The sequence below is a fragment of the Bactrocera oleae genome, chromosome 4, assembly GCF_042242935.1.
Source record: "Bactrocera oleae isolate idBacOlea1 chromosome 4, idBacOlea1, whole genome shotgun sequence".
NCBI lineage: Eukaryota > Metazoa > Arthropoda > Insecta > Diptera > Tephritidae > Bactrocera > Bactrocera oleae.
The window spans coordinates 30515270-30659448 of NC_091538.1; the positions used below are offsets into that span (position 1 = coordinate 30515270).

The 144179-nt window shown below is 34.9% G+C and overlaps 1 protein-coding gene and 1 long non-coding RNA gene across 5 annotated transcripts; one reads left to right on the forward strand and one right to left on the reverse strand.

The window, feature by feature from the left end:
• Positions 1-4500: 4500 nt before the first annotated feature.
• Positions 4501-115787, reverse strand: Lis-1 (LisH and WD40 domain-containing Lis-1). Of its 4 annotated transcripts, XM_036358983.2 has the most exons (10): positions 115628-115778; positions 110909-111020; positions 88552-88662; positions 88197-88497; positions 82966-83122; positions 82732-82909; positions 82534-82669; positions 69470-69625; positions 31528-31723; positions 4501-5019 (listed from the first exon to the last, which is right to left on the reverse strand). In XM_036358983.2, exons 3-10 carry the CDS (start codon positions 88587-88589, stop codon positions 4946-4948), a joined length of 1236 nt encoding a protein of 411 aa, XP_036214876.1. In that variant the 5' UTR covers positions 88590-88662; positions 110909-111020; positions 115628-115778; the 3' UTR covers positions 4501-4945. The 4 variants fall into 4 exon arrangements, with proteins under 4 accessions (XP_036214876.1, XP_036214874.1, XP_036214878.1 ...); XM_036358981.2 differs by lacking the exon at positions 110909-111020 and having other exon boundaries at positions 115628-115787; XM_036358985.2 differs by lacking the exons at positions 69470-69625; positions 110909-111020 and having other exon boundaries at positions 115628-115787.
• Positions 53441-53934, forward strand: LOC118680231 (uncharacterized). The gene is made up of 2 exons (XR_004975726.2): positions 53441-53542; positions 53608-53934. It is a non-coding gene; the product is annotated as an uncharacterized lncRNA (long non-coding RNA).
• Positions 115788-144179: the final 28392 nt, after the last annotated feature.

Sequence of the window (144179 nt, forward strand, 5' to 3'; positions counted from 1 at the left end):
TTTCGAGATATTTGAACAATATTTGACGACACAATTGGAGTTTAATACAATGACGTTCTCATTATTGTCTAACAAATTTTAGGTAACAGCAAACTGTTTAATTTTCATATTACTGCATCTGTGAGTTCCTAAGAATGAGTTCGCCAAAGTCAATTAAGGGAGTATATTGATAAGCCGTTCCTTTGGCGAAAAAATTAAACATTTTTTTATCAACAGTTTCCAAACAGTTCAACGAAAGTCTTCAGAATTCATCTTGTGAATATGTCATTGCTATTGCAGCTCTTCCACCATGATAAAAAAACGGTAATTTGTCTTTTGTTGTAGATATCCATAATCTTTTGTTTTAATCCCTTTTAATCAATTTAAATTATGTTGTCATCAATTATTTATTAAAAAATTACCAAAATATTTTCCCCCAACATTTTATTTATTTATTTTATTATAAACTAATAAATTAAGTCTATTTCACGAATTAACAAAAGTGTTTAAGTTTTTGTTTACAATTTACATGTTGTTCTATACTTCGTCTTCCAAACTCAAAAGAATTACGTCACAAGATGGCGGTTATCGTAATCTTGTATTCTATAATGCTTGGTTCGATGACGTATGCTGTTGTCGTAACCTTCTGTACTCTAATGCTTCAGTTAGTGGCCGACGTAAAACCGTGAACCGAATCAGCTGATACGACCTATCTTATGAGAGCCGATCGCAGCTGTGGCATTTTTTTTCACATTAAGTTGTTTTGATAACATTTTCTGCCATCTTCACTTATTTACTTGCAATGCCTTTCTTTTTTTACTTTTTGTTTGGTTTGTTTGTTTAATTTTTTTTTGAATGTGACAGCTAGTAGTGTCTAATTCAGCTGTGATAATGTGATGTCGGAAACCTGACTGAAAAAGTAATGGCGCTAAATCAGAGCCGCACAGGGAGATTTCGAGTTAAAAATATCATCGGTGAGGAGATTAACAAAAGTTTATTTTTGTATGCCGAAATCTCAAATCTACAGGGTGGCTCACGAATCGTGCTACAAAAACAAACTGTGAAAACTTTTGTTCTGTACGAGTACTCGTAATCGACGAATTTTTTTTTTATTAGGCAGCTTATTATTTATATTTTTTAAAAATTAATGTTTGGGATACCGACAAAAGGGTTTGGATAGTGCAGCGGTACCTTGCTTTGCAGTCCGTCATTTCTGTCTAAAGGAAATTCAGACAGGATTTTGGCGGCCCTCCCCCAAGTAGATGGACCATTATGAGGTGGGTAATCATGTTTGCCGAATCTGGAAGTATCGTTGGAACACCGTACCGTTGAAATCAGTATGTTCGCGTTCAAGAAACAATCGCGGCTATTGGATCGTCAATTCAGGCAAATCCAAGAGTTTCCACTCGCAACATATCGGCAAAACCTGGAGTTAGCAGGCGGTCATTACAACGGATAATTCATGATGATTTAAACCTGTTTCCGTACAAAGTTCAAATAACAAGCCGGTAAGACCCTCTAGATTTGCCAATTCGCCTGTAATTTCGCCAAAAAATTATTCGAAGAAGACAATAACTTGTAAATTACCTGATGAGGTCCATTTTGATCTAAACGAAAATGTAAAGAACCAAAATAGCCGTATATGGACGGAGTCGAGTCAATAAGAGTATAGCCGGTAATGAACTAACTGACGAGCAGGCCCGCTCTGCAGTCTCCACAAGAATGGTAGGACCAGAACCTTTCGTCGGGGTTGGTCCGCACAAATAAGGAGCTACTCCGTAGTGAGGAAAGAGCTGGCAGGGAGAGATATTGGCAACAGCTCCAAGGAATGCACCTTGCCATGTTGCTAATGGGAGGTTACGACCTCAGAAGGTTTAAAAATGTAATCAATATCCCAAGAAACAAGTTCCGGCTACTTGTCGCGTTCTGCACTGTCCATTGCAGAATTAAGGCCCTCTACGCCCAATATCGTGTTAATGATATTTAATAGGTTTTTTACAACCATATTTGTTGTAGTGGCAGAAAACATTCCTGAAGTAATTTCGAGGAATTGTGCCGAATTGACAGTCCTTAGCTGGAAAATACTTAAATACCTACCTGGACCCCACTGTCTGGGAACAGGCAACCATAAATATCGTAGGTTGCTTCAGCTAAAAGTTAAAATCATTTAAAATTCATTCTACCGGCTGCAAGGAGAATTTGGGATAATGTTCCTTCACCATTTAGTAAAAAACCAAATTTTTAATTCTTTAAACAAAAGTAACTTATGAATGAATGAAAAGCCATTTAATTCTCATTAAAACTTTGGCTTACTTGGTGTTAGAAACATTCAATGGGTTTGAATAATCACGAAGGCTTTTTCGCATAGCCCATTAGTTTGGCACCAAAATCTTCGTCGATGTAATATACAGGGTGGTACCTAATTTTCCGCAAAAAATAACAAATGTATATTAAAGTTGGGATGAAAACTTGTTTTATTTATTAGGTAAACTATAGACTTGCTTATTTAATTCAAATCATTAGCCTTTCATTGCTTTCAAATGCTTTACACGGGCTTGGAAACTATAGCACGCATAACCTCTTCTCGAATTTCGTTCCAAATTCTGTGAAAACGGCGCTTAAACTGGTCCGGTTTTAAGTTTTTTACATTTATTAATTTCCCCATCATACATCCCCATATACAGAAATCCACAGCATTAAAATCCGGAGAATAATAGGCCACTTTTATATTATAGTAGTAGCAGATCAAACAATCCATCATAATGAATTGAATTGAGTTATTCTCTTAATATTGATCTGCTACTATTATAATATAAACTCTTTGTATTTAATAAAAAATTATTTTCTACTTTTTAGTTCGATTAGCGTTAAAAGCGTGGTTTTAATAGTTTTTTAAGCTATTATTTATCTTTAATTATTTAGTTTGATTTATCAATTAATTAATCGCGGATATGCGGTAGTATTGAATTGTCTTACGAACTATTTCGTAACTAGTCATTCCATCTAAGGTCCACTTTTGCATGTGGTTTTTCCTGTTAACTTGAAGCAATCAAGTTCTTCAATCTGGATACCGTCTAAAGATCTTACCCGACTAAGTGCTACATAAGCTTTTCCAGCATCAAATAGTCGCGAGCCTAGATAAACAACTGTATGATCAACTGTACAAAATTGCATCTTTTGGGCGGTTGAAGCCCAGCTCAGGACTAATGGTAACATTCGTCTCTTAGCAGTTCCGCAGCTGTATTTCGCTAGGAACTCTATCGATATCGGTTTAATAATGTGTACATCATCTGAATCGAAAAAAAACTACCCGCCAGTAGTTGTAACCAATAAGATGTTGAGTTGTCAAAAATTTATTACTCAGCCACGTTTGCTGCAAGTTGCTGAAAATCTACCATCGGAAATTTAATTTATCAACAACAACTTCCATACAACGTTTTGGAGTTAGGTTGTTCTCAAATGGTAAGAATTTGCCGCCGAAACTCCGAAAATAATTGAAAATGTGCAAAAATCTTTTAAGGGGCATATTCTTAAAGGGTCATACTATTATAATATGCAAAAAAATCATTTTTTTTTAAATTTCTAAACCAGAATACCCCCTTAACTCAGGGATGTAAACGGCGTTTTCAAGCATGTTTGCTTCAGTAAGCAACCGCAAAGAAAATTCTGTTATAATATACCAGCATATAGGGAGACTCAATCGGTTTATTGTGGTCGTTTCCAATCGTTCCTATTTTATTTATTATATGATAACTTCGAAACAACTGTCGCAATTTTTAGGATTACTCTTCAGGATCCGTCATATATAATAATGCGTCGTCATAAGCACAATTTTGCATAAGCTAATGAATATCGAATTACTATAAAAACATAATTACCAAAAAACAAACACAAGTATAATCTATACTAATATTATAAATGTGGTTGTAAGTATGTTGATTACGCTTTAACCGATCATCATGAAATTTTGTATACATATGTCTTATTGTATTAGAAAGGACATATATATTTAAAGTATGCCACGTTGTGACCAAAAATTGTCCAAATGGAATCAAAACTGTTCAAGCCCCTAAGTACTAAATATGTGGACCCCAGTGCCTATAGTTGACCTTCTACCGAAAATATCAGTCAATCCACAAAGAAATCTCAAACGAGTATACCATTTGACTTTGCGAGAGTATAAAATGTTCGGTTACATCTGAACTTAGCCCTTCCCTACTTGTTATTATTAATTAATTTTAATATTTATTTAAGGAATTCAATGCGACCGAAGCCGCGAGAAAATCTAGTTACCAATAAAAAAAATACAGTTTCAAATCTTGATTCTCTTTTAAATATCTTTATGTGGACTGCTGTCTGAAAACATGTAATATACTTAAAATTCTGATGACGCTATATGTATAAAATGTTTTTACAATGAAATATTCAGTGATTATTAATGGGAATCAGCACTATTACTACGAGTTTTAAAACAGAAATTAGTTCGTGTATTTAGCATAATATAAATTAGTAGAACTCATATTTCGATGTTATTTTTTATTATAGGTATATTTGACTTTTTTATTATATATATCAACGATAGTATTAGCAATTTATCTTCAAATATACGGAATATTAATCCATTTTTTAAATTATAATTAAAAAAGTCTTAAAAGCATACATTGTATAGAACTGTTATATATGAATCTATTTATATTTATCGACTGTAAGCTTTGTTATTTACTTTAATTATAATATTACATTAATATACTTGCTCTTTAAATTTTTCATCAGTTGCTCTAGTTCTTGGTTTAAAATAAATAATATTTTAATAAGATTTTCGTTATACTATAATCATTATTAAATAAATATATTATATCGTATTGAATTACATATGTATGATAATCTAATAGATATAATTTTACTTCTGAAATTCAAATAATGTCACCTGCTTATAGGTAAAGATAAATGTAAACCGTTAATGAAATTAACGACATTCCCAAACCTTTACGGTCTGATCTACGCTTCCGGAAATAACATAGGGATGAGTTTTATGGAAATCTGAAAAAAATTAAAAGTTTTGTAAGCTATATTATGGATTAATTTTTTTTATAAATAATAAACACATACATACAGTAATACTCTTTATTAATAATACATATAATATGGGAAAATAAAAAGTCAAAGGCGTAATTTAATTTTACGTTTTTGAACAAACTTCTTTTACAAAAACATCAAACGGCATTCACCAAAATCAGATTTTTATAATTCAGTGAGTGTTATTTGAACAAAGGGTTTATCATGTCCTTAAAAGTCATGTAAATCTATCATAAGAATTTAATACAGAAGAGAAGCGCTAGCAATTACTGAGTTGCCAAATTCGCAAATGCGTAGAAAGGTTTACCAACACGTTTTGTAACTACTCCTGGAGTGGGTTTGCAGTGAGTAGGATATTAAAAACTGCAGCACATATTCTTAGTATTGCCATAAGTTCTCTTACAAGCTCAGGCCATTATAATACATTTTAAAATAAATTTTAATATAGCATATATTAAATAAACGCTTTACAAAGTTTTATTCGAAATGGTCATATTATGCTTTTACACACGCACAGTTTCTATTGGTATTGACGACACTGCCCGAACCAAAGGCCTTTTGAGACTCTTCAAATTTCTGTACGGTATTCGACAGGCCATATTTCCTAACTCTGAACACAAACTGTAGTCTAATGGATTTAGATCTGGACTTCCAGACGGCCAATTCACTGCAGCTATGAAACCAGGAATATTGCTTTTAAGCCACTGCTGGGTGGTTTTTGCCTTGTGTGTTGGAGCATAATCTTGCTGGAAGATCTAATGCTTTCCATCGAAGAGAGTATTGTTTAACTGCTTTACCACGCCTTCTAAAACATCATATCAAAATGGTGCATTTAGCGCTAACTGACCCCGTAGGCGTAGCACTCCTATCTACCTAAAACATCCCGATGGTACACTTTTGCTTTAGTTTCAACCCATTTTTCAGAGAAGGGAAGAGGTGTAACGTGTTTACTGAATACTCCACACCAAAGTATTACAGCAGCTAGATGGTGATCACTTTAAAGCTTTGGAATAACATTTTTTGAGCTATGGAATTTTATGAGTAGATCTTGTCGTTTTGCTTATTAAAGCTTTTTCAATAGTGAAAACTGTTTTCTCTTTCACTGACGGTAAGCTTTCATGTGGAGATCATCTCGAATAAGTCTTGACATTGATATTTTTATTGACATAGTTTTCTGTTCAATATATTTGAGCAGGACTGCTTACCACTACAAAAATCAATTCTAGTCGGTTCAGTGGTTCAAACCACTCGAAAAATACTTATACCGGTTCAAGAACCGTCTTATGAGTATCTCTGAACCGCAGTTCGGTTCGGTTGGAATCAGTTTTTTATACTAATTGATATAAAAAATCACTATGTATCTACGAAAATAAAAGGCTTCGTAATTTAGATCAAATTCGTGTACAATATTTATTAAAACTTTACAGCGTTGATTACAAAACTGAATACCTACATTTACCACACCTAGTATGGAAGATACCAATATTTATTATAATATACATATACAAGTACATATGTATGCAGCATGACAAAATGTAGATTAATAAAAAAAAATTAAATGAAAAAAATTTAAATGTAGGGTGGTTCTGGAATTTCTTCGTCGAAACTTCGCCAACGATCTTCTCTCAATCGTTGAGTCGTTTTCGGTTCGTTTTTCGCATTTTAAAATAGAAGCGGTTTAATTCGTGGTTTCGTTCAAAGCCAATAAAAAGAGGCGGTTCGGTTTCGCAGCCCTGTATTTGAGACATGAGGTTTAGACCAAGGTCTAGACCGATGATTCATTTAAAAAACATGTCCACCTAATATTATTATCCCACATTTAGACCAACATACACGAACATCAGATAGAAAGTCGGAAATTGCTATACCGAGTCTATTAGTGATTGCATTAACTTTTGATAGTTCTCAAGTATACTCGAGAGCATGTTATCTTATTTTCTGAAGATATTTTACACTTCGACCGACATATTGGGGTAGATCGTGGACCGATTTATACATTTCGGCATTAGATTGCAGGACAACCGATATTATACGTTCGTTTAATTTAGCTAAGACATCTTACATATTGACCGATATATAATATATATGGCATCAATCGGCACTCAAACGGAGGTTCGAAATTGATATATTAGGTAAATGTGTTTTCACCTCAACCTCAAGAATTCAATGTTGAATATACATATGTACATATTTGGAAACTAGATGTGGTTTCCGATTTTTATTCTGTGTAAGCGTTCTAACTAGTCACTGTTCAATGGGATCACACTAGGTGCAACTAAATATTATGGCGGATGAATTTAGCCAAACAAATTTGTGATTAACTCAGAATGCTTCGTCGATCTAGGAGCATCTGGTTATTCTAAAAGCGTTCACAGCTGTCCAAGTGGGATCATGCGGTACCTCTCATGCGAGGATCAATCCTATGACCTAACTAACCTAATCAGCATCTTCAGGTCCGAGGGGACATGACAAACGATAATTGGATTTCAACCTTTTGGCAGTAATTCACACTTGCTCACACTAGCGGAGAGGTTGCAAGACTTCAAATGCTTTATTAATTTTGACCGATTATAATGATTTTTTGTCGCATCTAAAAATTGAGATTAATTATGCGGGAATCGCAGAGATCGCCCTGGCATAAGGTCGTCGCTCTTTTGCTAAGACTTAGCTAAAAATTTCAAGCGGATTTTCAAAATTCTACCAGCAGGCATGAAGCGAGTTGTAGCGGCAGCGGTCACCTCGGGCAATTGACGTTCGTGAACAATTACATCTGTAGAAATAGGAAGTGTGGTGAAGGTGTAGTATTCTGTAAAGTCGATCGAGATGATTACTGGCACGGCCTAATGTGAGGGTTAGGATAGCTCGCCTGGTTATGCTATTTATCAAGACACCACTAGCGATAGTAATGCGGACGATCTATTAAATGTGGTCATATTTTGTGTGGGGGCTTGGTCATTAAATGTGCAGAATGTCATTTAATGTAAAATATCACTTAAAATCGGTAATCCATTCAAACTTGGCACTCTACCCAAGAACTAGTACACTTCTGTGATTAATACAACTAAAATGAAAGAAATTTAAAAAAAACATTAGGTGAAGCAAATTTAATTAATTAGATCGTTAACAGTTTTCCACAGGTCAACAACAATTTGAGGCGATGACAGTTCAAAAAGAATCGACCTTCTTTTATCATATATGTAATTTCCAGTATGGTAACTTCTTTTTAAAGAAGAAAATTAACCAAAATCTGCATTGAAGAATACCGTAAGCTCCCTAGCACTACAATTTACCACATATGGAATGCTAATGACATTTACTCAAACAAATCCAACCTGATATTTTTAGCGAGTGTTCCGATTCTTGCGCTCTAAGAATTATGCGTTGTTTTAGCTATTTTCGCTTCAGTTTTTTTATTATAATCAGCCAATGTGCGAGCACGAACACTATCAAACAAAATAAAGTGCAGACATGTTTATCTTAAGTTAGTTTTTAGTTTTAAGTTTAAGCAATGAATTGCAACTCTGGTGTGCTCAGAATTTGATAGGGAATTCCCCTAAATTTTAATTGAAACAGTAGTAAATTTGATGTTGTACATATCCCGTTAGAAGCAACCAATATCAAACTTGGCATTTTGTGAGCGAACTGCGACAGAATAAAGTGCAAAATCTCTCTTTGTAAACATCAGTAGTTAATTTATCTATTTTTTGGGGAAAAAATTGTAATTTAAGGTCAAGGGTAACTAAATTTTAGTCTACAAATTACAAAACAAAGAACTTTTGACTCGTAGACTTTTTCAATGAAGCCGCTTTTAAAGGAGGTAATGGAAACGAAAACGGAAAATAACTACTCAAGATTACCAAAAAATTGCAATAGAAGCCAAAAAATATCAGAATTCGAAAAAAGAGTGTTGTAAGAAGAAACATCTACTTCGCGCTGCAAATATTAAAAAACAGCTCAATTTTGCGAAAACTTACGTTAACATGCCAAAGTCGTTTTGGAATTGTGTTATTTAGTCAGACGAATCGAAAATTGAGTTAAAAAATTCCAAAAGACCTAAACGGGTGTGGTGTGAGCCCTCTAAGAGACTACAGCCAAAAAATATTTCACACAGTCAAGCATGCATACTTTCATGGTCTGGGGTTGCTTTGCAACAATTGGAAGACTTGCTAATATTGACTGCAAGATGAATGATCTGAATGTTGTCGCACGAATCGTACTGCAAAAACCAACCGTAATAACTTCTTTTGAATCAATGCATCACCTTTATTTTTTATATTGTATAGCAAATTTCATTTTATTTTATATTATTAATTACTTTTATAAATTATGGACCGTAAATGACCTAAATGTTCCTCCACGCATATGCGCCACCTAATTAGAAAATGATTCATTGCGGTCTGAAGGGTTGCCTCAATTATCGATTTAATGAACTGCTTCAATTCAGTCAGATTTCTTGGTTTTGTTTTGTGCACCTCTTGCTTAACATAACGCCATACAAAAAAGTCTGGAGCAGTCAGATCGAGTGACCTTGGGAACCAGCGGAAAGTTGAGTTTCTTTATATCAATTTGTTCTCTAATTTGTGTGGGTCTGACTATTCAACATTTTTAAATAATGGTGCCCATTGACAGTTATTGTTATACCATTTTCTTCAAAGTATGGCCCGATAATACACCTTGATGAAACTGCGTACCACATAGTGACTCGTTCTGGATGAAGTTCTGTCTCGTAGATTATTTCTGGATTTGATTCACTCCATAATCGGAGTATACCGTGACCGTATGCTAACTCAAAGTTGCCCCGATAAGTTGCGAGTCGAAAGAAAGGTTGGATTTGCCTGAATTGGTGGTGCAACAGCTGCGATTGTTTGTTGTACACGAACATTCGGATCTCGATGGACAAAATCCCGTCTGAATTCCCTTTGGACAGAAAAGGCGGACTGCAAAGCTTGGTACCGCTGCACTATCCAAACCCCTTTTCGGTATCCCAAGTATTAATTTTTAAAAAATCTAAATAATAACCTGCCAAATAAAAAAAGTTAATCGATTACTCACACAGAAAAAAAGTTATTACGTTTTCTTTTTTTTAGCACTATTCATGCGCCACTCTATGTGTCAAAGGAAAACCTGTCGAAAAGTGCTGAGGAAATCTGCTGGACTAATTATATCTTCCAACAGGATAATGATCCCAAGCACAAGAGCAGGATAGCACAGCGGGTTTTTATTGAAACAGAGATTGAACAATTAAAGTGGTTAAAGTAAAAATTACTAAACTGGACGAGGAAAGCTACAATTTGGGAACATTACAAATGAAATTAAGGGACCGTGTGAACTGTTTCGAACATAAAGTATCGATACAATCTATCATAGGAGGAATATACTTTGGGAGTCAAATTTAATTTTTGAAGCGTTTTGCTTCTCTTCAGTCATTTGTATTTTATCAACTGCGCACAAATAATAATTTTATAGAAGTCATAGTAGGTAGTGGCACCTGTCACAGCCGCTAAACCTGTGTCAGCCAAACTTGGTGGAAATATTTATTCTCGAATTTCACCATGCGATGTCAAAATGGGTTGAATCCGATAATAACCACTAACAGCTTCATGAAAAGGTTTTATGGAAAACTACTTATAGCGTGTTAACACTTCTGAGATACTTAATTTTACAGTAAAATCGGTCGTGTTTCCCTTTTCCCAATATACACATAATAGTAATTTTCGACTTTCCGGTAGACTTAATACCATTTTTAGTGGTCAATATGTTCAATACATTTGGAAATTAATAGTACGTGTTTTAACAACCATAATGAGGACAACCTGAACATGAGTTAAATCGATTAGAACACTTGATTACCCGTACCCGTAACATGAACATTTCCACCCCTCTTTGATCATTTTCTTTGAAATAATATTGCATATTTAGAAGGTTAAATGAGAATACTTAGATTGGCACTCTCATTTGCATAAACATATAGTAATAATTTATATAAAATGCAAAAAGTTTCATTCGAAGTTGATGGAAAAGTTGTTTGGTGAAAAGTGATCCTTCGACACATAATTTCGGTAGAGTGTTAAAGATGGAATTAACTCTGTTGTGTCTATAAGAAAACGAAGCAATGTATAGTAACTAACATAACCCGAACTCACACGTTCGCGATTTTTACCAAACACTGATGCTAGGAAAATAGTGGAAGACTCACGAAAGCGAATAAAAGAACATCGAAGAACTGCAATCGCCATAAATACATACAAAAGTCAGTGAATGGATCGTTCGAAGAATTGAAGAATTTTTGTGCGGTTTTGTGGCTGCCGTTAAATAGAAAACCCCGCTCTATCTAATAAAGGTATTAGGGTGTGTCTAAAGTTTTGAAAGGACAATACAAACAGGACCGTGGAGAATTGGAAACAAGTTATCTGAAAATCAATCGTTTCTAAACTAAAAGTACTATTGGCGTTGGTCACATGAAAGCAATAATGTGCGAAAGGCCGTAAAACAAAGTTGAGGTGGTCTCATATTATGGTGAAACCTTGGTCTGTTAATCAAAATTTCAGGAATTATGAAAAAAAAAAACAATTTAAACATTTTACAGTATAATGATGACACAGATATAATGATAACAGGATAATAATCCGAAACACACTTCCAAAATTATAACTCGCTGGCTCCAACTTCCACAATTTACTACTACACTACTTAAAATTCATTGTTAAAAGAGATTGTGCAATTACTGAACAGCGGCGAGCAATATGCAGGAGCTATGGAGCATAGTACCAATCAAATGGAGATACATACCAAAGGAAATAATATCAAAGCAAGCAGTTGAGAGTATGACGAGCCGTCTAAAAAATTTAATTAAATACAAGGGCCTTTGAACCAAATATTAAATAATGTAATTTGACGGGCAAAACTTAATGAGTTTGGTTTAGTTTTTGTTGTATTTCCCTATTGTGTTTTTTTTTATAAAAATTTCGTGAATATATCTCGTCAAATGAAAGAGTTTTCCATACAGGCACTTGATTCCGATCATTCAGTTTGTATGGCAGGTATATGCTATCGTGATCTGATCTGAACAATTTCTACGGAGATTGTTGCCTTAGGACATAACTCATGGCAAATTTCATGAAGATATTTCGTCAAATGAAAAAGCTTTTCATGCAGGCACATTATTCCGATTGTTCAGTTAATGTGGCAGCTATATGCTTTAGTGACCTGATCTAAACAATTTCTTTGGTGATTCTATTTCTACCTTAAATAATGATACATGCTAAATTTCGTGAAGATATTTCGTCAAATAAAAAAGTTTCGCACACAAGAACTTTATTCCGATTGTACAGTTTGTATGACATCTATACGTTATATTGGCCCGATATCGGCCGATCCGACAAATCAGCAACTTCTTAGTGAAAAAAGGACAGGTGCAAAATCTCAGATCAATAGTTTAAAAACTGAGGGACTAGTTTGTATATATATACAGACAGACGGTCATGGCTAAATCCACTCAGCTCATCATGCTGATCATTTACGTACGGTGGACAGAAAAAGTCTGCGTACAAAGGCTCCAACAAAAATAAATTGTTGGAAAGAATAACTTTATATACTTTTTATAACAACCAATTTTTTTTGATATTCATTAAAGGACATTAAATATGTAGTTTTATGAAAATAAAAGTGATTAAATAGCAGACAGTAACATATAAACAAAACATACGATCGAATAGAAAATCCATTAGAAAAAGTCTGCATACAAGCTACATAAGTCGAATAGTTATTCTTCCTACGAATTCTTCTTAAAATTTAATAGAAAGTCGAATATCCCCAACGTTTTAAAACATCCGCTGAGGGTTTTAGCATGAAATATACAAGCTTAGTGGTTTCTGTCGAAGGGATGTGAGCCCATTCCTCGTGTAGTACATCCTTTGGGGTAATTGTGCGTTGGTGGGTTTTACGTTCCAGTGAATCTCATAGGTGCTTTTTAGGATTCAAATCTGGTGATTCTGGTGGTATTTGAAGCTGCTTCGGAACGTTGTAGAGTAAGCAAACCTTAACAATGTCTATACTGTACGCTTTGCGTCGTTATCCTGTAGAATAGACCCGATTCTTCCGCTCTTTGCTTCAAGATATTAAAGTATGCATATTTAACCATAGTGGACTCTAAAAATTCCATTTGGCCCACACAGTTACTAGCTATGCACCCTCATATCATTGCTTCTTCACCACCGTTCTTCACATTATGCATCAATATTTCCTTAATGAGTATCGTGCTGGTTTTTAACCATAAAATCTTCATTCCAAAGACGCAAAACATGCTCTCATCAGAAAAATAACTTTCTGCTAAAATTCCGGGCTTATTTAAGTGCTCTTTTGCGACAACAGTATGAATGGATTCTTGTGTGCGACTTGACTATGAATACTGTTTGTTTTTTTTATTTTGCGGATGGTGTCAGTGCTGAGGAATTTCTTAAAATTTTTCTTAACATTTTGATCGATTTTGGATGCAGTAAATCGAAGGTTTTGCTTCACATTTTGCAGAACGTTACGAGGTTAACGTGCTAGTATTTTTGGCCGCATTCGAAGCGTCGTGATACCAAAACCTCGGTATGTTTGTAATTTTTTTTATTATTTTTTGTATGAAAGAATGTATTTTTCCAACAATTAGACCGATTTCAGCTTTTTTCCTTTTCCCTACCTTTACGAAAACAAATAAAACCATAACTTTCCGACACTTTTACATTTAGTTTTTGCGTATGGAATTCCCATTTCACTACTCGTGCGCAGACATTTTCTGCGCTGCCAAATTACTATTTTTTGTTAATTTGCTTATAAAACTATGGTGTCAGGTTTTCATTGCTTTAAATGCTATTGGATTATGCAATAGACTAGTAATAAAGCACTAAATTTGATTTTTTTCTAAAATTTAGTATATAAAAGATATTTATTAACAAAAGAAAATAATATATTAGCATGTACGCAGACTTTTTCTGGCGAGTGTATTTAAATATTTTATAGGGTTTTCGACGTTTCCTTCTGAGTGGTACAAACTTCGTGGCAAACTTAATATACTCTGTTTCTGTTCAGGGTATAATAATAATAAATATAAGTTATAGTAACAATAAATAAATTATTTTTCCAATAGATGGGTTTAGAAATCGTGTTGATCGTCGCGTCGATGTGATCGGGTTACGGCTTTAGAAAGATAAAATTTCGCAGTAAAAAATCATCTTAGACTGTTTTATGATTGCTTGACTCAGTACAGGTTGAGTACTCATCAAAAATGAATATCAACAAAGAGAAAATATGAATTCGAAAACGCAAGCCATGTAACTCAAAATATGAATATTATTATGATTCTTATACTGTAATCAGGCACAATTTAGGTTTCGTTGATTGCGTTTCAATAATTTTGCTGTCAAAATAGCACCACATTCTGGAAAGCCAATTGTCATAAATATCATATATATGAAATCAGCCAGCAAAAAACCGGCTGGAGCCATTTAAATAAGGCTAGAAAGAAACATAATCGATCCACTTCTAAAGTTACTGATGATAATTCGTGGAAATCACTCTTAATTTGAACATGTACTGTCAACGATTGAACCGTTTGAAAGAAACAATCGCTCAAGTTTAACCAATAGTATAGGATATATTTTCTATATATCTATTAGGAAACGCCAGATGAGGAAGAACCGGGAGCTGGGATGGGAGGTTATTTTGCGTACACTTCAAAGTCGCAGCAGTCGCTACTTATTCCTGTCTAAGACGATTGATTTTTCTCGTAAGAAAAAGAGAAGGGACCATGCCGTTCGAGCTCGGGTGGCACGCATTGTGTTCTTGTTCGTAACAGCTCGCTGCTATGCAATTCAGCGTTCCTTTTAATATTGAAATTCTTTTCATAATTGCAATAGCGCTTGGTTTCAAATGAATATATACGATATGTTAAGAAATTTGAATTTCGTTATCCACTTTTTGTAGAAATATTTTGAAAAATTGTGAATAAGGATTAAATTAAGATACTCAAAAATATTTTATTTGAATATTTTATAACATTTAGCAGTGCTAATAATGGAATTACATATTTTTACTTTTTTATATTGACCATACATAAAAATATTAAGATGTCTTTATGTTTATTTCTTTTAACCGCAAAGGATTTAGTTCGAATAACACTTTATTTAAAACAATAATTACATTTCTTCATTAATGTTTTGTGAGAAAAAGAAGAAATATGACGTAAAAGATATTGTTCTACATATTCATGGTAATTCCTTTTCAGCACCATGTGAGATCACGGTATGTACAAATCAATTATGCAAAACACTTTGTGTCGCGTAGCCGAACCGCACAAACTTATATACTTTGTAATGTTTGTAGTGTACATCTTTATGTTATACAACAATTGACTTCTAAGACGCCTCTGAACGTCTAACGGAAAAATACATATCTCATTTAAGTAACGGGTGATCCAAGTAGAGGTATTTTTTTCAATAGCCTTTTTTTACAGATTGCGCGTAAGACGTGTCAAGCTGTCATGCTATTTTTGTTCAGTATTGTTTAGCATTTCATCATAGAGACTTATACCTGAACAACGTTTACAAATCGTTCAACTTTATTACAACATTCCCCATTAAATTTGGATTTTCTGTGTTTTTTTTTAAAGTAGGGAACTTCAAAATGGATCACCCTATATAATTAATTGGGTGGGTCAAAAAAGAAACAATGTTTCTTCCGCTTGGTATTCAGAACAATTGGTTGATAGACACCTTTAAGAAAGTCCCTCCAAGTATGAGCTCTTAATTGTAACGGGAAGGCCATCCGCCTTGCAGTTTTATATTTTTTCTTATTATCAGAAAAAAGATATATATTTTTTTCTTATCATCAGATAGAAAAATTTATATTTAGCTTCCAACTACTTAAAAAAATATCTCGTTGCATAGAATTTTGGTAGGAAATTGAATGCTCTACAAAATTGTTTCTTACGATTTTTTCGTAAACCTAGCCGTTTAAAAGATATTAAGTTGAATTATTTTAAGGCTACATGTTTTTCCTTTGAATTTTATAACTCGGGGAAAAAATCATTATAAATTGCAAATTTCATAGTTTAGTAGGAAATTTACTCTGTACAAATCTTTGCTTATAATCAGGGATGGGCACGCCCATCTTAAAATAACAATGTGTTGATGCGTTTACTGTGTGACAATGCGAATCAACAATAAAAAATAATTAATCTGTTTGCAGAAGTCAACCAAGCGGGACTATTCTTATTATTTTAGGTTGAGTAGCAATTAGTATATAGATGGACAAATTGGTATTTAAAAAAAAACACTATATAATGCTTAATCAAGTAGGAATTCGAAAAATATCATACATAAAATGTGCACCTCCGTCCGCACCAACCTATTCATGCTGGAATTAGTGACCGACGTGCCGCCTTTCCGTACATACCGCCCGTATCAGTTCGTCAAAAGTTATGCCCATAGTGACAACGTACAAATCAGTAGTTCTATTTTGTTCATATTTGAGCAATGTTGGCATTATATTCAAATTTATTTTTCAATTACTGCAAAATATCGAGACTGGCAATCCTGCGTTGTAAAAGAGCAAACAACTAACTTTCTACGGGAAAAACTCAATTCAAACGGATATCCTTCATTACGGACGGTAAAAGCGGTGGTGAATGTTCATTTATTCATTTCTCTTTATCTCAAGTGCTCGTCTTACGCTCTTCGTTTGTGTGTTAGTGACAATCCGTGTGTATACGGATACGATCACTTCCGCTCTTTTAGCACATCCTAGTAAAAAATCCGATTATCCAAAGACTAATCTTTGATCGCTCCTTTGCCAACAGTAGATTACTCCACATATCTCTGAACGTCATGCATTTAATACTACTTTTTAAAATTGCATGTCATTGCGAGGCATCAATCGTTTTGAACTCCTAATGGAGAGCAAATCGAGCATTTTTTTAAGCTCTTTTTGACCTCCGTAATGTGGGCAGAGCCAGTGATCATTGTCTCCAGAAAGAGCACAAAAAGAGTAATGCTTTTATTTTTATATATAATATAATATATACATATTATTTTTTTTAAATAATAACTAGTAATTCACTTCACAAAAATAGTTATAATGATTTAAAAGAAAGTTAATAGTTGCTAAATGGTAGAAGTAATTTTAATTTTTACGAAGAGTTCTGAGTCGGAGCAGATTTTGGTGAATTGGTGGTTGTCGTGAAAAATCTTTGGTGAGAACTTTTCAAGTTTGATCTTATCAAACATGGATTTATATAGCAAATCTGGAAAACATTAAAAAGTACATTGAAAACTAAAATAATTTTTCTCTTTAAAAAATATTGACAAAATTGGTCTTACCACTTCGGATTTTGGTTTGTTTTTATCAGCTTCTGAATTTAGCTCCACCAAAGAATAAATTGAAAAAATTTGCAAGTGCAGCAAATAATACTGCATGTTTGCACATAATTTCTTTGAACGTTCTGATTTCGGCTGAGAGGCAATATTATTCACATTTTTAACGCTTTTCACTAATAGCCTTAAGTGACGCTTAGAATAAATATTTTCACACATTTTTAATAAATAATTACATATGTTACTTATAATTAATCACCTTTAATCCGTATAACAACTGTATACCATATATTCGCGATACTTGATTCACGTTCACGTGTTGATTACAAAATTCAAACTAATTTAAAGTGACAAAATACGCATTTATTGAAAACCAAAGAAGTTTCACAACAATTAACAGTTATAATTTGCCGTTATGGTTTATCCTTTATTGATACATTTTGGAGTAATAAGCGAGGAAAAAACGATTTTTGTAAAACTAACATTAATGCCTTTATTGCTTACTTAATGCTCGAAATGGATGAACAAGTAATTGCTCCATCATTACTCTTTTTTGGTATTAATTCATATATTTTTCACTGGGATACTAAGGTTTTGCCCATCAATGCTTATAAAAAAAAATCTTTATATGTATATATATTTCTTGTGTGCGTATGTCACTGTACTCCTCCTAGACGGCTGGATCGATTTTGATGAAATTTTTTGTGTGTGAGTTCAAGGGGATTCGAGGATGATTTAGATTCTTAATTTGATCCACTGGAAACTAATTTGTCATTTATAAGTAGTTGTTAATTTTGGAATGTTTTACCTTGGATCGCGTGGGCCATTCCATCCAAAATTACATTCAAATTTTTTTTCGTACAGTATGAAAAATTTGAGAGTTATGAATTTTAAATATTCAACGCTCGAAAAATGTACCTTTAAATAGTTCCGTATATAAAGAAAGGTATTTAATTATAAACATAACTAGCCGGCCTATCCTTTATGATTTTTTCACATGTAATTTTTTATAAACACATTTTTTTTTTTTCAATTTGGAACTTTTTAAATTTTGTTTTAATAAAAAATGTACATTAGGCTCTTCAGTCACTGTATAAATTTCAGAATGGACCGCTAAAAACTCCGTCCACAACCAAATTTTAATCTTGTTTGAAATGTGTTATAAGAAAAAACAAATAGCTACATATAAATTACTGTACTTTTGTTTTTTTTAACTACATCTTAAACTTTTTCTTAGTCTGCGTTTTGCTTCAGACTTGACAAAGCTTAGAATTTTTGATTTTTTACAGAATGAATATGTCTTAACTTTCAATTTACAATATTCTTCGGGTTCAATATAGTGAAGTCCATATGTTCCTAGTATAGTTTTGCATTTTGCAAAGCGTTGCTCCAAAAATATTTTCGCTTCATCATCTTTCGAATTTTTGTACAAAACTGATATATTAGGCAAATTTCTTTCTTTTTTTGTCCATTCGTACAATTCATAAGCTGAAGATATGCATGCTTGAATTGGAAATTATCTGCAAACTTGCACGTCGCGCCATTCTGTTAATCAAATATATTCGCAAAATGCAAAAATAGATCCATTTGCGAATATATGGATGATGCTTGGAGATTACTGATACTGCATCATGTTTCTTACAGTGAGAAATAATTACAACCGTCTCGTGATCGATCGTTTGTTCCTTCGATGGTTTTAAAGTTGCCTTGAAATAAAAAACAATAGAAACAAGTAAGGAAGAACTAGTTTCGGGTTCAATCGAACATTTTATACTCTTGCACCTTGCAAGGATCAAAGGCTAAACACCTTAAGGTGTTGGCAAAGCTCCACAGGGTTCAACTTTATTGTTCGACGAATTCGTGAATGGATTACAATCAAAATTGATATCATATGAACTTACATATAAGGTTGGAAGGTATCTCCCTTCCGCTTTTTTGCTCTTCATTCAATGCTTTATAAAAAGTGTTACAGTGATCGGATTTAGTTAAAATATGCACCGTTTTGTTCGATGATCTATTTCCATCTAGACGGCAACTTCATAATACTTTCCTCGTAGAAGCCCCCCTCCTTATTTGCGAAGAATTCGGACAGCCACTTTTCACAAGCCTCTTTTGAGTTCAACTTCACACCACCAAGGGCATTCGCCATGGACAGGAACAGGTGGTAATCACTTGGCGCTACGTCCGGGCTATATGGTGGATGCGATAAAACCTCCCATCCGAGCTCCCGTAGCTTCTGACGAGTCATCAACGAAGTGTGTGGTCTGGCGTTGTCCTGGTGGAACACTACACCCTTCTTGTTGGCCAATTCTGGACGCTTCTGGTCGATCGCCTGCTTCAAGCGGTCCAGTTGTTCGCAGTAGATCGTAGAATTAGGCGTCTGGCCATATGGGAGCAGCTCATAGTGGATGATTCCCTTCCAATCCCACCAAACACACAGCAAAACCTTCCTGGCCGTCAATCCCGGCTTGGCCACTGTTTGGGACGATTTACCGGCCTTCGACCACGACCGTTTTCGCTTGATATTGTCGTATGTGATCGATTTTTCGTCGCCAGTCACCATCCGCTTCAAGAATGGGACGAGTTCGTTCCGTTTCAGCAGCATATCGCAGGCGTTGATTCGGTCCAGAAGGTTTTTTTGCGTCAAATTATGCGGCACCCAAACATCAAACTTTTTTTTGTATCCAGCCTTCTGCAGATGGTTCAAAATGGTTTGGTGACTAACTCCCATCTCCTGGGCGATGTCACGAGATGCCATATGCCGGTCTAACTCGATGTATTCCATGATTTGATCGGTATTTGTCGTCACAGGTCTTCCGCCGGCTGGCTTATCCATGGTGTCGTTTTCACCGGCTCTGAATCGTCGAAACCATTCCTCCGCGGTTCGAAGTGATAGAGTACCATCCCCCAAAACACCATTAATCTCACGGAACGTTTCTCTAGCGGATTTGCCTTTAACGAAGGAAAACTTTAAAATAGCGCGAATTTCGGCGTTAGTGAACTCCATGTTTACACGTCTATAACTGTTGAACGCAATATCCAAACTAATCATGCATAGCGTTGTTTTGTAGGTTATGTCAAGACCTTTCAAATTATGTATAGTGTTGCCAGATACGAGCTCTGTAGCGCTTTGTACATAGCCGCGAAAGTCAAAAGACAAAAAAGCGGATATTTGACAACCTTATATTATATATGCTATATTAGGGGCAGAGAAATGGATGGGCTCATTGCCTTAATTTTTGACATTGTTCAGGTATACTTGAGAACTTATTTTCAAGCAATTTTATAAATATATAAATTAAAAGATATATATGGAGTAATACACAAATAAAGTCAACTGGAAGTTCGAAAATCTTTATATTAGGTATATGGGGGCTAACCGAAGAATTGATCCGATTCAATCTATTTTTAACACAAGCGTATACGGTATGTGTGGGCTTGAACAGTTATGGTCCCATTTTGACAATTTTTAGATGGCATACCTCACAGGCACTGTTTGTGTAAAGTTTTATCTGAATATATTCATAGGTGCTTGATTTGGGTACTGGAAAATGAAAGAATACTCAAAATTTTTCACATTGAGTGGAAAAAAAATTCTGTCCAATATTTTGCCTCAAAGAACGAAAAAACAATGTTATACATATCTCGTTAAAGATTTGCTTTTTTCATTGAGTTATAAAATTCAAAAAAATAAACAAATTCGCTCAAAAATAATCAAACTTCAAACCGTTAATATTTTTTAAACGGTTAGGCTTACGAAAAAATCGAGTCCTACAATCGAATCTATGAAAATATACATTTTTTTAAGTAGTTGGAAGCGAGAATTGAACTTTTCTATCTGATAATAAGAAAACAAACTAAGAGCTCTTTCTTAGAGAAACTTCCTTATAGGTAGAGGTTTATTTTGACCGAACCTAATGGTTTTAAGTAGGAGTGAATTGTCCTGTGTTCAAGTGAAATCTTAATTTCATCATAGTAGAAATAAAAATGATGTATTTGAATTCTTTTTTGATACCGTTTTGTCAACAGATATACATACACTAGGCAGAAAAAGTCTGCTCGTTTTTCGTCATAAAATCTTACGTCCTTTCATTGAAAACTTGTTTTCATTGAACAAAACAACCTTCTGCCAAAACGGAGCTTGTTTAAGCGCTCTTGCCTATTGACTTATGCACTTACCTATTGACTGACGATATAATAGACTTCCTGTGTGCGACTTGACCATTAAACCCAGCCTTTTTTTTTGATTTTGCGAATTGTATCAGTGCCGAGGGATTCCTTAAAGTTTTCTTTAAATTTTCAGCGATTTTGGTTGCAGTAAGTCAGGGGTTTTGCTTTATATTTTCTGTCACATGGTTACGTGTTTCACGCTATGCTAGTATTTTTGGCAGCCCTGGACGGTCCGAGATATAAAAAAGCCGGTTGTTTGTAATTTTTTATTATTCCTTTTATGGAAGAATGTGTTCTTCCAATAATTCGACTGATTTCACTGTAGGTTTTTCCTTCTTGCAAAAGTTTAACCAATATTTCTCTTTGTTTTATTTTAGGCGAGATTCGATGTTCTCAATTAATAACAAACAAATAAAACAAAAATCGTTTAAAATTGCTACTTTTACGAAAACAAGTAAAACTATAACTTTCAGACACTTTTATTCTTGACTTTTAAGCGAAGAATCCTAATTTACTACTTGAACGCAGACTTTTTCTGCGCTGCGAAATGACAATTTTGTGTAAATTTATCGATAAATCTATGGCATCAGATCTTCGCTGCTTTAAATTCTATGGGATTATACAATAAACTAGTAGGAAAGCACTAAATGTAATATTTTTCTAAAATTTAGAATGTAAAAGATATTTTTTAACAAAAGAAAATAAGACATAAGCGTGTATGCAGATTTTTTCTGCCGAGTGTATAAGGTGCGCGACAAAATGATAAGGTCACTTTGTAGTTAGTACAATGTAAGAAAACGGGAATACTTTGAAAATGGTAACCATATTAAAAATTTATATCTAAGTGAGAGTGAAAAAAACCGCTTTGGGATGTAGAAAGATACCGTTAGATTTAAGAAAAGTGCGTTTATTTAAATAAGTGCACAATACATTGCGACAAAATGATAAGGTCAGTCTTTAAAAAAGCTGTTGTGATTAGTGCGCTCGATACAGAAAGCTTTTGTATTCAAAATCTAGCTATGAACAAGGACAAATTTCTGCTTTGTATACTCAGAAAATAAGCATTATAGAAATTGCCAAAAGTTAATGCAGAAATTTAGTCAAAAACAAAGGAAATTTCCGGAAATAAAAAAGTACAGGTCGGCCAAAGATTCTAACTAGGCGTGAAATGTTCTATTTCACGAATGGCATCGAACTTTATGAAAAGTGCAGCAACAATTAAGAAAGATCTTTTGCCTAAAAGCATCCTTTAGGACAATTAAGAGATCTATCAATGTTCAACCACACATTGTACGATCTAAAAAAAAGGGCCGTATTTAACTAAAACACACAAGTTAAAGCGCAAGGAGTTCGCTAAAAGAAATATGAGGAAAAACTGGCATCAGGTAAACAATTTATAAACACTAGTACGTTTAATTTAATGCACATATTATTTTTCAGATATTTTTTTCTGATGAGAAAAAATTTAATCTTGATGGACCAGACGGTTTCAACTATTATTGGCCAGATTTACGTAAGAACCAATGTGCTTTTCGAAGGGGAATTTCGGCGAAGGTTCGTTGTTGGTGTGGGGCGCTTTCAGTTCCAGTGGTAACTTAGAACTCTACTTTTCTTCAAATCGGATGAACAACCTGGATTATCAGAGTGTTCTTTCTGACGGTTTGCTGCCCTATATTGCTGAAAATTCCGACAAAAATTTAATTTTTGAACAAGATAACGCAGCAATTCATGTAAGTGGATCCACAAGGCAGTGGTTTGACCACCAAAATATTAAATTTCTTGACTGGCCAACACGTTCTCCCTACATGATGTTATGGAGACTGTTAGTACGCCAGGTGTATGCCGTAAATAAACATTACGAATCAATTGAATAACTAAATGTGGCAATTTGCAACATTTGGTGACAAATTCGCTCTGACGTAAAGTAAAACCTTATAAATTCTATGCCTAATAAACTTTATAAAACAATACAAAAAAAAAAAAATAATAATAATTATATTAATAATAACTTAAAAATGTTACAATTGAAAAAAAATTTTCATTACCAAAATTACAGATCTTATCATTTTGTCGCAATGTATTGTGCACTTATTTAAATAATAAAATTTAGACTTTTTGGTAAATCTAATGGTATCTTTCCACGTCCCAAAGCGATTTTTTATCTCTCATTTATATATAGAATTTTTGTAATATGGTTACCATTTTCAAGGAATTTTCATTTGCTTATATTGTTGTAACTTCGAAGTGACCTTATCATTTTGTTGCGCACCTTATGAATTGCATTCTGCTATTACGGTTTATAAGTTGACTCAGTTCTATTGTTATTAATGTAATTTTACTGCAAAACAACTAAACTATTGTTTGGCATTACAAATTACAACAAATGTCATTGATGTTGCTAACGTAAAAAGTGAAATTTTGGCAGCTAACAGGTTTGAAACGATAAATTAAACCATAAGTGAAAAATTATTGAAATTATTAAATTGGGTTTATACTAGCACCAGGTTTATACAGCACCAAATAAACAAAAGTTATAGTGCTAGTGTATATTAAATATAGCATGGATTTTTAATAATTTTAGTTGCATATTCATAAGTTGTTTTCGTTTAAATAAGGAAGGATTCTGCTTTTATTAAACGTTATGAAGGAACGTTATGAAGGAACTTTTGCGAGGAACGGTTATATCTCCTTTATTGAAGTTATGCTACAAACTTTTCAGTTTTTTGTTGTAATTGCTGCTGCGTTTGCGCCAAAATCTACAATCTCAAGCGCCACCACTCTCAAATAGAGGCCTTGTAACCTATCCCCTAATGTGAGTAAGCTCTAGTGGAGTGGAAGCTACCGAAATTCTTAATCAGTCGCTGACCACTCTCATCATAAACGATATCTGGAAAGTCAGAAGAGTGGTTTCATTACTGTAATCTGGAAAACCGACCATCCTTGGGAAATTATCACCCAACAACCGCCCTTTCCCAATTTATAAGAAAACTTGTGGTCTTGCTAATAACGATCTGAGCTGGCCAGATAATAAAAATGATTACGGGAGTGTACACTGGTCTACCACAACATTCATTAACATCCAAATGAAGCGTGGCCTTAATCACAATCCAACCTCTGAGAGGATTAATATCATTAGACCTGTATGTATCATGGAGCACAGTGAACTTCTCTCCAAGCAGTTTCTTCTGAAATGTTTTCGTAAAAATCACCTGTAAAAATTTAACCGATTAGACTACGGATGAGATCAATTTTAAAACAAGTAAGGAAGGGCTAAGTTCGGATGTAACCGAACATTTTATACTCTCGCAAAGTCAAATGGTATACTCGTTTGAGATTTTTTTTTGTGGATTGACTGATATTTTCGGTAGAAGGTCAACTATAGGCACTGGGGTCCACATATTTAGTACTTTAGGGGCTTGAACAGTTTTGGTTCGATTTAGACAATTTTTGGTCACAAGGTGGCATACGTTAAACGTATTATTCACGCAAAGTTTTACCCCGATATAATCATTGTTGCTTGATATGCATAGTGGAAAGTAAAAGAATCAGATGGAATTGAAAATGGTGTTATATGGGAAATAGCCGCGGTTGTAGTCCGATTTCGCCCATTTTCGCACTATGACATGGAAATATGAAAAGAACGTTATGTACCGAATTTGGTTGAAATCGGTTAAGCAGATCCCAAGATATGGGTTTTCACCTAAAAGTGGACTGTGCCACACCCACTGTCTAATTTTGAACGCGGTTCCTATAAAGTCATCTCATACAATCCAAGAGATAAAATTTAATGTGTTAATAGTGCTTGATTTATCGCGCTTTTAGTAGTTTTTAACAGTATCGTTATATGGGGAGTGGGCGGAGTTGCCACCCGATTTAAACTATTTTCACACTGTAGGTAGAGGTTCTAAAAACATTTGCTTCCAGTGAATTTTGTTATTATAGCATTAGCAGATAGTCACCCGGATTTAAACTCGTCTTTTCATCCTGATCATTTCTATACTCTCGCAACCTGTTGCTACAGAGTATAATAGTTTTGTTCACCTAACGGTTGATTGTATCACCTAAAACTAATCGAGTTAGATATAGGGTTATAATTAGTTAGTTGAAATCCGGGTGACTGTCTGTCCGTCCGTGCAAGCTGTAACTTGAGTAAAAATTGAGATATCTTAATGAAACTTGTTAGACATGTTTCTTGGTACCGTGAGACGGTTGGTATTGCAGATGGGCGTAATCGGACCACTGCCACGCCCTCAAAACACAATAATTCAAAAACAAATAAATTGCCATAACTAAGCTCCACAACAAGATACAAGACTCTTATTTGGTACACAGGAACACATTAGGGAGGGGCATTTGCAGTTAAATTTTTTTAAGTGGGCGTGGTCCCGCCCCAAATGGGTTTAATGTGCATATCTCCTAAACCGCTAATGCTATAATAACAAAATTCATTGGAAGCAAATGTTTTTAGAACCTCGCGTTCAAAATTAGACAGTGGGTGTGGCACAGCCCACTTTTAGGTGAAAACCCATATCTTGGGATCTGCTTAACCGATTTCAACCAAATTCGGTACATAACGTTCCTTTCATATTTCTATGTTATAGTGCGAAAATGGGCGAAATCGGACTACAACCACGCCTATTTCCCATATAACACCATTTTCAATTCCATCTGATTCTTTCACTTTCCACTATGCATATCAAGCAACAATGATTATATCGGGGTAAAACTTTGCGGGAATAATACGTTTAAAGTATGCCATCTTGTGACCAAAAATTCTCTAAATCGAACCAAAACTGTTCAAGCCCCTAAGTACTAAATATGTGGACCCCAGTGCCTATAGTTGACCTTCTACCGAAAATATCAGTCAATCCACGAAGAAATCTCAAACGAGTATACCATTTGACTTTGCGAGAGTATAAAATGTTCGGTTACATCCGAACTTAGCCCTTCCTTACTTGTTATAAATATATCTCTATATCTAACTCGATTAGTTTTAGGTGATACAAACAACCGTTAGGTGAACAAACTTATACTCTGTAGCAAGAGGTTGCGAGAGTATAAAAATAATTAACGCAATTCTTGGTTGAGTTATTAACAGCTCCACTGACTCCTTCCCGGTGAAAGACCTCTTCGTAGTCAAACCACCCCTCATATCAACAAAGAGCTCGGTTTGTCATGCGAGAATTTAAATTTAGTTTTGGACACTACAATAGACTAAACTCATGCAAAGAGCCTCTTATAACACTAACCTCCTATATACATTAGGGTGGATCGAAAAAAATGTTTTTCTTTGCCCGAGGGTAAAATCTGTAGATTATAAAAAAATTAAATTTTTGGACAAAAAAATTTTTTTTAACATCTAGAGGCGGCGCATTTAGTTTTAAAGTAAATTTCGAGTAAAGTATGATCCGTATCCAAGTCACTGAAGTGAAGCAAACCACTTAAGAGCCATCATATGGTAGCAATTCCCAAAATCCTTTAGTTTTATCTCCGAGTTCAACAGGTTTTCAAAATGTGGTTTTATTGTAACCTTCTTTATTCTATATATTTCAACAAAATTAAAATTTAGTTTCAACTTATTTACATACATATATTAGTTTATTGATTCGATTTACATTTAAAAATAATAACTTTCCGAAATTAACTGCACGAAATACTTAAGTGGCTGTTGTCGGGTTCTGATATTGTCAACAACCGCACTGGCAGTATAGTATATGATAACATCTACTTCAACTGAAAGAAATTTTTTTGTGTTGAGGATGAATTGTTATTACAATATTACAAAACTTCAATTGCAATAGAGTTGTACACACCGTTCATAAAATAAACTACAATTAATTCTTCTACTACTATTCCAATTCATGCGGAAATGGAATATACGACGAATTTCGGAAAATATATGTACATTTTATTTTGAACGTATTTCCTTTTATACTTAGTCTTGCCATAATTTCTGTTGCAAGTTCAGACCGTTATAAAAATGAAACTATAATGCATTTTTAACAAAGTTAATTTTATTATGCTGGGTGGTTTTTGCCTTGTGTGTTGGAGCATAATCTTGCTGGAAGATCTAATGCTTTCCATCGAAGAGAGTATTGTTTAACTGCTTTACCACGCCTTCCAAATCATCATATTTGTCGTTTTATTATTAATCACTTTTTTGATAGTGAAAATCTGTTCATTTGTAAAAAGGATAATTTCATGCCCGTTGACCGCGTGCTATTGAATAAGAATCTGTTGAGCATAATTTGCTTCAAGCGCGAAGTCAGAATATGACCACATCTTAACATAATTTTTTTCTAAGGAAATTCGATTGGATCGAACCACGCAAGGACGACCTCTTTTTGTTTGTCATCAACTGTAGACGTTTGGAATAACGATCAATAGTGCGGTAAACAAAAATTCTCAATATATTAATCTTATTAAGAAGCTCATAAATTTCACTTGCGCTTTTTCCACACTTATATATAATATGTATGTAAAGCAATCACCACACCACGATGTTTTTTAGCTCCCCACTCCAATGTTAATAAGCAAACAATAAGCAGGTAATTTAATATGAGTATACACTGCATATACAAATTATAATAAAAAACAACGACTATTTTTTAGGCGAATTTGTCCTCGCTGTATGCATTGCTAACTTTGTAATACAATTTATGGGAGGAGTACATTCATTCATAAAAATAAGTACCCATTTAAACCCAAGCTAAGGTAGAACAAAATCACCTATTGCATCTATAACTGTATAAATGCGCGAGTGCAGTCGCCATTTGACAGCAGAATCCAATTATACTTTATGAGAGAATATCGTCTACCTACCGCAGACCATTGGCACCATAGTAGGTGGAACTGTTAAAAGCATCAAACTACTCAACAGCAGTTATCTACACTATTTTGCAAATTTCAGAGTTTAAATAGATTGAATATCTTTACAGAATATATATTATATTTTCTTAAGAACGTTACTAACTGAATAGTTTACCTAAATGGATATTCACCAAAATCGTTCCTCTTTAAACGCTTTATGCATTTTGTAAGTAATACTTTCTATAACACTATTTACATATGATTAATATAATAATTATAATTGTAATAATTTTGCTTAAATGCTGCGTTCCTGCAGATTGATATATAGTAAATTAATATTAAAAACTAAACGTTGCTCTTAAAATTCTAATGAACTTCCATTGTTATACTCTTGCAACATGTTGCTACAGAGTATAATAGTTTTGTTCACCTAACGGTTGTTTGTATCACCTAAAACTAATCGGGTTAAATATAGGGTTATATATATATAAATGATCAGGATGAAGAGACGAGTAGAAATCCGGGTGACTGTCTGTCCGTCCGTCTGTGCAAGCTGTAACTTGGGTAAAAGTTGAGATATCTGTTTCTTGATACCGTAAGACGGTTGATATTGCAGATGGGCGTAATCGGACCACTGCCACTCCCACAAAACGCCATTAATCAAAAATAAATAAATTGTCATAACCAAGCTCCACAATAAGATACAAGGCTGGTATTTGGCACACAGGATCGCATTAGGGAGGGCATCTGCGGTTAAATTTTTTTTTTTTAAAGTGGGGGTGGTTCCGCCCCTAATAGGTTTAATGTGCGTACCTCCTAAACTGCTAAAGCTACAATAACACAATTCACTGAGAGTAGGCGTTTTCAGCACCTTTATCGACAGTCTGAAAATGGGTGAAAACAGGTGACAACCCCGCCCTCTCCCAATATAACGGTACTGTTAAAAATCACTAAAAACGCGATAAATCAAGCACTAAACACGCCAGAGACATTAAATTTTATCTCTGGGATGCCTTCAGATGACTTTATAGAAACCGCATTCAAAATTAGACAGTGGGCGTGGCACCGCCCACTTAACGGTGAAACCCCATATATTGGGATCTGCTTAAGCGATTTCAACCAACTTCGGTACATAACATTCTTCTCATACAAGTATTTCTATGTTATAGTGCGAAAATGGGCAAGATCGGATTACAACCACGCCTATTTCCCATATAACAATATTTTAAATTCCAGCTGATTCTTTCACTTTCCACTATGCAAATCAAGCAACAATGATTGTATTGGGGTAAAACTTTGCGTGAATAATTTAAAGTATGCCACCTTGTGACCAAAATTTGTCTAAATCGAACTAAAACTGTTCAAGCTACTAGGTACTGAATATGTGAACCCCAGTGCCTATAGTTGACTTTTTACCGCAAAGATCGGTCAATAAGTAAGATATACTATTTCAATTCATATAATAAAATAAAGGAAACTCTCGATAATAGTAAGTCTTTGTGTCAAAAATGCGTTGAATCGTTTAAACCGTTTAAAAATAGACATTGATCATACAATTGCTCTGGCCAGTAAACTTGGTTGTATCCACAAAAATGAGGATTCCTCCTGATTTGTAATATGAACATACAGGTTGGTTGAAAAGGTGGTTGGTCTTACCAAAAAATAGCACTACAAGCTCCAAATTCTTTCAAATTGCTAAATCTGTCATGAGAACTCATGCAAAGTTACAAGTCATTATGTCAATTAATTTTTTTGTTTACAAGCCATTTGAAGTGGACGTGTCAGAGTATTTTTTTAATATGGGAAAAATTTAATATCGCGCAGTAATTAGATTCTTCGTTTGGAATGGTTTAAAATCAAAGGAAATTTATGAACCATTGTTAGAAGTGTACAAGGGTTCCTCACCTTCAAAACGCACCGTTGAATTTTGGGCTGGTGAATTTATATGTAGGCTTGAAGAGGATCCACGAGAAGGACTACCAAAAGTCGCAACCACCCCAAAAATCTTTGAGTAAGTTCATAATATTGTTAGTGAAGATCCAAGTTTGACTATGCGTGAAATTGGTAATGCCATAGACATCTCAGGCGAACGATTTAAGCAGAATAAAACTGAGACTTGGATCTACTACCATGATCCTAAATTGAAACAAGAACGTTTGCAGTGGACTGAATCTGGTTGTTCAGCTCCAATGTAGGGGAAGTCACAACGATCAGCAAAGAAGGTTATGGCATCAGTATTTTCGGATGCAAAAGGAATTTTGTTGATTGATTACCTGCAGAAAGGTAAAACAATCTACTATTATTAATTTTGTCTTTTGGATCAGCTGGATGAAAAAGTTCGTGAGAAAAGACCTAATTTGCAGCATAAAAAGATAATTTTTCATCAAGACAATGCACCTGCTCACTAAAGGTGTTGTAACAATGACAAAATTCATCGAATTAACGTACGAATTGCTTGAGCATCCACCGTATTCACCAGAAACCTGAAACAGTTCCTTCGTGGAAAGCGTTTTTCGTAAATGAAGAAGCTATAAAAGCCGTATACGGGTATTTTGCAGAGCTTTCGGAAAGTCATTATAGAAATGGCATAAAATTATTGGAAGATCGTTAGAATAAGTATTTTGAAGTTAAGGGAGATTATATTGAATAAAAAAATATATTTCGTACCAAAAACAGCATTTTTTCATGTCGAGCGATGAAACTTTTCAAGCAACCTGTATTTCGCAAAAATAAAATCTGACAAATAAAATGTAAGCCCAACAAATTTTGAATCGTGCTAATTGGAATAAAATCGTGTAAAAAATTATAAATTGTTTTATTTTTAAACCGTATTAAAACAAAACCGTGTAAAAACAGAATTATGTGTATGCAAAAATCTTAAAAACAACAGCACATTCAATACTTTCATCAAGCAATTCGTAATCTGGGCATTTGAAACATAAAAATTTGCCATGTTGTTGTTTTGTAGAGTTGTGTTAGTGTGCAAGGCAATACTACAATCTCCGAACAAACTGTTCAGATTAGACCACTATAGCAGATAGTTACCTTTCAAACTGACCGAGCATATACTTGCTATAAAAAATGTACCTGTGCAGCGGAAGTAAACGTTTTTTTGTTTAATGATTTTTTTACATCTTACCAATTGAAGTGCAAAAATGCTGATGTGCATACAGCGTTTTCATACATCGCTTGTTGCGTAAATCCCAAACTCTAATGGTTTTGTCATCACTTGCTGATATAAGATATTTACCGCCTGGATGAAATGATAAACCTCTGACCCAGTTATCATGGCCATTCAGAGTGAACAAACATACACCAACACTAATGTCCCAAATCTGTAACAATAATTAAAAATATACATTTAAAAATTCATCAGTTTTCTATATATGACATAAAATATATAATGTTACGGAGCAATAACAGAATATTTATTTTTTACAAAGTTTAACATTGAAATTATTTTCAAGTGTCAGCAGTAAAGTTACCTATTCTAACTTGCAAACAACTGTATTTCTAAGTACTTTTTATACATTTTGTTTGTCCGAAATATTTATAGGAATAAAAAGTAAATTAACTCAAATGAGATATATGTCACTCAACCAATGGGGCTAAATTTATTAACTGGGGTATATGTGAAAGACATCCACCAAAAGATTAGAAAGAGAGAAAATTAGTATATTAGGGATATGAAGCCTAGGGCCTAGGTCTAGACCAATTTCATTCATATTCAGCGCCAAACCACATTATATACATATATTCTATTATTACATATTTCATATATTTAAGAAAATTGTTCACTTAATTTCATAGAAATGTCTCACATATTGACCGACATAAATGCTTAAATTCAGATGGAAAGTCAATATTAGTAAAAATCTTATTGATGGCTATAACATTTGAAATTACACAAGTATACTTCAGAAAATGTTTTCACGTGAAGATAATTCACACACTGACTGACATATTGGGCATAAAGGCTACTGGACTAACGAAAATCATTATACACTCACGTACAAATGGTTTGGATTTACTCACCTTTATGTTATCTATCATTGTGTTTAATTTCATTAATGAAATATCTTTGGTTATTTTATTTCAATAATAAAAATATAAAAAAAAACTCATATATTTCGGTGGTAAAAGTTTGGCACTCTTCGGCAGATTGAGAATTCTTAAAACATAATTGCCTATATTTTGTTTAAAAAAGAAAAAACAATAACAATAATGCTAGTAAAAATAAACGTAAGAATTGCAGCAGTACAGCAACTGTGTTGCATATTTGCTGATACTCTTCTGATGAGCAGACAAACATTTAGTGTTGCCGATTATTTGCATAAATTGCGTGCAAAAAGTGACAGTAGAACGTGATGATGTTGCAAGTGTTGCCAGAAATTCGCGCAGAACGTAATACTTAGACAAATTTGCAACACTGCTGTCGTGATTGCCATCTTGAACGCAACCATGGTCTTGCGTAGCGTGCATTAATTACCACAGTTCAATAAAATGGGACGCAGGAGAGCGGTTACGGCATAAAAACAAAGCTTTGGATTTCTGGGACAAAGTATTGTTCACCGACATAAGCAAATTCAACATTTTCCTATGCGACGGTCGAATACGGGTATGGAGAAAGGCATATGCTGAATTTGAGAAAAACAATAGTAGTACTAATGTAAAGCATGGAGGTGGTAGATTCATGGTTTGACGATGTATGACGGCGACAAGCCTTGAGAACTTAGTATTTATTAATGGAGTAATTTATATATACAAGTACATGTGAAAAAGCTGAATCTTGAAAATCAGTTCCATTTTCAGCAAGATAATGATCCGAAACATATATCTTATACGTATGTGGATCATTCATCACGTTCCCACATTCTTGCAACTCCTCCTCAATCATCGGAGTAAGGAACGGCTAAGTTCGGCAAGTAAGGAACGGCTAAGTTCGGGAGTAACCGGCAAAACTTTATATTAAACAAATGAAAAAATGTTACGTTCCGTTGCACCGAAGCTATAATACCCATCAGAAATACAAAAGGTTTCTTACAAGAACTTAATTCCGATTGTTCAGTTTGTATGGAAGCTATAGGATATATGGATCTGATCTGAACAATTTTTTCGGATACTACATTGTTGACTTAAATAATAATCCATGACAAATTTCGTGAAAATACCACGTCAAATAAAAAAGGTTTCCATGCAAGCACTTTATTCCGATCGTTCGGTTTGTATGGCAGCTATATGTTATAGTGGTCCGATATCGGCCGTTCCGACAAATTAGCAGCTTAGTGAGGAACGGGCAGCTCATCATGCTGATCATTTATGTATATATTTTAAAGTGTATCCGATATATACTTCTGGGTACTACAAACTTCGTGGCAAACTTAATATACCCTGTTCAGTTTATAAAAATTAAACTAGAGTCAAATTTGGTGACTTATATTGATGGACATAAACTTAGATTTAATTTTATTGCTATATTTTAGTTCGCGTCAGCTAAAATTATATTAAAAACACATTCAAATGAGATATATTGTATGCTTGTAGGGAATATGATATTAACTCGACAGAAGAGGTCAAATTTAATATGGTATATTTAGTTGATGAAATGATGTGGAAAACGTCAACCAGAGGATCCCAATTCCTTATATTATATTAGGGATATGAGGTTTAGATCAAGGTATAGTAGGCCATATAACATATTCCATTCTTATACAGCCCTAAGCTACATAATTTTTAAAAAAACTTGTCCATTTAATTTCATTAAAATATTACACATTTTGATTTATATATAGGAGGAAAGGTGGAAATCATTTTATGGGGTATATTGGGAATAGAGAAAGGGAGGAGTTGATTGCATTAGTTTTGACATTGCTCAGGTATATTCGAGAACATATTTTTAAGCAATTTTTTATATAAATAATACTTACTGATCGACATATTCGGCATAAAACTTGTTAGTGTTGAAGGTAGCATTGACCCGGTTTTATAAATTTTTGCCAATACCATATACTACTAACATGACACAGACTAACAAACTGCTATCACCCAAATCACTAATATCACCCAAAAGTTCAAAAATCTTTATATTAGGTATATGGAGGCGAAGGGAAGTATTGACCCGATTCAACCCATTTTTGGCATATAGAAATATATAATATTATCCTCATATTTAGTATCTGGGGGCTGGAACAGTTGTAGTCCGATTTGGACATATTTTGTGCATCGTCCAATATTTTGCTTAGTTATTGCAGTTTATAGGTTTTCGTTTAATTGCGTTTTGTGGGCGTTTCATTACGATACCTTATTTTTACTCAAGTTACAGCTTGCATAGAAGGACGAACAGAAAGACATCCGAATTTCTACTTGTCCCATCATCCTGATCTTTTATATATACATAACCCCATATCCATCTCGATTAGTTTTAGGTGATACAAACAACCGTATGTTATTTTTGTCAGAAAAGTATGGTATGTCGATATACGAAGCATATGGCACAAACCATCCCACGCTTTTCTCACAATAATACACGTATTTTTCGGTCAATATTTCGGTCAGTTTATATAAGAAATTATTTTTCTCTTTTTAGTTTGAAGTGTTTTAAAAGCGCGTTTTTTAGTTTTTTTAAACTATATTTATTTTTACTTTTTAGTTTTATGTGCTTTAAAGTATGTTTGTTAGTATTTTAAACCATTATTATTATATAGCCCCACGTGGCTTTTTTACTTTCATTAAGGATGCGTTAAAGTAAATTTGATATTCACATGACAGCATGGATAGTTGATGCTTTTCGCTGCATAGTCTTAGGGGAAGCTTGTTTGCAGGGTGGATAGTTCAGGTTTTTAGCTGTATAGTTTCACAGTCGTTGTACGATTTCGCTTATTTCCAGTGTGTGATAGGAATGCTTGGGTAACCTGACATACCAAATCTGGTTGAAATTAGTTCGATAGCTCCTGAGATATAGGATTTCACAAAAAGGTGCCATGACCATTTTAAAGTTTTTACACCTCCTCCTATAAAGCTCTTCCCTAACATATTGTTTGTGAAATTTAATGCTTATGGCACATTTATTTAATGATTTATCGCTTTTTTAGTAGTGTTAGACATAACCGTTATATGGAGAGTGGACGTGGTTATTATTATCTGATTAAGCCCATTTTCACAGCGTATGAACAAGTACTAAAAAAAAAACTTCCTCCCAGCAAATTTAGTTGAGTTAGCTTCAGCGGTTCGGAAGATATGAAGGTGTCGTTTATTCCTGTGATCCCCTATACCAAATTACAGTTCGCTATCTTAATTTAGTGCTTAGTTAAGGCACTTTATAGGTTTTCTTTTAATAGCATTTTGTGGGCGTGGGAGTGGGAGTATTACGCCCATCTACAATACCGACCTCTCTTGGGTGCCAAGGAACATATAATATGTAGCAAATATCATCAAGATATTTCAATTTATACTCAAGTTATCGCTTGCACAAAAAAAGTTACAAACATACTGATGAAGCTAATAAAAGCGTAATAAAAAATTATTCAGGAAAGAAAATTTCAATGATATCCGCACCGACATTCATCTTGAAAAATTACTTTTCCTATGTGCTCAGTTAAAGCATTTGATGAGTTAACAGTACCATCTAAAATTATGGCGAATGCTTTAATATAATATATTAATATAATCACAACAAACATTAAAGTAACAAGTAAGGAAGGGCTAAGTTCGGATGTAACCGAACATTTTATACTCTCGCAAAGTTAAATGGTATATTCGTTTGAGAATTCTTTATATATTTTAATAATTAGAAGTAGGAACTGTTGCCTTAGTTTACTAGTAGTTATTTACTTTTCACTCACAGTGAAAATAATTAGAGCAGAATTATGAAGAATTATGAGAAATCGTTCTTGTGCTTTTTGTATACGCTTATAATTGATTTTATATAGAATGCATTACAACTGTATTGAGAAGTATGAAAAGAAATCGTTTTTGGACAATGAATAACATTTTTTATTTATTATATCGATATTATTATACATGTTTAGCTTAAAAATAATAAATATTAACAACTTTAAAAATGATATAATATTATTATATTAATTTGTATATAATATTTACAATATTAAACATAAATTTTTGTAGAGATTCTTATACATATATCCAAATTATATTTCTTTTTTCCTTATACTATTTAATTTCTATCATATATTTATATAATAATGTCATATATAATAACAAATTATATATATAATTTAAATTTTCTTAATTAGATTATTTACATATTTTTCTTAAAATTGTCTTAAAAACTACTGTCAAAATTCCTATACCATTCCAATTCGATTATATTTGTAATATACATAATAGCTGTGTACTGTCTCAAAAGTAATTGCATTTACACGGGAAGGATCCATGTTTGAAAATGCCCAATCAATTTGTGTACCGGCAGGTGTAGTTGAATATTCTGCACCAAGCAAAGTTTTTTTCTTGGAGCAGATTTCTTATTGCAGTCCGTGTAGACATTAAACAAATGTTAAAATCTCCAACAATTAGCACATTTTGATTGCCTAACTCAGAAGTAAGGACTTCCTGAAGTTCTACAATTAATTGTCTGACAGAGAGAGCTGAATTTCTATATAGAACCAGAATATTAATATTGAAACATTTAAACAAAACCGCTTCTAAAACTTTGCGGCCTGATAAATTGTCTTTACAGCCTTTGATTCTATAGAGCAAGCAATACTATGCTTTGCATATATTATAATGCCCCGTTTATTTCTGTTGGTTGTTTCCGTGCTATCTATCCTCAGCTCGTTCTTTGAAGTAAATCCTGGTATATCAAAACTTTCGCAAGGATAACTCCAAGTTTCTACAAAACATAAAATATCTGAAGATAGCATCAAAGAGTCGCTTTTTATATCATTAGTGTGAGCGTAAAGACTCTGAACATTATGGAATAAAATTTGATGTCCTGATGTTCGGGAAATCATAAAATTGAAACTTGTTGTCAAAGCTTTATTTGTGTTCAATTCCCTCAGTTCCCTAAATACGGGATCCGATTCAGAAAATTTGTTAGGAGGAATAAAATTTCCTATGATGAATAGGTTTCTGCAGACAAGCGACGTATGAACTACAACTTTATTATATGTGGCACCCTGACTTTTATGAATAGTTATCCCCTCAGCCGGAACAACTGGAAACTGATTTCTTTCAGTTGACATTTGTTCATTTCTTTTATATTCAAAAGATTTTAGAACTTTTTCAATTGGTGTCCAAGAACTTTCTAGAGGATGAGGCTTTTTTGATCGTGCTATCAAACCAACAGAAGGTTCCAAAAATTTAATCCACAGAATTGTTGGAAAAAAACAATGGAAATCAATTTGCATAAGTTGTCCAGCTGCCCCACCAAATTGACCAAAATAAATGTATGGCATCATCGGGAACTTCTTCGAAATTAACTACTCGAGTTTGAATGAGTGATATTATATGTCCTCATTTGTCATAGTACCAGATGCCATATGATTTAATGCAATTGCAAAGGCCTGATCCTCCCATTGTCTCATTATCTCTGTTAATTCAAAGTATTTAAATAACTCCCACAAAGGGGAACCAACTAAAGTGCTGTATGCATCATTGGGATTAGGAGAGAATATCCACCTATCTCCAACAGGTGAGAGTTGCTTCAAATCACCAAACGCGATGAGCGGTATACCACCGAAGGGGCTGTCTGTTTTGAAAATTTGTTTTAATCTCGCATCAACAGAGCTAAACATACGAGCACCTACCATCGATTATTCATCAATTATGATTAATTTTAAATCGATAAGTCTGGAATACAATGAATTAACTGTGGCATTGCTAAGTGGCCTCAACTCTCTATTCAACTGATTAACAGGTAAAGAGAATATTGAATGAAGGGTCATTCCACCTATTCCGAATGCTGCTTTACCCGTAGGTGCGCAAAGAAGAACTTTTAAGGAACTTGGATTGGATCCAGGTGTAGAATTGTAACGATGGTTAAGAGCTTAATATATTGCAGATATCAAACGACTCTTTCCTACACCTGCACCGCCGCCAATGAACTGATAAAATGGGAGATTTGTTTTTAAGTGGTGCAAATGTGTCAAATAGGTGCTTTGCTTAGTATTTAGACTTTGAACTAAAGAAAATAATTCCTCAACTGGAATTAAAGGGGGTAGTTTAATAAGTCTAATATTGCAATCAGATTCAGTGCCATTATCTGTTGAATCTTCGCCATGCAAGTCCAGCAAATTTATATTTGGGTTTATTTCTGGAAGTGCCAACACTCTGAACTCATTTTCCACGATAGGTAGTTCATTTTGAGCACCTTCGTGCAAGTCTATTTCATTATAAAGACTTTCTAGAACATTTTCAAGTTCTCTTTGCTCAAAAACATCATATTTTCTTTGATTTTCCTCAATTATAATACGATGTGTTATGCAAGTCTGCTCATTATCAGTTTTAATGAGATCTTGCTGTTCATTCCGCCAAGGATAGTAAAGCATTAACATTTCGCGGAAATACTCAACTCTGGCCAAATCTGGGTTAAACCTTCTATACCGAATAATACAAGGTTTGGTACGTTTTTTCACAAAACCGCTACCGTCTTTAGGAGGCATGATAACCCCGCTTTCTGGTAAATTATCGTCTTCCCTCTCTTCTTCTTCATGATCACTATCTTGTGCTCTTCTACTAGATTTAAAATATTTATACCTAGATGCAAAATCAGCTAAACAAAGAGTTTCTAACTGATCGGATCTTTGAACATAACGGTCTAAAATACCGGCCACGAATATTTCAGTCGAACCTAAAGGAAGGTTCTGAAGTTCCGCTCTAGGTTTTACCATTCGAACACGTTCCTCAGGTCGAGAGGTATTTATAAATATTTCTGCATTACTTGCTTCCAAAAGATGGAGCCCAATCCAGCAATATACTGCTTCTTGTGCAGATATTTCTGTGCCTGATATAAATTTGTGACCTATATGTTTAAGTTTTTGCTTGATAGTATAATTTCCAGCATTTACCTCTGATATAGCTTCACTTAAGAGCCTAGAAATTCCCCTGTTAGACTTGTTAATATAATTAATTATATATGAACAGCAAGCATATGCATCCAGTATATATTGGATATCCATATTTGCTCTATGGAGTGACAAAATCAGAGGATTATAAGCGTTTATAAAACGATCCTGTAATTTTCTTTTTAGAAAAATTTTGGGTTTTGTTAAACATGACCTAAGGGCTAACAAATAGTCATCAAAAGACATATTTATTCTACTATCAGACAGGAAGTGTTCAAAATCGTTTAAATTAGAAATGTCTTCTGTAGTCATATTTGAATTTAAAACGTTTTGAATTTTGAAAAAGTTTTCCTTGTGTCTTTCTGAATTTTGACTTGTTTTTGTAAGAGGTAACAGTATTTGCGTTGAAGGCATTGGTGGATATGGTATACCAAAACGACAAAACTGTTGTCCTCTTATTTCCCTAGTACAAGACCGACTGTGGTTATGCTTTTGATAACCCAAATAATTTTCTAAGTGGCTGATCGAACCATCGGTAGAAATATAATTGTCAAAAAACTAATGACATCAGGGAATGTCTGAGGATCTTGAAGGTTGATCCTGGGAGCATTATTAAGCCAATACATGCCATGTACATGCGGGGAACCTCTCTGTTGAAACTCCACTCTCCAGTAGAAATTTGTAACAAAATGCTCTCCAAAAATGCCGGCGTTATCTTTAAAAAGCTTAAGAATTTGTCGATAGCGGTAGTCAAAATATCTAGCATAAGTAACCGCGTCTTACCGAATTAAGCGATATCTATCTTGGGTTGTTAAACTGTTGGCTTCCTCTTCCGAAATATCTTTAGAATCAACAGTTTTAGAGAGGATGACCAAAAGCTCAACCCACTGAGATTCTGCAGCCGATAAAGTGATTAAGAATGTTGGAAGCCCAAATTGGCGAATCTTAGTGATTGCCTTTTTCTTCTCAGCTTCCCAGTGCGCAGGTGAGGATCTAACGCCTTTCAAAACCTTGTACATATCATCGTGTTGAATCAAGTTTTGAACAAAGTTTTCGTTAAATAGATTTTGGGCCGAAACTCGGTTGCGACCTGAAAACTTTCTAAGGCAAATGGATGTACTATTCTTAATTTGTAGCAGTTCTAATTTTTTGTAATCATAGAAAAACTTTGGAATGGTACACGCTCTTCTGTCAAAACGGCGAATTTTAGAACGTATTATCTTGCTATACGTTTCAGAGCATGTACGCTTCTGCCCAACGTATATTGTTCCAAACGACAACTCTTCTGAATTATTATCTTGCGTTATGTCAATTGGTCTCTGTCCTTAACCTGGCGCTATAACTAAACGGTTATAGTCTAAGTTTTCTACAGGAATATTGTCCAAAAGAGTTTTTTGACCGCCTGGATTTAGCTCTGAAGGTAAAAGACCCGTGGGAATATTATTACCTGAGGGATTATCATGAGAAGTTTGTGCCACATGAAAAGGTATGAACCAATCGGGAATCCTCTGCAGATGCAACAAACGGAACTTCTTCTTGGTCATTAAATTCTGAAATTCAGTTTTCATTAATATGTATATTGTGCTCACGATACAGAGGGGTATTCACTAAGAACTGCAAAGCTTCCATAATCTTTGCGGGGCGTATGGTATTGATCATGTAATCATGATTGTATTCCAAACGCCTTCTTAAGTGAATTTGTATAACATGAGCCTCATCAAAGGACCTTGGTAGAGATGTCACAATATTGTTAACAGAAATTGGTATATTAACAACAGCACCTTTGAGCAAACTCTGACCTTGATATCCTAACGGACGGATTGTCATAAAAGGCAATCTAGGCATTATGAGACGTTCCACAATTGGGGTTAAACCTTTCAAACAATCCGATTTTTCAGGAAAGTCTAGACCGTTAGCTAAACATATTTTTGGAACTTTCTTTTTAACAATTGCATTTTTGCAAGTAGCACAAAATTGTAATTTCCAGCTTCTGAAGGAAATTTTTGCATTAAAAAGAAGGCGGGTGCAGCATTCGGGTGACCTTGCGCAATAGTTTCGAAATTTAATTTGCGAACTTGGTGTGAAAACCATAAGCCGCCGCAGCAAATACATATTTCAGTAGGGCCCTTATTTATATATTGGAAATAAATGTTTTTGAAATCTGTTGAATTGCCACTATTATCAGCTTCTATAACATTATTTTCTCTCGTTAATCGGATTCGTTGGGACTGCCTTTGATTTTCAATTTGTCTATTGAGTGGGTTATCTCCACGAAGGCGATCTAGACCTTTTCTAAGACGTCTCTGATTCAAATTTCTTCCCTTATACCCCTCCTACTAAGCTGTCGACGTTGTGTTTCTCTATCACGCTCCTCTCTCCTTATTTCAGGATTTCTTCTTGCATGTTCCCTTTGCATTTGATCACGAATGCGCTCTAAATTCCTATACTCAGGATTTCTTGCTCGAAGGTCTCTATGATCCCTAGTGTTCCTACTTTGTTCATCATAACGTACCTCAGGATTTTCTCGACGAGATCTATGACCTCGAGTATTTCTTATTTGCTCTTCAGAGTGAATTTGGGGATCTTGCCGCCTTGTTCTATGTTGAACAGTATTTGCAACTTGCTCAACAGATCGAACCTCAAGGTCTTTACGCCGAGATCTATGACCTCGAGTATCTCTTATTTGCTCTTCAGAACGAATTTGCGGATCTTGCCGCCTTGTTCTAGTTGAACAGTATTTGCAATTTGCTCAACAGATCGAACCTCGGTGTCTTCACGCCGAGATCTATTACCTCGAGTATTTTTTATTTGCTCTTCAGAGCGAATTTGGGGATCTTGCCGCCTTGTTTTATGTTGAACAGTATTTGCAACTTGCTCAACAGATCGAACCTCGGGGTCTTCACGCCGAGACCTATGACCTCGAGTATCTCTTATTTGCTCTTCAGAGGGAATTTGGGGATCTTGCCGCCTTGTTCTATGTTGAACAGTATTTGCAACTTGCTCAACAGATCGAAACTCGGGGTCTTCACGCCGAGATCTATGACCTCGAGTATCTCTTATTTGCTCTTCAAAGCGAATTTGCGGATCTTGCCGCCTTGTTCTATGTTGAACAGTATTTCCAATTTGCTCAACAGATCGAACCTCGGGGTCTTCACGCCAAGATCTATGACCTCGAGTTTCTCTTATTTGCTCTTCAGAGCGAATTTGCGGATCTTGCCGCCTTGTTCTATGTTGAACAGTTTTTGCAATTTGCTCAACAGATCGAATCTCGGGGTCTTCACGCCGAGACCTATGACCTCGAGTATTTCTTGTTTGCTCTTCAGAGCGAATTTGTGAATCTTGCCGCCTTGTTCTATGTTGAACAGTATTTGCAACTTGCTCAACAGATCGAACCTCGGGGTCTTCACGGCGAGACCTATGACCTCGAGTATTTTTTATTTGCTCTTCAGAACGAATTTGCGGATCTTGCCGCCTTGTTCTAGTTGAACAGTATTTGCGATTTGCTCAACAGATCGAACCTCGGGGTCTTCACGCCGATATCTATGACCTCGAGTATTTCTTATTTGCTCTTCAGAGCGAATTTGGGGATCTTGCCGCCTTGTTCTATGTTGAACAGTATTTGCAACTTGCTCAACAGATCGAACCTCAAGGTCTTTACGCCGAGACCTATGACCTCGAGTATCTCTTATTTGCTCTTCAGAGCGAATTTGCGGATTTTCCCGCCTGGTTCTATGTTGATTTGTATTGATAATTTGTTCGAACAGACGTACATCGGAATCTAATCTACGATTAGCGTGACTTACAGTATTTTGTGACTGCTCACTATCTCTATATAAAGAGTTTGCAAGAAGAACTCTCATACGTCTTCTATTCTGAACAGGACTTAGTAATATAGATTTTATACTTAATCTAGGCATAATTAATTAATAATAAATGGATTAATACATAAAATACTTATAGATAATACTTATATAATTCAGTCCGTCCGGGTGTTAAAAGTTGGATCCTAGGTGCTGCTCTCTTTCACTGTAATTCCTTGTAAGTCCTTGCTATGACTCCTTTTCTGTTCCGTGTATAGGTACTATGGTATACTGGTGCACATATGTATATGTGTTTGCTCGCCACTGTATATAATACGGTTTTGCTCGTCACTGTATATAATAATACTTTAAACATTATATTACTAATACACTAAAATTAGTTTGAATAAAGCACTTTGCTGGTAAAGACATCTAGTGAAACTGAAACTACAAACACAGTGTACTGATATTTATTATACTCTTGCAACATGTTGGTACAGCTTACGTACTTTTGTATACCTATATATTACTTAGCTATTCACTAACATAATAATACATAATATTTAGTTATATTTATATTTTAGAAATTAGTAGTTTATTTCATTGTATTGAAATTAAGTTCTCGGAAAACATTACTTTTGTTCAACAGGGGGATCTATGGTACCTATTTTAAAGGGTCAATTAAGGCCCCATGAAGGCTAAATTAACAATAACTTACATATAATTAAGTATGGTATACACATATGTAGAGCAGGTATGTAGATTTTCTTCTTTCTGTCTTAATATCTAAACCTTTCATAAGCTGCCAACGGCGCTAGGTAAAAATGTAATTTTCTTGAGTTTACAGTTCACCCCATGACCTTCATATTAAAATGTGTCGCAAAACTGAAATAATAGACAGTAGCATGTAAACCGATGGGGTTGCAGTTTATCTATAACCACATAAAAAGGGTCTTTAGCCCTTTTGATACTACATTACTAATATTTATTTCATGCAATTTTTTCTAGAAAGATTTGTTTACTCTATACAAAGTCCAGCACTCTAAGAAACTTTTTTAGCATTGTTGTCTGGTATATTTTATAGTAAGTACAACATGATGGCTGAGAAAATATACCTAACCACTGATTATCACCAAATATTAGAAGAAATATATGTATATAGAAATCTATATCTATCACTTTAGGTGATGCAGACAACTCTTTGCTGAACAAAACTATACTCTGTGCGAAAGTATAAAAATGTTGCGAAAGAATTCAACATTCATTACTCGATTATTATTTGGTATCTTATTAACTTATGTTATTGATCATAGATTTATTTTGTGTCAATACTATTGTTTTCTCCGAAATGTTAACTTTTATAAAAAGAAGCTATTTAACTCAAACATGGTATATGTGATATAAACTGAACCAAAGGGGTTAGATTTAATATGTGGGGTATATGAGGATGCTGTTGTACCAGAGGAGCGGAAATCAGTATATTAGGGTTATAAGGTTTAAACAAAGTCTATACCAATTTCACTCATATGCAGCGATATACATTATTTTTAAGAAAAACTGTCCATTTAATTTCATTAAATTATCAAATTGACGAAAAAAAGTATACCATAAGTAGTACATGTGAGCTGGGAAAACCAAAGACCAGAAAATTCCTCCAAACCGTATATTAAAAAATGTTGAATTAAACATCCATTATTTAATGATATCGTGATTAAATTACAATCAAATTTGGTATCTTCTTGACTTATATTAAAGGCCATAAACTTAGTCTCAGTTTTATTACTTGAAGTGAGATATACATAAGTATAAATGTGATATTAACTTCACCAAAGTGGCTAAATTTTATATTATAGGCTTAGGTGGCAAACGGCAACCAGAGAATCGGAATTCATATCAAGGTGTGAGGTTTAGACTTAGTATATACTAATTTCATTCTAATTCAGCGTCAAACCACATAATTTTTAAGAAATCTTTTCCACTTAATTTCGTTAAAATATCACGTTGATCAACCGGAACGGTGTAAAGTCAGGTGGAAAGACGGAAATCATATATATATTGGGGATAGAGAAATATATTAATTTTGACATTGCTCAGCTATACTCGAGAACATATTTTGAAGCAATTTTATATATAACAAGTAAGGAAGGGCTAAGTTCGGATGTAACCGAACGTTTTATACTCTCGCAAAGTCAAATAGTATACTCGTTTGAGATTTCTTTGTGGATTGACTGATATTTTCGGTAGAAGGTCAACTATAAGCACTGGGGTCCACATATTTAGTACTTAAGGGCTTGAACAGTTTTGGTTCGATTTACAGAATTTTTGGTCACAAGGTGGCATATTTTAAATGTATTATTTACTCAAAGTTTTACGCCGATATAATCATTGTTGCTTGATTTGCATAGTGGAAAGTGAAAGAATCAAGTGGAATTTAAAATGGTGTCATATGGAAAATAGGCGTGGTTGTAATCCGATTTTGCACCATAACATAGAAATATAAAAATAATGTTATGTACCAAATTTGGTTGAAATCGGTTAAAAAGAACCCAAGATATGGGTTTTCACCTAAAAGTGGGCGGTGTCACGCCCACTGTCTAATTTTGAACGAGGTTCCTATAAAGTCGTCTCATACCATCCCTGGGATAAAATTTAATGTCTCTGGCGTGTTTAAGCTTGATTTGTCGCGCTTTTAGTAGTTTTTAACAGTACCGTTACATGGGAGTGGGCGGAGTTCCCACCCGATTTCACCCATTTTCACACCGTCGGTAGAGGTCCTAAAAACATTTGCTTCCATTGTGAATTTTGTTATTATAGCTTTTGTAGTTTAGGAGATATGCACATTAAACCTATTAGGGGCGGGACCACGCCTACTTAAAAAACATTTTAACTGCAGATGCCCCTCCTTAATGTGATCTCGTGTACCAAATAACAGTCTTGTATCTTATTGCGGAGCTTAGTTATGGCAATTTATTTGTTTTTGATTGATGCCGTTTTGTGGGCGTGGCAGTTGTCCGATTACGCCCATCTGCAATACCAACCGTCTTACTGTACCAAGAAACATGTGTACCAAGTATCATAAAGATATTTCAATTTTTACTCAAGTTACAGCTTGCACGGACGGACGGACAGACAGTCACCCGGATTTCAACTCGTCTCTTCATCCTGATCATTTATATATACATAACCCTATATCTAACTCGATTAGTTTTAGGTGATACAAACAACCGTTAGGTAAACAAAACTATTATACTCTGTAGCAACATGTTGCGAGAGTATAAAAATACTTTATGGGCGATCTGAAGTCGTGCAATGGAGGACGTGGTTGAAATTTTAAGTTCTGAAAACGGTTTGTCTCGATTTTCAGCAAAACTACGGGTCCTGTAGAAAACGTTATATAGAATATTATAGTTTATATTTCGTTTCCGATTGGTTTCATCCAACAATTATTTTTTGGTTTTCAAAAATTATTTATCCTGTTCTACCTGATCATTTAAATATTACAGCTCAATATTATCTCGATGAGTTTTAGGTGTTACAAACAACCGTTAGCTGAACAAAATTATTATACTCTCTGTTGCAACATGCTGCGATTATAAAAACGATAAACATCCGCTGAGCGACTTTTTTTGGTTAGGAATTATTCTGAAAACAGAGCAAAATAACCTAAAAACAAAAAAAAAAAACGTTAGCTTCAGTTACACCGAAGCTATAATACCCTTCACAAATACAAAGGTTCCTTACAAAAACTTGATTCCGATCTAATTTCGTGAAGATATCTCGTCAAATAAAAAAGTTTTCATGCCAGCGCTTTATTCTAGGTGTATATTTATAACAAGGTGTATATTTATACTGAAAATATAACACATGGCTGAATCTATAAATTCATCGCAGTTTTTCCACATGTTGGCTTAAAACTTCGATTAAAGACTTCGTTTCGGCAGTGCTCAATTAAATGCGCACTCTTGTCATACTTTTGATTTTATTTATTAATTTTTATACCCTGAACAGGGTATATTAAATTTGCCACGAAGTTTGTAACACCTAGAAGGAAATTGATTTAGCCATGTCCGTCTGTCTGTCTGTATATATACAAACTAGTCCCTCAGTTTTCATGCTATCGATCTGAAATTTTGCACCTGTTCTTTTCTAACAAAGAAGCTGCTCATTTGTCGGAATGGCCGATATCGGACCACTATAGCATATAGCTGCCATACAAACTGAACAATCGAAATCAAGTGTTTGTATGGAAAACTCTTTCATTTGACGAGGTATCTTCATGAAATTTGGCGTGTATTATTATTTAAGGCATTAATCCAATCCTCGAAAAAATTGTATAGATCGGATGACTATAGCATATAGCTGCCAAACAAACTGAACAATCGGAATCAAGTGCTTGTATGGGAAACTCTTTCATTTGACGAGGTATCTTCACGAAATTGGGCACGGATTATTATTTGAGGCAACAATGTAATCTCCGAAGAAATTATTCAGATCGGATGACTATAGCATATAGCTGCCATACAAACTGAACAATCGGAATGAAGTGCTTGTATGGAAAACTCTTTCATTTGACGAGGTGTCTTCACGAAATTTGGCATGTATTATTATTTAAAACATTAATCTAATCTTCGAAGAAATTGTATAGATCGGATGGCTATAGCATATAGCTCCCATATTAACTGAACGATCGGAGTAAAGTGCTTGCATGGAAAATTTTTTTATTTGACGAGGTATCTTCACGAAATTGGGCACGAGTTATTGCTTAAGGCAACAAATTATTCTCCACAGAAATTGGTCAGATCAGATCACTATATCATATAGCTGCCATACAAATTGAACGTTCGGAATCAAGTTCTTTTAAGGCCTTTGTATTTGTGAAGGGTATTATAGCTTCGGCGCAACCGAAGTTAACTTTTTTTATGTTTATTGTCATTTTGACAGAATATTGTGAAGAGCTTTTGTGCAAAAGTTTGTTACCTTTTTATACTCTCGCAACCTGTTGCTACAGAGTATAATAGTTTTGTTCACCTAACGGTTGTTTGTATCACCTAAAACTAATCGAGTTAGATATAGGGTTATATATATATAAATGATCAGGATGAAGAGACGAGTTGAAATCCGGGTGACTGTCTGTCCGTCCGTCCGTCCGTCCGTGCAAGCTCTAACTTGAGTAAAAATTGAGATATCTTAATGAAACTTGGTAGACATGTTTCTTGGTACCGTGAGACGGGTGGTATTGCAGATGGGCGTAATCGGACCACTGCCACGCCCACAAAACGCCATTAATCAAAAACAAATAAATTGCCATAACTAAGCTCCGCAATAAGATACAAGACTGTTATTTGGTACACAGGATCACATTAGGGAGGGGCATCTGCAGTTAAAACTTGTTTTTAAAAAGTGGGCGTGGTCCCGCCTCTAATAGGTTTAATGTGCATATCTCCTAAACCGCTAACGCTATAATAACAAAATTCACTAGAAGCAAATGTTTTTAGCACTTCTATTGACGGTGTGAAAATAGTTGAAATCGATTGGGAACTCCGCCCACTCCCCATATAACGGTACTGTTAAAAACTACTAAACACTAAACACGCCAGAGACATTAAATTTTATCTCTGAGATGGTATAAATTGGCTTTATAGGAACCGCGTTCAAAATTAGTCAGTGGGCGTGGCACAGCCCACTTTTAGGTGAAAACCCATATCTTGAGATCTGCTCAACCGATTTCAGCCGAATTCGGTGCATAACGTTCTTTTCATGTTTCTATGTCATAGTGCGAAAATGGGCGAAATCGGACTACAACCACGCTTACTTCCCATGTAACACCATTTTCAATTCCATCTGATTCTTTCACTTTCCACTATGCAAATCAGGTAAAAATGATTATATCGGGGTAAAACTTTGCGTGAATAATGCAATTAAAGTATGCCACCTTGCGGCCAAAAATTGTCTAAATCGAACCAAAACTGTTCAAACCCCTAAGTACTAAATATGTGGACCCCAGTGCCTATAGTTGACCTTCTACCGAAAATATCAGTCAATCCACAAAGAAATCTCAAACGAGTATACCATTTGACTTTGCGAGAGTATAAAATGTTCGGTTACATCCGAACTTAGCCCTTCCTTACTTGTTTTTAGCTGTGTTTCATGAAATACCACGGTATTGTTATCAGCACAATACTACATTGCTCACATGGTTAAGTGCTAGTTTTTGATGACACATATCTGGTATTCGTTCGTAGTATGGTATTGTTACAACATGTTTGTCATAGGCATAAGCGTGTAATAACGATTTAACTCCCAAGACATTACGCGGTTTACTATAGTCCCGTAAGTTCTTTGTTTACTCTTTTATAATTTTTTATCAAAAATATATATGCTGCTAGTTTAGTCCTATTTTTCTATTTCAATAAATATAATACTTAAACTAATTATGTGCCCAAAATTTGGTACTTTTGTTAGTTTTGTTACATGTACTCGTAGTGCTTGGTGATCGAAATTGGTTTGAAGTTTCGACAACTAAGTTGTTGCATACCATATTTGCACTTTTCAAGTTTTTTTGTAATATTAATAATACAAATTTGTATGCATATTGTTACGAGTTTATAAATGCTACCACGATTATTCCTTAGGGTTTGAACAGTGAAAGTGTAAAAAAAAGTCACCAACTTTATCACACCATCAACTTCTTTATTGAAAATTTATTCTATAAATATTTGCTTCATACACAGTTACTAAAATTTCACTTATTTCCAATTCCATTTTGCAATACAAAAATTACACTTGTTTATCTCTTCACTGAGTAGATTTGAATCTAATCCACTTGAAATCTCCCTATGCGACTCTGATTAGGCACCATCGGTTGTCAGTAGGGAAATTTATCACATTATCACAGCTGAGTTAGACAATACTTACTGTTAAAGTGAAAAAATTAAACAATTAAATCAAATAAAAAAGTAAAAAATTAAAGTAAATCAGTGAAAATGGCAGAAAATAGTATAAAAAAAGAAAGTGATGTGGAGTGTGTGACAGCTTCGAAGGGCTTGTAAAAACAGCTGTTTTATAAATCTCCAACGACAGTGAAAACATTTTAGACTAGTGAATAGCTTAACGAAAATCTAATCACTTAAAATTTTTGGTGGGAAAGAAATAATATAGTTATAAATCACTACTTCCATTACCAAAAACATACACTTCTTATTATTTTCATTACTTCTTCACCTCTCCTATTTATCTTTTTTCCCAATTAGTTTTAAGTTTATAACAAAACGATTATGGTCTCTGCTTTCACCTTCTCTCATAAGCTGAGTGTATTTTCATGCACATTTCTCATATGTATTTCTAGGATGTTGTTTTTTTTCCTGGCTTCTTTTCAGGTCAATTCACTGCCAAATATCTGTACATTATTTGCTGATAATTTGTTGTTTCGAGTTTCATGATACACATCTTTTGCAACACTACTGATTCAGACTTCGTCCCTGATCTCTGATAAGTGAAGTTCTATTGACTAGAAGGACATATTAGACAATTCGATCAAATAGTTCATTAAGTTAGTTCTGTTTCATCTGCAAAATTCATTGAGAATGTTTAAAATTAGGATCGTACTACTATCAAATTGTAAGACCATTGACCATGTTCATATTTTCGATATTAAACACAAACAACCATATGTTATATATTATTACGAATTGCTCTTCAGTTTGAATGCTGTTTGCATTGTTACTTACATACATAGTCGACGAAACTTGATAACCACAATTCTACTTAACAAGCTGTCCTTTTAAATTTTTAAACCCCAAGAACATTTTTAAATCTGCGGGATCTGTATGAACTCAAACGTTGTGAATACTCAAATACTCAACGTACTCGAATACTGCTAGACCTCTTAAGCTATCTTTGATTATCTCTGTCTTATTATCAAACTAATCGGCATTCTCAAGTCATTGTAAGGAAAACTTGTTCTTTAGACAAAATATCTTAACGAAATTTGGCATAGATCATTATCTCAGGTATCGATACTATTTAATAAAGCTACCATGTGATCTGACCCAAAATATCTTTTTATACCTTTTTACGATATAAAAAATTCACCTGTGAAGGGTATTATAGCTTCGGTGCAGTCGTTTTTTTCTTGTTTTATTTTATACGGCTTTCTCAATCTGCCTACGATATGATATGAAAAACAAAAAAGTTCGATTGTCTCAGAATGTTTCTCTTTAGTGCTTTTCTTAGCAGTAAGATTGTCATCTGACAAGACTTACTGAGTGTAATTTCAATGGTCGTCCATTGCTACCCCCTTTTTCAGTTTTCGGGATTTTTTTTTAATAAACTATAACTTTTAGACTTCTTTTAAAGTTCTTTGTAATACTCCTTTAAAGTAATCCCTCTCGGATATAATACACTTGTGCCAACGCTTTTTCCAATCTTCGAAGCACTTCTGAAATGCGCTTTTCGGTATGGCCATCATCTCTTTTTTCAATTCTGACTTGATCTCATCAATTGTGGTAAAACGCTTGTCACAGGGAGCCAAATCTGGTGAATACGGGGGTTGAGGCATGATAACGGATTTGCTTTTGGTCAAAAAAGCGATACTACTGCGACATTGCTTTTGCTCAAAATTTAGCAATTTCAGAACAAAATTCGCTGCCATATGTTTCATGCCCAAAACATTTGAGGAAATCGAATGGCATGAGCCGATTGATATGTGAACATCCACTGCAACTTCCCTAATAGTGATTCCACGATTTTCAAGAAAATTTTTTTTATACTGTTTCGATGTTTTCTTCGCTTGTTAAGACAAAATGAATTCACCGAATGCCACAGTCAACATTTCAAGTCCGTGGAGCACTTTATTCCACTTTTAACGCAAAATTTAACAAATATTCTTTGATCTCATTTGATTTCAAAAATCGAAGAGCACACAAAAACGTGAAAATAATCAGATGATATAAAAAATGATGAGAAGTAGGCGGTTCTGGAACCAAAAGTTCTCCTTGCAATATTTTTAAAAACACTAACCTTTCGCGTTGAAAAAAACAATCGCCTAACACATATAAAATTCAAACCTCACACGAACATAAAATAAGGTTGTACCAATTATTCCAATTATTTTTTTTTTGATTATTTGATATTATACTCATAGTGAATAGGTGAAACACAGGACCTCAAAATAGATGTCTTGCATGCAGATATTTTTGGATATCAAATTAAACTTTTTATTAGCTTTCGGTGTCATTCAAACAAATTTAGTCGGTTTTGTTGTTAGAAGCCGACCAAGAGACTTGGCGATGACAAATTTGACATACTATGTTTTTATTTCTTTCGATTTAATGGTATACTTTGAAAAATGTAATTATTATTAAAACATAATATCAAAACACAAAATGTAGCAATTATTGAATTTAATTGAAAAATCAAGATATTCTAAAAGGGTCCACGAAACGTTTTATGACAGATTTGATCAAGTAGTATTTATGTTTTTTTACAGAAGCTAAACAACACTTTTGTTTCTTCTTCGGCATCAATTAGATTTTATGTTAAACTTAATAAATTTTTTCCATTTTTCCATTTCATTGAATTTCACTGAGAAATTTTGTAATAAAAATTTATAAAATTGTGAAATTTTTGGTTTGTTATGGAAATTAATAATTTGTGGGAACCTGGTTCAAATATTGGATTGGCTTACATTCAAAAAAAGAAAACGCAATCAGATGTTCTCAGAGAACAAACTGGCAAGACCTGCCACGTTTATGTTATAAACTGCAAATTTTGGTCGTAAGCAAAATAAAAAATAAGAAAATTCGACTCATGTTCCTTTATATGTTGGTAAAATATGACGCATTGATATATGTTTAACTGACAAGATACTTTCTTAAACATGTGTTGGGAAATTTTAAAAATTTCCAATTATGCAACCAATACCTGTAAGGAACATTATCAATCAATCTGTAAAAGTTAAGTTGCGAACCCAATTTATTGTTGGAAATACTTAATATCTCCGCCCTACTTAATACATCAAATGGTCAAGTTGAAAGATTCCACAGCGCCCTAATGTTAGGTGTTTAAAAAGATAAACGATACTTCTGATTTAACCCATTAACGACGTATGTTACATACATGTAACGCGAGCATACTGTTTGAATTTTTCCAATTAAAAAAGTAAATTGAATTACATTCATGATTGTACAAATGCAAATATAATTGAGAGAAATGCTTTAATCGTTTTGTGTCATTAGTAGGTCAGTTTTATTTAGTTAGCAGAACAAAGTAGACGCGTTTAGATTCGTGTGTTGCGCGAAGTTAAAAAAAAATAGAAAATGGCAAACAGAGGAAGGTAAGTATTTTTTTTCCGAGTTTGTGTAATAACAATTATTAAGTTTTTCATACAATGGTGTTAAGTTAAGCGCAGCAAATTTTTCTAAAAAAAAAAATTTTGTCTCTGGAAGATGCCAAACCGCTCAATGGATTTCAGAACCCAAAAACTCAAGAAGAAGTTCAGTGTTCCCGTTATGATCGCCACGATCACTTCATTTCTGTTATACCAGCTAAAAAACGGCGCAGATGTTAAGGAAATGGCTGCACCTCCAGCGTAACAACTTATTGCGAAAAATGTAATGTTGGTTTATGCTTTAAATGTTTCAAAAGCTATTATTTTTAGCCTTAATCTCACTTATACCTCCTGCTCAAATATAAACGAGACTGGCTCAATAAAACAAAAACGGTTAATTATTCTTCAATATTTATTTTATCCCCTTCAATAAAATAGTCACGATTAGAGGCGATACACATATGGCACCTTTTTTGCCAATCTTCCTAACACTTCTGGTAGGCCGCTTTAGGTATGGCTTTCAGTTCCTTCTTCGAATTCTCTTTTATGACTTCAATCGACTGAAAATGCTTTCCACGAAGCGGCAATTTGAGTTTAGGGAAAAGAAAAAAGTCACACGGTGCCATGTCGGGTGAATACGGTGCTTGCGGAACAATATTTACGTTGTTTTTGGTCAAATAATAGCGTACAAGACGAGACGTATGAGCTGGATTTTGGAACAAGTCGAGCAGACACACGTCTCATGCCCAAAACATCGTAAATAATGCTATGAGCGGATTCATTTGATATGTTGAGCTCACTAGCTATCTCTCTTTCAGTCACACGACGATTTTCCAACACAATTTTCTTCACTTTTTCGACGTTTTCTTCGTTTATTGACGTTGCTGGACGACGATCATGGGGCAAGTTCTCCAGCGATGTACGGCCGTCCTTGAACGACTTATACCAATAAAATATACGTGCACGTGATAGGCAAGACTCCCCATATGCCTTCTGCAACATTTTCATTGCGTCCGTCGCACTTATTCCATTGGAATAACAAAATTTCAAACAAACACTTTTTGCTCAACGTTAATTTCCATAGTAAAATTCGAAAAACACATTCGAGGTTGACTTTTTTATAGTGCCGTAAAAAAACTATGTGAGAGATCGCGCTCAAATTTGACATGTAAACATATAACAGTCCTGTCAACCTAAGCAAAAATAAATATAGTTTAAAAAAGCTAAAGACACACGCTTTTAAAGAATATCGAACTAAAAAGTTGAAAATAATTTTAAAAATTAACTTAAACAAATAATATATAAAAAATACTAGTATAATTGAGGAAAAGGCTTAAGGCGCTTTGTGTCATAATGCTATGAGCGTATATCGAGCGCTCCACGCTTTTTCCTCAATTATACTAGTATTTTTTATATATTATTTGTTTAAGTTAATTTTTAAAATTATTTTCAACTTTTTAGTTCGATATTCTTTAAAAGCGTGTGTCTTTAGTTTTTTTAAACTATATTTATTGTATATTAATTGATAGTTGTTCGATAGCCATCGCAACACTAATTTTACTTTCAGTAAATATTGAAAACAAAGTATTTTGCATAAAAATTTTTATTTTCATGTTATGATTCTTTCAAACAATTTTTTTAAGCTATTGAATAGCTTTCATCGCGGGCTTTGAGCGCGGTACCGAATCAAAAAATTCCGCAACCAAACTAAACCCAACACGATTACAAAGTATGCGCAAAATGTTTGCATAGTTTTAGGCATATTTTGACATCTCAAACGGAACAAATGAACTGAACAGACAGAATAAAAATAATAATATCTAAGATAAAAAATTTTAATGCCAGACCAAAATATGGAATTTAATAAAAAATAAATTATTCAATATTCGGATTCATAATATACTAATATTATGTAACGTTATTATTTGGTAAATAGCTACCCCACCTTTTGGAATAGTATCTCGTTTGAATTGAACAATACAATTGAAATTAGGTATTTTAATCGGATTATCAATGGTAACAAATTTCCACTCATCTTCGGTGGCGTTTTCAACATCAACTTCGCTGCTAAAAAGTCAGAGCGGTTGACAACTTTCCTTTCGGAAAGATTGAATTTGAAAATGAATAATGATAATGATTTGATAATGAATAACTTCTCATTTATTCAATTCTTGTTTATTTTTTATTAAATTCCATATTTTGATCTGCCATTTAAAAATTTTATCCTAAATATTATAATTTTTGTTCTGTCTGTTCAGTTGATTTGTTCCGTTTGAGATGTCAAAATATGCCTAAAAGTATGCAAACATTTTGCGCATACTTTGTAATCGAGTTTAGTTTAGTTACAAACAGACATACAAGTGAAACTAATATAAGCGTGTTAAAAAGTATGGCCATATGTCATGTCCTTGCCGAGTTATGGATAAAGTCTCGTTTATATTTGAGCAGATGGTAAAATGAATATTTTTATCAATTTTATTTTTATACACTACAGATTTTTGCCTTATAAATATTTAATTTTTTTTCTTTTTGAATATTTTTAATAAAAGTGAATTTGTTACTTTATTCTAAAACCATTTTGGGTAATTTTTTGTAGTTTCATGAATTAAAAATTCTTTCTCCTATGTATGTAATACACAGATTATATCATTATTATAAGAAAATCTTACTTGCTTAGTTCGTTTTACACAAATACCATATTCGGTATGTAACCCACCCCTAAATAAAAATTGTTCCCTTTTTCTTTTACAGTTGAATTTATATTTACTTTTATAGTCTACTCTAAGAATTTCAGATCTCTACTTTGAAATTTGGGGTGTCGTCGTCAACGGGTTAATATTGTTGGCAACATTGGATAAAAACATAACAAATCATTCCGTTACTTATAAAAACCATGTATACTTGAAAGCACTATGTACTTGTAGGATTGTGAAATTAAAGTCGTTCTGACCGACATCGTGTGTTTTCGATGCGTTTTCATTAACAATTCACAAATTTATTTGTTTGTTTACATTTTTAGCAACGAGAATAGAAAGTTTTGGAATCTTTAATATTTGCTTGAAATTATTATTTAAGCATCGTGTTTTATAGAATTCCGACAAGAAAAAATTTGAAAAAACAACGTTTAATCCTATTAGGTATAATAAAGGATCTTGGGATGCCGACTAAATCGTGTTGAACAAAAGTTTGTATAGGTTTCTACTGATGCAAAAATTTCCAAATAAATATTATTAATAACAGCAACGTAAGCATTTTTGGGAACACGATTGCCAATAAAATGGATCTGCTTTTTTAGAGAAAACTTTCACATGAACCGAAGTTCATTTAAAAATGGATACGAACTACTGAAAAGCTATTCCGGGACAATTTAGGGAGGGCAAAAAATGGTTTTCACTGAAAATTCGTTCGACAGATTCTACATGGATCAAAATACAAGTTGTTGGGCGAAAATCAATTTTTTCTATGAAAACATGTTTCAATGTCGGTCCGAACATAGAAATACCTCGCTATACGGCATTTCGCTATATCGGCCTTCTTGAGTGAGGCACATTTTCGATATACGGTAAAAAAAAAATGTTTCGATATGAGCACGACAGTAAACATATCCAGTGAGAACTCTATAACCTTATATTTTGATAATTTATTTTTATCGTTTCATTGAACAGGCTTTTCGTTTTTTTTTTATACCTTTTTATTTATTGTACTATTAGGGTATTCACAAGGTGTCATATTGTCTTAATTTTTTATGACTGGCATATCAACACTGCTGTTGTTTCCCATGCAAAATTGCAATACGACAAATAAAATATGGCGAGGTATATTTTTTGAGTGTGCTATTCTATCAGCTGTATATGTTTACTTTTTGTTTTTTGTTGACGTTTATGTGTCTAAAATTAATAAATTAAATAAATTCTTTAATAATATGGAAGGAAACCACGATATTCAGGTAAATTAAGTTGAAGAGAAGTGAAATATAAAAATATTTTGTTGTTTCTGTGGTTAAAAATGATTTTATTGCAGTGTAAAACAAAACGCCGCCATTTCAACATAAAGAAGGTTTTCATATAAAGAAGCTTTAATTATATTTTTGTCACTTTCTCGTATTTTTGTATTCCTAATTTTTCACTACCAGCTGGTGAAATGAAGAAATATTACACAATATGACATACAACGATTAAGGAGTGCTCACAAGTGTTGTATTTTTCAAGATTCTTGAAATACGACATAAGACAAAGCTTGTGAATTGCTTATGTATCTAACAAGAAGTTGTTTAACTTTTGGGATTTTAAAGTCGGGATTTTAAAGTCCGATACTATTTTATGTATAAATATATGTACTTGTCCTGTATGTATTTTTAATTTAAATAAAATAAAAATTGAAATTAATATTAATTTGTTTTGTCTCTTATTTTATTGATAAATTTCTCTCTTCATTGTGGTTGCTGTAAAAGTTTTAGACTATACTCAAGCAGACCCTGTAGTCCCTGTAATCGAAGGGATCGATGAACACGTAATTTATCGTAGTCAAATCCCGCAACACCCGGTTCAACGTTAACGAAATTGACCCAGAGTTTTTCTGGGCAAGAGTTGTTATTTCGATGATCTAACCCTGAGCCATTGAGATAAACCCGGGTCTACTTCAGTTAGATGAAACAGATGCAATGGATTGAGCCCTCTTAAGACCTGCTCAGGCCTTAAGAATCATAGGAAATGGACCACAAGTTATGTTATCATGCTGCCAAAGCCAGCACTACTCTGCCAGTTCAGTCAAGTGATCCCAAGGAGTTTAAACAGATAGCATGAATCATAGCAATGAGGACTTACTTCAGACTTCATATTACAGACACAAATCCTACGTATAAATATTAATTTCAGGTGCTCGATCTTAAAGATAAACATACTTGAATAAATGTTTCTTTACTCACGGAAACGTACTTGAAGGAATAATTATTTTATTTTATCATAGATAACAGGCGAAGGATAAGTTCAGATTTTGTGCTGATACTTAGTGTAAAAATAGATTGCAAAAATACGGACGATTAACGCTATGAAATGACTTTTTAAAGCCTGTTTACTGTATATTATTATAAAATCGTATTTATTTACATTTTTTTCCACTTTAAATATAATTTTCATGACGCTGAACGGTGTGAATTAATACCAATATTAGTTTCTGACTCGAACTTTCGACTTCAATATAAAATAGGAAAGTTGGTTGAAAATGTTTCCTATTTAATAGTCGCGTACAACACTTCCAACGATGAATATACTCGACAACATTTACACAATCGTTGAACATGAACTATTGCGCGACTTGGCTAAACAAAAAATAACACATAAAACATAGGCTATCCCATGGAAGTCCTATTAATTATATGTATTAACGATATCATAAAAATTCTGAATGGCGTTGAGATTAGGGGAATGGGCTATATAATTATAAAACGCTTATGCCATTATCTTGCTAGCAACCTTGGTTGTAGGGGTACTAAGATCATTGTACTTTTTTAACATGTCCGTACTTCACAGTTTCTATAATACTTTGGATAATTTTTTGGCGTTTCTTACTTATATTCCAATAATAAATAATCTGGACCATCCTATCAATTTAAGCTTTGGCGGACATTTAAACCATTCTGCAAAGTGCAATGACACTTAGTAGTAGTTATCTTCCAATTGTTCGTTTACTAACTGATAAGCAATAATTTGTTTGGATTATTTTAAATGTTGTTTGTTCATCAAAAAGTTATTCTGTGAAGAAACTATTTGCCATATTCCTACAGTGAGTACGTTTCTTACGTTGTTTTAAATCAGGATCTGTTGATGAAATATTTTGTCGAAATAAATCATTTTTTTATATACATACTCGTCGTATTGTGTCTTCAAATCCGTATTACTACCCGTAATTGAAATTTAGAATATTAGCTGGTACACCGCTATAAAGTGAGCGTTAAGATACAAATGTGTTGATAAGGAACATTTGTTGTAAACGAGCCTTAATTTTTTCTGTTCAGCTGGCATGTCATCTGTCAAACATATTCAATAGCCTTACTGTCATTTAACAAACAACATCATATTTTTTCATTGTGTTGAAAATGTCAAATTTTGTACTGAAAGTAATGATTTGCGAAAAGCATTAATTTTTGTTTTTGTTTCCCTATGAAAAAAGTGCTGCATAGTCGCATTTAATATTGGATAAAGCCAAAAGAAAATAGCAGCCATGTTAAATGTTGCAGAACATACAATTCCAAACCGTTCGAAAGCTATGAAAAATCGGACATCGGCTGCAAAAACAGATTGATTCGGTAAGAAGGCGATGCTTTCTGTTTGGTGAGACCAGAAGGGTGTGGTATATGATGAGCTTCTAAAACTTGGTGGAACTGTTAATACTAATCGCTACAGATTACTAATTATCAATTTGAACCATGCATTGATCGAAAAACGACCAGAATGGAAGACAAGGCAAAGTAATTTTGTTACACGACAATGCACCTGCAAACAAAGCTTAATCGGTTCAGGATACAATTAAAGTACTTGGCTAGTGGCTGCTACCCCACCCGCCGTATTCACCAGACTTGGCACCTTCCAATTACCATTTGTTTTCATCGATGGGACATGCATTAGCTGAGCAGCACTTCGATTCCAACACAGAATTCGAAAACTGGATGTCTGATTGGTTTGCTTCAAAATACGAACATTTCTATTGGCATGGTATCCACAAATTGCCAGAAAGGCGGTCAAAATGGGTAAAAAGCAACGGCCAATATCATGAAAATACCGGTATACCTCAAGATTTTTCACAACTCTTTTCAGAAGAGTTTGGGTAAATTCCATTAAGTGTTCCAATGCATATTCAGATATATAGTTTGTACTAATTTAAAATGAATATATTTTATTGAAAAATAAAAAGGGAGTGATTTAGTTGTGTCTATTAATTTATGCCACTATGAACCATTTTAGGCAAAGCTTGGCTTAGACGAAGCAGAAGAAAACAAGTCAATTCAATCAAAAGTTCAATTCCAGCCGGTTCCACGTTACCGGAATTGATCCGGATTTATCCGACAAAGGGCAGTTATTTCGGCGATCTAACCCTGATTGGATCGGTAAGTTTTAGTTCAAGGTTGTCGTCATTAGAGTAACGCCAAGCAGCAGGGTTGCTCCGTATCCTCCTGACCCGTGCTGGCATCGAGTCCAACCCGTGTCCCGAGGAGTACTTCTGCTGCATTTGCGCTAAAAGGCTCCATCCAAACTTCACCTCGGTTAGGTGCAACACATGCCATGGATGGAGCCGTTTTAAGAGCTGCTCAGGCCTTAAGACACATACGGAGTGAACCACGAGTTGCGTAGCCCCATGCGGCCAACGCACTACTGCGATACCTGCCTCAACGGCTGTGCAACCTGCAACATGTACGCGCAATGCCCCGCCACTCTAGTCGAGTGGCCAAGAAAGGACCTCCACGGTTCTAAGGAGATCCACACATGAATGGAGTGCGTCGTACGTTGCCCCGTGCTGTAGGAATCTGCCCCCGCAATCCCATATAGTGACGTCGCCAAACAACACCACAGTGCGAAAACCGCTCAAGTGGATATTACAGTTGCAACAATCACCACCTGCACGTGCCTCCCTCACCCCTAGGATCACCACCGGACACCCGAGACAAACGCGACTTCTACAAGTTAACTGCAACGGCCTGCAGAGTAAGATCGAGGAGATAGTTGCATTTATGAGCCAGGAACGCGTATCGATAGCTTCGGTCCAATAAACCAAGCTGTACAGCCGATCAGATCTTCTTAGTTGTGCAGGTTTTAACGTTTTATATAATTATGGTGGAGGCCTAGCCTTCATACTGCACAACACCGAGCAATATCGTCTAATCGATGTCGACATCCACCGCAGGGACACTACCCTTGAATGTCACGGTATAGCTGTCCGGTCAGTCGATGTGGAGTTCGAAATATTTAAATATTTAATACATACATCCCCCCTGTTACACGTTTCCCAACAGGTTATCACCCGAACATAGGTGCGCTACTTCGTGGTGAAAACCGTTTGGTACTAGACGACTTTAACGCGCACCATGATCTTTGGCACTCCTTCCTGCCAAACGATCGTCGGGGGATGGGGCTGACGGAACAGATTGACGATTCGACATTCTGCAAAATGAATAACGAAGCACCCACCAGAATTATGGGCGCCTGCAAAAGCTCGCCAGATGTTACCATCGCTAGCGGTGGTCTGATAAATACCATAACCTAGCGTAATAGTACATAAATACCATAACTCTTGTATCAGACCATCTGCCCATAATTATCTCGATCGAAAAACCTCCCGACTTTATTTCTATGCACAACCTCGCCTTTGTTAACTTTAACAAAGCTAACTATCGGTGTGAGTAAGCTTTGGACTACTGTCAAGGCCGTGTCTAATCCGTGTTAACATGACGACCGAGTTGAAATTCAGTTCGATAACCATGTGTCCTCGGACCCGAAGAAGAGCGCGAGCTAGTTAAGCCGGCAATATACACTGCACCCTTCGGCTAACAAGGCCAAACGATTACCCGACGGCTGCGCAAAATGCCAAAAGACTACGCACCACTTTTACCGATGGGGAGGTTCAGAGTGCCATCAAAAAGGCCAAATCGTCCAAATTCATTTGCCCTGACAAAATAAGCACGTGATGCTTAAACAGCCAGACTAAGCTTGAGTGAGCTACCTCAACAGGGTGGTGTCCTCTCCCCACTACTGTTTAATTTCTACATCTCGAAACTCCCGAATTTCCGTGACCCGGTACGCTGATGACTGTACGATATTGACCTCGGGCAATGGAATCAATGGCATGTGCTCGAAAGTAAACGGCTATCTCTCCGACCTTTCTCGCTTCTTCTCTGCAAGGAGTCTGACACTCTCCTCCACTAAATCCGCAGCGACCATTTATACAAACTAGACGAAGAAGTACAGACTGGATCTAGACATTTCAGTCGATGGCACTAAAATTCCGACAATCAACAACTCTAAAATTTTAGGCGTTACATTCGACAGACTGCGCTCCTTCACTCACATAACCGCGATAACTGCCAAAGTACAGAGCCGCAACAAGATCCTCAAATAGCTAGCCGGCAGCTCTTAGGGAAAAGACAAAGAAACGTTGCTGGCGACATACAAGGCAATCGGCCGGCCGGTCTTAAACTATGCAGCCCCAATATGGTTCCCTGGATGTAGCGCTACGCAGACGAAGAAGCTACAGACCTGTCAGAACACTGCACTCTGGGCTATCACTGGATGCCTTTTTATGTCCTCAATTGAACACTTGCATAGTGAGGCCCGTATGCTTCCGGTTAAGGACTCCTCTCCAAGCAGTTTCTGCTGGGATGTTTTCGTAGAAACCACCCCTGCAGTCGTCTGCTTGAAGCGGATCCGCGTCCTAGGAACATCAAGAGGTCCTTCCTTGATTACGTCGACGACGTTAGACATTAACTTTAGACAAGCACTGACCGCCATTTACAGAGAAGCCATCAACACCTTCACCGACTCCCTCTCAGTGAATGGCGTACTAGGAGTCAAACCACCACCCATAGCAGACGTAGAACTCGAGTTGCCTCGCGAAACAAGAGTGACCCTCGCGCAACTTCATTCTGGATATTGTAGCAGGTTAAACTCCTACTTATCTAGAATATACCCCAATATTCCAAATATATGTCCTGCGTGCAATGAGTCTCCGCATGACAGTAACAACCTCTTTGCATGCCAAACAAACCCCACTCATCTAACACCCATTTCCCTATGGTTCTACGACAAAGCGGGGACTAGGACTCACACACCAAATTTGGTTGAAATTAGTATAGTAGTTCCTGAAATATAAAATTACATGTAAATGTGGGCAATGCCATGCCTATTGCCCAGTTTTTAAATTGGCTCCTATAAAACCCTTCCCTACCATCTTTGTTGTGAAATTAAAGACTTGTGGTGAATTTATACAGTGAGTTATTACACTTTTAGTATTTTTCAACATAACCGTTATAAGAGGGGTTGGCCGGGGTTAGAATCTGATTTTACCCATTTTCACAGTATATGAAGAGATGCAAAACAAATTGTTTTTAGTAATTTTGGTTAATGTAGCTTTAGCGGGTTGGAAGGGTAATATATGTACGTAAAAATTTAGGGAACGGGGTCACACCAACTTTAAAAAAATTTTATCCAGCAGGGGTCTCTCGTTACAGCGATGCCCTGTACTATATTACAGTTATGTATGTCAATTAAGTGCTTAGTTATGGCACTTTATAGGTTTTCGTTTAATGGAGTTTTCTCGGCATGGCAGTGGTCCGATTACGCCCATCTGCAGTGCCAAGGAACATATCTACCAAGTTTCATCAAAATATCTTATCTTTTAATGAAATTATCGCTTGCACAGACAGACAGACGTACAGACAGTCACCCGGATTTCAACTCGTTTCGCCGTCTTCACCTTTTGTAGTATATGTACGAGGTATGTTCAAAGGAAAAGGTGAATTTTGATTTTTCGCGGGCTGTGTACATTCGATTATCGATATTTTGTTTTTGTTATAATCGGTCACATATGTTTATCATGTGATTGAAATACAAATTTTAACTCGAAATTTACTTCAAAAGTGAGTGGGCCGCCTCTAGATGTTAAAGTTTTTATTTTGTTTTCCAAAAATTTTCTTTTTTTATAATCTACAAATTTTACAACCAGGCAAAGCAAAAAAAAATGTTTTTCGCTCTACCCTAATGAGCCTCCTGGAGGTGCGACCACGGCAACAAGCGAAGAAAACATCGAAACAGTGAAAAAAATTGTTCATGCCACTTTTCCATTTCCTCGAATGTTCTGGGCATGAAACGTGTGGCAGCGAATTTTGTTCCGAAATTGCTAAATTTCGAGCAAAAGCAATGTCGCATTAGTATCGCTTTTTTAGCCGAAAACCAAACCGGTATCATGCCTTGAACACCGAGAGCTGATGACCATACCGAAAAGCGCAATTCAGAAGTGCTTCGAGAAGAATAATTAAGTACTTTTCAAAAAAATTCAAAATTCTTTCTTTGAACACACCTCGTATATCTATCTCTATTAGTTTTAAGTGGTAAAAACAACCGTTAGGTGAACAAAACTATTATACTCTCTAGCAAAATGTTGCAAGAATGGTGTTTTATTGTGAGAACAAAAGCAAAAAGTTTTCATTTCAGATTTCAATTTGTACTACAAAAAATTTGTAAAAAGGGATTAGGAGACACCTTACTAATGCCCTTCGTGCCTATATCAGTCTTTATATCGAAAATATGAATGCTGTTTTCTTGTGAGAACAAAAGCAAAAAGTTTTTATTTCCGATTTACATTTCTACTACAAAAAATTTGTAAAAAGGGATTAGGAGATACCTTACTAATGGCCTCCGTATCTATATCCGTCTTGATATCGAAAATATCGGCCAATTTTCCATTGAGCAAGCACTAAACACGCCATTGACTGAACATATTTTTCTGACAATAGTGTTTTCTGTTGTACTTGATATATACACATATTCTCTCAAAAAACGGTTTTTTGAAGTCAGGAATTTTTTTATAAATCAAATATCATGGATTCATTTATATAAGTCTGAAGATAATTTAATGCATTTAAAATCTAAGTGAAAAATGTGCATATTTGTTGGCACTACAGCTGTTGAGCTGATACAATTTTTTTCTTACACGCTTTGTGGAGAACATTATAAGAAAGAGATGAATCATCTACGAAATTAACATTTTCAAACAAATAGTGATGATTTTACTGAAAAGTTCGATTTTTAAATGTCTCTAAATTCAGTTTTATCACCCCCAAAAAAAACTTACTTGAAAATTCCTTCGTTCAAGTATGAAATATTGCAGTTTTTAACTAGCCTGTAAAGAATTAGATTGATGGTCCTTTGGAAAAACTTTTTGAAAAACATCATTTCGAAATAATCGAGTTTAAAGTGTTGCCACATACTTGGGGGCGGTAACTTTGGCTCCAGTATCTTATTTTCGTTTGTTAAAAAAAGGACTTTGATATACTAAATTTTAAGGCATAATCAGTCTGACAAAAAATGTAATTTGGCAGCGCAGAAAAAGTCTGCGTACAAGTAAGTAAAAAGGGACTCCCTTACGCAATAACCAAATGTAAAAATGTCGGAAAGTTATACTTTTACTTGTTTTCGAAAAAGTTGCAATTTTAAAAGATTTTTGTTCTATTCAACTTGTTATTAAATTTAGAATTCCTCTGAAAGGGAAATAATGGTTAAACTTTTCGAAGAAGGAAAAAACACTCTGAAATCGGTCGAATTGTTGGAAGAACACATTCTCTCATACAAAGAGTAATAAAAACAAGTAAGGAAGGGCTAAGTTCAGATGTAACCGAACATTTCATACTCTCACATAGTTAAATGGTATACTCGTTTGAGATTTCTTTGTGGATTGACTGATATTTAGTACTTAGGGGCTTGAACAGTTTTGGTTCAATTTAGACAATTTTTGGTCACAAGGTGGCATACTTTAAACGTATTATTCACGCAAAGTTTTACCCCGATATAATCATTGTTGCTTGATAGGCATAGTGAAAAGTGAAAGAATCAGATGGAATTGAAAATGGTGTTATATGGGAAATAGGCGTGGTTGTAGTCCGATTTCGCCCATTTTCGCACTATAACATAGAAATATGAAAAGAACGTTATGCACCGAATTTGGTTGAAATCGGTTAAGTAGATCCCAAGATATGGGTTTTCACCTAAAAGTGGGCTGTGCCACACCCACTGTTTAATTTTGAACGCGGTTCCTATAAAGTCATCTCATACCATCCCAGAGATAAAATTTAATGTCTCTGGCGTGTTTAGTGCTTGATTTATCGCGCTTTTAGTAGTTTTTAACAGTACCGTTATATGGGGAGTGGGCGGAGTTCCCACCCGATTTCAACTATTTTCACACCGTCAATAGAAGTGCTAAAAACATTTGCTTCCAGTGAATTTTGTTATTATAGCATTAGCGGTTTAGGAGATTAGCACATTAAACCTATTAGGGGCGGCACCACGCCCACTTTAAATAAAAATTTACTGCAAATGCCCCTCCCTATTGTGATCGTATATACCAAATAACAGTCTTGTATCTTATTGCGGAGCTTAGTTATGGGATTTTTTTTTGTTTTTGATTAATGCCGTTTTGTGGGCGTGGCAGTGGTCCGATTATGCCCATCTGCAATATCAACCGTCTTACGGTACCAAGAAACATGTGTACCAAATTTCATGAAGATATCTCAATTTTTACTCAAGTTACAGCTTGCACGGACGGACGGACAGACAGTCACCCGGATTTCAACTCGTCTCTTCATCCTGATCATTTATACATACATATATACCCCTATATCTAACTCGATTAGTTTTAGGTGATACAAACAACCGCTAGGTGAATAAAACTATTATACTCCGTAGCAAGTTGCGAGTATAAAAATCAGCGCTTCCAATGCGGCAAAAAATACTAGCACAGCATGAAACTCGTAAACTTTTGCAAAATGTCGAACAACACCTTCGATTTACTGCATCCCAAATCGACCAAATTTTGAAAAGAAATCCCTCTGCACTGTCACCATTCCCAAATTAAAAAACCGGTTTTTATGATCAAGTTGCACACAAGAACTCATTTATATCGCTAGTCATTAGGTAAGTGCATACTGTTGTCGTGAAAGAGCACTTAAATAAGCCCGGGAGTTTTGGCAGAAAGTTACTTTTCCGATGAGAGCATGTTTTGCGTCTATGGAATCAAGATTTTATGGCAAAAAACGGGCACGGCACTCGATAAGGAAATCTTAATGCATACTGTGCAGAACGGTGGTGAAGAAGCAATGATATGGGGGTGCATAGCTAGTAACTGTGTGGGCCAAATGGAATTTATAGAATCATGGTTAAATATGCAAACCTTAATATCATAAAAATAAATTTGAAGCCAAGAGCGGTAGAATTTGGTCTTCGAAGAGACTGCTATTTTCGACATGATAACGATCCGAAGCATACAGCAGACATAGTTAAGCTGTAGTTACTATAGCATAGCAACTTCAAACACCACCAGAATCACCAGATTTTAATCCTAAATAGCGCCTATGAGATTCACTGGTACGTAAAATTCGCCAACGCACAATTATCTAAAAAGATATGCTCAAGTTGTGCTGCGCGATAAATGTGCTCACATCCCTTCGACAGAAACCTCTAAGTTTGTATATTCCATAAGTTGGTTTTTATAAAAAGTATATACAGTTTTTTTCCAACAATTTATTTTTGTTGGTACCTTGTACGCAGACTTTTTCTGACCAGTGTACTTTCTTTGAGAAAACGCAATTCAAAAAATTCAAAAAATAAACTCGGTTCAGTAGTTTCCCTAGGCCCCATATTCCCAATATTATAAATTTCTATTTGACTTTGTACCGAATAATCTGTATAAAGCGGGGGTTATCTGTAAAAATTGGATGTAATAATCCAATGGTTGACTCTATGTTGTATATATCAGTCAATATATTACTTTAGTTATTTTAATAAAACTAAATGGCTATTTTTTCTTGACCATAATAGGGCTCAGCGTCAAATATTGGTTCAAATACTTAATTACTGATTTTCTCTATACAAAATATATTGATTAATATACATATGTTATATTTCAATAAAATTATATGTGAACGTTTCTCTTAGACATTTTGTACTTTTGTGTTAAAAATTAACCTCCATTTGCCCAATATATTGATTTCCATTCTTTTGGTTGACGTAGATATGATAATAATAATATTACAAACAAATAATGATTGTTTTTTGTGGAAAATGGATTTTTCTATTCGTTCCTTCTCCTATCCCTGGTTTACACCATATTATAAATGTCATGCCCTTAGATAAACTTTATTGCCCTCATTTGAGCGATTGCAAGATATTTCAATAAATTTCGCGAGAACATTTCAATTAACATCATGCATAATTGTACCCGCATGAATATGATATATATAGTAATTTCTTTTGTTATGTTGGTTTTAATATAGACATATATTACATTTACATTAAAAACAAGTAAAGAAGTTTTAAGTTCGCGTGTAACCGAACATTTTATACTCTCGCAACTTGCAAGGATCAAAGCCAGCGAAATTACTTCAGGTATTGGCATAATTTTATATCAAAGGAAGTATTGATTCGATTCAACCCATTTTTGACACAAAGATATATACTATTATCAAGAGTTTCATTTATTTATTTTATTATATGAATTTAAATTATATATTTTACACATTGACCGATATTTTCGGTAGAAAGTCAACTATAGGCACTTAAACGCATTATTCACGCAAAGTTTTACCCCGATAAAAACATTGTTGATTGATTTGCATGGAGGAAAATGAAAAAATCAGGTGGAATTTAAATGGTGTTATATGGGAAAAAGGCGTGGTTGTAATCCGATCCGATTTCGCCCATTTTCGCACTATAACTTACAAATATAAGAGGAATATTATGTACCGAATTTGGTTGAAACCGGTTAAGTAGATCCCAAGATATGGGTTTTCACCTGATAGTGGGCGGTGCCACTCCCACTGTCTATTTTTGAACGCGGTTATCTTATTGTGGAGCTTATTTATAGTTCAATTACGACCATCTGAAATATCAACCGTCTTACGGTACCAAGAAACATACCATATATACCAAGTATATACCAAGTTACATAAAGATATCTCAATTTTTACTCAAGTTAGACAGACAGTCACCCGGATTTCAACTCGTCTCTTCATCCTGATCATTTATGTATATTTAAAACTATATCTAACTCGATTAGTTTTAGGTGATACAAACAACCGTTAGGTGATATTACACTTTGTAGTAACAGATTGCGAGAGTATAAAAATAATAAAATGAAAGGATTAAAAATAGTGTAAATTGTTTTGTAAGTACATACTTTTATAGTTTTGTCTCGAGATCCTGATGCCAAAAATGGTCCTTGATGGTGGCCTTTTCTATTATCAACGCCAGTACCTTCATTTATAGCAGTTGTGGATAAATCCGGTGCCCAAGCTATACATTCAACTGTGTGATCGTGATCTCGAAGTTCGGCCTATTCACAAAAAACAAAAACAATAAATTGCAAATATTCTATCCTAAAAAACGAAACTAAACGGATTATAGTATACATATTATGATACATAACTATTTTCGTCGAAATTCCCTTAATGTTGCCAAGCTAAAAAATTAGGATTTGACAGATAATTTTACAGCTGAACATTTGTAAACGAAAATTCCAATCAATTCAATATAGTTATTGCTCACAAAGAGGGGAATGATTATTAAAGTGAATAATTATTAAAATGGAAATTAGTGTTGATTTATATTACGGTAACAAAAATGGTGAAATCAAATTAATTTTCTGTACACACAAAGGCTTAGTGATCACTCAAGTCCATTAGAACTTCCTAACACCAAATAAGCCAAAGTTTTTATTGACAATTGACTTTTAAATATATCAAACAATTTTAATTTAAATAAGGAAGCACTTTTTTTTACTAATGAGATGAAGGAACATTATGGCAAACTCTTCGTTTCCTAGCTGACGCTAGTTATCAAAAAAGCAGTTTAAATGATTTTAACTTTAAGCTGGCGTAGCCGATATGTATGGTTGTTAAAATATCTTAAATATTATGAACATCGTATTTGTGCTCAGTTGATTAAATACAAAGTACTGAAAAAGAGCAAAACGCTTCAAAAATATAATTTTACTCAAAAAGTATATTCCTAGGAATAATAGATTTTCTTGTATTTTTACAAAATAATTGATTAAATAGTTGCAAGTTATATATATAGTAGTTTATTTACCCGTTTTCAATTATTATTTTTATTATATAATATATAAACGCAATATTATAACCGTTTGGCAACCTTCAACCGAAACTTTTCTTTTGACGGATTAAGTTATTATCGATAATAATTTCAAAGCTTCAACCAAAATTCATATTTTTCAGACTGTGCTTATTCAATTTAAGTTGCTGTTATAAATTTGTGTCCACAATTGTGTTTATATCATTTAGATATGTATATGGTGATGATATATGTATGTATGTATGTGCTAAATTTTATATCTAATACGTTTCTACTCTCGATGAAAATGTTACTTTCTTATATAGCAAGATTATAAATACTTCATTATACCTTGAAAACATTTTCCATATTTTACATGATAAAAGAACAAAAAAAATCTGCCAATCAACTCAATTGACCAACGCAATTTCCATTATTGAGCTTACCACACTTGACCAATTCAATACAATTATAAGAAAAACTTCATAAAAAAAAAAGAAAAATTATCAAAAACGATAAATAGATGTCTTACATTCTGAGAAGGTTAAACATTTTTTTTTCTGGTTAGAATGCAACATTCTGAGAAAAGAACAAACGAACACAAACGACTACAGACGGACCAAGGGATTTACAAACATCGAGCGACCTCAGTACCAGAAGGGAAAAGGACGAACAGAAAACGTTGAACACCATCCAATGGGAAGCTGGACTCGATTAATGTAAGAAATATTATAAACGTTTACTATTTACAAAAATTTAACTATTATTAGACAAAAGAAATTGAAAGATTATTGAAATTAGGAAGATACACGTAAACACTTGACCATATAGAAGTGACTGTTGAAACCGAACTAATCCGCAAAAATCCCAACTACCCCTTCATATAATATTTCACTTAGAAACACAAATTACACACTAAATAATTTAAAAGTAGAAAAGAAAATACAAAGATCAATAAATTTTTTATTAGCACATTGAAATAGATTGCTGGAAGTCCAGACCATGAAGACCACGATATAATTTCAAGTAAAATAAATAATATCTTGCAAAATAATAATAATCAGGTGCTAATTAATAAACTCACAATAGACAAAATTATTGAAACAACAAATATTACAAATAATATTATTAAAAATATACAAAATGAGAAATACAAGTATATAGAAATAGATTCATTCTCACAGTGAAAATACAAGTTGGAAATAATTAAAGAAGTTTTAAATATCGCATACGCAATACATTGGACAAAAGCCAATATAATAAATCCATTTATCTTGTCAAATGAAGAATTAGATATGGCAAGATAAAGAATAGACAAAAATGATATTCCATACCTAAATTAAAATGAAGCTCTCGAATTTTCTGAAATAAAAATTAAGACTAATGGCAAAATTATAATTTATATTGTAAGCCTTCCAACTGTGGATTACTAAATTAGTATAAAAAAATAGACATTAGAGCTGTAACAAATAATGGAAGAATTAATAAAATAAATTTTAATACAATTCTAAATTGCGAAAAGACAAATTATAGAATAAAATATTATTGTAAAAAATATAACTAATTGCAAATATGTTAAAGCAATAATATAGTAGATTTACAATAAGTAATGATTCATGTATCAATAATCTTCTAAAAAGTCGTTTGACAAACTGCACGAAGGTCTACAATCAACATATTCCAACCCTAGAGGAAATGGGACCAGGAATACTATTTCTAAACAAATTCAATGGCAACATTAAACGGTACATTTGTAATTATGTACACCAATACAACTATTCAAATCAACGGAAAAACATTCTACAACGAGGAAAGAACATTAAGTAAACCGTTACCAGCAATTTTACAACATTCACCCGCTCGAAGAAATCCTCTCGCTGGAGATGCTGAAGCAGCTTAATTTCAATAATACAAAAGAAGTAAGCTCAATAGAAACAGAAAGCAGGATAAAGCACGCAACCAGCATCTCCTTAATTACAATCCTAATAGCGATGGCCATAATGTTTGAAAATACCTTATAAATGACCTCACAAAACATCAATCCATCGAATTATCGCAACCGGCAATCGATGGACTCAACCAAACCAAACGCACGCCACACATTCAAAAAGTATGATGCATTAATGTCATATGATACAAAATAATGCAATATAACTAAAGCCAAATCGCTGAAGTTGCGACACATGCAGTACGAAACCCAAAATATCGGTTACTATGTGAGATACATTAATGAAATTCAAAGACTGTCGTTTCCTGATAATATGGTACACGTCAAATCGAGTCGAAGCTTCCGGTAGTCCTCATATACCTAACACCAGAAGTTTAAAAATTCCAGTTATCTTTTAACCATATATATGAGATATCTTAATGAAATTGAGAAAACATCTTTTTCTGGTAATAATGTGTCCTGATTCCAAAAATGGATTAAATGGGGTCAATATTTTCCTTGCCCCATATACCTGACAAAGTCATTTCCGTTTTTAAACCGTTTTTATGTCAATATTTAAACAGTTTAACACGGTTAAGCGCTTAATAAGAATGAATTTGGTCTAGATCTTAGTCTAAAATCTATACCCCTAAGTATCCAAACTACTATAAGTATCAACACTATTTCTTAAAAGAAGATTAAAACAAACAGTAAATTAATTTTTGGTCTATTCCGTACGTACTACGAATAAGAAAAGAGACAATAATAAAACCAAGCTAGCTGTCCAGTGAACAGGGAATTCAAATAAAACCTTTTTTTTTAATATTAATAAATGTTTTCTTAGTCCATATTATTAAATTTAACTGCCACCTTTGCCCCTTTTTGTGATTCTACCATAAAATTTTAAAGGAAAAGCAGAGAAGTCATCCTCAGCAAATAAGAGTTTTAAAATCTGTTGCTGAAGTTAAAATACAAAAATCATTGGACCACACTGCGTCGGTGATTTTAGAGTTGCAATACGATATGATTATTTAATCATATTTTGTCTTTCTTCGAATTCAATTTAAAAGGAATCAGTTCATATAACCCAAAATGAAGAATTATATTTTAAAAACAGAAATTGACTCCCATTGACTCATTTGCTAAGTGTTACATTTGCTAAGCCAAACGTACTGAGATAAGGTATTGACAAATGCTAGCAAAAAGAAGTTCGAAGAGATCGCTACGAATTTGAATTGTCCTTATTACATGCATATATTAAATTTTTTGAATATTTTCTTTACGTTTCTTATAGACTTGAAATCACAGTCAATGGTAAATAAGGGGCTTCGAAGATAAAGAACGATTTCTAGGAAGACAAGACATAGCCCCCATAATTATTCAGGTCAACTAAAAACACTTAGTAGATCTTATTATTTATAATTATTAACTTGACTTGATATTGACACCTGATATTTTGTTAAAAACATTTTTTTTATTGAAAAGCTTATATTTTGTGGAAAAGTCATTATTTAAGCATTGATTCAACTAACTTCTCACATATGTTTTTGGAAATTGCTTCCCACTCCATCTTTACCGTTTAGAATAGTTCGGTGAAATTTCCGACTTTGTGCAATCGAACCTTCGTTTTCAATTGCCCCCAGAGATTCTTTCAATGGGGTTCAGGTCTGTACTGCATGAAGGCCAGAAATTAGTGTTTAGTTAAGCATGCGGTATGATTGAGGTCGTTATGGCGCTGAAACAGTTAAGTAACAGGCATATATTGGTGCTGATCCATATGACCTTCTATTTTTGTTATAAGCTCAACACTCCTCCAAGACATAGCCCCCATACCATTATATTACCGCCGCCGTGCTTCAGGATGGGACGAGTGTATTTGGGGTCAAGCCCTTTACATCGCGGACGCCGAACTTAAGTTTTTCCATCTAGTGACAGTCTATTTACTTTCGTTTCATTCGAAAATAGGACAATTTTTCATTCTTTTGGAGTCTAATGACATTCCTAGGCGAATTCACGTCGTTTTTTACGATTCAACTCTGACAGCAGAGGCTTCTTCCGAGAAACTCTCCCAAAGGGCCTTTTTCTCTTAAACGTCTTTTGACAGTTTCAACCGATGGTGCACTATCATTTTCGCCAAAAATATGCACGCGAATTTTATTTGTTGTTTTTTGAGTATATTTTTTTGATTCGCTTACGATTCGCCCGTCATCTCCAGCGGTGATACTTTTGTGTGTTTTAAGATACTGAACAGCGTAGAGAACCATTCTATAATAAGGTTCATTAGAATAACGGAAATTATTACAATAAAATTTCACACAGGCTAACCAAACATTTGAAAATCTTTCATTAGGTATATGTGAGGTAGGTCGGAGTCAGCTCATTTTTGACATACAGATATTCTATTATCGGGAAAGAATTCTATCCTACTTTCAATTATACATCTCACACAGTGAACGATATTTTCCGCAATTTTGAGGGCTAGTTTTGATCCAATTTGTACAGTTTTTAGTCATAAGATGGCACACCTCAAAGGCATTATTCGTGTAAATTTATACCTGTATATATTCGTTGGTTCTTGATTTTTGCACTGGAAAGTAAAAGAATTGGAATGGAATTTAAAATTGTGTTAAATGGGACGTCGGCGTGGTTTCTATCCGATTTTCGCACTGTAATATGAGAATGTCAAATGTTCTATGTACAAAATTTGCTTGAAATTGATTGAGATATCTGCTTTCACCTAAAAGTGAGCGGCGTCACGCCTATCGCCCAATTTTGATACCAGCTCTTATAAAACCCTCTTGTACCATTCATGTCTCTGACGCATTTAGATATTGATTTATCGCACTTTCAGTAGGTTTTACCGTTATATGGTTTTGTCGCAAGATCTCTCAAAATAATTTGTCCTGTGTAAATTTGGGTGATATAGCTTAAATGGTTTGGGAGATATATACAATAAACCTATCAGTGGGCGGGAGACGCTCATTTTTTAAAATTCCTAAAACCACAGGTGCCCTTGTTATTGGGATTCGTTGTATCAAATTAAAGTTTTGTATTGTAATTTGAGGCTTGTTTATATAAATTTATAGATTTTATAGAATAATGGCATTTTGTGGGCGTGACAGTGGTCCGATTACACTCACCTACAAACTCGTCCTACTTTTTTTTTTTACCAAGGAAAACGTGTACAAAGTTTCATCAAGATATCTCAATTTTTACTCAAGTTAAAGCATGGACGGACAGACATTTACCCGGATTTTAACTTTTCTTGTTATTCAGATCATTTATATATGTATATTTAACTCTATATCTATCTTGATTAGTTTTAGGTGCTACAAACAACCGTTAGGTGAACAAAACTATTATACTCTGTACATTTTGCAATAGTATAAAGTTACGTGTAACATTTTCTCCGGGGTTAACTCCAAAGCTATTGAACCGATTTTAGTAAAATTTAGCACACTGTCTCCAGTTAGATCCAACTTAAAAGATAGGAGATTTATATCTCAATTATGTTAAAATTAAAACAGTTCATAAATAAACAAAATGTATTTCTGAACATCAAACATAATCAAAAGAAAAAAAATTTTAAATAAAATAAAACCAATTATAATTTTCAGTAAGATGTCAAATATAAAATTTATTATTTCATCCATTGAGAAATATTTGTATGAATAATTTTTAAAATTAAACCTCAAGTACAATGCCTTGGATTGTTTTCTCCTTTAACTGTATTGAATATTTCATTATAATAGTAGTATTTAATGATAACCATAGCCACAGCAATACGTGGTCGGTCTTACTAGTAAAATATAAAATTAATGTGTACAAATTTAGAAAATTTGCTCTAGATAATGCAAGAGAACTAACATCCAAATATTCTTGGTATTATCTCCCACATTCGGCGCAAAAAATTTTGATTCACGCATCCGATGTCATTCAATATTTATTAGTTTCAATTGGAGAGCTATTTGAAGAAGTTGCTGAGTCAGGCGTTAAGATGTATCGACCGCATCATACACGAAAGAACTAACGAATCGCTATAAATCAGGACTTGTTTTTTTCGATATTCGTGGTTTGGTTCATCATGAATTCGTTCCAACGGGACAGACGGCTAATAAAGAATATTATTTGAGCGTTTTGAGGCGTTTGCGCAAAAACATCCTTCGTAAATAGGCGGAATTGTGGGCCAACAATTCATGGATTTTTCATGATGATAATGCGCCATCGCACCGAGCTGTAGTTGTGAACGATTTTAAGACCAAAAACTCGTTCAATACCATCGATCAACCACCGTATTCAACAGATTTGGCCCCATGCGACTTTTTTTTCCAATACTGAATTTACCACTCCGTGGAACCCGTTTCGATTCGATTGAGACCGTAAAAGAAAATTCGTAGAGGGAACTGAAGGCGATTCCGGACAGCGCCTACAAGGCATGTTTCGATGATTGAAAAAATAAGTGGCATATGTTATCGCTTCAGAAGGAGCATATTTTGAAGGCGACAAAATAAATATTAATGAAAATTAAAATTTTTCGTTTTATTTACAATTTCCGGAAACTTTCTGGTCTTAATATTTTGAAGGCGAAAAAATAAATATAAATGAAAATTAAAAATTTTTCGTTTTATTTTAGATTAGATTTGAAAATGAGGTATGCACTGCGACCTAGGGTCTATTGTGCCCTCTCCTCCATCACATGCATTCCCAAAGTCCCAGTTCGTTTTATTTACAATTTCCGGAAACTTTTTGGTCTTAATGTACGGTATAAAGCCAACCGGAAATTTGAAATTCTTATATAATTCTCAACACTTTTCTTATATATATATATTCAATTTGGTCATTACGATATAGCATTACGAGAAATAGATGTTCTCTGAATTTCATTAAGAATTGAATTGATATAAAGTATAAAGTAAAGCTGATGCTTGAAGTTCCGTATATTGGTATATGGGGCTAGTGGAAGTATTGCTCTGATTTCATACATTTTAGACAAGAGCAAACACTGTTACACACACACGCTACTTGAGGACCTGGAACAATCAACGCTCCCTCCAGGGCTGAAGCGGTGGACCATGAACTACCTGAGCGGTCGACACTCATCCGTACTATTTCGAGGTCAAAACTCCAAACTCAGGAAAATTAAACAGGGGGTTCCGCAGGGCGGTGTCCTCTCCCTGCTACTGTTTAATTTCTACATTTCGAAACTCCCCCAGCCACCAGCGGGAATTTCAATGACCTCGTACGCAGATGACTGTACGATATTGACGTCGGGCAATGGAATCGATGGCATGTGTTCAAAAGTAAACGGCTACCTCTCCGATCTTTCTCGCTTCTTTTCTGCTTCGGCGTCACTTTGGACAGTCTGTGCTCTTTCACTCCTCACACGACCGCGATAACTGCCAAAGTACAGAGCCGCAACAAAATCCTCAAGTCGCTTGCCGGCAGCTCATGGGGAAAGGACAAGGAAACGTTGTTGGCAACATACAAGGCAATCGGCCGGCCGGTCCTCAATTATGCAGCCGCAATATGGTCGCCTGGATGTAGTGACACACAGAATAAGAAGCTTCAGACTTGTCAGAACACTGCACTCCGGACTATCACGGGGTGCCTCTTGATGTCCCCAATCGAACACCTACATAGCGAGGCCCGTATGCTTCCAGTTAAGGAACATAACGAGCTCCTCTCCAAGCAGTTTCTGCTGGGATGTTTTCGCAGAAACCACCCCTGCAGACGCCTGCTTGCAGCGGAGCAGCCTCCTAGGAACATCAAGAGGTCATTCCTTGACTACGTCGACGACATCAGACAGCACGCCGACCAGACTTCGGACGCAACTAACTTCAGACAAGCACTGACCGCCATTCACAGTGGAGCCATTAACACCTTCACCTTCTCCCTTTCAGTGAATGGCGTAATACGAGTCAAACCACCACCCATTGCAGACACAGAGCTCGAATTGCCTCGCGAATCTAGAGTGACCCTCGCGCAACTTCGTTCTGGATACTGTAGCAGGTTAAACTCCTACCTATCCAGAATAGACCCTGACATACCAAACACATGTCCTGCATGCAATGAGTCTCCGCATGACACTAACCACCTCTTTGCATGCCCAACAAACCCCACTCATCTAACACCCCTTTCCCTATGGTCCGACCCCGTCGAAACAGCTCGTTTCCTGGGCCTTCCGTTAGATGACCTCGACGACAACGAATCTAGAATTTATCACCCAAACGGGGATTAGATAATCGTTGTAACAACAACAACAACTGTTATTAGAGAGAGGTTCTTTCTAAATTTCATTAAGACTACTTACATACTGACCGATATATGCGGTGTAAAATCAACCGGAAGTTCGAAAATGGCCACGAATTCAGAACACATCTTAATGTTTTTAGTAGGCATTGATTTTTTTCCATTGATCTAATACGTTCCTAGAAAAAATCCAGTTGCTTGTTGGCACTTCCACAAGTATCAAATTCCGTTACTTTTTACCCGTTTTTTTTTTATCAGTCATAAAATAAACGGAAAGCGAAAGTGCTAAACAAATTTGCTAGTTTGGTGAGATTTACGGTTTTAGTTTCGATGTAGACAACAAAACTCGAGGTAATTATAAGCATAAGTTTGAGAAATTTTAAAATTAGTCTTGCCGGTTGAAATTAGATATGACAACAGGTCGCTGGTGTTTAGAAGCAAAGAGGGGGATGATCCATGAGCTTAAGAGCCAAGAAAGAACAATAGCAGAGATAACTTGCTTACTGAAATGTTCACGGAAAATGGTAAACACCTCCATACAACATGTACAAAAGTTTGGCAAAAGAAGACGAAAAAATTCGAGGGATTTCTGTTTAGGACAGGTTGAAAAGCTTTAAGGACATACAGAAGGAATTGGAGGCAAATTACGATATAGCTGTATACTCTAGAACTGTGAAGCGTTGGCTTAGTTGCGAGGACTTGAAAACCATATCATACCATTCGCTGAGTACAAGCTGCCTTTGATATGGATTTTTATGCATCATAACGATTCAAAGGACACATCGCGACTCGTAAAGAATTTCTTAGAAAACAAAATAAATGCCCAGCTTAGTCTTCCGATCCAAATCCAATTTCCAAGAATTTGTGAAATAATATCGAGCATCATGGGAAACAAAAAGAATTCCAAAAAAACGGTGCGAGATTTTAGTTGAAAGTTTAAGTAGAAGATGTGTAGAAGTTGTCAAAAAGAGAGGATTTTCAACCAAATACTAAAATAAGAATTCAATTTTGTTATCAAATTATCAAAAATAGAGGATTTACAACTCAATACTAAAATAAGAATTCAATTTTGTCAAGGTAAGTTTTAGAAGTCGATCCAAATTGAAGGAATTGGTGAATGTGTTAACTTCCTGTCAAGGCTAAGAAATCTAATAATTAATAGATATAATACTGCACTAAAAAGATGCATTCACATATTAATGTTAAAACAATATTTAAGTTTAAAATTTTTCACCTAATTAGCCTAATAAACTTGATTTTCTGCTTTAAAAACGTGATCACCACTGTATATGGGAGATAAGGGAAATATGAACCTGATTTCACCCATTTTTGGCATAAGGGAATGCTGTAATCACAAAAATATTATTATTCTGGTTCTTTAAAAAGTTATAGTCCGATTTCAAAACGTTTTGAAATACCTTATTTGTGCAAAGTTTTATTGTGAATGCTTCATTGTTGTTTGATTTGTATACGGTAAAGTGAAAGAATTAGATGGAATTCAAAAGTTTGTTATATAGGAAGCAAGCATGGTTCTCATCCGATTTCGTTCATTTTCACAATAGGTGATATAAATGATTGGGTAACTCACACTAAATTTGGTTGAAATTGGTTCTGTATAGCCTGATATATAGGATTTCACCTTAAGGTGGGCGGTGCACGCCCATTGTCCGAATGTTGTACCTGCTCCTATAAAGCCATTCCCTATCATCCTGCTTGTGAAATTCAATGCTTGTGGCGCATTTATTCACTGACACTGATTCACACTTTTAGTAGTTTTCAACATAAACGTTATATTATTATCTGATTTATTTGAGATTATCGAAGTATATAAACAAGTACTAAAAAATTTCCTCTCAGAAAATTTGGTTGAGTTACATTCAGCGGTTTGGAAGATATGTACATTTAACCATATAAAGCGCGGAGCCACGCCCACTTTTAAGACAGTTTTGACAAACAGGAGTCCCTCGCCTCTGTGATCCCCTGTTTAAAATTACAACCTTTTATCTTTATGTAGTGCTTAGTTCTGGCACTTCATGTGTTTTCGCTTAACAATTTGCCCGTCTACAATACCAATCTTCCTTGCGTGCCAAGGAACACGTGTACGAAGTTTCATCATAATATATTAATTTTTCCTCAAGTTATAGCATGCACGGACGGACCGGCGGATTGACGCACAGACAAACAGTCACCCGGATTTCAACTCATCTCGTCATTCTGATCATTTATGAATATCTCGATTAGTTTTAAGTGATACAAACAACCGTTAGGTGAACAAAACTATTACTCTGTGCAACCTGTTGCAAGAGTATAAAAATTAATTTATTATAATTTATGGTGGCTCAGTAATTACTTTAGATAGTCCGGAGTATTTGGTCACAAATTCAAATATCAGCCAAAAATATTATAATTTGGCAAAATTACTATCAAAATAGCGACTTAGGAAACTGAATACTAAATAAACCGATTTTTAATTTAGAGGTATGCTTGATCTCCTGGAATCAATAGAAAAATTCATTCAATGCGGAAGAAGTTATACTGAATGGTTTGTATGTTCCTCCCCAATTTGATTTATCGATTTATTTGCATCATATTTTAATGTTAAGGTGCGTAAAATTAATTTTTATACTCTGAACAGGGTATATTAACTTTGCCACGAAGTTTGTAACACCAAGAAGGAAACTTCGGAGACCCTATAAATTATATACATAAATAATCAGCATGATAAGCTGAGTTGATTTAGCCATGTCCGTCTGTCTGTATATATATAAACTAGTCCCTCAGTTTTTAAGCTATCGATCTGAAATTTTGCACCTGTCCAGGAAGCTGCAGATTTGTTGGAACGCCCGATATCGGACCACTATAGCATATAGCTGCCATACGAACTGAACAATCGAAATCAAGTATTTGTATGAAAAACTGTTTCATTTGACGATGTATCTTCACGAAATTTGGCATGGGTTATTTTCTAAGGCAACAATGTAATCTCCGAAGAAATTGTTTAGATCGGATGATTATAGCATATAGCTACCATACAAACTGAACGATCGGACTAAAGTGCTTGCTTAATAATCTCCGAAAAAATTGTTCTGATCAGATCACTATAGCATATAGCTGCCATACAAACTGAACGATCGGAATCAAGTGCTTGTATGGAAAACTCTTTCATTTCACGAGGTATATTGACGAAATTTGACATGAATTATTATTTAAGGCAACAATACATTCTCTGAAGAAATTGTATAGATCAGATTACTGTAGCATATAGCTGCTATACAAACTGAACATTCCGATCGTTCATGTGATCGATCAAGTGCTTGTATGGAAAACTCTTTCTCTTCTACTTCTTATCTTCACGAAACTCGGCATGGATTATTATTTAAGGCAATGATCCAATCTCCGAAGAAACTGTATAGATCGTTTGACTATATAGCATATAGCTGCCATATTAACTGAACGATCGGAGTAAAGTGCTTGCATGGACAACTTGTTTATTTGACGAGGTATCTTCACGAAATTAGGCACGAGTTATTGTTTAAGGCAACAATGTATTCTGCGCAGAAATCGGAATCAAGTTTTTGTAAGGAGCCTTTGTATTTGTGAAGGGTATTATAGCTTCGATGCAACCGAAGTTAACGTTTTTTCTCGTTTTATCAAAGATTGTGTTAGGTGCTTGTTATCGATCGAGTTTATCAGAGAACATCATTGGCCATGAAATTATACCGTATTATTTTTAAGTAAGTGAGATGGCCGAACTGTGTCTAAACAAATTTATGTGAATAATGCATCTCCTTGTGATGCGCCTATGTGCTCTATCTATCTAGCCTATGTGATTTAATGGTGTCTGAAAGGAGTCGATCCGGCTTATCTATAGCATACATATATTTCAAAAGTGATACTAAAAATACAATGTTATTGTCAATGATATTCCCTGAGTAACTAGGTTAATAAATAAATGTTCAATGTATTATAAAAAGTTGTATAATCAAATATCATACCTTGCAATCCTTTGTACTCGTTTGCCAAATGCGAATAGAGTGATCATTTGAACAAGAAGCAAATATACTCCCATCAAGGTGTACACGAACCAAACGCACCCATTCTCTATGGCCAGTATATGTTTTTACACAGTATCTAATAATAATGGAAAAATAACACATACTTAACCATAAATGCTTATCAATTAGATTTCTTACCCCGTGGCCACTTCCCACATCTTTATGGTTTTGTCTCGTGATGCTGAAATTACGTAATCTCCAGCTGGCACAAACGCCACAGACGAAACATTATGGTCATGTCCATGCATTGTTTTTACGCATTCGTAACTTTGTTGAAAATCCCATAATTTAATGGATAAATCAGCGCTACATGATACTAAAATATAAATATAGTATTAAATAAATAAGACAGATACCGTCATTAATACACACCCAAAAGCTTTCCTTGGGCGTCAAATGCTACGTCTTGGACAGAATCGGTGTGACCTTTTAAAGTACGTTCATATTCTCCAGTTTCGAAATCCCAAATTTTTATAGTAGCATCCTCCGATGATGAAACCATCAATCCAAAAATTGGGTGAAATGCCACCTAATGAAAAACAGCAGTTATTGTACTTTATTTTGATAACTATTACACAGGTTCACAAAAAAAAATTGGAAAGGAAAGCGGTCGAGTTTTCGAATGAAAAAAATTTACTTCGACTGTCTCGACGGATTTTTTTATTATTTTCAGGACCTTAGGCAATTGGAACGTTTTCTTGCAGGTCACCGTAGCCGCATAGGGGGTGTGATGGTTTGGGGTTATGGAACAACTGAGCTACAGTTTCAAACATCAAAAATGACTGCATCTTCGTACAAACAAATACTCGAGTCTTCATTTCTGAAATTGGACATTGCCAATGCTCTGATCCACACCGCAATTGTATTAAAATCTTGGATTACAGCTCAAAATGTGAATTTGTTGCAATGGCCACCCTATTTTCTTGACCTTAGTATAATGAAAAACGTTTGAGGGTGGGTGTTCCGTAAGGTTTATGAGTCAGGCCGTCGATTCGATGATCTGGAATCCCTTATAGCAGCGATAAAAATTGCATGGAGTGAGATATCCTTGGACTATTTAAAAAGCCTTTAGGATAGCCTTCAGAACAAAATTTTTTCAATTATCCTAAGTAAAGAAGGCAGTACTAAATACTAAATACATTAATTTGTAAAACTTTTACACTTGTTAGGTCAATCTAAATAAATTCTTGTAGTGAGACTCCTATACCTATTCAAGTGACGCAAATTTAAAATCACATTTTTTGAGTTATTCATCAAAACACCGTATACAAACAAAATTATGAAAGATATATTTTTCATTTTCACAATACTTATTTTAAAAAAATCCGTCTTCAAAACTAAGCTTAGTCGGAGCGATGTCTAAATTAAGAGATATAGGCTCAAATATTGTATGCAAGTTGTGTAGTAAACATTTAAGACGGTGGGCACACAGTAAACATAATCATTTAAAGAAGGCCACACTAGGCTATGATTTGGACAAAACCAAAAAATCACAATGATCACTGTTATTTTCATGTTTTAGAATTACATCATATATACAAAAGAAAAATTGCATATCTTTATTTACCGTCTGCTAAAAGACTGTGTTCAGGTGAGGTGCCATCTTCTAAGAGTCAAGATCTATCAAATCTATCAGATTTGTAGGATACAGAGAGGAGGATATTTTTATATCTGTAGCGGCTCCTCATTATGCTCTTAAGTGAATTGATTAGAGACCTTGACTTTTTTAAAGAACAATCCTTGCTACTAATATCTAGACTCCATTGCAAATTAATTGGGAAACTTGATTATTATTTCATTGTTTCAATATCCCGAAAATGGGTTGAAAAGCTACTGTTGCGCGTTTTTTTTTCGGTATATGTCATTAATTTGAAGCATAAACAAAATACTATTGGTGTATGAATTAATTCGTGCGGTTTTCTAAGAGAGGACTCTACTAGTATTATTTCGCGTCGTGTTTATCTGTGGCTATATTCATTTTAAAGGTACTGTCATTTCGCGTCGTTTTCAGTAGATGTCATTTGTTTCAGCGTGAACAACAATTTGTTTCATTCATTTGAAAATGTCGAAATTTGTACCAGATAAAGTGTTTTTGTGGGGAGTTCTTCTGCATTACTTTAACATGAAGAAAAGTGCTACCGAAAGCCATCGTATTTTACTGGACGTTTATGGTGACCATGTTTTAGCCGAACGAACGTCCCAAAAGCGGAGAACGACCCGGACAGCCAAAAAAAATTTCAAGACGAAGAATTGGAGACATTGCTCGACGCAGATGCATGCCAGACGTAAGAAGAACTTGTATTAGGAGTTGATCAAGCAACCGTTTCCAGACGATTAAAATCATAAGGATTCATCCAGAAGCTTGGAAATTGCTTGCCTTTTGTATTAAAGCAAAGAGACGTCGAACGTCGATTCTGCATGTTGGAAATGTTGCTTCAACGCCACCAAAAGAAGTAATTTTTGCATCGGATTGTCACTGGCAATGAAAAATGAATTCATTATGATAACCCAAAGCGCAAGAGATCGTATGTGAAGCCCGGCCAACCATCGACATCCACGGCAAAGCTGAATATCCATGGTGCCAAGATTATGCGATGTATTTGGTGGGACCACAAGGGTGTGCTCTACTATGAGCTATTGAAATCGGGTCAGACGATCAATGGGGACCTCTACCGAAGACAATTGATTCGTTTGAAAAAGGCCATCGCGGAAAAACGACCAGAATATGCGCCCAGACATGAATCAATAATTTTCCATCATGACAACGCTCGGCCAGTTAAAAACTATTTGAAGTTCTACCTCATCCCCCTTATAACACAGACATAGCACTTTCCGATTACCACTTGTTCAGATCAGAAATATCAGAAATTGACTCGATTCTTTCTTGACCTCCAAGCCGGAGAAGTTCTTTTGGGATGGGATCCACAAACTGCCAGAAAGATGGGCAAACATCGTAGCTTCCGATGGGCAATACATTGAATACTAAATGTATAACTATTTTTTTTACAATAAAGTCTTCATTTTCGAAAAAACCGCACGAGTTAATGCATACACCCAATTTTTTTTCTTCAAATATATCTAAAAGGCCAAAGAAAAAGGGCTTTTGCGATAAGTTTTTCTTCTCTACCTAATGTGAAGATCGTCGTATTCTCGTGGAAGTTTAGCGAACATACCAAAAGTGAATTAACGATTTAAAAGTGATTATTTTGGCTTAGAAGACGAAGAACATCCTGAGCAGCCAAAGAAGTATAATGATTAGGAATGGAAAGCAGTACTCGAAGAACATTGTTTCCAAACATAAGAATAGCTCGCAGAATCGTTTTGAATCACTCAAGTAGCCATTTTTAAATGTTTAAAAGCCGCATTCAAAAGCAAGGCTATTGGATGGCATATAATTTGAAGCCAAAAGAAAACATGCTTGAACGCTACAAAAAGAAATCGCTTTTACAGCTCATTGTGACTGGTGATAAAAATTGGATCCATTACGACAACCCTAAATGCAGAAAATTATGTGAAACCTCACCAACCACGCAAATCAACGGCAAAGCTGAATATTCATGACGCCAATGTAATGCTCTGTATTCGGTGGGATCAGAAGGGTGTACTGTATTATTAGCTTCTAAAATCGAAGAACCACGCTGCCGACAACAACGCCAATTGAAGCAAGCGATTGCCGGAAAACGTCCGGAATTTGCGCCTAGACACGAGGTAAAATATTCCCTTATGTCCAATAGCAACCATTGATTTGAAGATCTAAGTATATAGCTCCATTAATTAATTTATGTAGAAATATTATGGACTACGATGATATGATACCCGCCAAGGATATTCCGAGCCGGCCTCGTGTTCGCATTTGGCTTCATCCTCTAGAGAAGCCAGGCGAAAAGTTCCTGCCGTGCATCAAGATGAAAAACAAGGCACAGTAGATACCACAGTGGTAAAGGTGGAGGCAGAAAGAGGTAACTTCTTTCTGGTTTCCTCTTACATGGTCTACGACGTGAAACCAGAATATCTATCAAGATTAACAGAGGAGAACAGCAGGGATGATATTCTAATAGGGGGTGACGCCAACGCTAGACACACTATATGGGGAAGCTCCAAAACAAACATCAGGTGTGAGTCGCTCTTACAATATATATTAAATAGCAATTTAAGAAATTATAATAGGGCGACAAGCCAACTTTCATTTTCTCAAGCTCGGTAAATTTTTCGGTTTGGGAGGAAGTATTGGACCTAACGCTGTCGATAGAAACAGAAAGCCTGGTCATTGGCGTCCGAGGTCCAGCCCATGTCGGATCACTCCTGGATACTCTTTAACATTCGCGAGAAATTCAATACTCCCCTCCAATATCGAAACCCTAGAAGAACAGCATGGGATAAATTTACCGATAGCCCCAAGCTTAGTAAATAGCAAATATCAGAATAAAATCAATATTGTTCAAGAATTAGATGAAGAGGTGGAAGAGTTAGAAACGTCTTAACCATCTTTTTCAACCAATCTACACCATTAACAATTCTCAAAAAGAGGAAATCGCTTTCTTGGCGGAACGTTGACCTTGGGAACCTCAGAACCCACTTGAGAAAAGCTTTCAATGAAAGTTATAGGATCAAAGTTTGACAGCAAAAGACTCATGTCAATTTTTGTGCACATCAATAGAAAGAATCCAATATATCTTATTTCAAAACGAAGGACTTCCTCCGCAGGAGAATCCCTAGAGGAGCCCATGAAAAGGTACTTCCCAGGCAACCAGCAACTGCATTGGAGGTACAACCGGAACTATATGCGAGGACAACAGACCAATACGGCAGCATAGTAAGAAAGAAGATTATATATGGCAGGCCAGCATCTTCCAAGAGGAAGTACTAGGTATAGAGATGGACGGTGAAGTTCTATTGAATAACTACCTGAGGATACAGAAAGGAACCATATTTACGGACAGCCAGGCGGCATTGCTTGCATTGTCGACACCACAGATTAATTCCAACGTAGTCAACAATTGCAGGAAGGCTTTAAGCTTAAGCCGGTGGTCAACTCCACATGTCAATAATTTGGGCGAGCTTTCTATGTATTTTGAGCAAATCGCGTAGAGCAGATGGAATACAACAACAAGCTGCAGGAGACCAAAGTAGATATGGCCCAAATATGACAGAAATATAGGACTTACTATCCAGGTCCAGAGAAAGCATATACAGACTTAAAGCTGCTATAACGGGACACCGGCCTTTTGGGGAGCATGCGCTAAATTTGGTCCTGCCTTATAACAATAGCTGCCGCAGCTGCAAACAAGAAGGGAATATAGAAACGGTCTTTTACTTTCTGTGCGAATGCCCAGCTCTATCACAATTCCGACACAAAATACTTAGAACCCATAAGTCACCAAAGCGTGAATGGTTGTCCATGGTTGTAAGCATAACGAATATAAGTAGTTTCACTGAGAGAACCAAATGGTTTGCGCTAGACTATAAGGTCTCACAACAGTGCATCAAAATGGCGCACCCAGCGCTAATTGGGCCCATGCTGGCAGCACTCCTACCTACATATATATAATTTGATGAGGGTTTTCCCGTTTAATTTAGTTTGAATATGATATACTTTTACTTACCCGTGTAATGCTTGCACGATGTCCAGTTAAAGAAAATTTTTCCGGGGGACGTGGAATCCATTCGCCAGGGCTTCGTTTTGTTTTAGTAGGAGCGCCCTCAATAACCTCCTTCTCAGCTTCTGATAATTTCGCTTCTAACTCCATAACCTTTTTTTGCAATCGAATAACTGAAGTCCATTTTTTTTCTAAAAGTCCACTGAATTTCTTTTCATTTTCTGTAGAAACGTCGGCTTCTTTACGGAATACATCTAGGGACTCAGAGTAGCCGCTACTGCCTAAGTAATCGGCAATCGCTTGGTTCCTAAAATCCAATATTTTATACCAGTACTATGAAAACGGAAAGTATATATCTTACAGTTCCTCGCGCTGCCTCTGCGACAAAACCATTTTCATGTTCTTCGACAGAGCAGATGTCGACAATATTCGGTTTTATCCTATGAAAGTTAATTATTTTAGGGAAGTTCCGCTGAAAATTTATGCAATTCTTTATTTAACTTGTATCAAACAACGCATTCTTTTTCAATTTACTATAAATATGCCAACTAAGTACGTGATAACCAAATATTTCATAATCTAATGGATTACATTGTTGGGTTCATTTATTACAACAAAGGGTTTATAGTTAAATGATATTTATTACAGAATTTACTGCACAATATACATGGACTTCTTTAAAAATTAAAAATAATTGAATAAATATCAAATTAGTTTGTATACAAAACTTTAGATGTTTTTAAGGCCTGAGTTTGTGTTGATATAAGAACTAGTTAAAAGTCATAATTTGTTACATAAATTAACACTAATATGAGAGAAATTTTGGGTTTCTTCGCTCTTTCTGCATACTATGCTTTAGGAATCATGATCGCTAAGATTTAAGAGACAAAACTTTAAATGTCTTCTAGGCCTTGAGTTTATGTTTGTATTTCACACAGTAACCGGTATAAAGTCAGTTTTCAATGTCTCTATTTATGCAAAAAGGGAAAATCCCTCTTTCTTAAGTTATCACTTGTAGAGACATACTTTTACATACCTTCATTATGACTGCATATCATCCAATACCTGAGCACCACTATTACAACATATAATAACTTTTGTTGTTCTACTTGACTTAACATAGTTAAATCATTTTATATATTCGGCGTTTTTTATTTAATTAATTTGATAATTATATTGACTTCTCAAAAGTTATCTTAGCTTAGTATATATTTAACTAGAGGCATTGACAATTCATCGTTTTTTTTTCATTCACAGTAGTGTTCTTGCTGTTTATTAATGATATCTCTTCAGTAATTGAATTCTCAAAATGTTTATTATACGCTAACGACGTAAAGCTTTTTAAATCATACACTTCAACTGAGGAAAGGGGTCTGTTGCAAACAGACTTAAACAATATGGTTGCATGGTGTGATGGAAATGATTTGCCATTGAATCTGAATAAATGTAAGACGATGTGCTTTTCCCGTAGATCTCTGCACCCCTCTTCTTATGTAATTAAACACCTGGAGCAAGTTTTTAACTATGTTGATTTGGGAGTTAATATGGACCCTAAGCTTAATTTTTGTCTTCATATTGATACCATGGTCTTGAAAGCAAAAGCTGTCCTCAGTTTTTTTAAACGTTGGTCTACAGAATTTAGAGATAGACCTATATTGGAATATGGCTCTGTTGTATGGAACCCTAACTACCAAATCCTTTCTGACAAGTTAGAGTCTGTTCAAAAACAATTTTTACTTTTCGCCTTAGCGCAATTCCGATGGGATTCTAGGGTAAGTCTACCTCCATACACTAGTCGTTTAAAACTTATTAATCTACCTACAGTTTCTAGTCGTAGGGAAATGCTTAGTATAATATTCTTAGTGAAAATCTTAAATGGAACAGTTTGCAGTTCTTTTCTCCTGTTTGAAATTAAATTTAATATCCCGGTTCGCTTTTCGAGGCAATTTAGACCTTTACTGATGAAATCCTGTAGATCAAATTTTGAACTAAACGAGCCATTTCACCATATATGTCATGATTTTAATTCTCATTCCAGCACATTTGACTTATCTGACTCACTTTTCAAAATTAAAAAGACCTTATTGTTTTCTCTTAATGAATGAAAATGCAACAATACATTAAATTGTAACTATAAATCTTAGCTGTTGAAATTTTTGTTTCTGTAGCTGAGCAGTTTTAGATCTCAACACTTAAAAAACTCGGCTGATTCCGCACGTATGCGGATTGCGCCCCTTGCGTCGGTTGGGCGGGAGGAGGGTAATCGTTGGGTTATTATTATTATTATTAGTTGGATTTTTGCAAATAAAAAAGTAGTTGACAATAAAATATATATAACCCTTATTTAGGCAGATGAATATATAAGCAAGTCGAATTCATGTGTATGGGTATTGAGTTAAAATTAAGACAAAAAAAACTTGTTTTGTTTTGAGTTTCTGTGTTCTCGTCCTCAAATTAACAAAATAAATATATTTCTATAGTATATCAATATTCCGTTTACAAATTTAAAAATTCGAACTAATCTTTTTTCCATATCAAACATTTTAAAATCAATTTCAGTTGACCTTTCTTTCTTGCATCACCAACACGATTCAAACTTAAGCGAAAATATGAAATAGGCTTGTTTATTTGTCAACGATTTAGGTATAAGCGTATGAAGGTCAAGTAGAACATTGTCATTTTTCGGAACGCCCGATATCGGCGTATAGCTGCCATACAAACTGAACGATCGGAATCAAGTAGTTAAGAATACTTTTTCATTTGAGGAGATATCTTTACGAAACTTGCATGGTATTACGAAAGGGAATGGTTCCAGATCGAGTCACTATAGCATAGCTGACATACAAACTGACCTATCAAAGTTCTGGTAAGGGATCTTATTTTTTTATTTTTTTTTTTTTCTTTACAATAAATTGTAACTTCAGTTTTGTACTATTATTGTATACGAGGAATAAATCTTTACAAAAAATCGAACTCTTGTTAATTATTAAAAACATTTACGATACTGTAACACAAGAAAGAAGCCATAAAAAATGTGCCATTTATATGACGAGTGCCTTTCTGTCCGTTCGTTCGTGCGTCTGCGATAGCGATAACTTTAAATAAAATTGAGATTTCGTGATGAAACGTTGTACACGTGTTCTTTGGTGAAATGGGAATTGGGGATCGGAGTATTCCCACGCTCAAAAAATGTCATTAAACTAAAACTGATAAAGTGCCCTAACTAACAGTAATTTAAGATACAACACTATAAGGTCATTTCAAGCAAGCTTGCTGAGAAGTGTACACTGTAAAAATGGATGAAACGGGTTAAAAACTACCAAAAGTGCGATAACTCACTTTTCAATAAGTTTTCCTGATTTGGCTCCCAACGCAAATGAAGAGGTTATCACCGAAACTAACGCCTATTTTGAGGCAAAAAACAAATTGTTCTACAAATTGAAATGTTAAATTAAGCCAATTTTGAGCAAAAAAACCGTGTTTTCTTTGTCAGACCAAATTTGATGTGTAACATTATTCAGACATTCCTATTTTACATTGTGAAAATGGAACAAATCGAACTACAACCATGCCTACCTACCGCATATGTATATCAAATTTTAAATTCAATATAATTCATTCATTTAACAGTTTATAAATCGAGAGTCAATCACTTTATTGAAATGAATTTTGCACAAATAGGGAATTTTATTAGGTACGATTTGACATCATCATCATTATGGAAATTTTTACCATTCAAGGAGTTTTGTAAAGATCGAAACAAAAAGTAATCCAAGGTCAGGACTATGTATATGGTGGATGCGGCAAAATCCCAACCAAGCTCCAATAATTTTCGCCGAGTGACCAAAGATGTGTGTGGCCTTGCATTGTCATGATGGAATACAACGCCTTTTCGATTTATCAATTGGGGCCGCTTTTCTTCAACTGCATTGTTTAATTTCGTTAGTTGTTCTATGTAGACAACAGAATTGGTCGTTCGATTGGGTGGTAAGAGTTCAAAGTGGACAATTCCTTTATAAACCCACCAAACTGATAACAACTTCTTTTGATGAATACCAGCTTTTGATGTTGTTTGAGCTGATTCACCTGGCCTGCTACACGATCTTTTCCGCTCGATATTGTTGTAAACAACCCATTTTTCATCGCCAGTTATCATTCGTTTTAAAAATGGATCATTTTCATTACGTTTCTTTAGCAAATCGCAGCTGTTAATGCGTTGCGTTAAATGGATTTCTTTCAGTTCGTAAGGAACCCATGTATCGAGTTTTTGAACATAGCCAAGTTGTTTTAAGTGATTTTCAATGCATGTTTGTGATACCTGAAGCTTCTCTGCAATCTCACGTGTTGTACTGTGACGATCCGAATCGATTATTGCTTTGATTAGGTCGTCATCAACTTCAACTGAACGATCAGAGCGTTTTTCATCTTTGAGTGAAAAATCACCAGAACGAAATTTGGCAAACCAATTTTGACACTGCCGTTCTTTTATGGCTTCGTCGCCATAAACAGCACGTAACTTTTTGTGAGCTTGTGATGCGTTTTTCCCTTTGCAAAAATAAAAAAGCAAAATATGACGAAAATGTTCCTTTTGATCTTCCATTTTTCAACGAACACATGTGCCAAAAATGAGTAAAATCAGGTCAATACATCCCCTAGCCCCATATACTTAATATAAATAATTATTTTCGAACTTTCGGTTACATATAATGATTTTCGTTAGTCTAGCAGACTGAATGCCCAATATATCGGTCAGTATGGGAATAATCTTCACAAAATTGCGTGAAAACATATTTTCGAGTATACTTATTTCAATCAGTTTAAATCTTCCCCTATCTTCAATATCCGCGACATAGTGATTTCCATTCATTTTGACTTTAAAGCATTTATGTCGGTGAATATGTGTGACATTTTAATGAAATTGGGGAATTTATATACTATTGCAACATATTGTTGTTTGTATTACCTAAAACTAATCAAGATAGATATAGGGTATTTTAAATTATAAAAATCATCAGTGTTCGTGTGTATGTTCCGAAAGAACTCAAAAACGAGTCAACTGATATTCATGAAAGTTGGCATATATACTTGTAATATATGTAATTTGGTCCAACTTTAATGATAGGATAGTAATTATTTAAATTAATGGTCTCAATATTTAATAATTAATAATAAACTGATCACCAACATTGATAGTTGGTATACATGTATACGAGAGAACGTTTGTACGTATGTTCCTTATAAACTCCGAAACGACTGGACCGATTTCAATGAAATTTTTCGGGAGAGCTTCAGGTTGGCCAGCATGTGATCCTGCAAGGTTTGGTGGCGATCGGAATTTAAAAAAAAAAGCTTTATTTTTCAATGTCAATGACATTTTATTTCACTGCTGATATGTTATTGTTTTTATTACACAATTCTGTTGATATGTGCTTCGTGTATATTTATGTTATTTAATTAAACATATCTACTATATAAAAATAAATCGGGTTTTCCTTCCTGACGCTATAACTCAAGAACGCACGAACCGATTTCCACGGTCATCAAATCAATCACGTGTATTGTGCAAATTTTTATTCAATTTCAACAGCAGGCATTTGTCTTTAAGGTGGTAAGTTGAACTGTGTAAATTATGTGGAGCGTGCATTTGAGGTTAAATTCACCACTCTGTCCATAGTCCAAAACTCCTAGAGGACGTCGTGCGAACATCGGCCGCCGCACAAGACATGCAAGCCAGCAACAAGTGTATTCACAGAACTTAAGCGAAGAAAGACAATATATAATAAGAGAAAATGCCCGATTGAGCCAACTCGTGGGCACACGAAAATCATTGGCATCATACAATCGCTTGACATTCCAATATGATCCCACTGCAAACTACAGTGATGATGAAAATTTAGATATTGGACCAATGACGACTATATGCCGATATTGCAATGCGTTAAAGTTCAAAAGAGAAACGGCTGGATTGTGCTGCGCAAGTGGAGAAGTCAAACTGGATCCATTACTTACCATTACTGAAACCATTGTTCGATGGAAGTGATCCGGATTCCAGCCATTTTCTTCAACACATCCTTGAATACAATAACTGCTTTCGCATGACTTCCTTTGGAGCTAATATCCTTCGAGAAGGCGGCTCCATAACCATAACCAATCACTTACACCAACACAATGAATTGCAACACATAACAACTACATATACACCACACACTACACCATCACACGACCAAAAGTTACACCTTATTCTTCAACAAATGATTGTTTCCAATTACAGATACAAGGACAAATATATCATTTGCATAGTTCAATGGTGCCAACACCAGATGAACCGCATCAATTTCTGCAAATATATTTCATTTCGTCGATGGTGGATCAGCTGAATGAGCGGTGCAATATACAGGGAACACAACAGTTAAAGAGACGAATTATTGAACAGTTGCAAGCATTTTTTCACGCTAATAATGCTGTGGTTAATATGTTCAAAACAGCATTGGAACGAATGCCATCGTAATTACGTAATAAACGAGACACATCGTTTGTACGATGCGTTACAATATCCAATAATTTATTGGTAAGGGCAAGACGGATACGACATCACGTTGAAGATGGTCGATCCAATTACAGGTACAATATTCACACACTAATTATTGCTATTATTGGTTTCCATTAACAATTCATTTAATTTTGCATTTTCAGGCGTATCAACGAATAAAAATCTAAGCGCAATGAATTACTATGCGTATCGTTTGATAATTCGATTCCAGTTTATCGCCGGCGATCAAAAGAAGATAATGGTCGAACTACCAAAGTTAAAGTTCAAAATCAAGAGATTGAGATCGGAAATGAATTCATTGTACCATATTGCCCGCTGCTATCACGAATTTTCGAAACACATGCAAACGTTGAGAGTTGTCATTCGGCCAAATCAATCAAATATTTGTGCAAGTACGTCACAAAAGGCAGCGACATGGCTGTTTGGTATTGCGAATGACGTCATTCTACGACACTACGACTGACTGACAGATTGGCCACAGGTGTTTTCCACTGATGCACTAGGTCGCATGTATACTGTTCATCCTAGAAATTATGAATGTTTTTATTTGCGACTGCTGTTGGTAAATGTACGTGGACCAAAATCATTTGCGCTTTTGAAAACTGTGAATGGCCACCAATGCCAAACATATCGAGAAGCATGTCAACTATTGGGTTTGCTGGAGAACGATTCTCACTGGGATTTAGCACTTGCGAATTCAGTTGTTTCATCAAATGCGTACCAAATACGAACGCTGTTCGCAATTATTATCACCACATGTTTTCCTTCACATCCAATTCACTTATGGAACAAATACAAAGACGACATATGTGAAGACATCTTGCATCGCTTGCGCATTCAAACGAATAATCCTGACATCCAAATAACTGATGAAATCTACAATGAAGGATGATTCTGATTGAGGATAAATGCTTGACTATTGCAAACAAGCTACTGATTGAAGTAGGAATGATTGCGCCAAATCGATCGATGCACGATGCATTCAACCAAGAATTAAATCGAGAGCTGCAATACAATGTTGACACATTGCAGGAATTCGTTCGAAATAATGTGCCGTTGCTGAATTAACAGCAAAAACAAGTATATGAAACATTAATGCAAGAGGTGGACAATAATACTGGTGGTCTATTCTTCCTGAACGCACCTGGAGGAACAGGGAAAACATTTGTCATTTCATTGATTTTTGCCACTATTCGATCAAGATGTGATATAGCTTCCCGATCCAGTGCAATGGGAAAATTGTTGATGCAATGCAAGCCCATTTTTTGGGATGAGTGCACAATGGCACATAAGAAATCTCTTGAAACATTCAACTTCACACTGAAGGGTCTTCGGCGAAATAACATCTTTGGCGGCTTGATAATATTGTTGGCAGACGTTGCCAGTAATTCCCCATGGAACACCTGCAAATGAATTGAATGCTTGCCTGATGGCATCCTTTATGGAATAACGTAAAAGCAATATCGCTAACCACTAATATGAGAGTTCAACTTCAAAATGATAAAAGTTCTGCAAAATTTTCCAAACAATTGTTAGCTGTTGGAAATGGAAAAGTCCCAGTTGATGCGACATCTGGATTAATTACTCTTACCAACGACTTTTGCCGATTTGTATACTCTCAATTAGCTCTTATTGAAAATGTTTTCCCAAACATTAGTGAGAATTATCAGAATTATGCTTGGTTAAGTCAACGAGCAATTCTTGCCGCAAAGAATAATGATGTACACGCACTGAATTTCACCATTCAATCAAAAATTGCTGGCGATTTGGTGACATACAAACCCGTTGATTCCATAACAAATCCCGATGATATAGTAAATTATCCAACGGAGTTTTTGAACTCTCTGGAGTTACCAGGGTTTCCACCACATAACTTGCAACTCAAAGTTGGTACAGTTATTATGATATTGCGTAATTTGAATCCACCGCGACTTTGCAACGGTACTCGACTTTCGGTAAAAAGACTTATGCCAAATTTGATTGAGGCAACCATTATTAACGGAAAGTACGCTGGTGAAAATGTATGTATTCCTCGAATACCAATGATTCCGACTGATCTTCCGTTTGACTTCAAACGATTGCAATTTCCAGTTCGCCTTGCGTTCGCAATGACAAGTAACAAGTCGCAAGGCCAATCGCTTAGTGTTTGCGGGATCATTGTTTTTCACATGAGCAGTTATACGTTGCGTGTAAACAAGTTGGGAAACCATCCGCTTTGTTTGTGTTAACGTCAGACCAAAAAACCAAAAAATGTGGTTTACCAAAGAGCACTTCAATGAAACGGATAATTTGCGGACACGTATAACGTTTCGATTCAGTAATTACTTTGGATTCACTGCATTTACTTAGAGAAGTTCAACTAAATAACATTTCATTTTTGTAATCGAAATTAATTCATTACTGTTGGGAAATGAAATAAAAGTTTTCCTTTTCAAATATAAGGCCTGCCCTGGGTCTTCTAGTGTATATATAAATGATCATGATGATGTGACGAGTTGAAATCCAAGTGACTGTCTGTCGGTGCAACCAATAACTTGTTTAAAATTTAGCAATCTTACTACATATGCGCCTTGGTACCCAAGGGTGGTTGGTATTGTAGATGGGCGTAATCGGACCATTGACACGCCCACAAAACGCCAGTAAACGAAAACTTTTAAGTATCATATCTAAGCTCTAAACTATGATACAAAACTGCAATTTGTATCAGGGCATCAAGGTAAAGAGTGACAACTGTGAGCCATAATGGTAAAATGTGTATATCTTCTAAATAAATATCCGCTGCAGCCAACTCAACCAAACTTACTGAGAAGAAGTATTTTTAGCATTTCTTCATACACTGTGAAAATGGGTAAAATAATATAATAACCATGCTCACTTCCCATATAACGGTTTTGTTGACAACTACTAAAAGTGGGATTACTCACTGAATAAATGCGAAACGTTGCACCGCCCACTTTTAGGTGAAATCCTATACCTCAGGAACTACCTGACCAATTTCAACCAAATATGGTGTATGAAATTATTATAACCCTTCTATCATACACTGTGAAATGTGAAATCGGATGACAACAGTAGGCGTGGCCCATATAACAAACTTATGAATTCTATCTGATTACTTCACTTTACAGTATACAAATCAAACATCAATGAAGTTATCACAATAAAACTTTGCACAAATAGTGCCCTCAAGGTATTTCATAATTGTCGAAATCGGATATATCTTTTCAAGGAGCATTTGGCTGATTTTTACCAAACATGGCGGTTAATCTGTGAGGTCTAGTATTGAAATTCGGGGAGAATATGTTTATGATGACCGAATACCTTTGTGTCTAATATAGGTCAAATCAGGTCAATACTTCCCTTAGCCTCCATATATATAAATATTTTCAAACTTCCGGTTGACTTTTTACTGCATACATCGGTACATTTATAAGAAACCTTAATGAAATTCAGAATGAACCTCTTACTAATAACAGTGCATCCTGTTGCCTAAAATGGATAAAATCAGGGCAATACTTCCTCTAGTTTAATATAAAGTTTTTCCAACATCGGAAAGTTGCGAATGTATAAAATGTTCGATGACACCCAAAGAACTTCCCTACTTGTTTTTTTATATTAATGTGGTTGAAATTGGTATCGATCGTGGTCTAACCCTCATATCTCTAATATCATGTTCCCACCAAAAATTTGAAGTGATTAGAAAAATCTATTCAATAATCTACTGTTCTCACTGCCGTTGGAGACTTATAAGACATGTTTTTGACTGGCCGATCGAAGCTGTAACATTTTTTCTCGCCCTAACTATCGGCTTCGGCAGCCTCACTCTACATTACTCCTGTTTTTTTATACTCTCGCAACTTGTTGCTACAGAGTATAATAGTTTTGTTCACCTAACGGTTGTTTGTATCACCTAGAACTAATCGAGTTAGATATAGGGTTATGTATATATAAATGATCAGGATGAAGAGACGAGTTGAAGTCCGGGTGACTGTCTGTCCGTCCGTCTGTGCAAGCTGTAACTTGAGTAAAAAAGATATCTTTATGAAACTTAGTACACATGTTTCTTGGTACTGTAAGACGGTTGGTATTGCAGATGGGCGTAATCGGACCACTGCCACGCCCACAAAACGCCATTAATAAAAAACAAATAAATTGCCATAACTAAGCTCCTCAACAAGATACAAGACTCTTATTTGATATACAGGATCACATTAGGGAGGGGCATCTGTAGTTAACATTTTTTTTTTAAGTGGGCGTAGTCCCGCCCCCTAACAAGTTCAATGTGCACATCTCCTATACACCTGACGCTACAATAACAAAATTCTCTGGGAACAAATGTTTTTAGCATCTCTATCGACGGTGTGAAAATGGGTGAAATCGGGTGACAGCCCCGCCCACTCCCCATATAGCGGTACTGTTAACAACTACTAAAAGCTTGTTAAATCAAGCACTAAACAAGCCAGAGGCATTAAATTTTATGATGACTTTATAGGAACCGCGTTCAAAATTAGACAGCGAGCGTGACACCGCCTACTTTTAGGTGAAAACCCATATCTTGGGATCTGCTTAACCGATTTCAACCAAATTAGATACATAATATTCTTCTTATATTTCTATGTTATAGCACGAAAACGGGTGAAATCGGAGGTATCACGGTATAACATAGGCGAATTTGGTTTTATATCAAATTTTGTATTTTTAGGTATGTTGGTACTAGTGCTCAGATAAGATAAGCAGCTTTATTGTGCGTAAGGGGGTCATATTGATATACCCTTAATATGAATTTTCTGGCTTGACAACTTATTATTATGTGATACCTGTAGATACATTATATTTATTGGCGGTTATTGATTATTTCTGTATTATCGACTTATAGGATAGCGACTCCACGCCTGGCTCAGATATGGCCAGAATGGGTGCTCCTTTCAAACTTTTGAAGAGGGACCTTGCGAGAGTAAGATTTATGATTTTCTCCCACTTTTTGAAGTGAGATTTACAACTTTTACAAGTGGTTCCTATAAACTACCCGTTTGATGAGCGCTTAGATAGTTGCGATAAGTGCGACCTTTGCTTTTTGTAAGTCTGGGTGCGTCACTGTATCACATTGTAAATATGGTGATCCCTTAACTTTATTTTTGAAGTTTTATACATTATGAAAATGTTGTCAACTATCAGGCACTGGGACAATTTTGTTATATGTTATGTTAAGTGCGATTTTGGTAAGTAGTAGCACGCCACATAACTCAAGATTTTTGAAACAGGATTTTTGTATCATTATTGGCAGAAGCCATCCTGCGGGGTCAAAAAGTTACATATTTGTGTTTTTAAACCTGATTTTGTCAGAAGGGACTCTGACTTGGTTTTTTCTGCCAATTCGTGGAGTGTTGGAACATCGGGAATTTAGTGGTAGTCGTATGACGTACCGGCCATTATTTGATCGAGTAGTTGTGGCTTTGTGGAAGTCTTCACAATACTGATCTTTTGGGGTTGTAATTGATATGAGGGGGCATTTGTCTTCCTTAATTGTGAATTAAGGTATTATTTTGAATTTTAGTCAACTTGAGTTGTTGATGTGGAAACTGGTTCAGTAACTAGTCCACTTAGAATCCAACTGAATATAGTATTTTGGGCTAGAAGGGTCGTTGGAATTTTTTTAACACCTGCAAGCATTATTTGCGGTATAAGGTCGCTGCCTACTATTATATCTATTTGAGCGGGGGTATTGCAGTTGGGATCTGCTAGCTTCAGGTGTGAAACCTTTTGCCAATGATTGCTATTTGTAAGACTATAGCTTCTGCTTTAATTCTCTTATCCGCTTGCGGGGAAATTTGGGTAATGGGGCAGATTTTATTAGAGTTTTGAAATACTCTTCCGCCTATTCCTATAATTTCAAAGTTAGCTTGTTTTGTTGGCAGTTGTAGCCTATTTTGTGCCCTAGACGCTATGAAAGATCGTTGTGATCCTTGGTATATTAGGGCTCTGAGTTTGTAGAGTTCTCCTCAATGTTCGATGGAGATGACTGATGTGGGTAGTAATACCGTATTTTGTATTTCGCTGTACAGCGTTTGAGTGTTTTGTGCCTTTGAGCAGCATGGTGTCATTTGGCAATTTTCGGTATTGTGGTTTTCGGGATTTGTAGTTGAAACTAAACCCGTGGTTCCTTTTATACTAATATAATATATGCGCTCTTTTGGGGTGAGCTGGGAAATGTGCTGTAGTGAAGCATTGTGTGACGTCTTTTGTGACAATATAAGCAATTGAATTTGCTTTTGCAATTTTTATACTTATGCGCATGTGACAAGCAATTTGTACATAAATTTTTTTAATCTCACGAAATAGTTTCTTTCTTTAATTTTTAATTTTTTGAATTTCTCGCAAGATTGTAGTTTATGCCCTCTCGTGCATAGTTCGCATGACGTATGATTGTTCTGTTCGGAAGTGAACGATTGCGTTTTGTACAAGCTTCTGTTTAATTTGTTTTTGCTACTAGCTTGGGGTCTATTGAAGCTTCCTTTTAGGTCGTGTTGTACAATTTTTGTTTTAATTAGCTTTTGGTCTACCCTTTCAGCGATTTCGTACTGGGTAGTTAGAAAGTCTTTCATTTGTTGCCACGTGGGGCATTTCTTTCGTGATGAGAGCGATTGCTCCCATAAAAGTAACGATTTTTCTGGTAATGCGGCAGTGCATATGTTTACCAGTATAGGGTCCCAGCTGTCTGTGGGAATATTTTGTGTCGATAAAACCGATAAACAGTTTGAAACAGTGGATTGTAGTCGTATAAACTCTTAACTGGTTTCTTTTTGAATCTTAGGCAAGTTTGTTAGTGTCGTTACTTGGTTATCGACCAATATTCTTTCATTTTCATATCTTAGATGTCGTCATTTAGTGCGAACTGTTTGACTATGACGCCTGCTTGACCTTTTGTTTTGTATCGGAGGTGATACAATTTTTGTGCTTTTGATAATTTTGGATGGTTGATGTATACGGCAGTGAACATGTCCCGGAAGGACGGCCATTCTTCATAACCTCCATAAAATATTGCTGTGTCACATGCGGGCACCTCGAGATGGATGCCTGAACTTGCCTCTTGACTTTGAATTTGTGGCAGCTCTACTCTCGGATGTGGAGTAGGTGCCATCGCTTTTATTAGCTTTAATTGATCATAAATCATAGATTTTGTTTCTTCGTACTGGTCTAAGTTTTCGTATAGAGCGTAAGCCGATGATTTAAAATCTGAATTGTCATAATCTACTATGGCTCATGAGCAGTTTGGAGACGAGTCCAAAAATTGTCAATATTTTGTTTTTTTATTTCCAATAACGATTAATTTGTTAATCTGTCACTCTCAAAAATGAATTTGGTGGCACAAATATTTTTTCCTTTTATTTGCTTTGTGGTAACCTGTCTTGCGCGTGTAGCTTCTGCAGGTGTAATTTGATTTTTATCGTCATTAACCATTTTTGTTATGTTATTTATTACTATATAGTGTAAACTGAGCAATAAATAATAATTAATACCGAATACTCTGTTACGTATATACGATATTTTTTCGGACTAGATAAATATTTAAATGCGAAATAAATTTTTTAATTTGTATTTTATTTTAAATATTTTGTTGTGAGTGTAATTTAAATTTTCTTAATTTAATTATTAAGGATCGAACTTTTAATTTAACAATACTTTTATGTCCTTATGTTGGTGTATTTAGCTACACCCTAATACACGGACTTGTGTTATGTGCTCGTGAAATTGAGAGTTCGTTGAAGAGATCAACACTTTGTACATAAGTATGCACGAATTGTTTGTGCGTATGTAATATTTTTATTTTCTAGGGCAATTGAGAGCTCGATGTAGAGATCAATGTGCTTTTATTTTTTTGTACGCAATCCTGCTTGTTTGTTACAAGGTTTATTGCGGGATGTATGCCAATTGTGGACTTTGAAAATATGTACAATTATAATTGTATATGTTTTAATATGTATATATATTTAAATATTATTTTTGTTTGTGTGCAATTGAGAGCTCGATAGAGAGATCAATGCGTTTTTGTTTGGTTCTCTTTATTTGTCTTTTAATTTTTGTTATATGTTTGTGCCTTTGCTTACTTATTTTAGGCAATCCTGCTTACTGTTTTTGTTAAAAATAAGGGGTATTGCCGGAAAATATCTGCAAGTAAAGACTTGAATTATGTGTTCGTTTTTTATGTTGGTGGAATATGTGTGTTTGAAAACACAAAGGTAAGCTTATAGGAATACAATAATTATTTACATATTATATATCGATTTTTCCCGTGTTTTATACCAGTTTGATAATCGTTTATCTACGAGTATTAGGAAAAACGGATTTACTGCTAGAGGTTTTACGTTTTATAAAACCGTATTCAAACATACATATTTACATATATAAAGTTATAAGTGAAATAAATACGCTCACTTTGGTTTTGCAGGGGTAGGTTTCTGTTTGTATGTACGCATGTGTGTTCCTTTGTTGTCAATTCCTTTTCCTCTGCTTCCAGTTGTGCCTGGTTTTAGTGAGTGTTGTTCTTGTTTATTATCGTTTGTTTTAAATTCGCGCCCGTTTAAGTTATTGCTAAGTATGCAATTAGGTTTCGCGCTCGATTTGTGTTGTATTAGTTAATTAAACCCTTTTTTGTTTGTGTTTTGACACTCACTTTATATAAATTCGTTTGTTAATATGTTTTTTTTTTTTGTTTTACTACACTTGTTAGACCTATGTATGTGTTAGGCTATTGGTTAGTTTTTTGTTTTGAAGTTGGCTTTGTATATTTTAAAATATGTATATATGTAGCCATGCATGTACATATGTATATACATATATTTTTTTTCGTTTGCGCTTTATTGTTATAATAACTTAAATTAACCGCATTTGTTTTTGGTAAATATATGTATTTATTATTGTGCACCGCACTTTGGGTTTTTGTCACAGCACTTCAACCTTTTCGATAAGTTACATATATACATATGTATGTTTATGTTTATTTTGTTTGGTTCGTATTTGGTTACCGCCCTGTGTATATGTAACTAATTTTTTTTTTTTTTAAATGTTTTTTCACTCCATAGTGCCTCTCACTATGGCTCGAAGGACCATGATTAATTATGCTACAATGTTAGCACTCACGAAAGACATGTTATTTCCCTTTTTTCATAAAACGCTCTTTGTAGGTTTAAATTAAAAATGTTTATTTTTTTTATCAAATGTTATTTTCACAACCTTTGAACTAAAAGTTAATACCACGATTTCAAAAAGGGCGGTAGCGGAGATAGCGATTATACGGTGACGTTGCGCAAAAGAGATCGGAATTATTTCGAATGTGTTGAATTGAAGATCCAATCCTTCTTTTATTGTTGATTGTGTGGGGTGTCATCGTGTATGGTGGCAACTTCTGTGGTGACATCGTGTGCAGTGTGGTCGTGTATGTTGTGTTCCAAGGTGTGGTGTGTTGTATTAGAGTGTGTCATTATTTACCCTGATGAAGCGGTGTTGGAAGGGGATTTTATAGTCATTTAAACACTTATTTACATTTTATTTTGTTTAATATTTTTTTTTAATTTTGACAGTTTGTAGTGTCTAAATCAGCTGTGATAATGTGATAAATTTCCCTACTAACGAACAGATGGCGCTAGCCAGAATCGCATAGGGAGGTTTCGAGTAGATTAGCTTCAAATCTATTCGGTAACGATATAAACAAGTGTCATTTCTGTATGGCGAAATCTTGGTAAATCTTTAATTAGCTTGATATTAAATCAACATCTCGAACAAGCAAAATGTAGCAATGAAACTAAGTAAATCTATGACCAATAATATAGGTGTGTTATTGCGATACCAAATTCGATTGTAATCCATTCAGTTTTTAATATAAAGAATTGCAACAGCTAAAAATATAACACCCGTAGTTAGGCCTTCCTCACTTGTTTATTACAATTTGTATGCAGTGTGTACTCATATTTAATAATCAGTTCGGTGCTTGCTTTAGCTTATTAACAATGGAGTGGGAAGCTAAAGAAAATCGTATTGCATGGATTGCTTTAAATAAGTAAGCACAAGTGAAATTTACGATCTTCTCAAAAAACTGTGTTTACCGCAATAATAATCGTTTTACCCAACCGTCTACAGTTGATGACAGAATGAAAAGTGGTCGTTCTAGCGTGGTACAATCCAATTCCAAATCAACGTCAAAATTTATTCGAGATTATCTCCACAGTAGCGCCTGCCGTCGGTCAACTGGTCATTGTTTAACAATGCGCTTGAAGCAAATTAGGCTCAAAGATGTAAGCGGCTTCTTCAGTGGCAGGCTACCAACTGCCATGATAGTACCCTTTTTACAGATGAACAAATTTTCACAATTGAAGGAGTTTTTAATAATAAAACGACAGAATCTTCGCAGAAAGTTCCAAAGACGCAAAAAATATTATTCCAAAAGTTCAACGTTCAACGTGAGCACTCGTGGGGAGTATCCTGTAAAGGTGTTACCCCTCTTAATTTCTGTGAAAAGGTGAAATGTGAGTCTCAAGTAAACAATGTTATAGAACGCATTGAAAAGCATTGGATCTTACAGTAAAATTCTACTCCAGCACACAAAGCTAAAACCGACAGTAGTGGCTTAAAAACATTATTCCTGGTTGCCTGCATGCTTAGCTACATATATTAGATGCGATTATGTTGACATAAGAAGTTCCCATACGACTTTGAAAGCTCTATAACCCTACTCTTAAGAAACATTTTGATGTTATTTTCTCTAAGGCAATCAAAAGTCCAGTTAGAATCCATAACACAAAAATAAAATTCTTCCAAAATATAAATAGTGGACTTCAGAGACGAAAGCGTCTTGGCAAATAAACCAGTGTTATGTGTGACCTGTGGCAATTCACGGCGTTTGGGAAATCATAGAAAAACTACTACTAACTTACTACATACATATATCGACAAGGATTCAGTTATTAGTTTGATGATGGCGGTTTAAAAGATAACCATGTTATAACTTTTCCAATGAGTAACACAAGGAAAGTGCCTCATGCCATGTCTCGTCGACAATCCGAAGCAGACTAGTGTGTTAACTGTAAGCAATGTATAGCAGCTAAAGGCCTAAAATCGAGACATCATGATAAAGGCTGAAATGAACTGACCGTTGAACTGAGAACAATGTTACCACACAGATCACTAGAAGATTACGAGTCCATATAAAACTACTCTCTTGGAAACTTTTGTTGTATTTGAAAAAACACACCTGTTTGGTGTTCAGTTGCTTGTAGCGTGCAAGTACTCGGTGAAAAGTAAAAATCATATTATGTGTAAAATTAAATAAGTAAACTCTGTTTGAAAGTGTTTAGTACTACAAGTTATACATAAAAAAAACTTATACAAGTATATAAAATCATAACAGTATTATAACGTTACAATAGTAATGGGTTGAGTTGAATTAATTATAAAGCATGCACTTCAGAAAGTCGCGGAGCAATATATCACTAAACCCAACCATCGATAGCTCTTGTCTAATAATAACATTTATTATTTGATAATGACTAAGCCTTTATCCTATATCAAGAGCTGTTGTCCAAGAAATAAAGCCATTAGCTTAAGCAAAGATAACTGGATTGGCTTCACAAAATTTACAGAGAATGGATAGGATGGCCCCTTCACACGAAACAGTGTCAGTATCAGCATAGAAGAGATTTCAAAACAGATATTCGATAACCGATAATTCACCAAGATCGGACGAAACGGATAGAGCAAATGAAATCTTGTAGCATTGTTATCCAATCGAAGGAAGCACGACCGTGTTGAAATTCAGTCTGATTGACATACTTCACAAGATATTTTAACCGACCAAACGTTCATCCTGACACTAACAACTCTTTAATTACATGGTATGTGAATAATCGGAAAATTAGTACCTCCACTTAAACCGACAATATGCAGTCAAATCGCATCAACATGACGTCATCATTAAACAAACTTACCATAACTTTAAACTGTTTTATTTACATAATAGCTACCACCATGGAACCATTTTGGCGAAAATGTACGCAGTTTCAACGTCACTAATTATTCAAATTGTTTTCTAACCCGGAATTTTCGCCATATTTTAAGTGACTGATTGTATGAAATGGTTATTTATTGAAAACATAATAGAAGTATCAAGAAAGTAAGTGATAACTTAGCACATACACAAAGAGACCAGGGAAATTGATTTTTTCCTAATTAACTGCCGTCCCTAAAAAAAAGCATCGAGCGTCGCGTTTTAAACACTGTGTTAACGCCGACGCGGAATCCCTAAATAAAGCGGTAATTTTACGTAAATTTTTCACTTAAATTCTAAAATTAGTACAAAAGAAATCAAATGCAAAACGAATTAATTTTTTTAATAATACTGACATCCATTTTTACAAGCATTAAACACCGCGCGTCAAGAATATTTTCAGAACAATTACAATTTCTTCGTTTTCTGCAGCCAACTTTACTTCTTAATTCGGTGTTAAAATCGAATTTCTTCGTACGGTCGGACGGCATTTTACTTTATAATTATTTTAACAATGCAAAATGGCAATAAGGTAATGTCCACTCGTGCTCATATAATTAAGTCACTGCATGGCAAACTAACGTTTTACAATATAAAGTCCTCGAAGTAGATTTGCATTTGTATAATGGTATGGAAAAAGTTTCAGTTATCTGTTTCGAAATTGCTAAAAACAAATTCAGAGAAATTAGTAATGTGGTTGGCGAAAAAATTTAAATTGTTTCGCAGTTGGTCTAGTCACGTGTGCTCACATAATTAAGTCATTGTAACAAAAGCCGTTATTGCAACGATCTACGTAAAAAAAATATTAAGAAAGTGAAAAGTGTATTGTCTTCACTAATTTGAATACGTTTTTTGAAAGCTTTATAAATAATGGTCAAAAATAAGAGCTCAGCTCCGTGTGAAAAAAAAATCATTTGGGTATGTTACCAAAAGTACAAAAAAATTTCGACAGTAACGGAATATTTGACTTTTTTTGGGGGAAAGGTTAAGAATAATATGCAATATTTTAGGAAAGATGAGATCATTGAAAATTTGGCCTATAAAAAACCGAGAAATACAACATTTAATGACGATAGGCAAATAGTACGGATGAGCCATGTCAGGCGACCACCACTACAAGAATTAAACCCACGATATACAAAATAAAACCATTAATAATGGTGGATCATCAACATGCATGTCAGAAAAACTGCTTGAATGCTACAAAAATATGTTTTTTTTTGCATTGGATTGTGACTGGTGATGAAAAATTAATCCATTAGGACAACCCTAAATGCAAAAAATCATATGTAAAACCTGACCAACCAGCCAAATCAACGGCAAAGCTGACTATCCATGACGCCAATGTAATCCTCTGTATTCAGTGGGATCAAAACGGGATTGAATCATCAAACACCGCTACAAACAACTCATTGAAGCGAATGCCGAAAAACGCCCGGAATTTGTTGCTAGACACGAGCCAATAATTTTCCACCATGACAACGAGCAGAGTCATGTTCGGGTCGACGCAGAACGCTCGCGCTGGAATACGGTTCACATTAGAACAGGATATCCAAAATTCCTAAGACGGCGCGAATGGAATCCACAAATTAACAAAAAATTAGGAATTAAAGTAGAGGTACTTTTTTCATAAGCCTTTTTTTTTGACAGATCACGCGTGAATCGTGTCAAGCTGTCATGTTATTTTTGTTCAGCAGTGTTCGGCATTTCAGGAGACATTTCACAGGAAAGACTTACGCATGAAGAACGTTTACAAATCGTTCAACTTTATTACGAAAAAAAGAACGAAAATTCATGCTGTACAGAATGTTTCGCGGCCTTCGCTTATGGTCAACATAATCGGCTTACTGAGCATACTAAATATTTGCAACACCATCACCCATCTTAAGACCCAGCATTCATTGTTGGATAGTATACGACCGAATAGACCACGTCCAGCACGCATTAAAAAAAATATAGCGATCGTACTGGGAGTGTGTGTCCACGAAAGCCGTGGAGAGTCGATTCAGCGCCGTTCATCAACTCGGACTGACTTATGGAACGACTTGGCGCATTTTACGTCAAAATCAAAATAATTTCAAGTTTTGAGCCAGTCGATTGGCCATCAACATCGTCTTATATCACACCGTTAGACTTATTCCTGTGGAGATATGTAAAGTCTAAAGTCTATGCGGACAATCACGCTTCGATTCAAGCCAGTTACCAGTCGAAATGCTCGAACATCATTGAAAATTGGACTCAACAGATGGACCCTCTGATACGTAGCCGCGGCAAACATTTAAAAGAAATAATTTTAAAAAAACAAATGCCAAATAATGTTCTCTCGAATTATAATAAACATTCCCCATTAAATTTGAATTTCCTCTTTTTTCTTTTAAAAAGTAGGAACCTCGAAATGGCTTCGTGGCATTGAGTCAACAAGTTTTTGGCATCTTCGGTCAAAATAGAATTTGTTCTTCACAGCCTCTCATAGTTGCGTTGTCAATGTCGGTTTACATCGGGCTACAAACTCCTTAACATCAGAGCACAAATTTACGATGGGGTTGATGTCAGGGGACTGGGCGGCCATTCCATTATGTTGACATTCCTTTCTTCAAACCACTTTTTAGCAACTTTACTTGTGTTTTTGGTTTCATTCTTCTGCTACAATGTCCAAACAAACTACATTTCTTCATTGGCATATGGCAGCATGGTGTTCTGAAGTATTTCGGCATAGGTGTCACCATTTTTGTTTTCCTTGATCCAATAAATAGGTCCGACACCTTGCCAAGAAAAGCCTACACAAATCATTGCACTCACCACTCCAAGTTTTACCGTTGTTGTTATATTCCGTTTGGTAGTCGATATTGGGTTTCAACTCGGCCAACCATAAAATGTTGCGCCATTATGTCAAAGACCAATTTAAATGTTCTTTGGCGAATCGAAGTATTTTGTCATCATGCGTTTTTGGCAATAACGGCACTTTTCATGGACTTCTGGCACCCAGGTCGTGATCGCGCAAACGCCGGCGTACAGCTCCAATTCTTGAAGTTAAATTAAACGGTTATTTTAACTCTGCATCAGCCGCAAATGTTAATATGAGTATCTGACAATGAAATTGACTGCTGTTTCTGACATTGCTGGCTTCTTTCCACATTTTTTATTACTTAGTTGGAATATGATATTGTAGCATTAGGTACGATTGTGGGTGGGCAACCAAAAATATTTTTGATTTCCGACATAAGTTTTGCCCTCAGAAATAAATTTTTTATCAGCGTAAATTTTTATTTTTCGACAAATGAAGAACAATAAAATTTTAATATTATAAACAAAAATTTCATTGGAATAAATTAATTTCACTGTTATTTTCAAAATTTCATAAAGACTTTCAGATCATTTTTGCAAATAAAAAATCCCACAATTGTAACAAAAACAGCAAACTAAGCGAAACAATTCATGTTTTTATGTCGACTTCTGACACGGATTTTAAAGTGAATCCCAAAAATAAAATGTAATAAAAAAGTTTAATCACATAGATATTAAGAGTGCTCAGCACTACTAACATTTTGACCCCAACTGTATATGCATGTATGTAATTAGGTAAATATACTTATACTTGTACTATTAATGCGTCAAATTTAGTCAATACATTTTGCGCGCTGTTATTACAATGCCTATATGCGAATTTACATGAAAAATTCGGTCATAAGTCAAAATTAAAAAGGACGTAGACTCTCATCAATCGTTTTCTTGATACATAATTACTTTATTAAATATTGTAGTAGACGCCTAAGCAATCAGCACGCTCCGTCGGAACTTAGTAATTTTTGTATGTAATTATGTTTATGTTTTTATTTCCTCAATTTATTGCTGTTAACTGCGGCTATGAATAGTAAAGACTAAAATTCTTCTTGGACTTGAAAACATGGGGTATTACTTTATATTTGCAATTTAATTTTTTTTGTTATTTTACGAGTCCTCTTCAACCAACTCTTCACCTTTTTTCAGTAACACCAGTAATGGCAATACATCTAGAATTTTTTTCGAGGAAGAGGCCAGAAATGAACACTTCCGAAGATACCACTTCGATGTTTCGATACAATTATCTAGAGTGAAGTGTAATAGAAATATCCTAAATATGCTATTACTTACATCTATCCCATCAGATCAAAGTTGTAGCAGTTAAAAGAGAAACCCAAAAAAACGAAGCCATTTTCTGACGGATTTTCGAAAAATTTAGCACACTGTGTCCAGCTTGATCCAACTTAAAAGATAGGATAGTTCAGATCTCAAATATGTTAATAGTAAAATCAATTCATAAATAAAAAAATAAATTCCTAAACATAAGAATGTGTTCGAAATTAAAAATAAAAATAATAATTAGTATTATAAGAATTAAAATTTTGAGTAAAATGCAAAATGGGAAGCTTATAATATTCTTTCTCTTATTTGTAAATAATAATAGGCGTGTTTTATTTGACCGTCATAAACTAATAGCAAAATTGTTGACAAAAGAAACGCACTTGGCTTATTTCATATTACCGTTTAAATAGGAACTGTGTTGGCAATGCGGGCAAGAAGTCAATTAAAATTCAATTTATTTCAAAATGTCTGACATGAAAAGATTAGTTTGAATTTTAAATTTGTAAACGGATTATTAACATACCATACAAATATATTAATTTTGTTTATTTGAGATCAAGAATACAAAAAAGCGGTGTTGAATCGACTAGGGACCTCATAGAACAGTATTCTAAAACTTTCCCTAAATGTTGGATTCTTACACAGCATTTTGTAATAAAAAGTTTTTACATCACCTATGAAAGTATAAAAAGTACGAAAATAAAATTTGCAGTAAAAGTCTTTTATTACGTTTAGGTATACTATAATATCGATACTGCATAAATTCTCTGGTCAAACTGTATCGATACTTTTCAGTAGTACGTTTTCAAACTTAGCCTATATATTCAGGAATGTTGTAGAACCTTATAGTGGTCGGTATCAGAATTTAGGCCGATAAAAAAAATGTAGTAGGTGTCATGAATTCAGATATTATTGGTTTGACTTTCGAAACTGAAATTGTATCGGTTTTGGGTATCACGGAAACCTATTTTATCGGTTTTGTTATCAGGAATAAACAAATGCGTCTTTATTTAGACGATAGTGTGATATACATCTGTAAAATAAGCATACGTAAAGTACAAATAAATGGCAGCCAAATTTCACATCCGACCCCCCTGGTGCATCAGATGGATTACTGTGATCTTTTAATATCTTCCTTCTAATTTTTTCGTTGCTCTTTTCTTCCAATAAAATAAAAGCTAAAATAGCGGAACTCATTGTAAACTTTAGTAGACTTTAATCAGTACTTCAAATTTATTCATTTGCAAGTTTTGTCACACTAGCAAACAGCTGATTCAAATATTGGTTTTGCCTATGTTCGAAAAGACGAGAATCCATTCAGATTCTGTGACACCATTGGGAATCAGAATTGGTTTGCAATTCTAATAACTCTGCAAATCTGTCTTGGATTCCACAACACCCCTGATTATATCGGAATATAATAATTTATTGAATATTCATTTAGTTTATACATATTTCTTAAAATATTAAGATAAATAATGTCGATGCCTTTAAATATTTCTAATGTATAACATGTACTATGTTGTTTTTGTATCGCCAGTCGATACGTTGTATTGCAGCAAATACATACAAGTATATCGAAAAATGTATATATTTTAATTTTTAAAGCTATTGCATAAGAACATTTTTTGGAATCAAAAAATCTTCTATTGCTTAAATATATTTATATATTTGCCTTGCATGTTCATAAATAACGATGCTAAATATTTCGCAATTTCGTTTTTTATAGGTTTAAATCTAATATTTAGCAATTATTCCACTCTGAATATGGTATATAATATTAAGATTTCCACGAAGTTTGTAACACCTAGAAGGAAACGTCGGAGACCCCATGAAGTATGTAAGTACATATATATGTATGTAAATGATCAGCGTGACGAGCTGAGTCGATTAAGCCATGTCCGTCCACGTCTGTCTGTATATATACGAACCAGTTTTTGAGATATCGATCTAAAATTTTGCACACGTCCTATTCCCACCAAGAAGCTGCTCAACTGTCGGAACGGCCTATATCGGGCCGCAATAGCATATAGCTGCCATACAAACTGAACGATCGGAATCAAGTGCTTGTATGGAAAACTTTTTCATTTGACGAGATATCTTAACAAAATTTGGCATGGGTTATTGCCTAAGCCATTAATGCAATCGCCGAAAAATTGTTCAGATCGGATTACTATAGCATATATGTATTTGCCATACAAACTGTACCATCGGAATCAAGTTCTTGTATAGCAAAATTTTTCATTTGAGGAGATATTTTCACGAAATTTGGTATGAGTTATTGCCTAATTCAGTAATGCAATCTCCGAAGAAATGGTTTAGATCAAATTGCTATAGGATATAACTGGAATACAAATTGACCGATCAAAGTTGTTGTAAGGAATTTTTGTATATGTGAAGGGTATTATAGCTTCGGTGCAGCTGGAGTTAACGTTTTTTCTTGTTTTCAATTGAATTTATATATGATTTCATTTCTGTTCAGCTCATTATTTTAGAAATTCCTAATAATTTATTATACCGCCTAATGCATTAGAAAATCGTGTAAAAGAAAACAAATATGTATAAAGAATTATAAAATTAGCTACATTGATATCAACCACAGATTTGAAATTACGTAAGGCGATCTCTTCATCAGTAATAAATTAAAACAAATAAAGGCTAAATTCGGGTGCAATTGAACATTTTATACTCTCGCTATTTGTAAGGATCAAAAGCTGTGAAATATTTTCAAGAATTTATATTAATTAATAGGGCAGGCTGTAGTAAACATTTTATTCTCTTCTCGAAAATCGAAGGACTCAAAGATGGGCAAATATTTGCAGGCGTTGGCAAATCATATGTTCAAAAATAGAAGAAATAATGAATTGTTGATAATTGGAAATTTCCAATATAGTTGTTATCAAATTAAGGGGGTCATCCCATGTGATGGGCTCAAAAAAATTGTTTTTCTTAAATTGAATCTAGAATACGGTAGTAAATTATTTTTAAAAATTCGATCTCGTTTTAAAGATACAGCAGTTAGAAGAACCTCTCCGAAGAAGCTTTAAGCGGACTTGAAACTTTAAACACCTTTTTCTCAAAACTGTGTTTTTAAAACTTTCCTCCATCGTATCTCAAAATCGACTATTATCAAAGAAAAATTAACAACTTAAGACTGCCAAAAGTCCAATATTTGGTATTTGCATTTGATAATAGTTTATTCCGCGAATTTAGGCTTACAGAGTAAAACGCCGCTAATTTTTAGTTTGTTTCAGATAAGCCAATCAGCCGGAATCGTGGAGGAAGTGGGAGCCCATCTTTTAAGGCGGGGGTGTTCAGAACGCTGTAACTCATGTCGGACAAATTTATACTAAAATCAATAAATTTTACTACTATTTACAACTAATGTCGATATATTTTTGGTACTTCATTTATGTATAGTAATCGGAAAGAATCAAATTCAGAGCGAAGCAGTTATATGGGAAGGTTGCGTGGTTATCTAATTTCGTTTCATTTCAAACTGAAACATGAAGATGTTAATATAATATTATGAATCAAATTTGGTTGAAATTGGTTAACTAGTTGGTGAAATATGGTACGTAACACTTATTATTTGTCAACATGGAACCCATTTGTTATTGTGCATATAAACAAAATTGTTTTAAAACTTATTTAAAGCAAATATGAAAATAATTCATATAAAATAAATATGTAGAAACAATGTAGTGAAGTGTTAGTGTATAATAAGTGCATAATATAAAAGAAAAGTTAACTATAAATCGAGAAATTGCAAGATAAAATTCGTCAATTTTCAACTTAAAATGATGTCCTCATTCCAACCACACCCCTTTTAACCCTGAAATCGTGGGATGATATACTAAAGCCGACCCCCCATATTTTGCAAATGATCAAATATAAACACATGTGAAAGATTTTGATTCCATAATCGTGTATTGACTTACGTAAAATCTTTAGAATTAGCGAAGTGTTAATACATATAAATGTTAGAAATGTAAATAGTTTAATTTTTGAACTTTAAATGCAAATATCTCAAAAACCATAAGAGAGCGGGAACTAAATGTATATTTTCCTAATCTCGAGAACCTCCTACTTTTGTACATACCAATTTTATTCGAAATGTAGATTAACGACGTTCTTTTTATTTTGTTCACAGACGACAATTGTAAATGCTAAATATTTCGCCGTGGGGCGCTTAAAAAAAAACCGATCAAAGAGACATCACATGATTTGTTTATTATAGTCAAAATTATCCGAAAAAAACAATTTTTCGTCACCATGAGGTTCAAACTTGATAATTGCTTGATTGGTTCTGTGAATAAATGATTATATCACGAACAAAAATTAATTAAAATCCAGTCATACTTATGTTAAAAGCTGTGTATGCAGTTGTTAAAATATTCACAAAACGAACAAACGTTATTTTTGGGGAGAAATGATATTGTTAGAAAAATCGATAATACGAATTACTAAAGATGCGTCATCACCTTAACTATACATAGTCTTCTGTATATATTACTTAAAAATTTGTTCCTTTAGAAATACTCAGGGCTTAGAATAATGGTTTATCATCCCATTGTTTTTTTTACGTTGGATTCAGGTAGAACATTTAAAATAAATGCAGATTCCCAAAAAATAACAAATGTCCAGATGAGACGTATAAACCCCCTAGCCTTAAAGCTAAATCGATCAAGTTTTTACACAACACTATGTATTGAACGTTTTACTTACTTTCAGAACTTATTTTTTAACTCCGAACACAAGTCAACTTAGATAAACAACTTTGATAAATATATATAAAGACAACCAATAGCCAGAAAATAAATTTTTTAGTAATTGACAGTTACATATACACTTCTATGTGCATATTTCATCTCACAATGTAGCCATACTTTCAAAATACTTAAAGCACCCAAAGCTGAGTACGATAATCATTTCAACAATAACGACGGCGGTAAAATACAAAATAATTAATAGTATGTGCATGCGACTTCGTCCGGGTAATATAAATTATTATTTTACTAAAAATATAGTCTAGCCGTATCAGAGCTTAGCCGGAACTAACACACAACAATTTAAAAATATATTCTTTTGGTACAAAATCGGCTAAATTAGACGTTTATAACGCGAGAGCCTACTACAAATATGTTATAATTTTCTTGAGGAGTTAATGATAAGTAAAGCTTTCTAGAGTAAGTTTTTAACTATGTTGATTTGGGAGTTAATATTGACCCTAAGCTTAATTTCAGTCTTCATATTGATACCATGGTCTTGAAGGCAAAAGCTATCCTCAGTTTTGTTAAACGTTGGTCTGAAGAATTTAGAGATCCGTATATTACTAAAACACTTTATACAACTTTGGTTAGACCTATATTGGAATATGGCTCTGTAGTATGGAACCCTAGCTACCAAATCCATTCTGACAAGTTAGAGTCGGTTCAAAAACAATTTTTACTTTTCGCCTTAGCACATTTCCGATGGGATGCTAGGGTAAGTCTACCTCCATACACTAGTCGTTTAAAACTTATTAGTCTACCTACACTTTCTAGTCGTAGGGAAATGCTTGGCATAATATTCTTAGTGAAACTTTGGAATGGAACTGTTTGCAGTTCTTTTGTCCTGTCTGAAATTAAATTTAATTTCCCGGTTCGCCTTTCGAGGCAGTTTAGACCTTTACTGCTAAAATCCTGTAGATAAAATTTTTAACTAAACGAGCCATTCCACCGTATATGTCATGATTTTAATTCTCATTCCAGCACATTTGACTTATCTGACTCACTTTTCAAAATTAAAAAGACTTTTTTGTTTTCTCTTAATAAATGAAAATGTAACAATTTATTATATTGTAACTTTAGATCTTAGCTGTTGAAATTTTTGTTTCTGTAGCTGAGCAGTTTTAGATCTCAACACCTAAAAAACTCTCTTGCCTTTTCTGACTCGGCTAATTCCGCACGTATGCGGATTGCGCCCCTCGCGTCGGTTGGGCGGGAGGAGGGTAATTGTTGGGTTTATTATTATATTATTATAAAAAAAAAGCTCCCTGGTATTTGCAATCGTCTATCCCAATCTTATTCAACTTTCAGCCTTATATATTACAACGGATTTCTCGATAAACCGTCTACCTTGTAACTCACTCTTGAGTTCGATCACTGGATTGTTAAATAAAAGTCCCAATTAAATGCTATACACCTATCTTTATTTCTTATTCCAACAACTCAACACTTATTGACTAGAATGCTGTTGAATTCCTTAGCATTCCTTCCTCCGTTGGCGTTAATTTCAAATTTTAAATCAATCGGTAATCGAAGATCATTACCAAAAATTACTCTTGCTGGAGTCTGCCCTGTTGTTTCATGTACAGCAGATCGATAAGCCATCAGGAACAAGGATATATGGGTATTGTTGATACTTGTCCACAACTTTCCTCAAATGTTCTTCCAAAGTTCGATTGAATCGTTCTACTATGCCATCGGACTGCGGATGTAGTACAGTTATACGCGTGTTCCGGATACAAAGCTTCTGTCTCCTAAGTTAGAGATGATTCAAAATTTCTCCCTTGATCAGAATGTAATTTTATTGGAACACCATATCTCGATACCCAATTGTTGATGAATACATCCGCTACTGTTCCTGCCTCTTGGTATATCTCTTGCCACTTGCTGAAATAGTCCATGACTATCAAAACATATTTGTTTCCTAATTTACTGATAGGAAATGGACCAGCTATAGCCATGGCAATTCGCTCAAACGGGGCACCTGAATTGTAATGCTTCATCTGACCGTGACTTCTGGACTTCAGCCCTTTAGCAGCAATGCACTCGACCCAATTGGCGATCCACTCCGTAACTGATTAACGACAACCAACCCAATAAAATATTTGTTTTAATTTCTCCAAGGTTCCGGAATTCTTACTTTTGAAACAATCATTAGATCGCGAAAGCTCTTTCCATCTTCGATTTCCCATACGCGACGCAATTAGCCAGACACTAACTTCAAACTATTGCATTGTGCCCAATAAGCCTTTGCGACTGGGCTTTCTGCAGCTATTTCTTCTTTCGATTTATATTTATATATCTGCAATCCATGTATTACACTTTTCAAATCTGGATCTTCTTGCTGACATTTCCGTAGCTTCTTCGGATCGCAGTCTGATGTTATAGTCATTAATCGGACATCTATAATGTCTTCTTTGGCCTCAGATTTCTAGCAATGTCTGCATTCCAAATTACGTGGACGGCGGGACACGGCTGCAGCATTTCCATGACTACTACCTTTGCGATGTTCTTTAAAGAAGTTGTAGCTTTGGGGTCTCTCAATCCACCGTGCCGAGTGTCCTTCTGGGTTCCTGAATTGTAGAAGCCATTTTAATGCTGCATGATCTGTCCTTACCCGAAATCGCTGGCCATAAATGTACTTATGAAAATGTTTGATGCACTTTACCAACGCCAGGAATTCCCTCCGAGTAACACAATAATTTCTCTCTGGCTTGCTTATGGTCTGGCTGCAACCACTTTCTCATGCCCATCAATGACATGTGATAGAACGGAAAGCCACTTCCTGTTCTTTATTCCATTCAAAAACTCTGTTCTTTTTCGTGAGTTCCTGGAGGGTATTAGCTACGCTGGCAAAATTTAGATTTTTACCAAAACATCTCCACTGGAACATTCTGGCAACTACGAATTTCGCTATTTACTTGTTATTGTTCACTCGAGTATAAGTTAAAAAAATGGTAGTTTTGTTAAGCGAGTGGGGAAAAAGTAACACATTGTCCCTCGGATATTCAATATCTTTCCCGCTCTGTCCTATTACAATTATGGCAGGTTGTCTCTTTCTATGATAGCTCTTCATTGTGTATCCTATTGGTTCTGTTTTGGTTATCAGTAAGGCATATATTGGTTACCGAATCTGTTAAGAGTCTGTTAGATGTAACAAATGTATGTGCTATTTTCATGTGTTAGCGAATGGGTTACCTACGTGTAATTCAGAATAGCAATATCAGTTACCCTAAGAGTTATTGTTTTAGTTAGCAGTTTGTTACCTCTAACATATTAACATGTTAGCGCAGTTGTTACCTATTTGCTAGCAGTAACAAGCATATCTGTTACTTTATTTTAATCGACTTTATTGGTTATCCATCTTTTAAATCTAACAAATGCCTATTTTAGCATATCGGTTGCATTTTTGTTACCATAATCAATACCAATTGTTTTAAATAAAATTCAGTATTTTTAATATTAATTTGCTTTATTTTATTCAAAAAATTTATTAACTAAATCTAATTATTAAAATTAATTAATAATCTATATGTATACATTTAATTAATATGGATATATAAAAATAAATTTATATATAAATAAATATGTATATAATAATATCAATATTATTAAATATATATTTATAAATATATATGTACACAGTATAATTTATTAATATACACAGTATAAATATATATATTAACACTTAAAATGTATACTTAAACAAGTAAAGTACATTTCACTACACAATATTATGAATAATTACATATATATACTACAATTATAAATGTATACGCATAAAGTATATTGGAAAATATGATGGCTGGTCAAAGGCACGTTAACTAAGCTATGCGCAATCTACTGAGTAGCATAATGAGCCTGTATAACAAAGCCGAGAAACCGCAGAATCAACCGAAAAAACTTATGGTTGGGAAAGCAACCCAAGTGTTTCCCATTTATAAAGAAATAAATACCCCAAAACGGCTGTGCGAGACATCGGGGTACTTACCCCCCAAAAAAACAAAAAAAAAGCTGTTGAAAAAGTCCAACCAACAACCAGTGAGTCCACGAGAATAATAAAGAAAAACAATAGCGGTCAACATACTACAGGCGAAAAATGGGGGACGTTGTGAAAAAGAAGAAACCGACTCAGAAAAAAATAAGAACGAAAACGGACGCTATCATAATAACCAAAAGGAGGGTCATATGCTGACATTCTGCGGAAAATAAAAAGCGACAGCGGTCTTTAAGAGTTGGGTTCAAACGTGACCTACATACGGAAAACTATGAAGGAGACCTACTGATTGAATTAAAAAATCAGGCAGACTAGAAAGCCGAATCGTTCGAAAGAGTCTTAGAGGGAGCGGTGGTTGAAATGACGGTGATATATCCAAAATCCCACAACGTTACAATAGTGTGTAAGGACCTAGACGAAATTACAACTCCTGAAGAAATCTGCGAAGCACTACAAAAGGAGTGTGGGATCGAAAACCTGGAAAAAACAAGCGGGAAAAGTATGAGAAAAACCCGTAGTGGCACACAAATAGCTCTTTTAAGCCTGCATGCTCAGGATGCCAAGGCTGCACTAAATCTGGGCAAAGTTAGGATAAGGTGGTCGATCTGTCGTCTCCGGGAATACTCGCCTATCCTGCGTTGTTTTAGGTGTTTAAACCTGGGGCATATGGCACGAAAATGTTGCAACCCGACTGAAACTTCGTCTCTTTGCACGCGTTGTGGAACTGGAGGACACGTATGCATAAATGCTCCAAAATGCATGATTTGTAAAGGGGAACATTCAATCTTAAGTACAAAGTGCCCGAAATATCTGGAGATGAAATCACTAAAAGAAGAAGATATTGCAGCTAAATCTAAATCACTGTGTTGCAGCACAAGACCTGCTCAAACAAACTATTATAGAAAAAAATATTGATATCGCGTTATTAAGCGATCAATACTGCCAGCGTTCGGAAAGCACTTGGATCGCAGACAGAACTGGCAAGGCAGCAATATGGTCTTGCAAAGGGAAACCTTTTATGTCGCACTCCAGGCAAGCTACCAATGGCTCTATGTGGGCAAAAATACAAGGCATATATTTTGTAAGCTGCTATGCCCGTCCCAACGCATCATTTAAAGATTTTGTGGACTCTCCTGGAACAGTCTCTAGAAACCAGAGGCAAATCACCAATAATAATAGCGGGTGACTTTAACGCATGTTTTACAGTTTGGGGCAGAAAAAGAACAAACCATCGTGGGCGTCTCATTTTAGAATTCCTAAGCCAAACGAACCTCCCGTTAATGAATAGCGGCACGAAAAATACCTACCAAAAAGGAAATAAAGGTTCTATAATAGACCTAATGTTTACTAATGACACTTTGAGTAGACACATTAAGTGAGAGGTGTCAGACATCTACACAAATAGCGATTACCCTACTATAATTGCTGAAGTTTTGTTCTCCCGGGAAACGGATCCCTATCCCTATCAAAGCAAAAATTCTTCCCAAAGGCAAAGCTGGATGCAAAAATATTTCGATAAGGATGTTTTTGAGATAGTCTGGAGTGCGGCAGAGACACCAGGTGAAGACGCCGCCACTGATCGCAACATGTGACGCAAACTTTGGCACTCATCCAGACGTCGTTTACAGCGTAACCAGAGTGGTGCAAACGAAATTAAGTTCAGGGTCTTAAAAGGCACAAGAAGCTCCTGAAGTCAGCGATTACCCGCAGCAAAATAATTCATTATTTATGACACACCATCCTCTCTCATACGCTAAGCCACGAAACGATGCTGCAGAGCCACCATTGTTGGTCACTAAAGATGAAATATTGACCATTGCTAAAATAATAAGAAACAACAAAGCGCCTAGAATAGATGGCATACCCAACAGGAAGCCATGAATATAAAACCCAGTTTGTTTGCAAAAATGTACAACGCGTGTATAAAAGAAGAGGTATTCCGGGACCCCTGGAAGATACAGCGTTTGATACTTCTCCCTAAGCCAAAAAAGTCACCGGACGAACCTTCATCTTATCGAACATTGTGCATGCTCGACACGATTGGTAAAGTGTATGAAAGCATTGTTAGAAACCGCTTGGAGTTAGCTATCTAAAAGGCCGGCGGATTATCAGAAAGACAATACTTGATAAAAAAGAGGCTCACCATTGACGCACTAAGAAAATCGTTGATACTGCGAAATGTGCAGTAAGTGACAAAAGATGGAAAGGTGGCACAAAGAAGTATTGCGCTCTAATTACTCTGGACGTGAGGAATGCGTTCAACTCCGCAAAGTGGGCAAATATAATCAAAGCTTTTTTAAAAATTGCAGATTTTTATTCGACACGGACGAAAGCACTTAGAGGTATACTATCTAGAGTGGAGTACCGCAAGGCTCGGTCTTATGCCCCCTACTATGGAACTTGATGTACGACGGGGTACTAAGAATACATCAACCAAAAAACGCGAAAACAATAGCGTATGCGGCTGACCTCATAGTGGTAGCAGTGTCTAAACATATAGATGACCTCAGGCTCAAAAACAACGATTGCATAAATGGTCTGCAAAAATGGTTTGCTGTCGTGAGTTTAGAGCTGGCAGAGCAGAAAACGGAAGTCTTGCTTATAAGCACAAGGAAGGTGGAAGAAAGGTTAATACTCACCATAGGAGAGTGCGAGATTACTTCACAGCCGCAGCTGAAGTATCTGGGAGTAATACTACACTCCAAATTAAAATTTAAGGAACACCTGGCGTATACTTCCGGTAAAGTAAACAAAATTTATAACGCCCTATCGAGAATGATGGCCAATTAAGGCTGCGTGCGTTCCAGCCGGTGGCTTTTAATAGCAAATCAAAGAGGTACGCGATATTATATGCAGCACCAATATGGATACAAGCGCTAGATATAAAATCATATGCTAGATCAACAAACGCAGTGCATAGGCTTTCTGCTACCCGAGTAATAAGTGCTTTCCGAACGATATCAAGTGCTGCTGCTGAAAGGCAGCATGCCGCCTATTGATATTCGGGGGGACGAATTCGCGCGACTGTACCAGCTTTCAGTGCCGTCTGCAAAAGTAAAAACAAAGGAGAGAACCAAAAGCCTAACAATGTCGTAGCAGCGGTGGCAAACCTCATCTTAAGGATGATTGACCCACAGACTGATTCCGGACGTTCATTCGTGGATAGACAGACGACATGGGGACCTGAATTTCCACCTAACCCAAATACTGAGTGGGCATGGATGCTTTAGAAAGTATCTCTTCAAAATTCATCATGATGTTAGTCCATATTGTCCAACGTGTACAGAGTGCATAGAAGACTCTGAACACGTATTTTTTCAGTTCCCCGTTTTATAAATATTAGGAAAAAGTTAGACGGTAGTCTAACGGTGGAAACTTTGACAGTACAGATGTGTCAGTTCTCTGATAAATGGAAAGCTGTCAGCAAAGCGGCAGCTCTAATTATGAAAAAACTGAGATACTTACAACAAATTAGGAGTCAGGCAGTCCGTACCGTTGAGAAGATTTAAATGTCCTTTTCTCTCTCATGAAGTAATACTTAATTTGGTGGTTCCGTGGGAGAGACATGAGTTGGGAGTTGGTCAGGTTTAGCGGTTTAAAGTAAAATTAAAACAAGAAAAAACGTTTACTTAATACAAAGGTTCCTTACACGAACTAGATTCCGATTTAATTTCGTGAAAATACCTCGTCAAATGATAGAGTTTTCCATACAAGCACTTGATTCCGATCGTTCAGTTTGTATTGCAGCTATATGCTATAGTGGTCCGATTTCGGTCGTTCCGACAAATGAGCAGCTGCTTAGTGAGAAAAGGACGGGTGCAAAATCGAAGCAGATCGATAGCTTAAAAACTATGGGACTAGTTCGTAGGTATATATACAGACAGACGGACATCAACAGCTGATTATGCTGATCATTTATGTATATATTTTATAGGGTCTCCGACGTTTCTTTCTGGGTGTTACAAACTTCGTGGCAAAGTTAATATACCTTGTTCAGCGTATATAATAATAATACTAATAAACCCAACGATTACCCTCCTCCCGCCCAACCGACGCGAGGGGCGCAATCCGCATACGTGCGGAATTAGCCGAGTCAGAAAAGGCAAGAGAGTTTTTTAAGTGTTGAGATCTAAAACTGCTCAGCTACAGAAACAAAAATTTCAACAGCTAAGATCTAAAGTTACAATATAATAAATTGTTACATTTTCATTTATTAAGAGAAAACAATAAAGTCTTTTTAATTTTGAAAAGTGAGTCAGATAAGTGAAATGTGCTGGAATGAGAATTAAAATCATGACATATACGGCGGAATGGCTCGTTTAGTTAAAAATTTGATCTACAGGATTTTAGCAGTAAAGGTCTAAACTGCCTCGAAAGGCGAACCGGGATATTAAATTTAATTTCAGACAGGAGAAAAGAACTGCAAACAGTTCCATTCAAAAGTTTCACTAAGAATATTATGCCAAGCATTTCCCTACGACTAGAAAGTGTAGGTAGATTAATAAGTTTTAAACGACTAGTGTATGGAGGTAGACTTACCCTAGCATCCCATCGGAAATGCGCTAAGGCGAAAAGTAAAAATTGTTTTTGAACCGACTCTAACTTGTCAGAATGGATTTGGTAGCTAGGGTTCCATACCACAAAGCCATATTCCAATATAGGTCTAACCAAAGTTGTATAAAGTGTTTTAGTAATATACGGATCTCTAAATTCTTTAGACCAACGTTTAACAACACTGAGGACAGCTTTTGCTTTCAAGACCATGGTATCAATATGAAGACTGAAATTAAGCTTAGGGTCCATATTAACTCCCAAATCAACATAGTTTAAAACTTGCCCTAGAATATGGTGTTTTATTACGTAAGAAGAGGGGTGCACAGATCTACGGGAAAAGCACATCGTCTTACATTTATTGAGATTCAATGGCAAATCATTTCTATCACACCATGCAACCAAATTGTTCAAGTCTGTTTGCAACAGACACCTTTCCTCAGTTGAAGTGTATGATTTAAAAAGCTTTACATCGTCAGCGTATAATAAAATTTTTGAGAATTCTATTACTGAAGAGATATATATAAAAGATAAAATAAAATTAAAATAATACAAGAACAAGAATAACTACGCAAAGCCAAAACTATCTATTACATTTATCGTTATAAAAGTATTATTAATTTAAAAAAATTAGAAGGATTATAAAAAAATTTCTTTTGAATGAACAACTTGTTATTAATATATTCTAATACTGTGGGAATTCAATAACACGAACTTCTATAACTTGAACTCTTGAATTGGCAATGGCGTTTGGAAGTCAATTTCATACAAATATCGTCTTACTATTTCATCTTCTTTAGTGTATTTATTATATTTCTTCTTTGATTGAATTGAATTGCGCTTATTATCTACTCGTAGTGAATATGAAACAAAAATAATTTCTGATGACGGCGAAATGTGTTTTAAAATGTTTTTCCAATATAGGAAAAAGTGAACTTATTAAAATAAATAGAAAGTGGTGCAAAGAATAAAGATATGGCTATAAAGTACCGTGTTTCAGCAAGTACGGTTTCCACAATTGTAACGTCAGTTGAATGTGGCACTTGTACTATATCCCCCAAAAGAATAAAGAAGCCAACTTTTTTTCAGGAGAAAAGACGGAACTCACCCGCTGCATGATTCGTGCCCACTGTGCAGCGCACCAAATACTGAAACAGCATTAAGGCATTATTGAATTACGATTTCCGCACTGTATTTGATCATAACGTTGACTATAACAATTTTTACAGCAGTATTGATAAGACCTTCACGACCACCTGTACCGTCAAAGTAGAACTCCGGAGGTGTTAAGCAAAATAAGAATTCTCTACGAAGCCACGATATACGTTTACCTTCGCCGTTCTGGTGACCCACACCAGCAATAACCTCTGAATGAGTTAAATTTATAATTTTTTCTATTTTATTTATTTTTGTTTGTGTACTTGGATATGGTCATAAAAATTAGCCGATCAAAAGCAAGTTCTTGTATGAAAAACTTTTTTATTCATTTTATCATATATTTTATCTTCATTATCCATGCTAAATGGATTATTGTACCAAGCAACACTTCAATTTCCAAACATATTGCTCAGATCGAACCATTATATCACACAAACTGACCGATCAAAATCTAGGTCTTGTATGGATAACTTTTTTATTTGGCACGATTTATTGTCCAAAGCAACATTTCAATTTCCAATGATCTTGTTCATATCGGACCACTATATAATTTATCCCTTATACAAACTGATCGATCACAGCCAAGGATCGATCACAATTTAGCACGAATTTATGTCCAAAGCAACACTTCATTTTCCTAACATTTTGTTTAAATTTGACCACTATAGCATATAACCGCCATACAAACGGTAACCAAAGTTAACGTTGTTTCTTGTTTTAAATCATGTTCAACATTCTAAAACAAGCAGAAATGTTGAACATTCAAATACACATTTATTGGTGCACAAGTATTTATATTTTTATACATAAGTTTTATGCATTACTGCCAATTGCATGCACAATTCATTTGTATTTAATTCATTATTATGTATATACATTTTGTACATAAGCAGAATATGATATGAACATTCATGCATATATGAATAATGGCAACCAAAACACAATTATTTAATGCACTAATTAACCAAATGTATTATGGTACTTAAAATATGATATTAAATTATAGTAAACTCACGTGAATTGCTGATTTGTTGTTGTAAACTTTAGAATAACATCCTCCAGGTTACGAAAATATAAGGTGATTCATTTCAACGTTCCCTACTATTTAAATAAAAAAACACAGAAAATTCAAATTTAAATGAGAATGAACATGCTTCGGCATTTATTTTTTGAAGGATATATCTTTCAAATGTCGACTGGTAACTGGCGAATGACACACGTTTTATGTTGCTCCTGAATCGAAGCGGGATTGTCGGCACATACATTAGGCTTTAAATATCCCCACAGGAAAAGGTGTAACGGTGTGATATCACACGATCTTTTCCAGTGCCCATGGGAATGTCGAGCGGCTTTAGTTCTTGTACAAGCTGTATTTTGTATGCCTTCTGCCAACGGCGCTGAATTGACTATCCACGATCTTCGGTTACACTCTCAGCTACGACCGCTATATTTTCTTCACTGCGGGGTCTATTCGGTCGAATATTACCATCAATGAATGCTGGGTCTCAAGATGGGTGATAAGTTAAGCGAAGCGCGCGAAACACATTCTTTACAGAACGTGAATTTTCGTAATAAAGTTGAACGATTTGTAAACGTTGTTCAGGCGTAAGTCTTTCCATGATGAAATGCCAAACAATACTGTACAACAATAACATGACACGACTCACGTGTGATTTGTCAAAAAAAGGCTATTGAAAAAAGTACGAAACTAATACAATCCTGCACATTATCGAACCATTACATAATTTAGAAATATAAAATCATTATAGAAAAGACATAGAAAAGCATAAAAAAACATTATAGTGCTAATGTAAATTTGCTTAAAAATACAATAAATGAAGTTAAAGAAAAGTTTAAGATTTTATAATGTAATAAATAAACAAAATTAAGAAGTTATAAATGGGAGATATCGATATGATGAATTAATTAAATCATTTAGAAACTAAGATTTAGGATATACAGAACAATATAACAGCAGCAAAAAATAACTATATAGAATTTAATTCCTTTAAAAATAAACAGCTTTGTTTTTAAATTTTCTACTTCATATTTGAAAAGTCTGTCAAAGAGAAAAAAAATTTAACAAACAAATAAAATAATAAGTAGAAAATTAATGCTATGTCCAGAAAAAGTGAAAATGGCAGAAAATATTATCAAACAAGTAAAGAAGTGCTAAGTTCGGATGTAACCGAACATTTTATACTCTCGCAAAGTCAAATGGTATACTCGTTTGAGATTTCTCTATATATTTCAATAATTAGAATTAGGAATTGTTGCCTCAGTTATTTACATTCACAGTGAAATTAATTAGAGCAATTTGTAAAATAAATTTACTCAAATTATGAAAAACTATATTAAGTAGAAAGTAGGTAGTGATTCAACCCATTTTTGACACAAAAACATACTATTATCGAGAGTTTCATATATTTAGTTTATTATATGAATTCAAATTATATCTTACAGATTGACCGATATTTTCAATAGGCACTGGAGTCCACATATTCAGTATCTAGGGGTTTAGTTTTGATTCGATTTAGACAACTTTTGGTCACAAGGTGGCATATCATTGTTGCTTGATTTGCATAGTGGAAAGTGAAAGAGTCAGATGGAATTTGAAATGGTGTTATATGGGAAATAGGAGTGGTTGTAATCCGATTTCGCGCATTTTCGCAATATAACATAGAAATATGGGAAATGCCACGTCCACTGTCTAATTTTGAATGCGGTTTCTATTAAGTCATCTCACACCATCCCAGAGATAAAAATAAATGTATCTGGCGTGTTTAGTGCTTGATTTATCGTGCTTTTAGTGGTTATTAACAGTACCGTTATATGGGAAGTGGACGGGATTGTCACCCGATTTCACCCATTTTCATCTACGTCGACAGAGGTGCTAAAAACATTTGTTCTCAGTGAATTTCGTTATTATATCTTTAGCGGTGTAGTAGATATGCACATTAAACTAATTAGGGGGTGTGACCCCTCCCTCTTTTTAAAAATTGTTTAAATGCAGATATCCCTACCTAATGTGATCTTGTATACCAAATAAATGTGGCAGTAGTCCGATTACGCCCATTTGCAATACCAACCGTCTTACGGTTCCAAGAAACATGTGCATCAAGTTTCATAAAGATATCTCAATTTTTACTCAAGTTACAGCTTGCACAGACAGACGGACTGACAGACAGACAGTCACCCGAATTTCAACTCGTCTCTTCACTGTTCATTTATATATATATAACCCTATATCTAACTCGATTATTTTTAGGTGATATAAACAACCGTTAGGTTAACAAAACTATTATACTCTGTAGCAACATGTTGTGGAGGGAGGCTGCCAATCTAATAGAGTTGTATCGAGAAAAATGCCACAGCTTCTATCAGCTAGTCAAAAACAGCTGTTTTATAAATCTACAACGGCAGTGAGAACCTAGATTAGTGAATCGATTAAATGTAATCTAATAACTAAAAATGTATGGTGAGAACATGATATCAGTCATTAGTGAATAGGCTGCTTCCTTCGGCAATTTTTAAAGCTTATGTCTAATACCAGAGAACGTATATCATAGAGAAGGTTCATGGTGTGCCGATTGTCAAAATGATCTGCTTGACGGAGGGTTACTCGCCAACTTAAAAGTACCCCTGCTAAATTCAGTGTTAAGAAATTTACGCTTACAGATTCGTTGCGCAAACGACTTTGTATATAATTCAAAGATATTCTGTACATAGGTATATATATACAGAGTGGCTCACGATTCGTGCTACAAAAATAAACCGTAATAACTTTTTTTTTAATCAATGCATTACATTTTTTTTTATTGTGTAGAAAATTTTTTAATTTGATATTTTATTGTAATAGATATGACCTCCATGCTCGGCCACGCATATGCGACACCTAATTAAAATTGCTGGCTGGAGGGTTGAAGTCGTCACCCCATAAGATTGAGCGTTGGAGCTTTCGACCTTCAGTGAGCTTAGCAAGCGCTGATCAACAACCAGAACTTGTGCGACTGCGAGAACAATCTGGTCCAGAGTGAATCGTAGAGGTCTTACGAACTACTGGCTCTTAGCAAAGTCAATCTCGCGGTAATGGTAGGTATTTTGACTGAACACTGTCCAATAGATTGACACCCGGTGCGACTAAATATTTTGTCGGACGCTCTCTGCTAACTCTGTATGAAGGAAGGCGAGGTGGAATTATCTTATCACTTCCTTATATATTGCCCGGCTTTTGCCAGACTGAGTTTGAAATATCTCGGTAGAAACACCGTTGACAAGACAAAGAATTATGTGTGCATGTAAACAAATATGAAAGTACCCATTATATTTGTTAATTTGTTTACATGCAACATATGTATGTAAATATGTTCACTCATTAATTCATGGGAAATCTCCGTTATCAGGAACAACCAGTGGCAGATACAGAACGTCATCCTGGAGGGAATTATTTCCTTCCAACATATTTTTAATATTCGTATATTCTTCTGAATTTGAATTAGAATTATTTGCCGCACTCTGGTTTTATGATAATAGCGGACTCTGTGAATCGACCTATTTACTATATAAATATTTTATAACTACCGAACTACTATTTATTTTTCCTATTGATCCGCCACTGCGGACAACCAATTGCGAAGCTCATTTTTTGTTTTTATGTCAAAGAGTCAATGTGTCGAAAAATTTACGACTGTTTGCGTGACGACAAAGCGTCACAACATTGTGATGTTGGTACGAAATCCGAGCTGTGCTGAAAAAAAATAACGAACGGCCGCCGATTGTCACCACTTCCCTTGCCGCTCTAACAGCTTTGCCTACAAACCATGGTAAATATGTACTTGTATGTATGTATATGTATGAGCATGCATACATATCGACGCAGATTTTTGTGAGAACCGTAATAATAATTAAAAAATGTAAAATATTTTAAATCGACAAAAAAGAACATCAAAAATTTGTTCAATATATGATTTTTAGCGTCGCGAAAGGGCGCTTGTAGGCAGAAGCATGCTCGGGGAGATGTGGGGGCATCTGTTTTTATGAATGAAGCGAGGTTGCTTGTTGAAAATACGCCTGCGTTCATGAATGAAAATATTGTTGTGTTGTAATTTACTATAAATTTAAGCTTTGGCTATTTGGCTGACTAACTTGTGACGATTATTGTTTTTGTATAACAATGTTTGCAGTTTTTGCGGGTGACATATTTACATGTGTAGGCATATACGTATGTAGGTTAGTTGTACATATACAACTGCAATTCAAAAGTTTCAGGAATTTCATTAAAAAACGAATATTATTTGTTTTTTTTTTTGAAAAATTTATTGGTCGCATTCAAAATAGTCTCCTTCCGCCTGAATACAACGTTTTGCACGTTCAAGAAGGTTATCGAATGACTTTTTTAGGTCAATTGTCGGTATAGCGTTGAGGATGGCGGTCGTCGCCTTTTGGATGGCATCAACGTCAGCATAGCGGTTTCTTTTCATGGCTAAATGTAGTTTTCCGAACAAACAAAAATCGCAGGATGCCATATCAGGCAAATAGGGTGAATGGTTGATGATATGAATGCGATTTTTGGTCAAATTGAATGTTGAACTCTGAGGTCCTTTTCATGTTATTTCAAAGTGTGCGGGACAAATCGAGCACAAACCTTTCTGAGGCCCAAATTTTCTGTCAAAATACGATAAATCGACGCTGCGGATATTGTTAATTCCGACAGGACTACGGGATAGACAATCATCGCCATAAACTTGTTTCATTTGATGAGTTTTGGTAAAAGTTTTACAAAGTTTAAAACAAAACTTAATGTTGGCTCTTTGTTCGATGCTCATTTTCCGACCGATACTACAAATGTAATGTCACACGTAGCGCGATATCTCAGCTGTTATACAAGTCAGCTGTTATATAAATTTTATACGACAACACTGAAGAATACACAATTGAGGGATAACAATTTCAGACAGATGGCGTAACTAGAATCCGCGTTGCTTAAAAAGTCCTTGAACTTTTGAATTGTACCTTGTATACAAATGGACATTTTTCACATGAACATACACATAGCCAATAAAGTCTGCGTTCACCCGTTCACCACATTTTTTTAAGTGAAGTAAAAACACAATGTAAATAGGTAAATCAGTTAAAAAAATTTGCATGTAATTCTTCTTTATATTCTTAAGTTCAAAATGCAAAAACAAAGATGCATATTCCTTCATTTTTGAGATAACGGGATTTTAGTGTAATAACAAGTAAATATAGGCAGCAGAAAGTCTGCGTTCAGTTAGCTTGAATTGGAAATACCGTTACTTCTCATGAATTTGTTCGTTCTTTTTGCGTAGATTCTATTGTGTTTTAATATAAAAAGTCGTTTAAAGAGCTGGGCGTGGTTCCGCCCCAATATGTGTTTTGATGTGCATATCTCCTAAGCTACTAAAGCTATAATATTAAAATTCACTGAAAGCAAATGTTTTTAGCACCTCTACCTACAGTGTGAAATAGGTGACGCCCCCTCCACTCCCCATATAACTGTACTGTTAAAAAATACTAAAAGCGCGATAAACCAAGCACTAAACAAGTCAGAGACACTAAATTTTATCTCTAATATGGTACATAACATTCTTTTCATATTTCTGTGTTATGGTGCGAAAATGGGCGAATTCGTCAACATTTTAAATTCCATTTGATTCTTTCACTTTCCAGTTCGCAAATCAAGTAACAATGATTGTATCGGGGTAAAACTTTGCGTGAATAATGCATTTGAAGTATGCCACCTTGTGACCAAAAATTGTCTAAATCGAATTAAAACTGTTAAATCCCCTAAGTACTGAATATGTGGACCTGTGTGAGTTGCCTTTTTACCGAAAATATCGGTCAATGTATAAGATATATAATTGAAATTCATATAATAAAATTCTCGATTCTCGGTATGTTTTAAATCGAATCGGCATAGGTTGAATCGAATCAATACTTCCTATAGTCCTCATATACCTAATATAAAGATTTTTGAACTTCCGGGGGCCTTTATACCGCGTATATCAGTATCAATGAAAATGAGAGAGCATGTTTTGCTCATATCAAAGTATCTTTATGTCTAAAATGGATGAAATCGAGAGAAAATTTTACCTAGCCCCCATGTAACTAATATCAGGATTTTCGAACATTCGTCTGACTTTACTCCATATGATTATACATCTGATTGTGTCAAACCATGCTGACAAACGCTTTCCATGCGTTTCGATCACTGCTCACAACCGCGCATTCAACTGCCTCATTATTTGTGATGATGTTTCAGTCGATATTACAGCAATAATTATGTTCATATCCATAATAAATATTTGACGAACATTGAACCTCTTCTATCTTCGTAGTCTCTTTCTCTAACTCCAATTGAAACACATATTCGTCAACATTAATGTTTCGGCTTCCATAAATAAAAATAAAATAATATTCTCTCGATATTGCAGCAATAATCATGTTCATATCCATAATATTTTACGAGCATTGAACCTCTTCTAGCTTCCTAGTCTCTTCCTCTAACTCATATTCTTCAACATGAATGTTTCTCCATTTGTTGCCAAAATTTACTCCATTTGTTGCCAAACCATGTTGTTCCAACTCATTTTTCAGTTGTGAAATCTTAAGATCGTTAAAGTTTGCCATTTTACAACAATTGTAACTTGTCAATCCCACTTCTTACATCAATTGTGACGGATTTCTCGATATTGTAAATCGTATACCTTGTAACTCATTCTTCAGTGCGATCACTGTGTATGTTGCCCGGCAGCGTTTATATAGTAGAGCGTTAACAAACTTCGTCACTCAAACACTCTGGCAACTACGAATTTCGCTGTCTGGTTAATCATGCCTCGAGGTAACCGATGTTCCAGTGTTTTGTAACCTGCAGTTAACCAAAACATTAACCACACAAACCATTTTCTGAAACAGATGGCTAACCAAACAAATTCACATTCTTTGCATTCGTGTATATGTTTGTGTAAATACTTGTGGTGTATGTGAACTATTTTGACATTTACTGGCAGTATGTGCCAAAAATTTACTGTCTTTGAAATTTCCTTACCACCCGCCAATTCAGCTCATCAATGAAAAACTAGTGAGTTCAATGGTGACTGGTAACCACCACTGCTTACCCACCAGATTACCGGCAATGGAGTTCACTCATAAATTTAACGTGTTGATGTCATTGGCGGCATCCAGTTATTAATATTCACTAGCTACTTCCCCACTTAAAACTTTCTATATTTCCCTAGCTATCTAACTACCTTCCATTTACTTCACTACCTATTACTTGCTATATCTCACTATTTACACAGTGCATACAATTCATCGTTTAATAATACAAAACATAATTTTTACATTGCAATATTCATATCAAACTCGCTTTCATTTTTCATTTTATTTACACATTTTGATTTATTTATTATTTAATATTTATATAAAGTTGAATTGCTTTCTGGTAGCTGGTATTGATTCGGGCAAGTTAGATATTATATTATGTGTATATCAATGATCAGAATACGAGACAAGCTGAAATCTGGATGTCTGTCTGTCCGTGTAAGCTGTAACTTGAGTAAATATTGAAATACCCTAATGAAACTTGTTTCACGTGTTCCTCGGCAAGAAAGTTCGTGTTCGTAGATGAGCGTAATCGGAAAAAAATTTTTAAAGTGGATGTAGCCCCGCCCTCTAAGAGGTTTAATATATATATATCGTAAGCCATTCTAACTATTTTAACTAAATTCGCTCAAGACAAATCCCTTAAGCACCACTACCGACAATGTAAATAAATCGGATGTTAACCCCGCCCACTCCACATGTAGCAGTTCTGTTAAAAAATAATAGTAAAAGTAAAGTAAATCGATAAATAAATGCGTCATAAACATAAAATTTTACATCCGGGGTCATAGGAGTGGGGTTAAAAGTAGCCGCTGTCAAAAATTGACGATAGGCGTGGCACTACCCACATTTAGGTAAAAATCGAAATTGGGTAGATAGCATTATTCTGACATTCCATCAACAGACAAAAACCACGCCCTATTTTCACACAATTTAAAACTCTATCTTATTCTTTCTCTTTCGAGTGAAAACTTGCCCTAACCGCCATATATGGATGTGAGGCGCCATAATGAAACTCAGAGATCAACTTATTCTGTTAATAATATGTGGAAATAGCAAAAATAGATAAAAGCGGTGCAATACTACCTTTATCTCTTATAAGATTTTCAAACTTGAAGTTGGCTTTAAACCGCATATATCGGTCAATATATAATATATATAACAAAATTAACGGAACGTATAATATTGGACTTATTATAGTTTAATGCCGAAAATATTTGATATTGGACTACGCATTACCTAAACCCCCATGAATGATTTTCGTTGTTCTAACAAATCCAATGCTGAATATATCGGTCAATGTATGAGTTAGATATTTATTAATTTGCTCGAAAATATTTTCTTGAGTATACATGAGCAATGTCAAAAGTTAGTGGAATCTGTCTTTAAATCGTTTAGGTTGGTCAAAATGTATGATATTTTAATAAATTTAAGTAGACAAGCTTTCTTAAAAATTATGTGGTTTAGTATTGAATATGAACGGAATTGGTTTAGACCTTGGCCTAAACCTCATATTCTTTATATAATCAATTCCGATCCTTTGGTTGACGTTTTGCACATCAAGTAAATATATTAAATTTGGCGTTTTCGGTTGAGTTTATGTCAGATATATCTTTTTTGAAGATGATTTTAACTTAGCCCTTCCTTACTAGTTTTTTTTTTATTAAACACATACTTAAGTGAATGGGTACAGTTCGGTGAAAATAATTCTGCTATGAAATTCCTCTTACTTGTTACTTATAATTTTGTACTTATGGGTTAATTTGTTTATATCTTTCATACTGGCTAAATGAATCTCACTCCACCCTTAGCATAAGACACTGTCATACTCACCATATCAATTTATATCCACATCACCACACCTACTTACCATAAATTCCACATCACTACACCGTGCACCAACACGCACACAAATACAACACCACCACGATCACACCGATTCTTTTCCATCAACAACCCAAAAAGTGCATTGACGTTCATTGAAAAAAAAAAATTCTAATTTGAGCAAAAGCGAAGTGCAGTGTACCATATAAAGAGAAATACATATATATAGACAAACATACATTCATATGCATAAATAGATCAGTGAAGTTTAGTGACCGAACATATTGTAACGGATTTATCGATAAATCGTCTACCTGTAACTCACTCTTGAGTTCGATCACTGGATTGTTAAATAAAAGTCCCAATATAATGGCTACACACTTATCTTTATTTCTATTCCAACAACTTAACACTTATTGCTCGCTATTCAAACTTATAACTTATTGCTTATAGCTTAATTGCTCTTTACACGGCAACACTCTAATTAGAACTGTGTTTGCTGCATAATCTGGCAGCCCTTATATAGTAAATCTGTAACAAAACATTGCTTCTAGAACATTCTGGCAACTACGAATTCGCTAACTAGTTGCTTCTGGCAGTTTATCGTTAATTCGATTTTGTTCTATCATCCGTGTTCGTCGCAATATGTTCGTACACATCCACATATATGACATAAAAGTGGAAAAGCTACAAAAAAGACTAATGTGCTACAAAAACATAAAATCAAACAATACTTAAACACAAACGTCCACGAAACCAAAAAAATATATAAAACAAGTAAGGAAGGACTAAGTTCGGACGTAACCGAACATTTTATACTCTCGCAAAGTCAAATGGTATACTCGTTTGAGATTTCTTTGTGGATTGGCTGATATTTTCCACATATTTAGTACTTAGGGGCTTGAACAGTTTTGGTTCGATTTAGACAATTTTTGGTCACAAGGTGGCATACTTTAAACGTATTATTCACGCAAAGTTTTACCGCGATATAATCATTGTCGCTTGATATGCATAGTGGAAAGTGAAGGAATCAGATGGAATTGAAAATGATGTTATATGGGAAATAGGGGTGGTTGTAGTCCGATTTCGCCCATTTTCACACTATAACATAGAAATATAAAAAGAACGGTTAAGCAGATCCCAAGATATGGGGTTTCACATAAAAGTGGGCGGTGCCACGATCACTGTCTAATTTTGAACGCGGTTCCTATAAAGTTACCTCATACCATCCCAGAAATAAAATTTATTGTCTGTGGCGTGTTTCGTGCTTGATTTATCGCGCTTTTAGTAGTTTTAAACAGTACCGTTATATGGGGAGTGGGAATTGCCACCCGATTTCAACTATTTTCACACTGTAGGTAGAGGTTCTAAAAACATTTGATTCCAGTGAATATTGTTATTATAGCTTTAGCGGTTTAGGAGATATGCATATCAAACCTATTAGGGGCGGGACCACGCCCACTTAAAAAAAAATTTAACTGCAGATGCCCCTCCCTAATGTGATCCTGTGTACCAAATAACAGTCTTGTATCTTATTGCGGAGCTTAGTTATGGCAATTTATTTGTTTTTGATTAATGGCGTTTTGTGGGCGTGGCAGTGGTTCGATTACGCCCATCTGCAATACCAACCGTCTCCCGGTGCCAAGAAACATGTCTACCAAGTTTCATAAATATATCTCAATTTTTACTCAAGTTAGAGCTTGCACGGACGGACGGACGGACAGACAGTCACCCGGATTTCAACTCGTGTCTTCATCCTGATCATTTATATATAGATAACCCTTTATCTAACTCGATTAGTTTTAGGTGATACAAACAACCGTTAGGTGAACAAAACTATTGTACTCTGTAGCAACAGGTTGCGAGAGTATAAAAACAATAATAATAAAAATCGGACGCGATATCAACAACAACAATACATCTACAGCAGCAAAACACAGGGAGAGAACTACAAAATTAATTGGATGAATATATACTATACATATATACCTATATATTGTAATACTTATATTTACATACATAGATATGTATATATAAATATTATATTAGCAAAAACTCCGGCAGTACCCCTTATGCTTAATAAAGCAATAAGCAGGACCGCATAGCAATAAGTAAACTAAGGCACAATAACAACTAAAGCTAGAATCTACAGCAAAAATACAAAAATACAAACATACATATATATATACACACACAATCGGCAAACAATATGTAAATAGGATTTACCAATATATCTTATAACTAAACATTCATTTATACATAATATTTACATACATACAACATAAGCGCAGTCGGTAAAATACCTGCGTATTATAACTTTTTTTTCACACTCACTAGCTAACGGTGCGGTTAAATTATATCAATAATAAATAACTTTTTCATAAAAAGAAAAAAATCCTAAAAGAAAGCCAAAAACATATCAGGCGATTTAATATAAAAATTAATCACTTATACATACTTACTCATCTCTTCAAAGTCCATTTTGGCATATATCCCGCAATACCCCTTGTTCTTTAGCAAAAAGAAAACAAGCAGGATTGCGGCAAACATTTCAGCACAAATAAATCGTGCATACCTAAGTACAAAGTGCATTGATCTCTTTAACGAGCTTGCACAAGTACATAAATACATACCTACAAGTCTACGTATTAGGGTGTACCCAAATACCCCTACATAAGGACATAAAATCGATAAGTAAATAAAATTTCGATTTTTAATACATTAAAAAATAAATACGACCGGTAACTATAAAAATCTAAATCCGCGAATTTAAGATACATAATTCGGATCCTAAAATCTTATTAACACAACAGAGTTTGCGGTTATACATATATACGGAATTTAAAGTTAATTTTGTCGGAGTTAAAAAAAAACTCTATTTACTTAAAATAGTTTCGTTCACACATTCATATATACAAGTGTATAGCTTGAATTACACCGGTCGACACTGAGGAATTTAAAATTTATTTCAATACAAGTATATTGTACTTCCTAAATGAGTCTCTAAAAGTACCGAAAATGATTTCTGAAGAAAATAGGAAATGTACACCAGCAAAAGCTACACGCTCAAAGCAAGGTGCTACCAAACAAAAAAGGGTGAAAGATATTTCATACACCAAATTTATCTGAGAGTGACAGTCTAATAGGATACTGCACTCGATTTTCATCTTCGCCGATTCAGGACAATTCTGAATCGGTATTAGAAATCAAAAAGGGAAAATCTTGATAATTTCTGGACACGTCTCCAAGCTGTATATGACGCAATAGTAGAATCTGATGACTCAGATCTACCTGAAAATTTTAAATCCTCGGCTTACGCCAAGTACGAAAACTACTTAGACCAGTTTGAAAAAAGAAAAGCAATGGTTTCGGATCAATTAAAATTAATTAAAGCAATTGCACCTACTCCATATCCGAGAGTAGAGTTGCCACAAATTCAATGCCAAGAGTCAAATTCAGGCATCCATCTCAAAGTTCCCGCATGTGACACAGAAATCTTTCATGGTGGTTATGAACAATGGCGATCCTTCCGGGACATGTATACAACCATTTACATAAGCCACCCAAAATTATCAAATGCACAAAAACTGTATTAACTCCGATACAAAACGAAAGGTCAAGCAGGCGTCATAGGCAAACAGTTCGCACTAAATGACGACAATTTCAATCTGGCTTGGGAAGCGCTAAAATCTAGATATGAAAAAGAAAGAATATTGGTCGATAACCAAGTAACGACACTAATAAACTTGCCTAAGATTCAAAAAGAAACCAGTGAAGAATTTATTAGATTACAATCCACTGTTTCTAATTGTGTGTCGGTTTTATCGACACAAAATATTCCCACAGACAGCTGGGACCCTATTCTGGAAAATATATATACACCGCAGCATTACCAGAAAACTGTTACTTTTGTGGGAGCAATCGCTCTCATCTCGGAAAAAATGCCCAACGTGGCAGCAAATGAAAGAATTTCTAACTACCCAATAAGAAATAGCAGAAAGGGTAGACAAAAAACTAGTTAGAACTAAAAACGTTCAAAATGACCTCAATAGAACCAGTAGCAACAACAATTTAAGTAGCAGCTTTTTTTAAAACTAATCGTTTACATCCAAACAGTATAAATAAACGTCATGCGAACTGTGTACAAAAGGGGATAAGCTCAAATCTTGCAAGAAATTCAAAAAATTAAATATTGTCGATAGGAACAATTTTTCAAGTTCACCTCAAATTAATTTCAACAGAAATCCGGAAATACAAAATCCCGAAAATCGCCAAAAAGCAAAATGGATCCTAAGTAGACTAGTTACGGAACCAGTTACCACCATGACAACTCAAGTTCAACGCATACCTCAATACGCAATTGAGAAAATTTTGGGAGATAGAAGAACTCCCCCCCCCCCCCCCCCATTTAAATTACAACCCCAGAAGATCAATATTGTGAAGAATTTTAGAAAGCTCCAACTACTAGATCAGATAATGGCCGGTACTTCGTACGACTACCACTATAACAATAATTTCCAAACACACTTGCCATAGATCACTCTCGCACCTCTGCAATACAGCAGCTTTTAAGTATGAAAAAAACTTATTTAAAAAAGGTGAGCTTAAGACAGAATACGATGGCGTGTTAGAAGAATATCTCCATTTGACCACATGCGCATTCGAGAAAATTTTAAACGGCAAATACTACTCATTTTACTTGCCTGATCACGCAGTGGTAAAGCCAGATAAAAAATAACGAATGTAAGAGTTGTCTTCAATGCTTCAAGGTCAAATTGCCCAAGGAATTCGCTAAATGATATTCTATTTACGGGACCCACACACCAACCAGATTAAATGCTCCTCATAATAAATTGGCGTATATTCAAATACGTATTCAATGGGGACGTTAAAAAAATGTATGGACAAATTATTTTCCGAAAATCTCCCGAAAGTCCACTACGCGACTATAAACTAAAAACAGTTACTTTTGGCATCAACTGTGCTCCATATTTAGCCATTCGAACACTCCACGAATTGGCAGAAAACACAAAGTCAGAATTTCCGCAGGTTTTCCTTTAAAAAAAAAATACTGCAAATCACCCAAATATAGTAAAAAATATACCAAATAAAATTTTATGGACACTAATTTCCTTAAATTCGAAAATGAAAATTCAACAAAAACTCTAAGTATCCAATGGAATGCAATATCTGGCTAGTTTTCATATATTATAGAGTCAATATCAGCATTATCCGCCATAACCAAACGATAAATTTTATCCTCAGTTTCAAAACTTTTCGACCCCCCAGGATGGCTTTCGCCAATTATGATACAGGTCAAAATCCTAATACAAGAATTTTGCTAGATGGCTAGATGGAACCGACTGAGATGAACAAGTAAAACCACTTCGTTTAGAAAAGTGGTCACAGTTTGTGAGCAATCTAAATGATATCTCATAGACCCTCTCGATGGGTAAAATATGCCCCAGAGCCTAAAGTCGATGTACACGGTTTAAAAACAATAAGTCTACCACGACTTGAACTGTGTGGAGCGCTATTTCTGCCAAACTAGTATCCATAATGCGAATGCATTTAAACATGGCAATATACAAATTATATCTGTGGTCCGATTCGGAAATTGTATTACGCATATTGATCGATTTTTAAACGTGACGAAATGTAAGATTTAATGTCCTCCACCAAGGTATCTTTGGCAAGTCTCGAAATAAATATAGACTTTTTAGGTGGAATAACTAGGCTTATCACCTTGAGGGCAAGGAGAAGAGAGATTTATTAGGTCATTGGGAGGAGACGTTCTTTTCTGAACAGAAGAACTAAGTGTTACTTCATCGGAAGGACGTTTACGCTTAGGAGCAGGTTTAGAGGATTCGTGAGAATCATTCAGGCATTTAAAAGATTTGAACAATTTTTCATAGTGCCTAAATTTTTCAGTGAGGTTTACAAGATCACGACCGATTTCGTTAAAGCCATTGCGTGTCTCCCTATAAACTTTTAATAGATCGATTTCAATAGATCTACAATTTAAACAGGACCAACGCAATCCCTTACAGTCGAGAATAGAATCTAAGATTCTACCAGTCAGTCCAGCACATTTAATATGGGCAAGCCCATCACAAAGCCAGCATGAAACGTAGCGATCTGACTCGCCTTTAATGTTACAATTGGGGAAGTTACAAGACATAATAAACCACAAGAATGAAGATCAAATAAAAGAGTAAGTAGAACAAAATTTAATAGATAAATAATAAATTCGTGTGTTAATAAAATATTAATAAGAATAAATTCAATTAAGACAATTTCAACCAAGACAATTTGAAAAAGCAATATAGCGAGCAGTTTTAGAAGCACTGTAACCAATAAAAAGCTAAACGCAACACAGCTGTGAATAAAGAAGTAAATAAGATAAACAAAGAGAGAAAATAGAATTAAATAAAACAAAATGAAACAAAAAGCTGACTCGGCACCAAAAATTGGAAAGTTTAAACTTTTTAATACCGCACAAAACTTAAGAACATTTAATACTTATCATGAAACTGAGAGTTAAATCACTAAAAATTTTATTAACACGGTAAAAAAATCAATTAAACTTCAAGAATTTTTTAAAATAAAAACATAAATGTACACAGCCAAAAAATTACAGCTTAAGAGCTTGAAGTGTTGCCAATTGTTGTTTCCTGTGCAAAATCTACACAATGTACAAGCAGAATATGCGAAAACAGATTATGTCAGCGCTTCCACCGGAGCGCTGCAACTTCGCTCTGCCTTTCTCCATCACAGGTGTCGAATTTGCTGCGCCTTTTCAGATCATGTTAAGGTCTCCTACTCTAATGAAAGGCTATGTGGCTGTCTTTGTATGTTTTACGACAAAAGCAGTGCACCTCGAGCTTTGTACCAATCGATACTACCGCAATACAACCCCCAGCCCCGAGCTGCAGCTGCAACTACCTTACTTGTATCAGCACCCGCTCATCGTGGTGTCACGCGACCACCACTGACGATGTCATCACTGTCTTCATAGGCACATCGCATACGATGTCCGATATCGTCTGCAACACTGTGGGATTTTTTAAGTTATGCGACCGTTGCAATGACAGCAAGTTGCCCAGGCACACGGGCATTGTATAAACTGCCTATCGATGCGGCGTCGACAGCTTAAACCACAACCACGTCGTTCCACGGGTCTTGGCAGCGTAGTGGCAACGCTGCAACAGCTGCAGCGACTAGGCTAATCATTTGCCTAGGGGTGCCGGGATAGCTAAATGAGTCTCAGTCCCTCCTCACCATAAGACATTGTCACACTCACCACATCAATTTATATCCACATCACCACACCTATTTATTTACCATAAATTCCACATCACTACATCATGCACCAACACGCACACAAATACAATACTACCACGATCACACCACCATGAATCTTTCGAAATAATTAGATTTAGTTACATTCTATGTACACTGGACAGCAACATTCTGCATTCAAATTGTTGGAAAAAATAACTTTATATACTTTTATTAAAACCACCAACTTATTTGATATTCATTAAAGGACATTAAATATGTAGTTTTATGAAAATAAAAGTGATTAAATAGCCGACAGGAGCATTTACACAAAAAAAAACATATGGACGTATAGAAAATCCATTAGAAAAAGTCTGCGTACAAGGTACACATGTCGAATAAAGTTATTCTTCCTACGAATTCTTCTTAAAATTTAATAGGAAGTCGGATATCCAACGTTTTAAAACATCCGCTAAGGGTTTAGCATAGAGGTTTATATCGAAGGGATGTGAGGCAATTCCTCGGGCAGCACATCCTTGAGCATATCCTTTGAGTTTATTATGTGTTCACGGATTTTAGGATTAAAATCTGGTGATTCTGGTTGTGCTTAAAGCTGCTTGGGTACGTTGTAAAGTAACTTAAGCTAACTTATGTCTGCTGTAAGCTTTAGGTCATTGCCATTTAGATAAAAGGAATCGCTTCCAAGGCCCAAGTTCTTCATAGCAGGCATTAAGATTTCCTTATCGAGTGCCGTGCCCGTTTTTCGCCATAAAATCCTACGCCCCTTGATTCCAAAGACGAAAAACATGCTCTGATCGGAAAAAAAGATTTCCGCAAATTTCCCGAGACTTATTTAGGTGCTTTTTCGCGACAATATTATGCGCTTACCTATTAACTAGCTATATGAATGAGCTCATGTGTGCTACTTGCCCATAAAACCCTGTATTTTTTTTAAATTTGGGAATGGTGTCAGTGCAGAGGGATCAAAGGTGTTGCTTCACATTTTGCAAAACGTTACGCGTTTCATGCGTGCTAGTATATTTGACCGCATTGGAAGCTCCTAGATATAAAAACGTCAGTATGTTTGTACTTTTTTTTTATTAATTTTTGTATGAAAGAATGTGTTCTTCCAACAATTCGACCGATTTCAAGGTATGTTTTCCTTCTTCGAAAAGTTTATCAGTTATGTCCCTTTTAAAGGGGCTCATTTCTTTTTTTTTAGGCAAGATTCGATATTCTAAATTTAATAACAAAGTGAGTAGTGTTTTAAGTCTGCTACTTTTATGAAAACAAATAAAACTATAACTTTTCCACACTTTTAAATTTGGTTATTATGTAGGGAATTCCCATTTTACTATTTGTACGCAGACTTTTTCTGCACTGGCTAATTACTATTTTATGTAAATTTGTCTATAAAACTATGGTGTCAGATTTTAAGGGTTATTTTTTAACAAAAGAAAATAAGATATTAGCAGTTTAATTCCAAAAACCATCTGATGCACACATCTTCAATGTACTTCGGATTTGATTTTCACGATATGGCATATAAACTTGCGCCCAAAGACTGTAAAATAAA

Coding starts and splice junctions, on each gene's coding strand:
- Lis-1 (XM_036358981.2), bottom strand. CDS start 88,589: ATGAAAATGGTTTTGTCGCAGAGGCAGCGCGAGGAACT. Junction 83,123..88,196: donor ATCGTGCAAGCATTACACGG/GTAAGTAAAAGT, acceptor GTTTTTCATTAG/GTGGCATTTCACCCAATTTT. Junction 31,724..69,469: donor CTCGAGACAAAACTATAAAA/GTATGTACTTAC, acceptor TTATTGTTACAG/ATTTGGGACATTAGTGTTGG.